The sequence below is a fragment of the Orcinus orca genome, chromosome 9 (genome assembly GCF_937001465.1).
Source record: "Orcinus orca chromosome 9, mOrcOrc1.1, whole genome shotgun sequence".
In the NCBI taxonomy this organism is placed as follows: domain Eukaryota; kingdom Metazoa; phylum Chordata; class Mammalia; order Artiodactyla; family Delphinidae; genus Orcinus; species Orcinus orca.
In genome coordinates, this window is record NC_064567.1 from 13,568,688 (window position 1) to 13,691,694 (window position 123,007).

General features: G+C 41.1%; 1 protein-coding gene across 5 annotated transcripts; it reads left to right on the plus strand.

The window, feature by feature from the left end:
• The first annotated feature begins 35,077 nt into the window (after positions 1–35,077).
• On the plus strand, positions 35,078–118,239 carry KDM7A (lysine demethylase 7A). Of its 5 annotated transcripts, none has more exons than XR_007479355.1 (21): positions 35,079–35,414; positions 70,110–70,195; positions 75,590–75,707; positions 79,059–79,219; positions 81,274–81,415; positions 81,700–81,886; positions 83,098–83,260; positions 86,714–86,801; positions 88,083–88,189; positions 91,553–91,644; positions 93,926–94,015; positions 100,431–100,640; positions 102,189–102,313; positions 102,523–102,677; positions 103,945–104,042; positions 104,527–104,675; positions 104,833–105,041; positions 106,364–106,449; positions 108,417–108,690; positions 109,351–109,540; positions 117,754–118,239. XR_007479355.1 is itself a non-coding variant. In XM_049715073.1 (21 exons), coding segments are annotated over exons 3-21 (2,550 nt in total). In that variant the 5' UTR covers positions 57,707–60,002; positions 60,166–61,606; positions 70,110–70,194; the 3' UTR covers positions 109,446–116,160. The 5 variants fall into 5 exon arrangements, 4 of the variants coding, with proteins under 4 accessions (XP_049571033.1, XP_049571029.1, XP_049571030.1 ...); XM_049715073.1 differs by lacking the exons at positions 35,079–35,414; positions 117,754–118,239 and adding exons at positions 57,707–60,002; positions 60,166–61,606 and having other exon boundaries at positions 109,351–116,160; XM_049715072.1 differs by lacking the exon at positions 117,754–118,239 and having other exon boundaries at positions 109,351–116,160.
• Positions 118,240–123,007: the final 4,768 nt, after the last annotated feature.

Consider the following 123,007-nt stretch of genomic DNA (forward strand, 5'->3'; position numbering starts at 1 on the left):
GACCAGTAGCTGTGGTTGTTAAACTGTTCCATGAAGTCCTGGGGTTTCTTGGAGGTGCCTCAGAGGTGAACGGGAGCAACCAGAGCTGAGGCAGGAGAGGAGCCCAAGCCAGATGAACTCCTCTCTTATCTGCTTTGTTATGTTTCTGTGGATCTCAGCAGCTCTAATGCTCCATGGCCCGGGGAGAAACTTAGGAGCCATGGTGCAAAGTTTCTGGGTTTCAAGAGGGGCGAACTGGACAGATAATGTATGCTCAGATCTCTGTAGTTTGGGAGATGGATGCATTTCCATAATTCTGAAAATTCAGGGAGGCCTCAGGAAAAAAGCTTGCTCATGCTTTTATGATTCTGTAGGTAATCAGACATAATTTTCTTGACTCAGGGGCCTAGAGTATATTTCCTAAGGGCTAGAGTGAAGAGAAAATGGACTTCAGAATAAGATCCAGGCTTGTTTCCCTCCTCTGCCATTTGCTGCTGGTTCTCAATCTCTCTGAGCCTCAATCTGCTCATCTGTGAAATGGCGATAATCACGCCTCTTCTTAGGGCTGCTGGGAGAATTAAATGTATTCAAGTATGTAACGCTTAGTAGGCTGTGAGGAAATGTTAGTCTACTTCAGTGTCACCCATTCATCACAGGGTCCCCACCACTTAGGGGGTTATGGTAGAGTAGAAAGGCCTGGTCTTAATGATTCTGCCAATCAGTTCCCAAGGCTCAAAGTAAAAATGATGACATTGGGACTTTGGAACATCACTCTGACCAGTGTCTGGGCCAAGCGCCTATCTCATAGGGTTTGGGGTTCTTTCCAACATGCAGCGCCCTAGAACCAACCAAATCTCACTGCTCTTGTTTGCTTTCTCCCCTAAATCTTCCATCTCTTTCTCTTTACTGGTTTTTCCCCCTCACCATCAATTAAATATTCTGAAGTCGTTCCCATCTTAAAACAAACCAGAAGCCTTTCCACCTCTGGGCAGACGACTCCCGCTACCCATGTCTTTCCTCCTTTCATAGCCAAGAACCTTGAACAAGCTGTCTACACCAGCGGCCTCTCCTTTCTCCCCACCTATGCTCTCCTGGTTCCCTGTGAGCGGGTTTGTGCCACATCTCTCCACGGAATCTGTTCCTGCCAAGGTCATGGACAGCCCCAATAACAAGTTTCAATTCTTCTGTGGCCTGAGTATCGCTAATTCTTTTGGCTCCCTGAGGTCACCCTTTACTTTTTTTTTTTTTTTTTTTTTTTTGCCGCATCACGCAGCTTGTGGGATCTTAGTCCCCTAACCAGGGACTGAACCCGGGGCCACAGCAGTGAGAGCACAGAGTCCTAACCACTGGACCGCCAGGGAAGTCCCGGTCACTCTTTACTTTAACAAAGAAAGTTCAGCATGTAGGTATAAGTAACACATATAAGTGTGACCCCTAGTGTTTCTGAGGATTGCCCCACCTCAGGGGCCATATGGTACCTGTATGTTTTTAAACTCTTGAAACTTTCTCTCTAACTCTTCCCACTCCCCTTCCTGTGGCTATCTCAGCCCTGCTTCTGCTCCTACGGGCTGTCCAAGCTCTCTCTGACTTGCATTATCCCTAGATAGGAACACGCCCATTGCCTTCACATCCAAGGACATCACTCACTCGGTTCCACTGGTTGAAAGAGACATTAATTCAAGTCTATAGATGCTTCCGGGGAATTACAGCATAGAAGAGAAAGCAGAGAACACAGAGCATCCGCCCCACGTACCTGGGACCCACCGGCCACTGGCACTGTGGAATCTCTTCCCAGCACCCTCTCTTCCTGGCCGCTGTCTCCTGCTGGAGCCTCCTTGCTCCCTACCCGGAATCTCCTCCTGTACGTGAGCTTCTTTTAGTCACAAGGCCCATCCCAAAGTTCTGTCTCTGAGGTCACCAAAGGCCCATGAAAGTAACTCTACGCTGGGCAATTTCAGTTCCCTTTTGACTCAGTGTTCCCTTTCCGGCGAGAGTGAGGGTGGATGCCTGGGGGGTGAGCCCCCCTATACTTACCCTCAAGACACCCTTGTACCCCGGGATCTCCACCTTCAGCCACATGAAACACTGGCAGACATTCTGAAGCCAACTTTTCTTTCATGGGGTCAGTGGTTTCAAAGAATATTCTAGGCTTCCCTCCCCACCGTTAGCGCCTGTGGAAGGAGAGTGGAGCTCTTTTCCAGAGCAAACTCACGGGGTTGTGGTTTGTTTGTCTTGTTCGTCTCCCCACAGACTCCTGCTCAGCAACCTGACACTCTCCTCCCTGGCTGTCATCACATCACTGTCTCCTGTTTTCTTCCTTCCTCTGTGCCTATTCTTTCTGTCTCCTCCCAGGGCTCCTCTTCTTATGCCTTTTTCTTTTCTTTTTTTTTTTGTTTTTAACTTTTATTTAAAAATACTTTCAGACTTACAGAAAGCTGTTGCGTAACAATGTAAAAATACTTAGCACTGCTGAACTGTGCACTTTAAAAATGGTTAAGATGGTAAGTTTAATGTTATACATTTTTTTTACCACAATTTAAAAAAATGCTATTTGAAGGCTTAGTTACATTGCAAAGGAAGGGAAGGGGTAGAGATAGGAGTTGAAAGTTTTGGAGGAACAACTCACAAGTCAGTTTCAACTCTACTTAATAAATGTCCAGCGTTTAATACACACCTCAAAATAATTTCAGACTTACAGAAAAGTTGAAAACAATGCCACAAAGAATTCCAGTGCACCTGTACCCAGATTCCCCCAATGTTAACAGTTAACATTTTATCACATTTGCTTTATCATTATCTATCTGCGTACCATCTATTATCTTTCTTTCTCTATCTATCTATTATCTATCTGTCTATCTATATTTTTTTCCTGAACCATAGAGAGTAAGCTGTAGACATAATTCTCCTTTAGCTCTAAATACATCTATTGATATTTCCTTAAAAGGGCTTTCTCTTACACAGTACAGTGATACGAGTCAGATCAAAGTTACAAAAACACTGATATAGTACTAATGTCTAGATTGACTATAAACTTTATTTTAAATTTTGCTAATTATCACAAAGCAAGTGTAGGAAAAGAAAAAAAAAAACCTTTATGTTTCCTGCTACAGGACCTAATCTAGGATCGTACACTGAATTCTTTAGTTGTTGTGTTTGTTACTTACTCTCCTTTAATCCAGAACAGTTCCTTAGCCTCTCTTTGTCTTTCAGAACCTTGACATTTTTGAAGAGCACAGGCCAGTTATTTTGTAGAATGTCCTGCGATAAGGATTTGTCTGTTGATCCCTCATTATGCATATTGGGCTGGAATGTGACAGAAATGATGTTGTTTCCTTCTCAGTGCATCATGTTGGGAGGCCCATGTTGTCTATTTGCCACGTTAGTGGCGATGTTCGTTTTGATCATTGGGTGAAGGTGGTGGCTGGCAGGTTTCTCCATTGTAAAGTTACTTTTTTGTCATAGTTAATAGAAGTGTCATGTATGGAAGACACTTTGAGACTATGCAAATTTCTTTTTTAAATAATATTTTTTCTTTCTTCATCATTTTATTTATTTTTAAAATTTATTTTTGGCTAGGCAGCATGTGAGATCTTAGTTCCCCGACCAGGGATTGAACCCACACCTCCTGCAGTGGAAGTGCGGAGTCTTAACCACTGGACCGCCAGGGAAGTTCCAAGACTACGTAAATTCCCCCGTCAGCCTTCGGCTCTTCTCACTCAGCAGTGCGCGTGGCTTCAGTTACTCAGCACGCCGCCTCTCAGACCTCTGTCTTTGGCCAAGATGGCTCCTGGAGACACAGCTCCCTCACTCGAGGTCCCGTGGCCACCTTAAGTCAGCACTGCTTTTCCTATTCAGGACCTCGTTTCTCATTCCTCCTCTATCCCTTGATGAGCGGTTCTGGCACGCTCCCATCGTCCATCATCCTGACCTCCTGGGCATCATTCCAGACCCCTCCCTTCCCCTCACACTTCATGTCCAGTCAAAACCACTAAGTCCCATTGCTCTTACATCCCCAGTACTTTTTACTGCTCCCTTGGTGCAGGCTGTTATCATCACATGCTTGGAATCCTTCCAGTCACCTCTTCCTGCCCACAACCTTGCCTTCGCTCTCATTCATTCTCCATCAGATGGCAGAGCGAGCTTCCCAGAGTGTAACTGTTGGTCCTTAAGGGTAGAGCAGGTGGGGTGGGTACCACTTAAACTCCCTCAGCGGCTCCCCATCACCTTCACAGTACCAACCAGTTCCTTTAGGGGCAGGTCCTGCCTCCCTCTCCAGCTGCCCCAGTCATGTTGATGTTCTCAATTTCCCATTTTGAGTTGCTCTCCCTGTGGGTTTTCACACGTGAGATCTGCCATCCCCACTTGAACCTGTTCACCAGCTCTTGCCGCCATTCAGGCTTCAGCTTAGACCCTGTGCCACTTGCTGAGGAAGACAGTCCCTGACCCCCTGGGCATGAGTTAGATGCCCTTCCCAGGTGCTCCCCTGGTATCTGGAACTTGCTCCATCCCACGGTGACACCAGTCACATCGTTGAAATGGATTAGATCTACTTTGACACCTTCCACTGGGCTGTGAGCTCCTCTAGTCCAGGAAGCATGTCTTGCCATTCCTTGTTGGGCAACTAGCACATTATGTGGCTCCAAAGCACATGCTCTGTAAACGTTTGTTGCCTGGATAAGTGGATGAGTGAGTGGAGGGGCGAGTGAAGGCAGGACTCAGCTGCGGGGTTTTGCTGATCTAGGAGAGTAACCAAGACTCTGCCGACCTAGAGACCTGGTTTCTAGGGACAGGGTGGCCGGTTCTTGGAGTCCAGCTCTCACAGGCCTAGGACATCCAGGAGGAACACCAGGAACAAGACAAAATATTTCAGAGGCCCAAAGATTTAATGAAGGCAGGGCACTCATCACATATCCAAGGTGCCTGTGATCCAGCAGGACTGGGTTTCCAAGTTGTAGATGACTCCAAAGGAACAGGTTTCCAAGGCCCAGGTGACTCAGATAGGGCTGGGCTCCAGAGTTCAGGAAGGGCAAGTGCCAGGTAAGCAAGCAACCAGCAAGGCTTCTGCCCAGGTGGCCAACCACACGGTCAAAACCCTCCGTTGACTTAGCAGCCAGTTCAGCCTGTGGTTTCCTAGGGAACCAAGGGCCGGTCTGTAGTGCAGCTTGGCGTGGAGCCGGGGACAGTTTCTGAGGGCCAGATGGCCAGATTCCGGTGCTGTCAGTGTTGCAGGGTGGGCGGCTGAGGGTCTTCAGGGTAGGAGTCAGCACTAGGGCTGGGAGGGTCTGAGAAAAGCTAGAGACTTACAAGGGCCACATGGGTGAGGGGCACGGGAACAGGCGAGATCTGGAGATGCCCGTCACAGTTGGCAGATAGGCGCGTGCAGAACCAGAGCCTGGTGGGCAGTCTGGAGACAGGGGCCACTGGTCCAGAAGGTCAAGACAAGAAAGTGAGTTAGAGACTGGGTGTGACCACATGGTTGGAATCTGGGTCCAAAATATTATTTGCCCCATGAAGGAAGGAATCTTTTCTCTCGTTTTCTCTGCTGTAATCCACACTGCTTAAAACACAACTTGGAACAAAAGAGTCCCACAGATCAGAATGAGAGCCAGTCAGGGCTATAGAAGGGCAGGGCTGATGGTGGCTCTTTTAGTCCTGGGAAGCAGAGTGTTCCAATGACAGAACTGCCATTTTTAAAGTTTATTTACTAGGATTGATAGCTACATGAAGCACTGATGGTAAAAAAAAAAAAAAAATCATGAGGCATAAACATGTAAACAGTCACAGTCCTAGCAGAAGGCACTCTTTGTTGAGGGCTGGGTCCCCGGCACCTCAGACGCCCAGCCCAGGTGTGAGAATGTGAGGTTGGTCGGTCAGGGATGCCCCGTTGCTAAGGAGACCTGGAGGAGGGGGGGCTGCTTCAGTGGGAAGCTGAGGGGCCCAGAGCGAAACTTGAGACCTGACTTGTCCTGAGAAGGCAGGAAATGATTAAAACTGAACCCAATCACCAGATATTTTCTCTCTGGATCTTACTCAGAAGATATGTAGATTAAAGGAGTTCAGAGCATGCGCACTGGCAGTCTGAATTAGGCTGAGTTCCATAACAGAGAGGGGAAACCGTTTGTCATATGTGGTTGGTGATGGGCGCAAAATGCTCCATCTGTTGGATTTTTTCCCCTGATGGCAGCAAGAACTGGGATGTAGGAACATCTGGACAGAGAACTGAGGGACTGACAGATAAGGGGAAAAAGCCTGCACTGCTTCCAGTCAGGAACGTGAGCTAGAAGTGCAGGCAGCGAAGCCCTGCCACCAGCAACGAGGGACTCTGGGCTCCGAGGCTCCTGGGAGCTCCGGACAGGAAGCTTCTGACACACGAGGGATGGGGCAGCTCAGTGCCTATAGGTTGGGACAGGGAGACAAGTTAGGGAACTGAGCAGACCAGGTATTAGGGAAGAGGCGGCGTGAGATGGCCGAAGAAATGGCAGGTTCTGCTACCACCCCAGAGCCTGCCCGTGGTTCCTCATCTTCTGTAGCATCATAAGTGACTCCCCTTTCTGGGTTTCAAGGCTCAGCATCACCGCCATCCTCCTCTTCCTCTTCCTCCTCATTAAAATACCATTTATTGAGCACTTCCCTTTTGTTCAATTACCTCACTTAATTCGCACAAAATCCTGTGAGGCAGCAACTATCTGAGGAAACTGAGGCTCAGCAAGGTTCAGTGACTTGCCAGAGGTCACTGTTACTAGGTCATCACCTAGTAGGTGGCAGAGCCAGACTTTGAATCAAGGTCAGAGGGACTCCAAACTCTGCAAGGTAGCCTAGAAGTTAAGAGCACAGACTGTGGAAACAGACTCGCTAGTTGTGTGGCGGAGGGCAACTCCGTGACTCAGTTTTCTCGTCTGTAAAATGGGAATGATGGTGATGCTAGAACTGCCTCATAAGATACTACTGAGGAGCAAATGAGGAATTATAAAATATATAAACGACAGATAATATTTTAGAACAAAAATGTCTTGCAATATTTGGGACATACTTATACTAAAAATTATTCTTTGTTTATCTGAAATTCTAATGGAACCGAACATCCTGTATTTTATCTGGCAACCCTATGGAGGGGGCTCCCAGGCTGGCTTGACCCCTTGCCCAGCTCGTCTTGCAGGATTCTCTGCTCTAGCAGGGCTTGTTTCCTCCCTGGCCTCCCAGGCTCCCGGCTTCTGGTCCTGCACTTTCATGCCCCCAACTCTCTCCTCTCCTTTCCTCCCCTCCTGGCCTCAGGGCCTTTCCTTCCTTCCAGCCTGGCTCCTCAGTCTTCCTGTGTCTTCCTCCCCCTGATACAGGCCGGTCCATCTGCTGCTTGTTCAGGTGAGTGAGTCCGCTCTCTCTTAACTGGGCTCCATGAACCTATCAGACAGAGCTCTGTCTTCCGAGTCCGGAACACGTACAGGTTTCAGGAAATTCTTGCTTCGTGAGCAGTTACAGAAATGGAACTAGCTTCCTGAGGGAGCCACTTCTGTTTTCCTAGGATGGTGGGGGTTACGCTATCAAAGTAAACCAGAAAGTCTTGGTGTCTCCAGAGGACCCCAGTCAGCCCCCTTCCTCCGGTCTATGGCTCTGTGTCACTTCTGCTTCCCACAGAGGGGAGTGGCTTGGGCAGAAGTTTGTTTTTTCTCAGCCAAGGAAGTAGCACCCAGGGCACCTCCCTTCAACTGCAATAAGGAAACGACAGCCCAGCCTGGAGACCTTTAGAACACAGCAGGAGGCGGGTCACCCACAGAGATGCTCATCCCCCTTTGTCACACCTCATCTCAGGTGGCATCAGGGCTGCCTGGCTCCTTCCCCTGTTTCCTGGGCCAGGGTGAGTCCTTGGATGGACACCCTGCCCTTGATACTCTGTCCTTCCTGTGCTTGTCCTTGTCTTCCCCAGCCAGGTGTGGGCCCTTGTAGGCTACATAACTATAGCCATGTTCCCGAAGAGTGGACCTGAGTCACAATAGGGCTTGTTAGGACCCTCGTCACCAGCCCCACCCCTGGAGCTTCGGATGCATAAGTCTGGGCTGTGCTGAGAATTTGCTTTTCTATCGAGTTCCCAGGTGATGCTGAGGCTGGAGCCCAGTGTCGCACTCTGAGTCAACAGGAGGTTGAGTTTCTGAGAGGCACTCTTGACCCGCAGCTTCCTGATCGGAAGACAAGGAATCCCAAATCAGGATGCAGTCCTCTGCATGCCCGTTTATTGTGGCTGGCATCCCTGTAGCATGAAGGATTGAGTACGGTCATTTCAGGCCCATGTGGTAATCCTGTCTGGGGAGGCCTTCAAGAGGCATGGCGTGGTGATTAAGGGACACTTAAAGTTGGAAGGGCAAGTCTTTCCTACAACATGTTTATCATCCAGTGTAGACACAAAGTGAGAAGTAGGGGGTAACGATTAGTCACTTATTATGTAACCACACCCCTCAGTAGTGGGTTCTGCGGGTGCTGCTGGGAGCAGGTGGCTGCTCGCTCTCGAGTTGAGTCCCTTTCCAGGAATTGCCCTCCTTGTTCAAGGTCGCCTACATCTATTTGTCCCTAAATCTGGGGAAGGTAGTCCAGAGGATAAATTCTTCTAGAAGTTAGAGGAGGGCTCTATCTTTAGGACCTGGTGTTCACACAGAGGGGGAAGCAGGTGGGGCAGTGACAGGGTCTGGCAGCCCTTCCCCACCCTCTCTGCGCTGGCCCCTTGCTCCTGAGACCCTGGGAGCCCAAGGTTTGTGGCTTGCTCCCCCCTAAGACTTTGCCACAGTCCATCTGCTCACCCCGCTTCCACCCAGACTCCTGTTCCTTTCACACCCTTCCTTATACTAAGACTTAAGATATTACTGCTGAGAGGATACTCATCTCTCAGCCGTGACCTTTTGTTATCCCCATAAAAGCAGCTCCGGTAGATACCATCTCCAGGAAAAGATAAAAAGAAAAGAATGTCTGGAAGAAAAACAACACTGACACTCTGCAGGGAATCTTGGAAGGGGTCCCCTGATAAGATGCTATGAGCATTTATAAAAAGCAAAGAAGCTCTTTAAAGTTAAATGTGAGGTGCCCAAAGGACCTCTAGATATAAGGATCATTGTCCTTGATAAGAATGACTTCTGGGTTGAACTGGGGGAGCTCCGTGAAGGCCATCAGGAAAACTAACCTCCGGGCACACAGTAGGCATTGAACAGAAACTGACTGAGTGAGGAAACATAGGCTAGGCTGAGCTCTCTGTCAGTCATCTCTTCACGAGTAACACTGATGATGTCAGCTAATTTTGAGACTAAAAATATTCCCACCGTGCTTCCATGAGGCCTTTGCAAGTAGTGGCCCCCGATGACTCCAGAGACCCCCCGAGTACTGCAGAATATGAAGGAGGAAGTCCATTTGGAAAGTGTACCTGAAAAGGAGTCTTCAAATGCATCCCCCCCAAAGCTTTCCTAACCCTCCCACCCATGGGCAGACTTAGCCTCCTCTCCCTTTGGACGGGCACTGTCCCCCAGGGCCCCCTCCGAGCACCTGACACTGCTCCTGTAACCCTGCACTGCACTTACTTCTGGACAAGTCTCTCTCCTCCCCAGCCTGTGAGCTCCTCAGGGGCAGGGGCCATGTCTGTATTTACACCCATGACCACAGTACCTGGCACACTGTGGGGGGGCCTTAATATTTATTGAGTGAACAAACAAATTACATGTATTTGTTCCAGAAATAATCTAGCATGGAAAAGATAAGTCAATTCATTTTAGTTTGGATGAAACGACATTCTTCCAAAATCCTTGACGGTGATAAAAAGGAAACAAAGAAAAAGCAGAAATTGACGTTAGTGGCAGCACACAAAACAAGACTGATTAGAGCACTGGGGAGGATAAAAAGATGTTCTCTGTGAATCTGGGTTCGTTTTATTCTCAGCTCCTTTTCTGGAAACCAGAGCTTTCCGTATCTTTTTTGACACAGTGGAGGACACGGTGTGCAGAGAACATAATGACTTGCTTTGTTTTACTGTGAGGATGACCCCTATCCCAACCCCTAGTTCCTAGATTTTGTCTGATTCTCATAAATAGTCAAAAACTGACAAGTCAGTTTCCTTTGACATTTTGGAGTTTCATTCACAAAAAGAATTCAAAACATATAACAATAAAGTCAACTGATAAGTTTACAGTTCATGCTTAGGTAAGCCATGCTCTTATAGTTATTATATAAAGCATTCTGTGAACAAGTTGTACATTTTAATGTTCCCAAATATCAATGTTTTTTCAGTCTTTAAGAGGGCATTTGTGTGTCTTTCCCATTAAATATATTTCTCTTTCCCCAAGTGTCCCTGTTCCCTTTTTTTTCTTTTTTACCAGAAACGTTTGTTTCATCATGTCTTCAACTTTTTGTAACAATCTACACCTTTACCCTCATAATTTCTTTAAATAAAACCAAATAATTAAAGGAGCATGCAAAGAGAAATTCTGGAAAATAAAAGAATAACAGTTCAGATTTACTGGGATTTGCTGTGTCCCAGGGACATTCTAAACAATTTATACTCCTACCTCATTGACTCTTCACAACAGCCTCGTGAGGCAGGTGCTCTTAAACTCAGCCCCACCATGTACGTGGGAGTCTCCCCCAAGGTCTCACTGGTGTTGGTTGGGGGCTGGAGGTGCAGACTCTGGTGTGTAACGCTCTGAGCCTGTGCTCTCATCTCCCATAACGTCCTGCCTGCCTTCCGGGACCGAGATGAGAAAGAGGGGAAATGGGGGCTCTTGCTTAAGCCCTGTCAATGAGAACTGAAACATGGTTACCATGGAAGATGGCTTTCTGGGTGCGATGAGCTTATCTGAGCTGAGGCTGCTTGGCTGTCTCCAGCCTCAGGGTCACTGGTGTTTAATGCACAGAAAAGGATCTGGTTTTCTGACGCTCTCCCTGTACTCTGTTGCTATCTATTTCAGTGCTTTCTGTTGGATTCTCATCCAGAGTTTCTTCTACTTACGCTTGGTAGACACTTGAACTTCCCTCTCCCCTCCCCAGCCTCCCCCATTGCTCCCAGACAGAGAGCCACCTAAAGCAATTGAGAGGTCAGAGGTCAATGGCAGGAGTCAAAGGTCGCCGGCCTGGTCCCCTAAACAATGGTTGAGGGTCAGACAATTGAAAAGCGAAGGGTGATAAAAACTTCAGCGTCTGTGAACCAATTAATTAGACCCCCTGTCCCTGTGGAGTGAGTGCAGGACACCTCAGATCCAGTGTGGGCAGTACTAACGAGACGCTAAGGTGAAGCCATCTCGGAGAGACAGAGCTTTCCAGAAAAAGGCTTGGCTTCTCAGAGACCTTCTTAATCATATATTTCTTTCACGATTCCAACCAATATTCATGGTCCACCTGGTGTGAGCAGGGCAGGAGGAGGAGGGGATGAGGGCATTTTATCTGTGAAGTCAGGAAACTCGGGGTGACCCTTTCTCCAGCAGGGTGCAGAGGGCGTCGCCTCAGCAGGGCTGAGCACCTGTGCCCTTTCAGATCTATTCTGCCCTCCTTTTATCCGGCATCCAACGTTTCAGACTAGACTCCCTGGCATGCCACAAGACACCCTCTCTACTTTCCTCTCCTGGAGGGAAAGTATCTTTGTTCTGGAAAGAGGGGCTTTGGGGCCTGCCAACTTAGGCAACTCACACCTCAAAAGCTGATCAGGTTTGGCCTCTATATTCAAATTCCTTTTGTCCAAACTCTTCAATCTCCTCAAGAAGGGACCTCCTCGTTCAGCAGCTCTATCTACCTGCGTGCAGCGATTTGCTTCCCCTGCAAGGAGTAAAGGGGATTCTCTGAGAATTTGTGCATGGTCCCTGGCCCTTTCACTGGTTTCATTCAAAAGTGTTTACCGAGGGACTTCCTGGTGGCACAGTGATTAAGAATCCGCCTGCCAATGCAGGGCACATGGGTTCGATCCCTGGTCCAGGCAGATCCCACGTGCCTCGGAGCAACTAAGCCTGTGCACCACAACTCCTGAGCCTGCTCTCTAGAGTCTGTGCGCCACAACTACTGAGCCCTCATGCCACAACTACTGAAGCCTGTGCACCTAGAGCCCGTGTTCTACAACAAGAGAAGCCACCGCAACGAGAAGCCCGAACACCGCAAGGAAGAGTAGCCCCCACTCGCCACAACTAGAGAAAGCCAGTGTGCACAAGACCCAACGCAGCCAAAAATAAATAAATACATTTAATTTTTTAAAAAAGTGTTTACCGAGCTAATGATAATAATAATAGTCATAAACGTATTCATAAAGAGAGGAGGATTATACAGCAAAATGTAAGAGATTATGTGTGAACTGTTTTTTTTCTTTGTATTTTTCTGTAGTGACAAAGTTTTCTGTGATAAACAGACTCATTTTAAAATCAGAAAACAAAAATGCTATTTTACACTATTATTGATCATGTAGATGAACAAAGCCCTCTTCGTAGCATGATGCAGAGATAGACTTCTGCTTCTAGCCATAATGGAGCAACATAGATCAGATTTACCTTCTCATCTAAAACAATTTAAAAACCAGGCAAAATATATGAAGCAATATTTTTCAGCCATGGTACAACAGGCAGTGCAAGACAATAATACCTGAAAGAATAGAAACAAATGAGGAGCATCATGAATTTCCCCCAGATCACTACCTGGAGAGTTTCCATTTGCAGTAAAGGGAGGAAGACCCAAGTGGAGCTCAGTGGTGTCTTGAGTTGAGGAAGCCAACCTCAGAGTTTGGAGATGGTTAATGGTGGTTAATTTCATGTGTCAATGTGGCTAGGCCACAACACCCAGATATTTCTAGATGTTTCTGTGAAGGCATTTGCAATGGGCTGAATGTTTGTGTCCCTCCAAATTCATGTGTTGAAGCCCTAATCCCCAATGTGATGGTATATGGAGGTGGGGCCTTTGGGAAGTGATTACATCATGAAGGTGGAGCCCTCCTGATGGGATTAGTGCCCTTATCGGAAGAGATGTGAGAGAGGTGATTTCTCTCTCTCTGCCATGTGAGACTACAGCAATAAGGCATCCATCTGCAAACCAGAAAGTAGGCTTTCACCAGAAACTGAATTGGCAAGAACCTTGATCTTGGGCTTCCCAGCCTCCAGAACTGTGAGATGTAAACGTCTGTTGTTTAAGCTACCCAGTCTATGATTTTTTATTTATTTATTTTTTGTGGTATACGGGCCTCTCACTGTTGTGGCCTCTCCTGTTGCAGAGCACAGGCTCCGGACGCGCAGGCTCAGCGGCCATGGCGCACGGGCCCAGCCACTCCACAGCATGTGGGATCTTCCCGGACTGGGGCACGAACCCGTGTCCCCTTCATCGGCAGGCGGACTGTCAACCACTGCGCCACCAGGGAAGCCCCAGTCTATGATATTTGAAATAGCAGCACAAGCTGACAGTATTAAGGCAGTATTTTCTGGATGGGATTAATGTTTAAATGGGTAGACGTTGAGAAAGCAGATTGCTCTCCATAATGCGGGTGGTGGGCCTGACATAATCAGTTGACGACCTTAAGAAAAAGACCAGTCTCTCCCAAGGAAGAGGGAATTCTGCCAGCAGACTGCCTTCAGGCTTGAGCTGCAACATCAACTCTTTCCTGGGTCTCCAGCCTGCCGGCCTACCTTACAGATTTTTGGCTTTGTCAAGATGTATATATATCGACATATATATATATATATCGACATATATATATATTCATATATTTATACATATATGAATATATATGACATATATATATTCATTCATTCATTCATTTAGGGGATGATGGGGACCCACTGAAGTTTCATGAGCAGGCCAGTGTGGATCAGTGAGGTACTTTAGGAAGATGCCTCAAGCTGAACTGGAGGAGTGAGAAGCTAAAGCTTTGGAGAAATTCTGGGGCTGGGGACTGCCAGAATCCAGGTGTGTGGTAGGAAGGAAGGAGGGGATGGGAGAGAGAGAGGGTCAGTGAGAGAAACATTTTTAAAGAATTCATAGGGCCTGGTAAAGACGCTTTTTTATTCATTTGACTGGGGGTGAGGGAGGCATTTCAGTGAAGTCCTTATGATGCAAACAGAATACCAGGGACTGGATAATGATGGATAATGAGGAAAGAGAGGCACCCAAGTTCTCATGGAAGAAGGAGATGGCTAGATCAGTTCCTAGAGGAGTGACAGCTTGTTTAGAATTCCTCTGGCTTTGTTGTCATTTTCTCCAGGTCAGACACTTCTTGGACAGTTACTGCCATCAGACCCTCTGCTAGGCAGTGCTCAAGGAAACCTGGGCTTGCAGGAAGGGAGAGAAAAGGGTTAATGGGGAACAGGAGAGCAAGGATGTACAAGCAAGGAAGGGGGATAAGGCACCGAACAGGCTTGGCAAGAGGGAGGGCAGGGGTTATACAGACATGGGTGGAGGGCTAGGCTGCGGCTTCTGAGTCCAGAAAAAGACAGAGGAAGTCTGGGAGAGGAAGGGAGTTCAGAGGGTGGATGAGGTGTGGCCTCCAGCTGCCCTGTGGGTCGTGAGGGTCTCTAGCAAGACTTTTGTACCCTTCATCCAGGATGTTTAACCTTCTCCCTGGGGACCGTTGATCGAGTCTTAGTCACTGCTCACTGGACTCCTGGCCGTACTCTGCCTGTTCAACAAGTGCTCTGTGTTGTTCTCGTGGCAGAGGGCTATTTCTGGCCCTCGGGTATCCCAGGGTACGAGGAAAAGGCATGTTTGAAGCTGGAAAGAATTCCTCACTCCAAAATTTTCCTTGGGACATGGAATTTAAACTTTTGTCACTGACAGTACTTTGCTTCTCATTTTCCTGAATGACTCAAATGTTTCCTTCAGACAATGGCAGAGTGTATCTTGCTTGAATCATTGGACTTCTGTTATTTTTGTAAGATGTGGGTGGACAATATGACTCAGTATTTTTCCAAGAGATGTGAAAATTATATTGCCTATTTTGGATCATTTCATGCTGAGATCTGGAATCTTTTTCTTGAATTTCAAATCTTGGAGCTTGGGAAATTTTGTTTCTGTTTTGCTTTTCAATCATTTCAGATCTTTCCCAGATAAAATGTTAAAGGAAAATGACTTAAAATTACTTAGCCATAATTTTAAGTTATGAAGTATGTTTTGAATTATAACCTATTCTACATTTTTTAAATAAGAGATTTGCTAAATCTAGTGCTGTGTTTGCCATCTTGGTTGTGAAAAAAATTGGGGAATATGGGGTTAGTAGGGTTTTGAAGGTCATCTAATTCAAAACCTTATCTGGTGTGTGAATACCCTCTGACTAGTTTTCCAGCTTCTGCTCGGGCACCTCTCTCTGACAACTGAGTTCTATTTGAGTGCATCAGGTGATGGAGAGCTCTTTGGGTACCAGGCAGAACCACTTCTGCACAGCACTTTCACACAAAACTAAAACCTGCTTCCCTGTAGCTTCCAGACACTGGCCCTAGTTCTGACCCTATTCTCTATGGATCTCTATTGAATAATTCTGTAACAGTGTGATAGATTTTGAAATGCTTACTGCTGTATTTTCCTTCTTGATAAGTCAGGTCCTTTAGCAGTCTTTTTATTATTAATGCTAGGATAAGACTCTGAGGCTTAGTGTCTCCAGGGAGGATAGTATTATGGGATGAATTGTGTTCCCCTCCAATTCAGCTGTTGAAGTCCTAACCCCCAGTACCTCGGAATGTCACTGTATTTAAAGATAAAATCTTTAAGGAGACGATTAAGTTCAAATGAGGTCTTTGGAGTCTGTCCTAATCCAGTCTTACTGGTGTCCTTATAAGAAGAGGAAATTTTGGACACAGAGAGAGGCACCAGGAGCATGAGAGCACAGAGGGACAGCCATGTGAAGAGTCAAGAGGATGTTTGTCTTCAAGCCAAGGAAAGAGGCCTCAGAAGAAAATAGGCCTGCCAACACCTTGATCTTGGACTTCTAGCCTCCAGAACCATGAGAAAATGATTTCCACTGTTTACAGTTCCCAGTCTATGGCATTTTGTTGCAGCAGTCATAGCAAATTAATACAGATGTGGCAACTAAGCATAAGAAATACATGCCACAAGGGCAGTTTCTTTCAGATAGCAAGAGTGCAGGGGAAATGCAAAGTACTTCCAGAGTATGTGCACGAGAGCCACTGGGCAGTCCTAGAAAAGAGCATGGAGAAAGTGTCTGGTGCCAGGGCTCTCGATGTCCCCACACCCCACTTGCCTCCAGCCCTAAATTTGGCCCTGGGCAGGAGCCATTGTTGACAGTAGAAACATCTAGAAAGTTCTGGAGCAGAGGCAGATTTACCATGAAGCTAATGGAGTTTACATTTCAGGGCCCTTAACTTTTTGGAGCTTCCTCCAATGCCTGAGGAGGTGCCCTAGCAAAGTGTTCACATAATCTTGTTTTTTAAAAATTTGCAAAAGATATTTTAACTGCAGTTGGTTGAAACCACTGCCTCTTTCCACTCCGACTTCTTCTCCATCACACTTCTCCTCCTGTTGAGTGATGGGAGAGTGGCCACAGCTAAGGGAAATTTGAGTTGCGGTTTCATTTTTTGTTTTTGTGGAACATAGGCACATAGGTTGTAGTCAGATCTGGCTAGCTGTCCTGGGGTAGGAATGGCTACCAGGTGGTGGTGTACTAGTAAATGTTTAGCAACTGGATTTGTAAAGTTTGCCAATTTCTATGGTGTAAATACTCCCACCGTGGCCCATTTCAAGCTGTCAATTGACATCACTGTAAGTGGAGTTGGGAAGAGTATACACCATTAGGTAGTATTTGCATCATACAGATTCAATAGATGTAAACAACCTTAAGAGCATAGTAATGGTAAAACGTAGTGAGATAATTGGAATATGATGAGTTTTGAGTATTTATTATCTTTGGTTTTATTATTTATTTAATTGGAAGTTTATATTATTTAATTTTTAATAATGTCTCTGTTTAACAACTGACTCACCAAATTCCTGAAACCCTACCAATGTACTCCTGTGAGCCACAATGAACCAGCTTCATCACACGACTGTGAACCAGGTACACTCCCACTGCCCACTGTGTTGATTCACCATGTTTCATGTCAGGAAGATGCAGGGTTAGAATTAGTAATTTGATATGAAACATGTGAATAAAGGAGGAGAAACTAGGTTTTTAAATGTATGGAGCCAGAAGCTAGTCTGGAAAATTCTTTCACTCATCAGGCATATAAATTTGTACACAGGTGATTTGGTTCTCATCAATGCCTAGTTGAAGTGATAGTTCTTGCCTGTCAAGAATATGCTTGATAATGCAGTTTATAGAATTATAAATGCACCATATAGTTAGAAGGAAATTTTGACTGTGTATTAGCTCCTATCCCATTTCCTCTCTCATATTCTTGCCCCCACAACACTCCCTTTTGCTTTCTCCACTCCAGCCACTCTGGTCTCCTTGCTGTTCCTGGAGCTTACAGGGTGTATTCCTGCCCCAGGACCTTTGTACTAGCTCTTCTGTCTGGAATGCTTTCCCCAGGTAGCCAGATGACCAGTCCCTCATCACTTTCACATCTTAGTCATTTAGTCACTTTCTCATGAGGCCTTCCCTCAATCTAAAACTACCACCCAGTTATCCCCTTGGCCTTTCCTTAATTGAAGTTTATTTAGACCTTATCACCTAGGATGTCAGCTTCCTACACTAGGATGCAAGTTCCATGAGGACAGTTACTTGTTTTAATTTTAAAGTTCACTGCTGCACCCCTGGCTCCTAGAAGAGGGAGTGGGACATGGTGTAGTGAGTTCCCGTGATCTACCAGCCTAGTAACCAGGAAAGAAAGATAAGTTCAAGTCGTAACGGCTGCTACTGATCCCTCTCTCTCTCGTTGCCTTCTTTTTTTGCTTAACTGACTTGTAATTATAGAAACAATGCATGCACATAGCAAAATTAGAACGATCCAGAAAAGTATAAAATAAAAGTATAAGATGGAAAATAAACATCACATTCCCTTCCCCAAATGGATCCCTCAGACTCACTCCTTAGAAGCCCCCATTGTAAAGATTTTCTGTTTTACGTTTTATGGTGGTTATTATAGAACCCCAGATAATTTGTTTATGACTTTCTTTCCTGATTTATCAGTGTAGAAAGTATCTACTAATTCCTTGCTGTGCAAATGAAGAATTTAACACATCTATAATGCTGCCTACTTTCTCTAACCAGTTTTTATTAGATATGTTGTTTCAGTTCTTTAGTTCTTCTGTGGGATATCTTACAACTTCACATAAAATACTAAAACCTTTATTTCTGGGTTTATCAAATTCAGGCAGATCCTATTGACTCTCTGCTGATAGATGAAGAAATTTGCACACTTTCCTTCCTTTTCTCATCTGCCTCTCATTTCTTTATTAGACTTTTTTTTTACATTATCAAGATTTAAAATATTTACATTCTGTGACCATAGGTAACGTTTTCTGTGTTTTGACTATAGATTGATTCTAAAAATAAAAATCATTTAAAAAGCCATTACAATATTATAATTATTTAAATATTATTCATCACTGAACCAACAATGATTGGCAGGGAAGGAATGTAATCCAATGTCATTAAATCTTTGAAGCTTAAAGAAAAATTATTTATGCATCAATGCCTAATGTATCCCCTATTTTTTAAACTTCCTTTACTTCTAGGTCATTCTCAGCTAACACTGTTTCTGGTATTTCAAGCCACTGTATTTCTTGGAGTCCTTGATTTGCTTTTCTGGAAGCTCTGGGGTTTTTGTTTTTGTTTTTTGTTTGTTTTTGAAAACTACTCAGATACTTTTTTCACATAGGGTAGGTGTCCAAGTTTCTAAATTCTTACAAGTCCAAAAACATCTGTTTGTACTTCTACTTAATTGACAGTTTGGCTGAGTATAGGATTTTAGGTTCAAAGTCTTTGCTTCTCAGAACCTGGAAGCAGGGCTGCCTTCACTGGCATGAGACCTGTCCACCCCAAGAAAGAGAGTGGCATGAAATACAACAAGCATTGGAAGCCGAGAATGGCCTGAAATAAAGGAAACACAGATTAATGAGGCTCTGTGCTTAAAAGGGCCCTTGTTTGGTTTAAGTCTCTGCTGACACCATCTTGAAATTCTTCATAATTTTTTATGGAATGTCACATTTTCATTTTCTCTGAGCCCTGCAAATTATGAAGCTGGACCCACTTAGAAGACATTCAGGCATCTAGCCATGTTGATAAGTCTGAAGTCAGACTGATTCTTATTCCTTGGCAGGTAACATGCTTTCTCTTTCTAGAAACTTTGAATATAAATACATACATACATAAATTTTAATCTGAATTTTATTCTGGATTTTCACCAAGGACACCTCCCTGTGGCTCTCATTATAACTGCTTTGCTTTGGCATTCAGTGGGCCCTTTTAATCTGAAATAATTCATTTCATTCCTAAGCTTAGGGGATTTTCTCCTCATTGTTTCTTTGATTTTTCCCCCCTCTTTGTTTTCTTTCCTTGCAGAACTTCCATTTGATAAATATTGGACTTTCTTCATCTTCTGTGTCTCAATTTTCCTCACATATCTCCTATTTGCTTGTCTTTTTTGCATTATGTTCTGGGAGATGTCCTTAGGTTTATCTTCCAGATCACTAATTTGGCCTTTAGCTTTGTTCATTCATTATTTCCCTCCTTCACTTTTTTTCTTTTACTCTAATAGTCATAATTTTTAGGTTCCTCCAACTCCGTGAGGAATTCTGAAGGGGCTGTGAAGGCTCCTGTTTCATAGCAGCTTACTCTTTTTTCTTGAAATTTGCTCTCAACTTTCTCTGAGGCTACTCATTAGAATTAAGAAAAAGGTGTATTTCTCTTGTGTTCCTGAATTATGCTTCCTCTAGGGTGAGTTGTTGTTTCTTTGTGTGTTTGTTTTCCACATTAGTCCTTCTCTTCTACGCCGTTGATTTTCTCACATGCCTTTTTGTCCCTTCACATTTATAATACACATTTCTCATTATTAGTATGAGCTGGTTTGGGCTTTTTCTGTAATTTATCCACATGGCTCTTCCTTGAACGGGAGCCCTTACTGTGTGAGTTTTAGGTAGGTGGGCCAGGGAGTGTTTACAGGCATTCAGATCAGGTCTGTGAGTATCAGGCCCGCAGGTTGGGGGACTTCTCAATTATCAAAGGAAGAAGGGCTTTATTCTGGGAAAATAGCAGCTCAGTGTATTTCTGTCCTTATCTTTTACTCCTTCTTCTCTTCCTTCTTTTTCCTGGTGTCTGTTGTGGAGGCCTGGAGTTACCTAAGCTCTGCTGCATTTCTCTCTCAGCTCTCAGTACCCTTATTAGGAGCCCTCCTTAGGCATGCTGCCCACTTTCTTTAGAGAGAAGTTCTAGCTTCTGCCTAGATCAGGGGTTCTCAGTGTGGTACCAGACCAGCAGCAGCCTAAACATCACCTGGGAACTTGTTAGAAATGCAAATTCTCTGCCCCACCCTAGACCTACTGAAACTCTGGGGGTGAGGCTCAGCAATCTGGGTTTTCACAAGCGTGAAAACAAGCCCAGCAGTCTGACAACTATTGGCCTAGGGCAAAGCTGCTGCCGCCAGCAACCCTGTTTCTGAGGAGGAAAGGGGAGGGTACACCTGTTCCAGGTGGTTCAAAAGTTCTTTAATGAGTTATCTGATGATTGTTCCATGGCTCACTCCTTGTCTTTAACTATATTGACTAGAGCTTGAAGCTTCTCTGAAGCTTTCTTGGGAAGATCCACAATTAGTTTGGGTGTGGTTCCCCTTTCCCTTTTTCAGTCAATCAAATCCCACCTGCTTTTAAAAAGTTAGCAATTTTTTCTTAATAATACAAGGATGTAAGTGATAAATCAAATAGTACGAAATGACTTACAGTGAAAAAAGCAGTCCTCTGCTGTCATTGCTCTACCTTTGCTCCCCACCTCCATGCCATCCAGGCCCATCCTCTACTGGCAACTCCTTGAACTCTTTTAACCACTTTTCTGTTATTTAACTCCATATTTCTAAATAAAATACTTATATGACTATTTATCAATTTTGGACATTACCTATTGACTTCCTGTTATTGTTATTGAGGATTTAACTCTTTCAATCCATCCTCCCCCTCTTCTGTTCTTTCCATCTTCTAAATACAGTTATATTACAATTTTAAAAAATCAATAATCAGGGGCTTCCCTGGTGGCACAGTGGTTGAGAGTCCGCCTGCCGATGCAGGGGACACGGGTTCGTGCCCTGGTCCGGGAAGATACTACATGCTGCGGAGCGGCTGGACCCATGAGCCATGGCCGCTGAGCCTGCACGTCTGGAGCCTGTTGCTTCGCAACGGGAGAGGCCACAACAGTGAGAGGCCCGCGTACTGCAAAAAAAAAAAAAATCAATAATCATAGTTTAAATAGGATTCACTATAGAACCCCATAGTGTACTCTGATTGTTTCCTTTCTCTTACAACTTTAGTTTGTCCTAAAGTTAAAATCAACTTGGTAATTCCCCTGCGGTCCAGTGGTTGGGATTCCGTGCTTTCACTGCTGAGGTCCCGGGTGCAGTTGCTGGTCGGGGAACTAGTATCCTACAAGCTGCGTAGAGCAGCCAAAAAAATAAATTAAAAGTAAATAAATAAATAAATAAATAAACTTCTATTTTAATTTGCTTATTTTCTAAGTGCTTACTCATTAATTTTAATTGGCCCCAATGAGCAACTATGTCTGTCATCAGTTTTTTGTTCTAATGTTAAAAAGATCATTTCAAGCAACCTGTCAGTTTCATTATTTTTTAGTCCCTGGAAACCTTCCTCTTGTCTTCCTGTCCTTCTGTCCTCCTTTCTCATCTGACAGATTGCTCTCCTGGCCTTCTGCTCAGTTACAATCCTGGGATTTCCCTTTACCATTCTACCAGTTGCATGTGCATCTTAGCAGGAAGTACTTAAGCAGCTCAGCAACAAGTCATCCTTCCTTGAATTGTATTTCTAATTCCTGGCCTCTGTCGTAGTCCCTGTGACAGGTCATTCTTTTGATATATCCAAGATCACATAGGCCTAGTACCTAACTTTCTTCCTGCCAGTCTCTTTGCCCAGAGAAGGTCACCCAACTCCTAAACTCCAGTCCCAAGACAGGAGCCCTCATAGCTGTTCACAGACTTCCTTGATGCCAATGGGTGCCTTTGATTTTTAAGTTTATTATCCTTCGGATTCCATGTTATTGGGCTATCTTCAGCATACAGAGGAAAGAGACTGTGAAGTCATATGGACCTGGGGTCAAATCTCACCTGTTCCTCTTGCTAGCAGCATAGCCTTAGCAATTGTCCTATTTTCCACATTAGAAAAGTCCAAGGATCAAAATACTACTCTCATTAAGGTTGTTTTATATGTATATAAATACTAGCTCTAGATTCCATTCTCTGCTACCTTGTCTTTCTGGTCCTACCACCAACAGCTTTCTTGGCATTGTCATCTGGTTTTCCCATTTCCGGTGGATAAACTGATCCATCGTGCATCTGCACCTGGATCTGTGTCTCTAGAACCACCTGCCTCCGCCTCTCCTGTACTTTGATACTTCCCTCTGGCCCACTCAATAAGCTAAATCTAGTTTCAAATAGAGAACCTTTCTAATCTTCCCATGCTGCTACAAACAAGTGGGTCAAATCCATACATAGTTTCACATACCATTTTTTTTTTTTTTGGCAGAGACTATTTTCTAGCTCCAAAGACATCTTCTGATAAGAGATGAAAATTAAATAGATGTTGAGAATTTTGCTTTATCATCTGTCAATATTACGCCATCCGCCCCTACCATCATGCCTACACCTTCCTTGTTCTTTTTCTCACTCTAAATATAGATTAAAGAGTCCTTTTAGTTGTCCTGAATTTCTTTTGGCAAGGCCCAGCTCATCCTAAGCTTTGGTCTTCCTCACAGCTTTTATACAAATCTGTGCTGAAATTCTGTGTTTGTTCTTGACTGAATGTTCTTTTCACCACATCCTTTGAAAATCTTGGATTTTCAGGGCTGCCTGTGTACCACATGATTAACTCTTTGCTCACTATTTTTTTACTCTTGTAAATTATAAGTTTCTTAAAACAGGAACCATTTATACATTTCTTTCATTTTCTTCATGGCATCCAGTATACTGCCTTATATGAAACAGACCTCAGTAAAATCTTATTAACCAAACTTACTTTTATTTCTGCAGGTAATTCTTTTCTAAGGTAATTCTTTTTAGTATTTTTGTTAAAAATCATCTTTAAAGCTATTTTTTTCCTCAAACATAAGAGAATATAAGCTTCTTTCCCATGACTGGCCCTGAATATTCAGGCTGACTGTACATTAATTCCTATTTTTAAGTACTTAAGGAAAAGACAGCTGGGAATTCTAAACTCTATCTCTAATACTATGAAGAAAGTTATTTAGTAGTATTTTGTAGCTTTTGTGCAATTAGAAAACAAAACTTAAACTTAAAGCCCATTTTGGTTTTAATGTTAATTTCTTAATTACAACCTATAAAAGAATAAATATGTGAGGCAATAAAATTAAGAGGCAGGACTCACAATTTAATTAAATCTACAGACTTAATAGATTGTAAATTAGTTATCCATAGGCAAAAGATTTATAAGTCATATATGAAGAATTCAAAGACAATGAACAATATCCAAACTTATTACATATATATTCATGCTGCAATTTTCAGGTCACAAAAGAATTACTTGTCGGGCTTCCCTGGTGGCACAGTGGTTGAGAGTCCACCTGCCAATGCAGGGGACACGGGTTCGTGCCCTGGTCTGGGAGGATCCCACATGCCGCGGAGCGGCTAGGCCCGTGACCCATTGCCTCTGAGCCTGTGCTCCGCTACGGGAGAGGCCACAACAGCGAGAGGCCCGCGTACCGCAAAAAAAAAAAAAAAAAAAAAAAAGAATTACTTGTCATTTGGATTCAATTTGAAAGAGATTCTTTGCATTTTAAAAATATTTGTTTATTGATCATTAGGAGTGACTGCTAACTGCATCAATCAGAAACAAGGAGGAATCACCCCTGAAATAAGGATGCAAACAAAATTTATTAAGAAGTTGTCCACTGGGGAATTCCCTGGTGGTCCAGTGGTTAGGATTTGGTGCTTTCACTGCGGAGGGTGCGGGTTCAATCCCTGGTTGGGGAACTAAGATCCTGCAAGCCGTGTGGCATGGCCAAAAAAGAAAAGAAGAACGTGTCCATAATTCTCTATTTATCAAATTTTTCTATTTATTAAATTTTTCTTTATACTTATAGTATTGCTAAACACACCGCCTTGAATGCTTAATAAGTGTTTGGTGTTGTTGTTATACAAGAAATTTTTGCCACTGCCTCTCATTCAGTCCCCTTTAAAGATACACACCCCAGCCTCATTACTAGTAAGTACTACCTTGATTATTTGGTTTGCTTCTTATAACCTGAAAAACCAAAAACGTGTATATATATATATATATATATATATATACACCCACACCCACACACACACACACACACACACCCCTACCACTTCTATTTGAGGTGGGAGTGAAACTTCTTTATACTGCTTGGAAAGTAAAATTTTTACTATTTCATAAATAAGGATGGTGAAGGACATAGAATTTATTTCAATATTTGTCTGTCCTTTTGGACTAAACATTCCCTGATCAACCCCGGTCCAGGTTAGATGTCCTTCCTATGTGCTGCCACAGCTCTTTGTGTTTTTCTCCATCAAAACTCTTAGCATATTATGTTAGAATTTTATATTTACTTGTTTATCTCTTTTATGGTAAGAGCCCACTGAGGACAGGGGATGTGTCTTTTATTCTTGTGTTCTTAGCAACTACCAGATGTATGGAGTAGACACTCAATAATAAATGAATGGATGAATACATACTTAAAAATTTTGCCAACCTCTCGGGCTAATAACAAGTACACAATACACACAGACCCAGACATGCATAAATTTCCAGACTGAATCATTGTTAATAACATGTTGCTCACCCCACCAGGTGCATCATCTCCAACTGCATCGAAGTACCAAAGAACTCAGAATGGGAAACCATGATCTAGTGTCCTCTGTAACTATTTTTTAGTAAATGTGTTGGTAATTGAAACATGGAGATTTTGTAGGTAATGTACACAAGAGCTTTTTTTTTTTTTTTTTACGGTACGCGGGCTTCTCACTGTTGTGGCCTCTCCCGTTGTGGAGCACAGGCTCCGGACGTGCAGGCTCAGTGGCCATGGCTCACGCCCAGCCGCTCTGCAGCATGTAGGATCTTCCCGGACCGGGGCACGAACCCGTGTCCCCTGCATCGGCAGGCGGACTCTCAACCACTGCGCCACTAGGGAAGCCCCACAAGAACTTTTTGATAGACCAAAATAATAACAAATCCAAAGCATTTGTGATTATGGGATAGCTCTAAGCTCTAGGCCCCTGAAAGAACAGTTTTAAATTTACAGAAAAATTGAGAAGATAATATAGAATTCCCATACGCAGGTACCAAGTTTCCCCTATTATTAACATCCTCCACTTGTCCAATACATTTGCTACAATTAACAAACTGATATTGATGCATCATAATTAACTAAAGCTCATGGTTTATTCATATTTTTTTAGTTTTAACCTAATGTCCTTTTTCTTTTCCAGGATCCCATCTAGCACACTACATTACATTTAATTGTCATGTTTCCTTAGGCTCCTCTTGGCTGAGACAGTTTCTCAGGCTTTTCTTGTTTTTCATGACCTTGACAGTTTTGGGGAGTACTTCTCAGGTATTTTGTAAAATGCTTCTTTATTGGAATTTGCCTGATGTTTTTCCTCATGGTTAGAGTGGGGCACAGGTGGAGCTTTTCTTTTTTAAAAAAAATATTTATTTATTTATTTGGTTGTACCGGGTCTTAGTTGCAGAAGGCGGGCTCTTTATTTGTGGCTCACGGGCTCCTTAGTTGTGGCATGTGGGCTCCTTAGTTGCAGCATGCAAACTCGGTTGTGGCATGCATGTGGGATCTAGTTCTCCAATCAGGGATCGAACCCGGGCCCCCTGCATTGGGAGCGCAGAGTCTTATCCACTGCACCACCGGGGGAGTCCCACGGGTGGAGGTTTTTGTATGGAGACTAGTCTAACAGAGTGGTTATCAACACGTGGGGCACACGCCCGTGAGTAACATCATCTCAATAGACAAGGGGTGGAGTGGTGGGGACACAGCATTAGGAGCATTTAGGAAACTTTCTCTGTAAAAAGTGCCCCTCCCTATTCCTCTTCAGAAGGGTCAAACTCTACCTCTTATTTCATAACCCTTTGGGTTGTGAAGCTTAAACAAAATAATAATCGCATAGCACTTTGATTTATGAAAGACAGGTGTAACTCTAGAAGGTATTATCCACTACAAAAATATCATTTATTTAACTTCAGAACAGACTCAGGAAAGGTTAGACTTTTAAACTTATGGAAAATTACAAAAATACAGAAAAGCTGAAAGGCTAGTACCATGAACACTCATATACACGTCATTACCTAGATTCAGCAACTGTTAATATTATTGTATTTGCTTCATTCATCTCCATCTTTCTTTTCCTCTTTTTTTTTTCTTTTTGCTGAGCCTTTCGAAGCAAATGCTGACATCATAATGCTTCACCTTTCAAGCCTTAGCATGTGTCTCCTAAAAATAAGGACATTCTTTTACAAAACCACAATACTGTAACACAGCAAAGAAAATTAATGTATACTTAATGTCATCTAATACCCACGTTATATTAAGATGTCCCCAATTATCCCCCAAACTGTATTTTCTAGATTTTTTTGAATCAGGATCAAAGTTCATAAATTATATTTAGTTATTTTCTTTTCTTTTTATTGAAGTATAGTTGGTTTACAATGTTGTGAACAGCAGGTGTACAGCAAAGTGATTCAGATATATGTATATATATATTTTTTCTCAGATTCTTTTCCCTTATAGGTTATTACAAAATACTGAGGATAGTTCCCTGATCTATACAGTAAGTCCTTTTATATACAGTAGTGTGTATCTATTAATCCCAACCTCCTAATTTATCCCTTCTCCTTTGATAACCATAAGTTTGTTTTCTATGCCTGTTGTCTATTTCTGTTTTGTAAGTAAGTTCATCTGTATCTTTTTTTTTTTAGATTCCACATATAAAGCGATATCATATGATATTTGTCTTTCTCTGTCTGGCTTACTTCACTTAGTATAATAATCTCTAGGTCCATCCATGTTGCTGCAATGGCATTATTTCATTCTTTCTTATGGCTGAGTAATATGTCTTTTATCTATCTATCATCCGTCATCTATCTACCTATCTATTTATATTTGGTTATTTTCTTAAGACTTTTTCTAAAACAGTGTTCCTCCTCTCTCCTGTTCCCCATCCCTTTTTCCTTTTTTTTTTTTTAATACGGGTTCTAGGCGCGCGGGCTTCAGTAGTTGTGGAGCGCAGGCTCAGTAGTTGTGGTACGTGGGTTCTAGAGCGCAGGCTCAGTAGCTGTGCAGCACGGGCTTAGTTGCTCCGCGGCATGTGGGATCTTCCCAGACCAGGGCTCGAACCCATGTCCCCTGCATTGGCAGGCGGATTCTTAACCACTGAGGCACCAGGGAAGCCCTTCCCTTCCCATTTTCTTAATTACACCTTATTAAAGAGACTAAGCCAGTTGTCTTGTGGAGGGTTTCACATATTGGATGGGTCTTAATTCCCTGTGGTATCTTGCAACTTGCTGCGCTATCTCCTGAATTTCCCGTAAACCGGAAGTTAAGTCTAATGGCTTAATTACATTCAGGTTAAACATTTTTAGCAAGAATACTTCATAGGGCTTCCCTGGTGGCGCAGTGGTTAGGAGTCCGCCTGCCAATGCAGGGGACACGGGTTCGTGCCCCAGTCCGGGAGGATCCCACATGCCGCGGAGTGGCTGGGCCCGTGAGCCATGGCCGCTGAGCCTGTGCGTCCGGAGCCTGTGCTCCGCAACGGGAGAGGCCACAACAGTGAGAGGCCCGCGTACCGCAAAAAAAAAAAAAAAAAAGAATACTTCATACGTGAAGCTGTGTACTTTATACTGTATCCCTTCAGAAGGTATGTAATGTCAGGCTACATTTTTGATTCGTTTTCCTTACTAATGTCACATCTGCTTTGCCTTCATTTATACCACTTTCTCATCACTGTTTTATTCTTAAATTTGCATGTTGATTGAATACGTTCAACATGTTGACAGTTTCCTTTAATAACTTCTTAAACTGGGCCATCAGTTTAGAATTTTCCCCAGCTCCTGGGGCAGAAGCAAAGAAAATCAGGCTGTCAACACAGCTACCGAGCTTTGTGTGCTGGGGTCCTGCCTTCTCTCCTGGGACCCTGCGGTCCTTCCTCCCAGCACCAACCATGCACTTCCTCTTCAAGATCTAGTCTCCTTGGGTGATGTTTTCTTTTTCTTCTTTTTAAATTTATTTATTTTATTTATTTATTTTTGGCTGTGTTGGGTCTTCGTTACTGCGCACGGGTTTTTTCTCTACTTGCGGAGAGCAGGGGCTACTCTTCGTTGTGGTGCGCGGGCTTCTCATTGCGGTGGCTTCTCTTGTTGCGGAGCACGGGCTCTAGGTGCGCGGGCTTCAGTAGTTGCGGTAGGAGGGCTCACTAGTTGTGCCTCTTGGGCTCTAGGGCGCAGGCTCAGTAGCTGTGGCGCACGGGCTTGGTTGCTCCGCGGCATGTGGGATCTTCCCGGACCAGGGCTCGAACCCACATCCCCTGCATTGGCAGGCGGATTCTTAACCACTGCGCCACGAGAGAAGTCCAGGTGATGTTTTCTAACCAGACATTTCCTCTTCCCTTCAGCTCTGTAAAATCAAATTTTCTATCTTCTCCTACAACTTGAAGCAGGCTGTTCCCTGCTTACTCTAGTTAATCTGATGAACAGGCTATTGTGAGGACCAAGTAGCATAAAGTGCTACACAAGAGCAAACCACTATCATTTAGGACATGTCAGTGGTTCAAGGTAGCGTTCCCAGAATACGTTCATCCTGTGGGACATTAATAGTTATTATGAGAAAAGAAAACTTCAACACATTAAGAGGTCAAATGATTTTGGGAGATGCAGAGTCAAAATTACCCAGGCTCCAGATTTTCTTTTCTTTTTTTTTTCTTTTAACTGCAGAAGTCACAGTATGTAGCCTTGTCCAAACTTACTTGACTATGGAAACCTTCAGTCCCCAGAATATTTCTTTTTTTTTTAATTTTAAAATTTTATTTATTTGTTTATATAGCAGGTTCTTATTAGTCACCCATTTTATACACATCAGTGTATACATGTCAATCCCAATCTCCCAATTCATCACACCCCCAGAATATTTCTTAGTGTGGGTGTTAGTGTTCCACAGAAATCACCATCAGTGGGATACCTCTCACACTTGGTATATCTGTATTTGCTCAGGACCCTCTACCCAACCTTGAAGGGATGACTGTAAAAGTGGGAATTTTACGCACCCTGGCAGACCGATAAAGAAAACCACTTGGGGTGGGTAATTTCTTTCAGGATCCTCAAATTGCATTGCATAGGCCAAAAGTCTATAACTTTCTTCACCAAAGAAATGAGCAGATCTACAGCTAAATACTCTACCATTTCCTTTCTTTTGTTAACATTTTTTTCTAATGATTCTGTTTTTTCTTCAAGTATGGATAGCGTTTCAGAAACAAGCACCTTCTGTTTCTGAATCTGTAAGAAGAAAAGTAAATATCCTCTAGGAAAAGAAAAGTATAGGCACTGACTGAAGACCTGAGGAGCACACAAGTAATAGCAAATTAAATTTTACTTATAGAAAGGAACATGTTATGGGCTTCCCTGGTGGCACAGTGGTTAAGAATCTGCCTGCCAGGACAGGAATAAAGATGCAGACATAGAGAATGGACTTGAGGACATGGGGAAGGGGAAGGGGAAGCTGGGACGAAGTGAGAGAGTGGCATGGACTTATATATACTACCAAATGTAAAATAAATAGCTAGTGGGAAGCAGCCGCATAGCACAGAGACATAGCTTGGTGCTTTGTGACAACCTAGAGGGGTGGGAAAGGGAGCGTGGGAGGGAGGGAGACACAAGAGGGAGGAGATATGGGGATATATGTATATGTATAGCTGATTCACTGTTATAAAGCAGAAACTAACACACCACTGTAAAGCAATTATACTCCAGTAAAGATGTTAAAAAAAGAAGAAGAAAAAAAGAATCCGCCTGCCAGTGCAGGGGGCACTGGTTCAAGCCCTAGTCCGGGAAGATCCCACTTGCTGCGGAGCAACTAAACCCATGCACCACAACTACTGAGCCTGCTCTCTAGAGCCCCGTGAGCCACAACTACTGAGACCGTGTGCCACAGCTACTGAAGCCCACGCATCTACAGCCCGTGCTCTGCAACAAGAAGCCACGGCAATGAGAAGCCTGCGCACTGCAATGAGGAGTAGCCCCCGCTCACCACAACTAGAGAAAGCCCACGTGCAGCCACGAAGACCCAACGCAGCCAAAAATTAAAATTAATTAATTAAAAAAACAAACAAAAAAGAAAACACTGTTCAAAACCCACCTTCCCAGTGCTCTGATTCTACCATGTTCCTTTCTTTATTTTTTTAAATTTTTATTTATTTATTTTTGGCTGCGTTGGGTCTTCGTTGCTGTGCGCGGGCTTTCTCTAGTTGCGGCAAGGGGGGCTGCTCTTCATTGAGGTGCGCGGGCTTCTCATTGCGGTGGCTTCTCTTGTTGCAGAGCACAGGCTCTAGGCACGCAGGCTTCAGTAGTTGTGGAGCATGGGCTCAGTAGTTGTGGCTCGCAGGCTCTAGTGCCCCGGCTCAGTAGTTGTGGCACACGGGCTTAGTTGCTCCGCGGCATGTGGGATCTTCCCGGACCAGGGCTCGAACCCGTGTTCCCTGCATTGGGGAAGTCATGAACAGTGTTTTGAAGAAAAAGGAAGGAGAGGGAATACTGAGGAAGGGAATAGCAGACATGGTCATGGAGATAGACCAGTATTGGTAGTAGTGGGAAGCAGAGTTGTTAGGCTGGAGCAAACATTTCTTTTTAAAGAAATGAGGGTTTATGGACAAGTGGAGTGTTAAAAACAATCCACAGAGTGACTTCAATTTGATATGAAAATTAAGGAAGATGTATGGTAGGTACCTGCAAAGGAGAAAGGCAGAGAGGTATCTCCACAGTTGTTGCCAACCAATGCTGACATGGAGCTGGGTGTCTCTCCTCAAGATTTTCTTTTTTTAATTTTTTATTGGAGTATAGTTGATTTACATTGTTGTGTTAGTTTCAGGTGTACAGCAAAGTGAATCAGTTATACAAATACATATACCCACTATCTTTTTATTTTATTATTTATTTATTTATTTTGTGGTACGCGGGCCTCTCACTGTTGTGGCCTCTCCTGTTGCGGGACGTGCAGGCTCAGCGGCCATGGCTCACGGGCCCAGCCGCTCCGCGGCATGTGGGATCTTCCCGGTCTGGGGCATGAACCCGTGTCCCCTGCATCGGCAGGCGGACTCTCAACCACTGCGCTGCCAGGGAAGCCCCCCCACTCTCTTTTTAGATTCTTTTCCCATATAGGCCATAACAGAGTATTGAGTAGAGTTCCCTGTGCTATACAGTAGGTTCTTATTAGTTATCTATTTTATATATAGTAGTGTGTATATGTCAGTCCCAATCTCCTAATGTATCCCTCCCTCAGGATATTTTCTTTCTGAAATTCTCTTCCCCCTTTTTTGTAATAATACTCTCCTAGCCTTCCCTCGTAACTTTCTGGGTGCTCTTCGGTCTTATTATTATTAATAAACAAGTAAAATAATTACTCATAATTATAGCTAGTAGCTATATGGGTTACTATGTACTAAGAATTGTGACCTGCATTTTGTTATCTCATTTAATGCACCTAACTGTGTGAGGTAGATATTCTTATCACCCCTTAAAATGAGAAAACTAAAACCCAACAGTTAGTAAGTTGTCACAGAGATAGTAGATTGTGGAATTCAAAAACATGCTCTTAATTACTAGGCATGGAGATTGTCACTAAAATTTTGGCATTATTCAGAGTTCTAGCCTTCATTCTTTTCTTCTCCAGGTCAAATCTTTGTGTTTACAATTTTCTAACCTTTCCTTACAGATTTGTATGCCTTATAGTGTTCTTATTCTTGCTGATTTTTTGATGTGCCTTTGAAACTAGCTGTGTTTCCAAACTGGAGACTCAACTAGGTGGACCAGGCAAAAATACACAGAAGTGATGCTAGTATGCTCACTGGATCCTATTAGGTGGTGCATGATTCTGATTTGTCCCATTACTGATGGCCCTTGATCGCTTGATTAAGATGGTGCTTGCCAGACTTCTCCACTGTAAAGTTACTTTAATTGTCTTTGTAATTAGTAAGAATTTGATGGGGAGATACTTTGCAAATATTCCAATCCTTTTCAAACTTTCAGTTTGTGTTATTTACATCTGTATGGTTTCCTATGTTATTCAATGTGTTTAAATACATTACTATTTTTTATTTTGTCCCAGATTTGGGACACAAGTTGGCCTGTGTCCTTTTGACATGCCCCATTATTCTTTGCACATGCCCTTTTTTTCTGGCACAACTAGGGGCTCTAGTCTCATCCTGTACTTCTCTTCTCCAGTCCTGGAATCAGCCGTTTTCCCAAGAAGAAAAATGAAGAGAATGGTGTTTAGAAGGCAAGATCTGGGCTAGATATACTCATCATTTTGTTGTGCCCCAGACCCTCTCAGTGGACAGAGTGTGCATGTACTTATACACCTATATTTATTTCTATAAATAGAAATAGATTGATACCTCCATTACCAGTTCACTACCAAAAGATTCATTCTAGTTTTCTTTCTATGTTTGTAATCTCTTCCTCAACAGTGAGAAATTGGCTCCCATTTTCCTTAATATATTTACTTACTGGATCAATCCTCTTGTTCATAGCCAATCTCCCTTCACCACTGCTGCCTCCTCCTCTGCTTGACCACCTTCCTCACTCCACCCATGGTGATATCCCAGGGTCAGGCGGCCCTTCCAGCATTGAGAACACCCCCTACCAGGGCATGTCCCTGTGTGGATACCCTTCTCACCCCAACTCCAACATGATAGCTTTCACTGCCTGCACTTCCATGACAACACACATCCTTTACAGTGTACTTTTAAAAATACATGATCTCTTCTGCTTATGATAAAGCCTCTGTGAGGTAGTTAAGGAATATATTATTATCTATAATTTTTCTTTGAGGAGATCTTCAAGGATCTAATTCAAGAGAAATGGAGTGACTTGCCCAAGGTCACACAGCTTCTACAAAGCAGGGTCTGAATGTAAGGCTCTTTTCACTACCTGAATCCAGGATGCCTCTAAACATATGCCAGAGTTACAGTAACTTTTCTTTTTTCACCAGTAGAAATATGTTTCGAACTCATTCCCTCTGTGGTCAACTCTGACTTCTAGGTGTTTCTTTTCCTGCAAAATATGTGACAAGCAATGGTGTGGTAGAAAAAGGACTGGTTGTAGAACCAAGACACTTAAAAACTTTAGCTCAAGCCCAGATCTGAGCTTTTAGGCAAGTTAATTACTTTCCTCAATTATAAAAAGGCTAGACTAGGGGCTTCCCTGGTGGCGCAGTGGTTAAGAATCCGCCTGCCAATGCAGGAGACACGGGTTCGAGCCCTGGTCCGGGAAGATCCCACATGCCGCGGAACAACTAAGCCTGTGCGCCACAACTACTGAGCCCATGTGCCACAACTACCGAAGCTTGCACGCCTAGAGCCCATGCTCCGCAACAAAGAAAAGCCACAGCAGTGAGAAGCCCGCGCACCGCAACGAAAGAGTAGCCCCTGCTCGCCGCAACTAGAGAAAGCCCTCGCACAGCAACGAAGACCCAACGCGGCCAAAAATAAATAAGTAAATTAAAAAAAAGAAAAAAAAAGGCTAGACTAGATCAGTGGTTCTCTGCCTGGGGCTGAATGAGACGAGAGCTATAGGGATTTTACCAACGACAGAAATGCTTGCGAAATTTAGCTACAAATATCTGATTCCATAATTCCTATATATATGCATGTATATATATATAATTTTATTGAAGTATAGTTGATTTACAATGTTCTGTGATTCCATAATTCTTAACATCCCTTCCAATTCGCGTAGTTATAACAAGGCAATCTATTTTTATTCGATATGTGTTAGCTCTTTTTATTCTTATCAATCTCATCTTTCATTCAAATGTATTTTATTAGTGGCCTAATTATGTGCCAAGTACCGTATTATCTGGTTTTTGTAGTAGTCCTTTTCCGAGGTGTCACTGTCATTTAGAATTTTATCCTTATCTTCCAAACTGGGAACTTGAAAATATTCGCATCTAAGTCGCGTGGTTTATAAACATGCCGGGTTCCTCTCCGGTCCTTCCTCCACCCACATTTCAAGGCTGGTCCCTCTCGGCTCACAGCCATTAAATGAATTCCTCTTGGGAACAACCTCCTTCACCCACCAGTGGTTCCATCAACACTAATTTCCTGGCCGGTCGGTGGGAATTCGGGTGGGACGTTTAGGAAGTTTGAATGACTCCCCAGCACACTCCTGCCCCACAGCAGGGCATAACCTGCTCGCTGTGCTGTTAATCCTAGGCTCGGACCCACGGAGGTCGCGGGGCGGCTGCTAATTGATTTAAGATTCTCCCCCGGTCGGGAGGTGGCCCTGGCGGGGCTCTAATTTCCTCGGTTCGGAGAGCCAAAGCACAGACGCAGCGTGCGCCGCTTTTCACTGCGCAGGAACTTCCCCGGCCTCTGCGTTCACTCAGAAACGCCGGAGCCGTCTGTTCGCACGCGCCCGCTGTCCTCCTCCCGGGGCCGCGCTCGCCGCGCCACCGCGCGTGTCCTCAGGGAGCCTCTGCCTCCCCCCGCCTCCCCCGCCCCGCGTGCCCTTCAGCCTGTCCCTCCGCCGGGCTGACGCGAGAGCAACGCGGCGCGCGCGCCGGCGGCAGGACGACGTGCGCGAGACGCACGGCCCCGCGCGGAGCGCCGGAAGGAGCCGGGCCGGGACCTCGCGCGTCGTGCGCGCGTCGTGCGCGCGCCGCCGCCCGCCGTCCGCGGCCCACTCCCCGCCACCCAGCGCCCGGCTGTGGCCTCGCGCGCGCGCACTGAGGCACTGAGGCACCGCCGCCGCCGCAGCCGCCGCCGCCGCCGCCGCCGCCGCCGCCGCCGCCGCGGCTGCTGCTCCGGCTGCTGCAGGAGGCGGCGCTGGCTGGCGGCTGCGCTCGCTCCAGTCGGCGAGCGGAGCAGCGAGCGAGCGTGTGTGTGTTTTTTAAAGATGGCCGGAGCGGCGGCGGCGGTGGCCGCGGGAGCAGCAGCTGGAGCCGCCGCGGCAGCCGTGTCGGTAGCGGCTCCGGGCCGGGCCTCGGCGCCCCCACCGCCCCCGCCGGTGTACTGTGTGTGCCGGCAGCCGTACGACGTGAACCGCTTCATGATCGAGTGCGATATCTGCAAGGACTGGTTCCACGGCAGGTAAATAAGCCCCTTCTAGCCCCGCCGCCGCCGCCGGCCACCGGCCAACCGCCGCCTTCGCCGCTCCGGCCGCCCGCGCCGCCCTCCGCCCGGCCGCCGCGCCGAGCGCCGAGGGGCCCCGGCGCCGATCCCCCGGCCCGGGCAGCGGGGCGCGCGGGGCCCCGGGCTCGCCGGGCGCCGGGCGGGCTACGGGGGCTGGTGGGATCGCCCGGCCGGGCGAAGAGTCGCCACAACAAACGGGAACAAAGAGGACCAGCCGAGAAGTTGGCAGGAGGAGACCGGGGCGAGGGGACGCGGCCGGGGTAGGCGCCGGCGGAGGCGGCGGGCGGAGCGCCGGCCCGGCCCGCCGCCCCTCGCCGCACCCGCAGCCCGCCGCCGCCCCGCCCGCCCGGGGCTCCCGGCCCGGAGTCGCCGCCCGGCCGGCCGCCGTGCCCGGCCGGCCGCCGCGCCTTCCTTCCGGGCGGCGACCGGCTGGCCACGGCCAGGGGTCTCCAGAAATTGCCCTCCTTCCCCTCGCCTCCGCCAGCGGGTCGCGGTCGCGCCCCCTTCCCCGGTCTTTATCAAACTTCCTCGGCTGCGGGGCGCTGAGACGGGGGCGTCGGTAGCGCCAGCCCGGCGGGGCTCCGCGGAGTAAACAGAGCAACAGATGAGGCACTCTCGGGGACTTGAAAGATGCCAGTCGGAAGTTCGGGCCGGGGGTCCCGGGCGGGGCGGCGGGGCGGCTCGGGTCGTGGCCTCCACCCGCCACCCCGGCGCAACCCGTCCCGGCGGGGGTGGAGCGGATGGAGTGGGCAGCGGGGCCCGAAGGGACAGCCTCTCGTCCCCAACCCCCCGCGTCGCCCCCACGCCGCAGCCCAAACTTTACAAAGAGTGAAATTTCCCGTCGCCCGAGGGGCCGGCGACACCCGGGCGGCCCGGGGCCAGTGCCCGGGGGCCTGGTGCGGGCCAACTTTCGCCGGACGGTGGGGATTTCGGGTCGGGTGGCGGGGGCGGCGAGTGTCGCCCTCTGCCTCGGCCGCCGCCTGTGTTTCGGGTTTGACGTTTGTGAGAGCTTGGGCCGCCTCCGCCGCCGAGCCGCCGACTCGTGTGTTTTGTAATCAAAGTGTGAGGCTAATAAAGGGCGGCGCCACAGCCTCTTGACTCCGGCGTGGGAGGGATTCGCAGGCATTTAAACAAAGAAACTAGTTGAGGTTGGGCTCCCAAAGTCCTTATTTGGGTCTTGTGGCAAAGCCTGCGGTCACTTTTAGGTGATGCAGGTTTCCCGAGCACCGTTTCGTGTCGTATCTGGGTGAGAGTACGCTCGCGGGTAAGAGCAGATATGGTGACTGTGATTGTAGGAAGTGTCCTTTGATTGACAGCAGGACATTTAAATACAGCCTCCGCTCCCCCCCTCCCCAATTTTGCAGAAACGCTACACGACCAGGCCAGATGTCTTAGTCTCCCTCTACTGGACCTGAGAGAGAAAACCAGTTAAATTACAGCGTTCTTGTCAGTGTTTAGTGCTAGGTACAGTTGGTTTTATTTAATTTTCAACTACAGCTAGTTTTAATCAGTTTTCAGGTTGCACAGTTCTGACAGCACAACAACAGAGGGGGAAAAAAAACACAACAAATTGTCACTGTAAAAGAAGGACAGCATCCTTATTTTGTATATCAGATAATCTTTCAATAGTCTGGTATATGCTGGGAATGTTATTGCAAATGTGCCGCTTTGTAATTAAGAATAAATTATCTAAAGTTCTTTTTTTATTACTTGAAACCGATGTTTCGCCTATATTTTGATTGTATGTAAAACTGAAATATGAAGATACCAAGTCTTGCCAATTCTATTTCTACATCCTTTTTTCCCATCATAGGAACCAGAATAGAGATTATCCAAAAATCTAGGTTACATATAGAATAAAACCCAAATCCCTGGTGATTATGTAAATTCTTATTTTTTTCAAAGAACTATTTTAGCTGCATAAGAAATTTGTCCCATGGTACAATGTAGAGATTTGATAGGTTAATATATTTTTGACTACAATTTTATTTATCTTAATTTAATTAACACTATAACCATGAAAAGCTGCAGGTAGTTTATGGAGAATTTTGTTAATACATTTAAATACAAATTCGTAAATAGGAGAAGTTGAAGGGAGAATAAAGAGGGTGTGTGTGAAGGAGGGAGAGCAGGGCCAAAACAAGTATGGTCTCCTTTGTCACATAGATTTGTGTGACTTTGTATCTGTGGAAGTGACTTTGAAAAGTGCTTTTTGAACCCAGGGCTTTTTTGACCAGCAATCCTTGATAAGTTAATGTGATTCAGATGTCAAAAGTTAGAAAATTTCGTGATAATGCCCTGCCATGTTTATTAGCAAGTTTAATTCTTAATGAAACATTGGTAATTTGGGGTCCATATGTTTTTCCTGTAATCAATATTTACTTTGTTTATTGTACCACAAAATGAATGCTTTGTTGAACACAGCAAAATGTTCCTTAGGTATTAATTATTAAACAACTGTCATTTGTTTATGTGAGAATTGGCCCTAAAGTACCAAAGTACAACTTTAACCCCCATGATCAGCTTTCCTTTGGTTTCCAGGGATGGTCCATCTGCAGAAGAGAAAGAGAGGGTAGGAGGGTGGATACAGAGAATTGTCTTTCCTGTATAACTTCTTGGTGCTTTTATTTTTTTCGAGTAGAAGAATTTTTTAAACTCAAGGAGTCAGTAGATTTTGGTATAAATTTGGGTTAACTCTGCCTGGAGTTTCTGACATCTGGAAATCCGAAAAGTTTTTGCCCTAATTTATCCTTAGTGGGAAGGAAGATCCTCCCTTGATGCTTATTAGCCAGGCATGAGGGCAGATGGAACCAGCTTCCTCCAGGTTTGAGGCTTTTGAACTTTGACTGCATCCTTGGTGTTCAGGAATTCCAGTCCCTCAGTCTGCCTAAGCCTTTTCGGTAAGTGAGAGGGGAGAAGAACATGTGCCCAGGGTACAACATATAATTGATACCCTAGGGGCAGCAAGCTGAGGAATTAACAGGATTTTCCTGGGCAGGTTCCTTCCAACCTAGAGACGGAGTTTTTCCTCTCTGAGTCCTTGGTGGAAGTAAGACAATGGAGGTCTTTCTTGACAATGCCCTACCCCCTACTAATCTCTAGGATAGATGTCTTTCCGTAGAGCTTTTATATCATCCTATGCAAGACGGCATCATTGCCCTAATTCAGTTGTATTATAATGTCTTTTGTCTCCCCATTATAATGTAAACACCTTTATTTATTAGTCTTGTTAGTCATATATTCATTTTGATTGGCAAAAGTAACATATTGTAGAAAAATTGGGAGGTACAGAAGAGAATCAAGACTATGAAATTACCCATGTCTTCCAATGATTACCAGTATTTTAACATTTAAGGTATACGTATGTCTTTTTAAAAATAAAACAAGGAATTTATTTTATGTATTCTACTGTTACCTAACGTTCATTAATGTATACTTTTTCCTATATCTTTTGTTTTGTTTTGTTTTTTGTGGTACGCGGGCATCTTACTGTTGTGGCCTCTCCCGTTGCGGAGCACAGGCTGGCTCAGCGGCCATGGCTCACAGACTCAGCCGCTCCGCGGCATGTGGGATCTTCCCGGACCGGGGCACGAACCCGTGTCCCCTGCATCGGCAGGTGGACTCTCAACCACTGCGCCACCAGGGAAGCCCTTTCCTATATCTTTAATGATCTTTGAGAAACATTTTCGGTGGCTGCATAGAGTTTCATTTCATGGAAGTACAATACATTTCAAAATCATTCTCCTCTTGTTAGTTTTTTACTTTGTTTACTAGTTTTTCTTCTATTTCCTAATGATGGATGGTTGATTGACATCCTTCTGAATAAACCATTGTTGAGCATCTCTAATCGTTTCCTTAGAATAAATCAAATGAGTTAACACATGTAAAACACTTAGAAGAAGATCTGGCCCATGTAAATACTCAATAAGAAATTTCCTTGAAGTAGAATTATTAGTCACAGGGCATAGATATTTTTAGGCTTCTTGTGCCTATTGCCAGAATGTCTTTCAGAAAGGTTATTTCAGTTTATACTCTCACCTACTGCCTACTTGCGTTTCCCTGGGTTCTCACTAAGGTATTATTAACCATTATCTCCCTCCCCCCAGCCCTCCCCCAAAAAACCCAAACAAACAAAAATGTTGCCATTCTGCAGATACCAAAAGACAGACCCATGAACCCAGAAGCCCATTCATGGCAGCACTATTGCTATTATCCCCAAACTGGAGCAGCTTAACTGTCATCAGTAGTCGATTATATAAATTGTGGTATAATCATAAAATGGAATGCTACTTAGCCATAAAGAAGGAATGCACTACTGATGTATGCAACAACGTGGGTAAATCCCATGGATATAAGGTTGAACAAAAGAAGACCGACATGAAAGCATATACTGTTTGATTCTACTTATATGAAGTTCAAGTACAGGCATAATTGGGTAGAAGTCAGACTAGTATTGATACTCACCTCTCTGGGGGTATTTACTGAGAGGAGGCTCAAGGGAGCTTCTGAGGTGCAGGAAATATTCTATATCTTGGTCATGGGTTGTTGTTACATGAGTGTATACAGATGGAAAAGTTCACTGAGCTGTATGGGCACTGAAGATTTTTTTAAAGCTTTATAACACTTCAAACATTAAAATAAAAAGTTTAAAAAATTAAAAATTTGCCACTTTAGTAGCTGACACATAGTATTTTGTAATTTTATTTCATTTCTTTTTCTGGACACAAGGGACTGCCTCTTGTGTTTTATCGAGTATGATGTTGGCTTTGGCCCAGTTTGCAGTATGCCTGGCGCTGTTCTTGGTGCTAGGAATATAGCAATGAACAAAGCAAAGTCCTTGCTATGCTGTAACTTACATTCTGTGGAGGTGGGGATGGTGGGGAGGCGGGACAGATGAGTAAATATACATGACAAAAGAATGCTAAGCGCCGTGAAGAAAAATTGAGTTAGGAGAAGAGAGAGGACTGGGGGTGGTAGAAGACTATCATACGGTGTGATTATGGAAGGCTTTGCGAAGGAGCCATTTGAACACTAGAAAATTTCGGATTTCACTCAGAGCAAATAGGCAAATATTTTGAGTGGAGGAATAAACGATCTGACTTAACCTTTAAAAGGTTCACTCTGGCTGCTACATGGAGAAAATACTGGAGGGGGAGGCAAAGGTGACAGGCAGGTGAGTAAGAAAGCTATTGTGATAACCCAGGTGAGGGATGATTTTAAATGTTTGAGTGGTTTTGGTAATTTACAAATGTCCTATATTAATTTTCATTCCTGAAGTTTGAATGAACGAAGAGCCTGGTTTACGGGGATGGAAGCATTTTACCTAGAATAATGCTATTGGATAGGAGTTTCTCAGCTACTCACTCTTAGAGTCCCAGGAACTCAGCCGAACACTTATTGAATGCTTTACCAAGTCCTAGGCACTGTTCTAACTGCGTTAGCTGTATTAATTCACTCACCTAACTCTCACTGTAACCTTGCTGGGTAAGTGTTGTTATCATCTCCATTTTACAGATGAGGAATCTGAGGGTTGAGAGGTCGGTAACTTTCCCAGGGCTCAGAGCTAGAAGGTCATAGAGCCAGACCTGATCTCTGTCTCTATCGTGGGGTGGGGGTGGGGGAGGGGTGTGATGCAGGTAAAACAGGTGTGCCAGAGCTCCAGAGAGATGCATCTGTAAACATCTTCCTTTTTTTCCTTTATTAAAATTATTTTCTTTGGCGTAAATATGTTTAAAATGATCATAACTGCCTTGGGAACAGAGTATGAAATCAGTATTTGAAAAGTTTTATAATTAACTGTTTCATCCTTATTATAATGGATTTCTTATTGGAGCGTATTTTGATTTTTTTTAATGTTAAGGATGGGAATTATTTTTAAAATTTGTTTTATCTACGTTTCCGCTTAATGATCAAGTCTTTTAGTATTATAAACTTAATAGGTGAATATGTATCTCCCTGTAAGAGACAAAAAGTCCATTTATGGGCTTCCCTGGTGGCGCAGTGGTTGAGAGTCCGCCTGCCGATGCAAGGGGACACGGGTTTGTGCCCCGGTCCGGGAAGATCCCACATGCCGTGGAGCGGCTGGGCCCATGAGCCATGGCCGCTGAGCCTGCGCGTCCAGAGCCTGTGCTCCGCAACGGGAGAGGCCAAAACAGTGAGAGGCCCGCGAACCACAAAAAAAAAAAAAAAAAAAAAAGTCCATTTATTGAGTTTCTCAACATCTTGTTTTGATGTGACAGTTTATCATAGGAGAATATATGAGTATTTTCTTCATATGTTTCACTTCTAATAGTATTCTACATATATACTCAATTTTGCTATTTGAACTAAAATATGTTGTGAAATGGAGTCTTATCTCAGAATGCTTAGTGGCACTAACATACAGTTCTCTCATCAAGCTTTAAAAATTTTTAAACCATCAGTTTGGGGCAGATTTCTGCTTGGTATGCTGTCATAGCCTGCGTTCTTAGGTATGAAATTGAGTTTACTGATCACCTAAAGGGGATGAATGCCTTTATATTTGATGATCTGACATCGTGGGGCTCAAGAATAAGAACAGAACAGGAGTAAGTAAAGGAATTTGATTATAAAGCAAGCTTTGGTTGGTTTGAGCAGTTGAAACCCCACAATAATTTGCACAGTTTTTGAACAGTTGGTCAGTGCTGATGTTGAAGCTGCTGCGAAGCATCTAGTTCTTTTTGGAAGTTACATTTTATTAATGTAGTGATTGCCTTCTTACTTTTCCATTAATATTAATATTATACTTTTTCCATTAATTATGGTGTGAATAAATGGTAACATGATTTTTAAAAAAATAATTTATTTATTTTTGGCTGTGTTGGATCTTTGTTGCTGTGCGTGGGCTTTCTCCAGTTGCGGCGAGCCGGGCTACTCTTCGTTGCAGTGGCAGGCTTCTCTTTGTGGTGGCTTCTCTTGTTGCGGAGCACGGGCTCTAGGCAGGTGGGCTTCAGTAGTTGTGGCTCGTGGGCTCTAGAGCGCAGGCTCAGTAGTTGTGGCGCACGGGCTTAGTTGCTCCATGGCATGTGGGATCTTCCCAGACCAGGGCTTGGACCCGTGTCTCCTGCATTGGCAGGCAGATTCTTAACCACTACACCACCAGGGAAGTCTGACATATGATTTTTTTTTTTTTTTTTTGACATATGATTTTTGTATGTATTTGTGTGAGCCCTGGTTCCTTTTATTGGAGAATCGTTGTTAGAAACCAAGGTCTGGCACTCAGTAGGCTCATTGCTTCTAGACGTTCTCAGTGGACAGAGCTAGGAAATACTCTAATCACGCACATGTACACACACCTGTATTTGTGTTTATGTCTATTTGTATTAAAACCATAAAACTTTATAGTGATACCTTTGATTCTAATCTAACACCACAGGGTTCATTTTAAACTTCCCCCTTTCCTTACTTATGACTTTGTTGACTAACAGAAATGCAGCTCTCATTATCTACAATATATTTATTTGTTCAATCCTAGTGTATACATAAAGTAGTTCTCAAATTGCTAACCCATACCCTTCTGAGAAGCTCAGCTTGCTAGGTAGATTACAGTGTTTGTGTGTAGGGGTTTTTTTGTTTTGTTTTTAGCCTTATAGTATCTAGGCAGAAAACCGTTTTCTAAAGTTAACTTACTTCTTTTCTTCTACTTTAGTGTGTTATTTATTTGTAATATAGTTCAGGTTTATTTGTTACAGTTTACGTTGCATTTTGGATTCCTCCTCTGTCCTGGTTGGTTTTAATTGTTGGTTTATATTTTGGGTATGTGGAACATTACTGTGGTTCTGAGAAGCCAGAAGTTACATAAAAAGGAATACTCAGAAGTGTCTTGCCCTCTTCACTCCTCCTGCCCGTCCCGGTCCCCCATCTCCCCGATCCCCACGAGTAATCACTCTCTTTAGTTTCTGGTTTATCCTTTCCGTGTGGAGTTTTTTGTTCGTTTTCCCACAAATGTGAAGATCCTTGTGTATTTTCTTATATCTACTTTTTTTACACTGTGTAGCATACGATAAATACTCTTCACTTTGCTTTTTTTTACTTAACGGTGTACACTGGAAATCACTCCATGTCAGTTCCTAGAACTCTTCTTTATTCTTTTGAACAGCTGTATGGTACTCCTTTGTGTGCATGTACCCTGTTTTATTCATCCATTTTCTTGTGTATGGGCATTTAGGTTGTTTATCATATTTTATAGTTACAAACAATGCTGTAATGAATAACCTTGTGCATATATATTTTCATATTAATGGAGGTATATCTTCAGGTTAGATTGCTAGAAGTGGGATTTCTTGGTCAGAAGATTAAGTGCATTGTTTTGTCAGGATTACCAGATTTCCCTCCAGAATGGTTGGACTAGCTTTCATTCCCACCAGCAGTGTAGGAAAGTGCAGCTTTCTCCACATTTTTGTCATCAGGATGTGTTGTCATGTTTTTAACCTTTGCCAATCTGATAGGTGACAAATGGTATCCATGTTTTGATCTGCATATCTCTAATTACAAGTGAGTTTGAACAATTTTTCATGGGGCTGAGGGCCATTTTCCTTCCTTCTTTCTTTCTTTCTTTTCTTTTTTTTCTTTCTTTTTTTTTTAGAATCATCTGTTTATATATTCTGAGAGCCCCTGTATGTGTTTGAGCAAGCATACATGGGATGGTTAATGGAAACTAGTTGAACGTTAAGATTCACTTACTGGCATGGACATATATACACTACCAAATGTAAAATAGCTAGCTAGTGGGAAGAAGCCGCATAGCACAGGGAGAGCAGCTCGGTGCTTTGTGACCACCTAGAGGGGTGGGATAGGGAGGGTGGGAGGGAGATGCAAGAGGGAGGAGATATGGGAATATACGTATATGTATAGCTGATTCACTTTGCTATAAAGCAGAAACTAACACACTATTGTAAAGCAGTTATACTCCAATAAAGATGTTAAAAAAAAAGAAGATTCACTTACTGGGTTGGTTTGTCATTCATCTGAATGTTGCTAGCCACCATGATGGTTTTGACTTTAATTTCAATTTTTGTGGGTTTTTTGGAGAAACTTTCAAACGTAAACAGAAATAAATAGGGTAGTATAATAAGCTTCTAGATAACCATCACTCCACCTCAGTGATTATCAATTCATTCGCGACCAATCTTGTTTCATCTAACCCTGCCCCCATTTCCCTTGCACTTGGTGTTATTCTGAAGTGAACTGGTGACGTGTCTTTATATCTGTGACTATTTCAGCATGTATATCTATTAAGGCCTCTTTTAAGAAAAACTACAATACCTTTAAAAGAACTAAAAATAACTGAAAATTGTGTAATATCATCAGTATTCAAATTTTCAGTTGTATCATAAATGTCATAATATTTTTTACTGTTTTGGTATAGTAAATGGTAAATACAGTAAATTTTGGTATTGTAGTTTGAATCAAGGTCCAAATAAGGTCCACACATTATGATTAGTTGATGTGTCTCTTAATCTGTAGCAGTGGTTCCCAACTGGATGGGATTTCGCCTCCCAGGGTACACTTGGCAATGTCTAGAGACATTTTTTATTTTGGCAGGGGGATGGGGTGGGGTTGTTCCCCGCATGTCGTAGGTAGAGGGCAGGGATGCTGCTAAACATCCTGCACAGGGCAGCTCGTACAAGAGAGAATTATCTGATCCTAAATGTCAGTAGTGCTGCTGTTGGAAAACCCTGATCTGTAGATTTTCCTCGTTTCTCTTTTTTCCTTTGCAATTTATTTGTTGCAGAAAGTGGTTGTTTATCCTTTAAAGTTTTCCACTTTCTGGATTTTGCTTATTACATCCTTGCAGTATCTTTCAACATGTTCCTCTCTTTCCTGTAAATTGGTAGTTGGAGCTAGACAAGCTTGATCAGAGTCAGGTTTTTCCCGCCAAGAATATTTTGTGAGTGGGTGGTGTAGTCTTCTATCAGGAGGCATGAAATGTCTGGTTGTTTCTCTTTTTGTCATGTTTGCTGCCATTGATCAATGCCAGTATCCATTCATTCATTCATTAGCAGTTGCAAAATGCTATTTTAATTTTAAAATTTCTTCTTCATTTGTTAGCTGGAATACTTCTATAAAGAGAAAACTTTCCTTCATCTACTCCTTTGGTTACCATTTGTATAGGAGAGGTAGATTTAAACGCTTGATTTGGGCTTCCCTGGTGGCACAGTGATTAAGAATCTGCTTGCCAATGCAGGGGACATGGGTTTGAGCCCTGGTCCAGGAAGATCTCACATGCCACAGAGCAACTAAACCGGTGCGCCACAACTACTGAGCCTGTGCTCTAGAGCCTGCAAGCCACACTACTGAGCCTGCGTGCCACAACTGCTGAAGCCCGCGTGCCTGGAGCCCGTGCTCTGCAACAAGAGAAGCCACCGCAATGAGAAGCCCGTGCACCACGGCGAAGAGAAGGGTCGCCACAACTAGAGAAAGCCCGTGTGCAGCAACGAAGACCCAACGCAGCCAAAAATAAAATAAATAAATTTAAAAAATAATGATAATAAGATGGGGGAATTCCCTAAAAACAAACAAAAAAGCTTGATTATTTCCATTCATCACTAGTTTTGAAATTCATTGGCTCATTAGCATCCTCTATTGAATATTAAAGGAAAAATTCAGTGTATAATATTTATTAGCTTTAAGTAATATGAAGTAAAATGATGAATTTTAAAAAAGGTCCATGTCTCCTGTGACCACATAACTTGTAATTAAAAAACAAAAAGAAACCCCCCAAAATCTGGTGAGAAATTCAAACAATGTAGAAGGATAAAAAAGTGAAAAGTGAAAGTCTCTTGTCTCCTTCCTACAGTCCTCTTTCCCCAGTGGTAAACACCATTAACAATTTTGAATTTCCATCCGTATATGAAGGGTTCATATGGTTCATACGGTATACATGGTTTTGTACCTTGCTCTTTTTCATTTATTAAAATATTCTGGAGGTCTGGGAGAGCTTTTCACATCAGCATATACAGGTATCTCATTCTTTTTTAATGGCTGTGTAGAATTCCATTCTGTGGATTTACCATAATTTACCTGGTTCTCTGTTGAGGAATTCTTCATCTGGTTTCTCTTCTCTCTCTCTCTCTCTCTCTCTCTCCCTCTCTCTCTTTTTCTTGTATTTACTTAACAGTGCTGCAATGTGTATGTGTGTGTGTGTGTGTGTGTGTGTGTGTGTGTGTGTGTGTGTGTGTGTGTATCTTTATTCTTGATGAGCATTTACGTATTCTTAAGGTAAGTTCCCACATTATACATTTTGAAATTGTTTTTAGCTGTAGTCCTATTTACAGTTTATTTTCTAAAGGGACTGTTGATCAAAGACAGGAAGCATAAGGAACGCTGGTACTGAAATATAAGTTTGATGAACTTAAACGTGCCAACTGTGCAAACGTAAGATACTTCTTTACCAGTATGTAAGTTGCATTCATCTGGTGATTCTAATACATCAAAAAATCATTGTTAGAGGAAATACAATGACATATCCAATTTGTATTTTATTATGGGGAGGGGGAAATAAAACTCTTTCAGAATGCTTTGTGGAGAAGTGCTGAACTCTTCCTTTGTAAACTGGAAGTGTTTTACTTGAGCACAAAACACAGAAATTCAAGCATAATATTGACTTCTATTTATCAGTTAGTAATCATAACAGTCTGTTATCATGCAATAAATTATGAAACTGAAAAAGCTGGAGGAAGCTATACCATTGTAGGTAATTTGGTGGGTTTTTTTTTCTTTGTTTATTTGTTTGTTTTTCGGTACGCGGGCCTCTCACTGTTGTGGCCTCTCCCGTTGTGGAGCACAGGCTCCGGACGCGCAGGCCCAGCGGCCATGGCTCACGGGCCCAGTCGCTCCGCAGCATGTGGGATCTTCCCAGACCAGGGCACAAACCCGTGTCCCCTGCATTGGCAGGCGAACTCTCAATCACTGCGCCACCAGGGAAGCCCCAATTTGGTGTTTTTTAATGCACAAAAGCTGTTGTCAGATGAGTGGTCCTATTTGACAAAGAAATTGGAATGTAGTCCACTGTGGTCCTTTTGATTTATACAGTGTCCTATGGATACTTTAATATTAATAAATATAGAAAAGAAAAGAAAATGGTCCTGGAACCTGTCTGGAAGACCTGGAGATACTCACACTGCCCAGGAACCCCACAGATTATTAAAACAAAACAAAACACATGAACAAAAGTCAGAACAATGAAGCAGTTTGGAAAGCATCCTGACTGAGCCATTAAGTGACGAAGTATGGGGCAAAAGGTACCCTCGAGGCAGAGGCTTTCTGGCCGGTTCCCACCAATGACTTCGGAAGCTTTCTGTGGTGACCGACCACGGGGGAGCATTCTCTCCCAGAGCCTGGGTTTGTGGGTTCCTGGGGCTTTCTTCTTCTCTGTCACCTCCTCCTACAGTGCCTCACCTGTCACGCACGCCACACTGTCGACATGTGATCAGTCTTTTTTGACTTTACTACTTTATGAAGGAACCTTGGGATATAAGCTGTCTGCAGATTAGAGGAATTCTAGTCTTTTTACTTAATTTAACTTTTCACAGGTCTGACTCATATTCCTCTCTTACATTCTTCCTATTTTAAGGCTGGCTTTCTGTGTGTCTGGTTCTTGAAGTCACTTTCCTTTTTTTGCTGGCCTGTCCTTATTTTCTGCATATCAGAGGATCAACATTTCCTTAGATGCCATGGTTACTGGGAGAGCAGAGTCCCTTCTATTCGAGTCAGGGACTTCTTTCCTCACACCTGCTTTTCCAACCATCCAAATGCCAAGTAGTCAGCACTGGGCTCTGCTTGCCTTATTTTCCTATTCTTGCCTCTCCCTTTGTGGGAGGAGAGATCAGAATCCCTGATCTGAACTTGTTTTCTCATTTCTTGAACCCCTTGTTGGAAATGATTATCCTCTGAAAGCTCCAAAGATCTTTCACACACCTCTTTCCCTCAGAATCACCTCGTTGGGGCTGCCTGTCCCTTCAGGAGTGTTACCCAGGGAATCTACCCACTTACCTCCTGCCAGTTGCAGGATGGTTTGTTTTGAGTCTTATCCTGGCCCCAGGGCTGCTGCATGATTCATTCAACAGTTCCAGTGCTTTGAAAGGTTCTTTTGTTTCTTTGGCCAGGAGCGAGGAAGACTGTGGTACAGGCTTTCTTAGGACTTTAAGATCAAGTGATTTTAAGATATGCATGACTTTTCTTCTTTCTTCACCACATCAGTGATTTTTGGTTTCATTACCACTGTCACATTTCAAGCTTTTATTGACCACCGTCATGGTTTGTACCATATCTGTGTTGCACTTGTAATATTTATTTAATATTTTTCTTTAAAACAACTTTAAATGGATTTTGGTTTTTTAAATTTAATTTTGTCCTAAACAGTGGTCTCTGTTAAATCATATGTTTGCACTGCTCACTACATATTTTAATATTTGTGAGAAAAGATATTTATTGAGATAAAGAGTATTCATCATCTAAAATGTTTATGTGTAAGATTGTCAGGAGGGTGATGGTGATTGATAAAAGGGTAATACAGAGACGGGAAAGGATACAGGTTTCTTTAATGGAAGTAGAGAGTTGAAGATCTTAACCAAATGAGAATGGCTCTATAAAGCAGGAGGCCCAGCAGAATTTGTCCCATTGGCAGGACAAGCTTCCCCGGCCTCCAGTTCTCATAAAGGTGCCCTGTTGCCAATGATGATGCCATCTGGGAACTGGATCCCATCAGGTTCAACCATTCTCACGTTGTTGACGGTGCTGGGGTCCTCTGGGTTCCTCCCTATTTTAATGGTGACCTTGCCTGCCCAGCAGGTGTGAGTAACTGCTCACAACCTCAGCATATTCCTCAGTATTTATGGCAAGATTGGATGACTTGTGGATCAGCTTCTTCTCTTGTGTGCCATCTTTCTAACAGTGTTCAAGCCTGCTTGAAGTCTGCTCCTCCAGGTATGCATAGCTCTACACTCTGGTAGACCTTGAACTAGATCAATAAAAAGTAACTAGAAGGTTTGTACACACCCACAGAAAGAAGGGATCCTTAAATGATGAAAAGTAGCATATCTATTTTGTCAAAATAGCATATAGTCTTCAAATAAATGACATTTTTTCCCCTTTAGACATTTTTTATTCTAGTCATTGTTTTTGAAGTGTCAGTGCTACACATCTTGGATTCAGTCATTTATATGTGAGCCAAAGTTTGCTTTAGTATGGAGAGATCTCTTTTCAGAATTAGGAAATTTCTGGAAATGTAATTTCAGGAAGAAAAGGAAACTGCTAAGTCATTGGAAATTATCCTTAGGTGTATTAGATCCCATCTCCTTTCCCCTATTCAAGGACATGACTTCGGCATTACCCCCTCTCTCACAGTATCATTGTTTTTCTCGTTAGTGTGCAAATAATATATAACTTCATGTAAAAAAAAAGTCCTTGACCTTATATTCCTCCTTCAGCTGCAACCTCATTTCTTTTCTCCCCTTATAGCAAAATTCATCAGAAGAATTGTCCATATTTAATGCCTCCAGCCGTTTTTCTTCCCTCCTCTCTTTATCTAATTGAGGTCCCATTCTCTCTGAACCCAGTCCAATGGGGCTTTCATCTTTACTACTCCATTGGAAGAGTTCTTATCAAAGTTACCAATGAGTTTCACCTTAGTTGGCTTCTAGGAAATCCCTCTACTGATTTTCCTGCTGCTTCACTCTTCCCTCCTCCCCCTCACTGCTCACTGCAGTTCCTTCTTATCTCCCTGATCTTTTGTCACTGGAGTACCACAGGGTAGCGTTTATCTGGTCCCACCACTTGAGCTTTCGTCTGTATGTGGATGATCCCTCAATTTTTATCTCCTTTGTAGACCTCTTCCCTCAGCTCTAGTCTTAAATATGTAGTTGCCAACTTAATATCTCTACTTGGATGAATAGTAGGCATCCTATCCTCTAGTGTATCTAAAGTCGGACTCCAGAGCTCCCTTCCTAATCAGCTCTACTCACCCCATCTCTCCATCTCAGTCAATGGCAACTCCTTCGGGCCAGAATCTTTGGAGTCACCCTTGCTTCTTCTCTCATAATCTGCATTACATTTTCAGCAAAATCCTTTATTAATAAGGGATTAATTAAAATCCTTTATTGGCTTACCTTCAGAATCTCATCGCTTCTCATCACTTTCACATCCCTTCCCTATAGAAACTGAGATTATTGCAGTAGCCCCCTAACTAATGCCCCTCCTTCTGCCGGCACAGAAAACAGTAGTGCTTTTAAAATGTCAGACCCTGTGACTCTTCTGCTTGAAACCCTCTAAAGAATCCCACTCAGAGCAGAAGCCTTCCTGTGGCCTGAAAGACCCTGCAGATGGTCCCCACACTCTCTATCCGGCATCATCTCCTGCCACTGCTCGCTTGGGCTATACTAGCCTCCTACGTGTCTGTATCCCTCCAATAAAATGTAAGCTTCAAGAGTACAGACACTTGATTTATTGATTTTATCATTGCTGTATTTCCAGTGTCCGGATAGTGCTTTGAATGAGTGAATGGTTGAGCCATAGAAGGCATTTGGGTTCATTTTACAGCATAAAGTTCATCTCTTGAGGAAGGAAAGCAGGTAGTGTCAAGTGCGTATTTTGCCCATGTACAATATTGTGGCATACTAAACGGAGAAGAAACTAATATTACGGCCTGCACCTCCACCTGCTAATATGCCTTTTCCCTGCTTTCACCGCCCATGCTTTACATTGCCTTCTAGCTGTCTCTTCATGACCTAATCTCTTCTACCTATCCTAGCTTCATTTGTTTTCTTTCCTCATTCTAAGACCCACCCCATTTCTCAGAGTTTACCCTCCCTCTAACCCTCCCCCCACCCCTCACCACAGGTACATAAGTGTAATTTAGCGTAACACTCTCCTCTTCAGCAAAAATAATTTCTCTGGAAATTCCCTGGTCATCACCATGATTTCCTTCTTCATTTAAAAATAGTTCCTGAAGTGCTGCTTTCTCTGTGGAACTTAGAATAGCTAAAATATTTTAATCTCTTTTGTCTAAAAGACAATTGCCCTCTTTCCATCTGCTCCCCTGGTCCAGTTTCTACACAGTGATCCAGTCTCACAAGGGATTCGTGGTAGGTGAACCCAGAGTTGAGGCTGCTCTCACAGGTGGGACAAAATTTGTCTTTAAAACCCATCACTTTTATGTCTGTCTCTGGAACTGATATATAGTAAGTTGGTAGGAATGATTATTTCTCCCTCTGGGGAATTGCTGAGTTCCAGTGATGGTTTCCCACCTATACAAATCAGTTGTGGATTTCCTCATCAAGCTGGACTATTTTGTCCTTAATCTTTGTTCAGGAATTAAGTATTAAATATTACTTATTAATTAGTAATTTTATTTACTTAGTCTATACCTATTTACCTCTAATAACTTTATTTATATGTATTTTATGTATATACTTGTTCATTATTCATCCCAGAGAGGATGGAGGAATAAGGGACAGAAGGGTGAAGAACACAGTGAGTGTTAAGATGAGCGTATGTGTACAAAGAGTGAACACATGTCAGTATGTCTGCATATTAGCTTGGGTAGACTAAAATGCTGCACAGGTAGCAGGCTCTGCAGAAGCCCCATCACTCTCCCCTGGGTTTCTATGTTTCCATCTCTATCTCTAGTTCTGTCTGTGTCTCCATCTCTGGAATACTTCTTGTTGAAACACTTGAGACTTGACCTGAGGGCTTTTTCTGACTACAGGTGCTCAGCAGCTTGTACTTGAAGCAGGCTGGAAATTCTGAGGAGTAAATGCCTCTGGATAGCCCTCAACCTTTGTCGATTAGGAGACAGTGGATAAATACCTAGCTTCCTCTTCCACTGCTGGGACCACCCTGAAGCCCCTTCTGCGTAGTCTTCCAGATGTCCCCAAAGGGGCAAATGCTCGTGAAGGTGCCCGCTATGGCTTCCTCTCCTTCCCTGTCCCCCTTTTCCGCTCCCCTACCAGTGCTTCCAGAGACCACCTCCCCATATGGACACCCCCTCAGATTCGTGTGTCAGGGTCTGCTTCTGGGTCACTCCAACCTAAATGGGTAGAAAATTGTTAATGTGAAGAGTGACCATAAGTGAGTGATCATAAGACAATTGGATTTGAAAGTAGAGTTTGGATTCCACTTATTAAATAGCAGATAGATTTTTTTACATGATGGTCATGTTCATGTATTAATGCCTATATAATAAGTGTGTTTTTATTTACTTATGTCTGTATGCAGATGCTTTGGGACCATGACTGTCAAAGTAGAATATGAAAGCTGCTTGCTTACTTCATTGAATAGTTTTCTGGTACAACCTTGAAAAGATGCCTTGACTTGGAGTTTATGTGTGATAGGGTTTTAATTTGAAGCTGTTTTAATTGATTTCTTCCTTCCTTTATTCCTTTTGAATCCCTACTTTTTAAAATGCTAGAAGCATTTCATAGTAGTAAGTAACCTTTTAGCCTGGGAACAACTGCAATGAAGTGTTAACATTTTACAGATTAATTAGCATATAAAAAACTAGCAACAGCATTGCCATCTTCGGGGAATGTTATGGTCTACTTAAGTAAGATTTTCCTGTAACTGAAAGATTCTACTTGTGAAATGTGGCTGAGTATCCCAGAAAAGTTACTCAGAAGATAAAATTCCTTTTTTTAAAAAAAAATTAATTAATTAATTTTATTTTTGGCTGTGTTGGGTCTTTGTTTCTGTGCGAGGGCTTTCTCTAGTTGCGGGGAGTGGGGGCCACTCTTCATCGCGGTGCGCGGGCCTCTCACTGTCGCGGCCTCTCTTGTTGCGGAGCACAGGCTCCAGACGCGCAGCTCAGTAGTTGTGGCTCACGGGCTCAGTTTCTCTGCGGCATGTGGGATCCTCCCAGACCAGGGCTCGAACCCGTGTCCTCTGCATTGGCAGGCAGATTCTCAACCACTGCGCCACCAGGGAAGCCCAGAAGATAAAATCCTTTATGTGTTAACTATTTTTGGAAGGATTTTAACAACAATATATTATGCTCTTCTTGATAGAATACTATATCATTTAATGTCTAAACATCGTGGACCTTAGTTATTCTCTATGCCCCGTGAGCTGTTGGCATGTGTTGGACCATCTCATCTGTGCACTAAATTGCTCCAGGCCAGTGGGAGCAATTCATTGATAGTGTTTCATCTCCTTCCTTGCTATATCTTTTTCCTGCTGTCTCTTATCTACTTTAACCAGTCCCCACTGCTGCTTCTAATTTTCTGTGTTTTCTTAACTAGAGAAAAACTTCAGAATTTTGATGGGGAATCTGATAAGAGGTCTTCTTAAATTGCCCATTCTGTCATTCTGATACATTGGTGACAGTAGGATGGGCCTAGCCAGGAAAGGAGTCAAGCTATGCAAAAGGGACTTGGCAAATATCCTTTAAATAGTTTTGACAGGCAAGGTTATAATTTTTGAAGTCAGAGAGCTCATGGTGCTAGATAGTAGCTTTGAATTCTTAGCTTAGGACAGAAGCTCTGTGGGGGAGGGTAGTCCTGGCTCACAGGTGATTTTGCCCAGAAGAAAATCAGATGCTGGCATAGAGATATGGTGTATCTTGCTTCTTATGGAGATTGTGTATTTTGACAAAATTGTCAGCTCTTTAAAATAAGGGTACACAGTCTTTAGGCTTGAGCCTAGAAGGTGCCCTATACATATTTGTTGATTATATTGTGATAAGGGAAATCTGGGACAAACATCTTGGTAAGTTTCTCTTCAGTTTGAAACGATAGTTTTAAAACGTTTTAGTGTGTTATCGATTATTGACTCTTTTTGCTCAGGTGCTTTCCGATAATGCGTGCTGTAAACGCTTGGTAATGCTGTCACTAATTGGGTATCCTTTGTTGTTAAGGGAGTGGTTGCACAAAACACTTAATGTGCTGGTACTTTGTACCAGTTGTAAAATTGTAAATTAAAAAAAAGTTTGTGAATTTAAATTGTAACAATTATAGTTATAAAACATTACATTTATAGTAAATTCTTCACAGCTGGTGAGTCTGAAAATTAACTTCTATAACACATTCCTAAGGTGGGAAGTAGTAGCCCCCATCTAGATCCCCATGTGGTAAGTGCAAAGTGCACATCAATTTGTTGAATTCTCCAAGAAGTCTTGCTGGTAAGTAAAGTGATTTGATCTTAGCCCAGCATCTCCCAGGCTTATTTGACTATGGAATCTTTGTGTGTGTACCCTTAACTCCTGTGGGATAGTTTAAGAAATGCTCTTTTAGAGAACGCTGTGTACACAGTCCGCACTTTGTCCTTTCTGATTCTCACAGATTTTGGTCACCCTACAAAGGAAAACTGTTTCTCTACTTATAACACTTCTGATACCAAATGTGTGGGTTTTCTACACCCAGCATTCTCCAGTTCTCTACAGACACCAACTGGGTATCCTACAGTTTAATTCAACTCTGACAGTAATAACCTGGAGTTAGTGTAGACCCCACAGGTTAAGGGCTCAGTCCAACAAATCTGCCCCCCTACTTCAGACACCAATTGCAAATGCTGGATTCCTGGGTTACATAAATTTCTGTCTGACTTGGCTACAAATTGGGGGTTTCCACGACCCCCTCTTTAGGTTTGATAGTTTGCTCTAGTGGCTCACAGAACCCAGGGAAGACTTTACTTGCTATTACCAGTTTATTAGGAAGGATATTATAAAGGTTATAAATGAAGAGCCAGATGAAGAGGTACATAGGGTGAGGTCCTGAAGGGTCCCACATGCGTCTGTCCCTTTGGAGTTTGGGATGCACCGCTCTTCTGGCACGTGAATGCACTCACCAACACCAAAGCACTCTGAACCCCTTTGGGTAGGGTTCTTATGGAGGCTCCACTGTGTAGGCACGATTGATTAAAGCATTGACCATTGGTGATTAACTTAATTCCCAGCTTCTCTCCCCTTCTTGGAGGTTGGGGGGTGGGGCTGAAAGTTCTCACTCTCTAATCCTGGTTGGCTCCTCTGGTAAACTCAGCCATACTGAAGCTATCCAGGGACCCACCCAGAGCCACCGTATTAGCATAAACTCAGGTGTGGTTGAAAGGGGCTTGTTATGAATAACAAAAGACACTCCTCCGTCACTCGGGAACTTACCAGGGTTTTAGGTGCTCTTGCGCCAGGAGCCAGGGATGAAGACCAAATATATATTTCTCATTATATCGCTCTATCGCCATGGTTTAGTTAAATACTAGTCCCCCATGACACGATTCAAATTTTGGTCATCATGATATAATAACTGTGCAAATAAAGTATAGATTTTGCTGCTAGCTCTTCAGTATGCAGGTCAGCAAGTCAGTGTGTCCACAACAGCTGGGCATCTGTTCTTCAGCTCACACACAGACAGGAAAGGGTGTTGTTGTACTGCTTCCTTGTTTCCCATTGATAAGCGTGATGTACTACAGAGCTGGGTAATCACAAGAGGGAAGTGGTCAATAAAGATGAAAGTCCAGCAAAGAACAAACAGTGATGTTTCTGGAAGTGAAATTTAAATTGAGCATAAATGAAATAATAAAATGAGTAACTGATGGTAGGAATGTTGACACTGCCACCATTTGAGAGATTCTTGATATGCAGCCAGGAGCACTTAGTGAAGGCAACCTTAAGAGCATAATGGTTTAAATTACAGTGTACTAAGTAAATGTTTTAGGAATTTTTCATTTCTCCATACATTATAACCAACAGTAAGAGAGTTTTAAATGTTTTAACAAACATTTTTGAAGCTCAGGGGACAACTGTAATTTTCCCATTGATTAAGAAGATAGCTTTGTGTAGTTTCAATTGCATAATTATTTTTATGCTCCCACACTACCATGCAAAGCAAGGACTACCTGTATTTTTCTTGTATTTGCCAATCATTTGTCATCTGACCTCTAGTGGAAATAAAGAAGAATTACAAAGTGAACCTTGAGGAACCTATAATGATGTTATCTTCTGAATGGATCTAATAGGTAAAAACCCCTACGTATTACACACTTAACACTTTGCCCTTACTGTATGTTTTGCAATAGGATGGTCCAGTGTTTGCTGTTGACCTTTTCTGGACAGCTCAGCATTACCCGTTTTGCTTTTTTTTGCGGTAAGCGGGCCTCTTCTGTTGCGGAGCACAGGCTCCGGACGCGCAGGCTCAGCGGCCATGGCTCACGGGCCCAGCCGCTCCGCGGCATATGGGATCTTCCCGGACCGGGGCACGAACCCGTGTCCGCTGCATCAGCAGGCGGACTCTCAACCACTATGCCACCAGGGAAGCCCCTGCTTTTGATGGGTACTTCTGATTTGTAATTTTGTTGAAGTTCTTTGAAATCTTCATGTAGGGATGTTTGTTAAGGATTATGTCAGGCTTTCCATGATCCAAACCTCTACTCTTAACTCATCCTTCATTGAGAATGAAGGAGCCTGCTAATGGTGTTAAGTAGTCCCCCTTAGAAACCTTAGTTTTTGCCCCAACAGAAAGTTCTCTAAGATGAATCCTTTATTTTGGCTTCACTCAGAATGTAGTCTCTCCCCTTAGGTTTGGGCACTGAAGACTGTTTACAAGAGGAGAAAGGTTATTAGGGAACTAGATCGGCTTGAATTGACTCCTGTCCTTTGTAGTTGACTCATCACTAAGTGTCCTCAATATAGAAGTTTATGACTTCCTGTTGTCTTTTATCCCAGGGTGTGATCTCTTAGCCATGCATATATTAAATCTTCTGTAGGTGTCATTAGACCCTGGAAAATATAGCTTTCCTTGCCATGCTCACAATGGGAATTAAAACGGTCAGCTGGGTTGAAATGAAAATACATGATGGCTATTGGTTTATGTTTTAAAAAATCTATTTCTACTTATCTATTTAATCTATGTATTCTTTTAGTAGATACCCTACTTGGAAAATCAAGCTAACATAAGGACACTTAGAAGCTACAAGAAAGGAGAACAGAATAAATGGGCATAATACATAAATCTGTAATGAACAGAGATCTTTTTTGCACAATGGGTTTATATACCTGCGACTAAACTTGAACATTCAGGAATAATGCATCCTTTTACATTGACAAAAAGTATGGATATTTTAGGGGCTTCCCTGGTGGCACAGTAGTTGAGAGTCCGCCTGCCGATGCAGGGGACACGGGTTCGTGCCCTGGTCCGGGAAGATCCCACATGCCGCAGAGCGGCTGGGCCGCTGAGCCTGCGCGTCCGGAGCCTGTGCCCTGCAACGGGAGAGGCCATAACAGTAAGAGGTCCGCGTACCGCAAAAAAAAAAAAAAAAATGGATATTTCAAACTGAGATCTCGAAAGAAAAATTCACCCATTATTTATTTTTTCCTCCTCACGTCCATTTTCTACCCCTTTATATTTGCAAAATTCATATTTAATTTTGAGTATAATAGGGTATTTACAGCCAGGATAGTAGCCCAAACTAATGCCTCCCTAATGTGCTTGGAATTTCTGCTTTTTGTCAGTAAATATTCTGTGAGCGGGGACTTCCCTGGTGGTGCAGTGGTTAAGAATCTGCCTGCCAATACAGGGGACACGGGTTCAAGCCCTTGTCCAGGAAGATCCCACATGCCGCAGAGCAACTAAGCCTGTGTGCCACAACTACTGAGCCCGCGCTCTAGAGCCCACGAGCCACAACTACTGAGCCCACGCGCCTACAGCCCGTGCTCCACAGGAGAAGCCACAACAATGAAAAGGACATGCACCACAATGAAGAGTAGCCCCCGCTCACCGCAACTAGAGAAAGCTCGCGCGCAGCAACGAAGACCCAACATAGCCAAAAAAAAGAAAAAAAAAAAAGAAGGCAGTAATGTACATAATGATGGCACAGTTTTTAATTCCTTCCTTTATTAACTTAACATTTCCAAGCAAACGTCTATGTGATTGCTACTGTTTATCCTTTATCATCATGGCAAGATTTTTCTCCCCTAAGATGATTTACAAAGTTCTTGTTAAATTCTCACATAATACTCATTTTGGGTTGGCATTTATTTGCTGTTTCACTGCTTATAAGTAGAAGTGTAGTCCGTCTTCATGAAACAGCAGATGTGCTGGGCACTACTTGCACTATAGCGTTCCTTAGTCACTGTTGGCATACCTCAGGCATAGCCGCACTGGCAGAAAGTAGATTCCTAAAGAGGAGTAAGAGAGTATTAGTTTGAGAGATTGAAGAGCTAGTGGAACGACCATAAGGTGGTGAAAAGCAAATCTACTTAGCTTTTTGGATATTTCAGAAATTTAAAGCAGCTTTTCTTTCTTTAGAGCATCCTAGTAGAAATTATTACCTTCCTGAGATAATAGTTTGTTTATGCTTATTTGTAAAGATACTTTAATCCATTTACCATTTATGTTGCCTACCCTGTGTACTCCGGTGTCAGATAGACAGTGACAAGAACAAGCATGTTTTCTGTGCTCTAGAGGCAAGTAGTATAATGTTCAGCATGTAAATTATATTTGATGTATATGTTTCACACATTCATCTTGGGACAAATTTTATTAGAAGCATGTCAACAGGATTTTCAGCTTTTTAAGGGGTACATTTTGTATCAGTGAGCTTACCTCTTGGTTCTTCAGTCCCTCTTATTTTCCTTTCATGTTCTTTGTTCATTTCCTTTTTATATTGTCGTCCTCCCTCACCCTTATTAACATAGATGTTCTGAGTCAGCTGGTTGGAAATAATTCAGGAAGCCCTAGGACAGTTGGAAGCATGAGCTGGCTATTAGAGGTAGAAAAACTATCTAATTTTCTGAGATTATTATGAACCAAAGGAATTTGGTTCAGAGTGTGCACTTCATTCAAAATCCTTATTAAATATTGTTAAGCATATTATATGCCAGTAAATAGCTTTAATGTGTCAAAAAATAAAATCTTCAATGCCATACTCAACTTGTAAAGAAAAGCACTTAATTTTTTGAAAAGAGTTTTACATGTCAGCAAGAGAATAACAGAAGTTGGGTTTTTTTTTATTAAACCACAGGTTTAATAAAAAACTACCAGGTTGATTTTCAGTGAAAATATTTCATATGTGCAAATTATAAATTTTTGCTTTAGCTGATAATTGATAATAGAGTATCTTAGGGTTAAAACACTGCATAAAATACAATTTAAAAGTGGAAATGCCTGTTGGCATCCTAGTACTTTTAGCAGGAATATCAACCTATTGAGCTAATACCGGTTAGCAAAGTAAGATTTTTGGACCACCAAAACAATTGTTCTGCAGTTTCAATTCTGAACGTTTTATGTTTGCTAACTTAATTAATTTTCTTAACTTTGAGGGAGATACTGTCATTATCTCCATCCTTTCAGATGAGACCAAAAACAGACAGAGAAAGTTACCCAAAGGCACATATAGGTAGTAGCCCAGCATTTTAACATAGGTAGACTGACTCCAGAGAACTCAACCATCAAAAAGGAATTAAAAATTGAAAAGGAATTCTCTTCTTTTTCCCTTAAAGAATGGCCATTTGAGTGTCTAATTGAGTTCTGAAGAGGCATCACTGAAGAAAAAAATATTAAGCCTAGTCATAAAGCCAAATTTCCTGCGTGGGCTCCAACCTCATAGGTAATAAGCCCAGATCTGTATAAGCTATGCTTGGTACCTAATAGAAGCATAATAATATTAATGGTTACTATTCATTACTTAATAATATTTACTGTACTATTTCTTATTATATGCTAAGCCATATGCTTTACAAATTTACATACATTGTCCTATTTAATCCTAGGAGAACTCTTGCTCAGAGGAATTAAGGAAGTTGCTCAAAGTCAAAACTACTGGAGCTAGAAATCAAACCAAGTCTTTCTTTTTTTTTTTTTAATTTATTTATTTTACTTACCTATTTTTGGCTGCATTGGGTCTTTGTTGCTGCACGCGGGCTTTCTGTAGTTGCAGCGAGCGGGGGCTACTCTTCATTGCGGTGCATGGACTTCTCATTGTGGTGGCTTCTCTTGTTGCGGAGCACAGGCTCCAGGCACGTGGGCTTCAGTAGTTGTGGCACGCGGGCTCAGTAGTTGTAGTTTGCGGGCTCTAGAGCACAGGCTCAATAGTTGTGGCACACGGGCTTAGTTGCTCCGTGGCATGTGGGATCTTCCTGGACCAGGGCTCGAACCTGTGTCCCCTGCATTGGCAGGCGGATTCCTAACCACTGACCGCACCACCAGGGAAGTCCCCAAACCAAGTCCAAAATCTATGCATCCCACTGGAGCCAGTTGACACTTGTTTTTCTGGTGGCGTGAAACTAGACTGGGCAATCCTTGCCTGACTTATAGTTGTCCCAAGGCCTCAGCTGACCCCAGAGTTATGATATGAAAGGAAATATGAAGAGCAGGTTATAAACCACCCTCTATATTCCTGGTGTTAATTCATCTCAAAGGCCACTCTGCATCCTCTTTGATGGTATTAGTGTGAGGCTTTGAGGGTTGCACAGTGGATGACTCAGTCCTCTATGAAGAAGTCATAAAAATCGCCTTTGGGTAGAAAGATGAACTTTTGAAACACAGGCGAACACTTGCACTGAAGCACAATTTTAAATGAATGAATTTCATTGCTACATCCTACTACCATCTAAGGAAAGATGAGAAATCTACTAATTCATACACTGAAAGATCTTACCCTTTTTTGCCAACTGTGTTGCCTTTAGTTCCCATACCAAATTCTTAAAAAATTCAAGCAGAACACCTTTTTTTTTTTTAAGCCTGCTTATAACTTTACCACAACGGATCAATTTTAAAATAAGTTTTCAGCACAGTTAATAATCAACAGAAATTTACTGGGATCATCATGTTGAGAGGGCACTATAAGTGGTCCTGAGAGAAGTCTTGAGCTCAACTCAGGGAATACGGTGTGTAAAATAGCTCAATATTAGACATCAGTGAGTGGAACTGTGTGTGAATAAAATGTTGCAGGACTTTATATGGGGTGATCCAGAGATGTTTCACCAAGGAGGAGGAATTTGTGTTGAGCTTTGAAGCCTAGGTAGTGTAAGGTTCCTTGGTGTGGAATGGGGAGAACATTTGAAGCAAGAGGAATATCTAATGAAGTCCACTGGCAGGAAGATCTTAAAGAATTTGGCCACCTACTCTTCTAACACCAAGAGGAGGGAATATAAATGGGAGCATTATCCAAGCGGAAAAAAGAGAATGTTTGGCAGATCCCAGGGAATTCTGGTTAGTCATTAATTCAATTCTGTTCTCATTAAGTGTCAAAAAAAAAAAAAAGAAGCAGCCAGCTAAGCAACAATTTCAGAAGATTAAGACAATAGAAAGTGCTAAAGTTGTCACTGTCACACTCACCAAATGGCAAGGAGGCTGTTCTTCTATAGATGGAAGCTATTCAGAAAAGGTCAGATTGTCACCCCTATAGGAAACGCCCCCCCCCGACATATACACACACACAGTCCCAATGGTCTAATAAACATTGAACATTTTGCCATTAGGAAAAAATGGAGCGATTTGTATATGAAGGAAAGTTTTATAAGAGAACTAAATGGAGTGAGAGACTAAAGGGGATTTGAAAGTTAGAAAGTTTGCTTTCAGAGTTCTGCATTTTATGTGTCCTACTGCATTTGCTCTTAACATATCTGTTAAAGCTACAGTGACTCTAGAATTCTTTCAACGGGGGCTGAGGGATGGGAGAAGTTATCCCTCCCTTTGAGAGAGAAACTGAAATGTATGTAGTAGTTCCTTTTAGTGCCGTCCAAAGATCTGAAATAACCTTCTTGGTCTAGGGGCATTTAATTTTTATGTTTAATTTGATTTTTAAAATTATATTTTAATATAAAGGATTAATGATTAATATAAAGGATTGTTTTTAAGATTTACTCATTTATCAGATGTACTGTTTTTTATTAATTTACCAAATTTACCATTAAGTTCTGAAAAATTTTGATAAATGTAAGCTATAAATGTTTTGCCAGTTGATTAGAAATGGTCAAAACCTGAAGATATCACGGACATTTTAGTAAAAGAGAGTATAGAGGGTGAGTGTGGAAGTGAAGAGCAGAAGCTGGAGAGAGGAACCGTGGGTCTTTGAGGATCATTAGCCAAGTTTTGCTGAAGTGTCCTTAATTAATTGGAATGTCCCTGTCTTCTCTTTCTTCCCTAAGCTTTATGGGAATCACCCTTATATATGTATCTTAGATATTCATACGTTAGTTCATGATGTATGCTGGTTTAGGTTTTCCAGGACATATCCAACAATTTTTTCTCAATAATTCTTTTGGCGTAACCATCACTTTTTAAGCATAAGGAATGTGGCCATAGTTAAGGTATGACGAGACAAACCACGAGTTTCTAGAAGTGTCAAGTTGGCTTCTGTGGTCTTGAGTTTCTGTTCTGGTCAGAGTAGCACCAAAATCAGGGGAGTGTGGTTTGGAATTGTTTCACTGAATGTAGAGATACCTTCTCACTTACCTCCAGTGACCCTTTTCTTTGCTCCATTTTAGCAACCTGCTGTTATTACACTTGTACCTTATCACTGTCATAGACTACACTACTTCAGAAACTTTAAATTCTGAACATCCCACTCTTTGAGCATCATCTCTGCCTCTTACAGATCGGTTGTTCAAGGCCTTCCACTGAGTCAGTGCTGAGAACATATTGAGACCCCCTAAGACCATCTCACCATCTTTCACTACCTTTTTCTGTATTCATGCCCCTTTTGTCCAGTTTCGCTTTCATGGTTCATCATTATATTATCTCCCTGGTAAATATCCTCAACTCCCTTTCTAGTCTTTGCCTGCAAAACCCCAACTCTCGATGGACCCAAGCTCCTCCTCTGGGCCTGCGCCACATGGTTGAACATTGCTAAGAAAACGAAAACAATCACACAGCTGTGCAGAGATGATTTCACTTGGAATTCATTATCAGAGAGCTCAGGTGGAGTCTCAGTGCTACCTAGCAGTGTTATTGTTTCTTGGTCTTCATTCCTCAGGTCAACTATTTTGTATGTCCTTTCCTCACACTGCTCTACCACTTTCCAGACTCGGCTGATTATCTCGCACTAAACTAAGCTGAGAAAACAGAAGCCTTCAGATTGTAGTGGTGACGTCCAATTCATCTATTTTTCTTTTGTCCCTCGTGCTTTTGGTGCTGGATCTAAGAAACCATTTTCTGATTCAAGGCCATGAAGATTTACTCCTATGCTTTATTTGAGGAGTTTTATAATTTTAGGTCTTACATTTACATATATGATCCATTTGAGTTAATTTTTATATATGGTGTGTGGTGGGGGTGCAACTGCATTCTTTTGCATGTATTTGTCTCAGTACCGTTTGTTGAAAAGACTATTCCCTATTGGATGATCTTGGCGCCCCTTGTTGAAAATCAGTTGATCGTAAATGGTAAGGGTTTATTTCTGGACTCTCAATTCTGTTCCATTGATGTGTATGTCAGTACCATACTGTCTTGATTACTGTAGCTTTGTAAGTAAGTTTTGAAATTGGGAAGTGTGAATACACTATCCAATGATTCTTAACCTTTTCTTTGGGTTACAGAAACCCTTTTGGATGTCTTATAAGAAACCGTGGACCCAGTAGGTTGTACATAAATAAGTAAAAAATTTTGCCTAAGGTTTATTTTATTGGATTGGAAATTGATAAGTTTTTCAGTTAAAAAACTTTCTAGACAGCATATTCACCTTTGCTTTCTGTGGAAATAAATGAAGTATATCTAAATTGGACAGATAAAACCAAAGAAATTTCCGTTCTATAGAAGTAAATTGCAAGTACTTGATTCAGTTACACGGATTGAATATTCAAATGGAAATATGTTACTTTTGACAACTGGTTTTGACTTTTTTTTTTTTTTTTTTTTTTTTGTCTTGATGGCATCAGACTCTACTCAGACTCCCAAAGACTTTATGGAAGCAATTGTACTGGAGTCCTCAAATGAGAACAGGTTTATTTTGGGGTATCCACAGATCTTTAAGATACATTGTTTTTGATATTTTGCTTCAGTTGTTAGATTAATTCAAGGTTTTTGTTTGCTTAATCTTTTTATATTATTGTAGATAGAATTTTATCCTTAAAAGTATTTTAATTGTGAAAGAACACAGAAAAGTGTCTAAAACATAAATATATAACTTAATGAATGATTATAAAACATATACCCTTGTAATAACAACCACCCAGGATCCAGACACCTCCCCGCAATCCTTTCCAGATCACAACTCCCTAGAGGAATCTGTGATCCTACTGTTATGATCTATCTCTGCTTTTCTTTATAGTTTAATCCCTAAACACTGTACTTCAGCTTTGCCTGGCTTTAAACTTTATGAATAAATAGAATACATTGTATATATTCTTGTCTTTTTTTTTAACATAATATTGACATTCATATAATTCATTCAGTTATTGCATGGGTCTATAGTTCTTTCATTTTTATTATGCAGAATTCCATTGTGAGAATATACTGTAGTTTATACATTTTACTGTTAATGGACTATTAGAAATAATGATTCTGTAACCTTTCCTGTATAGTGTCCTTGTGCACACATGCATGAGTTTCTCTAAGGTACATGTACCTAAAAGAGGAATCGCTTGGCCATAGAATATAGGATTCTTCAGTTCTTTTACAAAATTGTTTTCCATAATGGCTGTGCCAAATTTACTCCAGCCAGTGGTATATGAGTTTCCATTGCTCCACATCATCTTCAACATTTGGTATCAGTAGACTTTTTAGTTTTAGTCAATATGGTGAGCATATTGTGGTTTTAGTTTGCATTCCTCCAGTTATTTATGAGGTTACGTATATTTTCATGTGTGTATCAGTCACTTGTATTTCCTTTTATTGTGTGCCTAGTTACATCTTTTGTTCATTTTTTTTTTTACTGGGTTCTTTCTTTCCTTCTTTCTTTCCTCCTTTCCTTTCCCTCCCCTCCCCTCCTCTCCCCTCCCCTCCCCTCCCCTCCCCTCCCCTCCCCTCCCCTCCCCTCCCCTCTTCTCCCCTCCCCCTCTTCTCCCCTTCCCTCTTCTCCCCTCCCCTTCCCTCCCCTCCCCTCTTCTCCCCTCCCCTTTCCTATTGATTTGTAGGAGTTTATTATACTGTGGGTATAATTCCTTTGGTGGTTATCTCTATTGTAAAGTCTTCTCCCACTCTGGCTTATCCTTTCATTCTTTATAGTTTAATGAACTATATATTTTAGTATAATTAAAGTTACCAGTTTTTCCCCTTATGGATAGTACATTTTATGTTTTGACTAAGACAACACTTCCTACCACAAAGTCATAAAGATATTTTGATTTTATGTTATACAACCTTTGTAGTTTTCCTCTCACGTGTGTTTTCATGCGTGTTTCTAATCTATTTTGGAATAAATTTTTATGTTGTGAGATAGGTGTCTAATTTCATTTTTTCCCCATACAGATATATAAATGGTGTCTCAGGACCTCCTACAGAAAAGTCTGTCCTTGCTGCATAAGTGTCCACATATGCCTGGGTCTGTTTGGGGGCTCTTGCATCAGTTTTGTATTACCTTCATTCCTACAACTTTAAAATATGTCTTGATACCTGGTAGAGAGTTTGCTTTTTTCTTTCCCCCCGCCCCCCCCAAGAATGCCTTATGTATCCTTGGCTCTTTATGTTTCCATATCAGTTTTACAATCAGCCTGTCAAGTTCTACAGATTTTGACTGGGATTAGATTGAATCTATAAATCAATTTGAGGAGAATTAATATCTTTACATATTACACTTCAAATCCATGATCATGATGTATATCTCCATTTATTTAGGTCTTCTTTAAAGTCTCTTAATAATGTGTTATAATTCTTCTTAAAGGGGTCTTTGCATAGTTTTTGTTAAATTCCAGCATACTTGACATTTTTTCTGCAGTTGTGCATGGTGTTTTATTTCATTTTTTAGCTTTATAATGTTGGTATATGGATGTACAATTACTTTTTATGTGCTGGTATTGTATCTTGCCACCTTTCTTTTTATTGATTTTTGTAATTTATCCACAGATTCATTTTCTACATGTGTAACCACAGCATTTGCAGTAGCAGCTTTGCTTTTTCTTTTCCAATCTCTATACCTTTTAATTCTTTTTCTTATTTTACTACACCAGGCTAAGTTTCATTAGAAGTGGTAGCATCAGGCATTCTTGTCTTGCTCTTATCTCAAAGAGACTGCTCTCATGTTATTTGCATAGGAGTTTTATAAGTACCCTTTACCAGATTTTGGAAGTATCCTTGTAGTCTTAATTTTCTAAGGGGTTTTGTTTGCTTTTTAATCATAAATAAATGTTGAATTTTATCAAATACTTGTCCTGCTTCTTTTTAAATGGTCATATGGTTTTTTATTTTAATCTGTTAATGTAGCAAATTTCACAGATTAAATTTTTTAGTGTTAAAACCACCTTGCATTCCAGAGATAGACCAAACTTGCTATTTGCATCTTTGCTCATAAATGAGAGTGACTTATAATTTTCCTTTCTTGTATCATCCTTTCCAAGTTTTAGTATCAAGGTCATGCTATCATAAAATGAGTTAGAAAGTAAGTCTTTTTTTCCTACTTGCTGGTGCAAATTTTATATAATATTGGAATTATTTATTCCTTTAATATTTGCTAGAACTTGCTTGTGAGGCCATCTGGGCCTGGGATTTTTTTTTTTGGGGGGGAGGGGGATAATTTTTAATATAAGTAACAATTTTAGGACTATTCAAATATTTTTTTTCTTTGTGACCCAGGTTTGCCTGACTTATCTATATTTTTTAATCTTTTAGCATAAAATTGTTCATAATACCCTCTTTTGCATTTAGCATGTACAGAATCTATAGTTTTCTCTCTCTTTTCATTCCTACCATTGTTTACTTATGTTTTATCTCATTTTTCTTGAGCTTGCTAGAGGTTTACAAGTCATTTCAAGGAATCAATATTTGGCTTCAGTGCTCTATTGTATGTTTGTTTTCCGTGTCATCAGTTCTGTTCTTTTGGTTTTCCTTCTGTCTGTATTTTTAAGGTTTATTTTGCTATTCTTTCTGTAACTTTTTTGAGGTAGATGTTTATTAATTCATTAATTTTAGCCTTTATTATGATTTATCTTTTGACTCGGGTTATTTAGAATATTATTTCTTAATTTCTAAACACATGAAGATTTTCTAGTTAACTTTTTGTCATTGCTTTCTATCTTGAACTGTGGCCAGAGAATTTCTGATTTCAGACCTTCAAATTTGATTGTGGCCCAGTGTATGATCACTTGTTATGAATGGCCCATGTGTGCTTCAGAAGAAATGTGTGTTCTATGGATGTTGGGTGTAGGATTCTATAAATGTTCATTAGGCCATATTTTTTTAATCCTGCAGTTCAAATCTTGTATATTTCATAGATTTTTGTTTTGCCTGTTTATTCTATCAGATACTGAGAGAATTGTCAAAATCTCCACTACTGTTTTGTCCTCCTGGTGAATTGAAATTTTTGTCATTATGAAGTGAACATGTTTATCTCATATTTTTTGCTTTAGATTCTGTGTTGCTTAATATAGCTGTACTTTCTTTTGATCACTATTTTTGTGGTATTTATTTGCCCATCCTATTACTTTCAGCCTTAATGTATCCTTGTTTTATGTCTCTTATAACCAGCAAATTGTATTGTTTAAGTCCAGCCATATAATCTGTCTTTTAACTTAAGCATTTAGTCCATTTGCATACAATATAATTACTGATATATTTGAATTTATACCTTATTTTAGTCTTTTTGGTTTTTTTTCTCTTTTTCCTCCCCTCCTCTTTTTAATCACCCTCTGCCCCCAACTAGTTTGGGAGCTATGCTCTCTGTTTCTGTTCTTTTAGTTGTCTCCCAAGAAATTATAATAGGGGTCCTCAACTCATTATTATTGAAGTCTAACAGTAATCATTACCTTCTCTTTCCTTCTCGTATAAGTGCCTCGGGACCCTGTAACTCCATTTGTCCTCTCCTGACTCAAATGCTGCTATTGTCATGTGTTTTAGCTCTTTGTATATATATTTAAACCTCACATGACATTATTTGTTTTATGTAGTCAGTGTTTGTATAAGTTTACCCACATATTTATTACTCTACTTTTCTTAGCTTTTCCGTTTTTTCTTGCATCCCAGACCTCTCTGTGATCATCTTCCTTCTGCCAGAAGTACATCTGTTGGCATTTTCTTTACTGTTGATTGGCTGGAGGTGAACTCTCAGTTTTTGGTTGTACAATTACTTACCACCCCCTCCCCGAAACACATTTTAACTGAATGTTGAACGCTTGGTTAATATTTTAGGTTAGCAGATATTTTCTTTAAGCACATGTAAGATATTCTAATGTGTTCCAGTTTCCATTATTGCTTTGAGAAGTCTCTCATCCTTGCAAGTAATCTGTGCTTTTTTCTTCTTATGGCTTTGAAATTTTCTGCCTTTGTTTTTCTGCAGTTTTACTATGATGTGATTAGATGTAGACTTTTTATTCATCCTGCTTGGGATATGTTGGGTTTCTTAAATCTGGAGATCAGTGTCTTTCATTATTTCTGCAAATTTTTAACTGTTAGCTCATAATATTGCTTCTACCCCTATTCTCTCTTTACCTTCTGAGGCTGTGGTTAAATGTATGTTATACATTTTTTGATTTTATCCTTCATGGTTCTTACAGTCTTGTTTGTATTTCCCACCATCTTATTCTCTCTGCTACATTCTGAATGATAAGCCTGTCATCCATTTCACTAATTTTCTCTTCCACTGTTACACCTGTCAACTGATGCCCCAAAATTCTGTGTTAGGTCTGCTTTGGTTCTTTTTCAAGTCCTAGTTGTGGTTGTGTTTTTGTTCTGAAACTTTTTGGGAGTCCAAACATGTATAAATTTTTACCCTAATAAGTTATTTGGGAAGTGAGCAAAGCTGCTGTGGTCTTTCGTTGGTGAACTACTCCTGTTTTCAAGATGTCACTATGTAGTTTTATCAGTTCTTAGGTGGTCCCCTTAAACTTTATTTTTATTTAAGTGCTGCTGCTGTATACTCCATGATATGGAGTATTCCAGATACAGTGCCTCAAACTAATTTAACTGGTTAATTAGGGATATGAGACCTAAAGCAGAACTGTTAAGACTCAGTGCTCTCACCATGTCAGTGATGTTACCCAAATTTACTAATCACCTCTGCTGATGACAGTCATATTTTAAAGTTAAGTGGTGTTTTAGTCTGCTCAGGGAGGAGAAAAGGAGAGGAAGAGAGAAGAGAGGAGAGAGAGAGGGTATGTGAGCTCTGTGGTGTCTCTTCATATAGGGACACTAATCCTATTGGATTAAGGCTCCAATCCTTAGGACCTCATTTAACCTTAATTACTTCCTTCTTAGAGGCCCTATCTACAAATACAGTCACACAGGAGTGTACAGCTTCAGCATGTGAATTTTGGAGGGACACAAACATTTAGTCCATAACAGGTAGTATTTACATAATGGTTTGAGGGTTTTATGGTTTATAATTATGTTACTTCTGCTGTCTCTACTGCTGCTAGTAGTGAATCACTTCCCACATATTCAACCCCACAATTATTCAGCAAGTATGTAAGGAAGAGAATTAAATTTATTCTTGCATGTGTTTCTGTACTTTACAAAGTTTATTGGTGAGGTTGTACATTTCTCAGCTAAATTCTAACCAATCTGTTATAGTTAAGTGAAAATCTTCACCTTATTTACACATTGGCTTTATTTTTCTTTATCTTAGCTGTGTTGGAGTAGAAGAACATCATGCTGTTGACATTGACCTATATCACTGTCCCAACTGTGCAGTTCTACATGGTTCCTCCTTGAGTAAGTACTAGAAGCTTAAATAAAAATTGAACTTTAGAACTTAATATGTACATGACAATACTTTAATGATACTCTGACTAGTTATATTATACCCACCAAGAACTATAAGGAAGATTTTTCTGAAGATGTTGAGAATACAGTTTTTGTTTGAATTATTAAATAACTTATTTAACAAGTCAAAACATTAAGTGAAAAAAATACTATCCTTCTTAATTGCCAGTGCAAAGCCCCCAAACTCAAATACATATTTTCAAAGCTTTCAATTTGCGAAGTGCAATAAAGTAAAATTTTTCTGATTCTGGCTGTTTTTATCTCTATAAATTACAAAAAAAAAAAGAATGGTAACTAGACTTATCGTAGTGATCATTCTGAAGTGTATAGAAATATTGAATCAGTATGTTGTGTGCTAGGAACTAACACAGTGTTGTTGGTCATTTATGTTTCAAAGACAAATAAACAGACTCATAGAAAAAGAGGTCAGATTTATGGTTACCAGAAGCAGGGATGGGGGAGAGGATTTGATGAAGATGGTCAAAAGGTACAAACTTCCAGTTATAAGATAAATAAGTACTAGGGATGTACAACATGTTAAATATGATTAACACTGCTGTATGTTCTTTATGAAAGTTGTTAAGAAAGTGGCTCCTAAGAGTTCTCATCACAGGAAAAAATTTTTTTTTCCTATTTCACTTATTGTATCTACACGAGATGATGGATGTTCACTAAACTTACTGTGGTCATCATTTCATGATGTGTGTCAGTCAGATCATTATGCTGTATAACTTAAACTTATTCAGGGCTGTATGTCAATTATATCTCAATAAAACTGGAAGAAGAAGAAAAAATCTTCCAGTACTATTTGCGACAGTGAACAGTATAGGATAAGACTTTAATGCACACACGTGCATTATACTTTTAGGAGAAAATTAGGGCACCGATATGCTAAAGTACTACTCCTGTTGTCCGAATTAGGTCATGCTGTTGCGTATGGCCTAGAGTCCTGCCCAGCTATCCTCTGTGATGGAAGCAACTTCCCCACAGTCCCTGTCCCACGGAAGGCAGAGGCCAGACCAAGTCTTTGCCTGCACTCTTCTTGAGGCGTGAGGGCATGGGCAGGGAAGCTCACGTGTCCTCTGGAGTACACCAACAACACATACAAAACGATATTATTGTTAGCCTTTTACAGCCTTTAGAGGAATAGATGCGAATATTAATTGTTGTACAAATATGAGAGTAGAAAAGAGATTTTAAAGCCTTTGGATTGTAACTATTTCTTTTCTTAAAAATTTAGACTGCATGCTATCTTTTTTGTGTTCATAAAATTAAAGAGAAAAACTGTAGACTTAGTCATTTTAGAACTGAGCTTTTCCCGAACATACCTTGATACACGCTTGGGTCAGATGTAGGTAGCCTATACAACCTCTTTATTTTGAATGCAGCCTTTTTCCTAATACTTTTTTGAAATAGAGATTTTGTTCCGAGGTTATGGGCAAGTGATCTTTTCAAAAGAGACTTAGGACCAACTGATTGCTTATCTGTTTTGTTAGAAATAGTAATAATTTATCAGTTTCTTTCTAAGAGATCTAACAAATTAAGCTATATGAATGTATTAAAATATTTTTTTGTAAAATACAGATTATCCTTTTTGCTAGTTACGCAGTATAAAATTTGAGGTTAGCAAATTGGTAGAATTGTTACACGTGTAATTGACTAATTTGTTAATATAAATGTTTTTAAAGGTTCTTATTTTGTGTAGCACTGAAGTATGTAGTATATAACTTGAAGTAATTATTGACCAAGTGTAATTCTTTGAGGAAATAAATAATACTGGGTTGTTATGTCAAGAAGGGAAACAGAATTTAGAATTTAAGTAAATAACTCCAAAATGAAATAATTTGAATTTAATTTCCATGAAATGTTAAAGGGGTTACTATGAATCAGAATAATGTAGTGTTTAAAACACTGTTGCAGGGACTTCCCTGGCGGTCCAGTGGTTAAGACTTCACCTTCCAATGCAGGGGGTGTGGGTTCGATCCCTGGTCGGGGAGCTAAGATCCCACATGCCTCACAACCAAAAAACCAAAGCATAAAACAGAAGCAATATTGTAACAAATTCAATAAAAACTTTAAAAGTGGTCCACGTAAAAAAAAAAAAAAACTTAAAAAAAAGAAAACACTACTAAATGTAATGCACTCTATTTTCTTTTTTCCTATATGATTTAATTTTTTTAAAAGCTTGTCATGCTCACTAAATTGATTTCATAACCCATAATGGATCATGACCTGCACTTTGAATAACAACACTTCAGAGGGAAGCTTGACTGTTACTTGCCCCTACATATGCTTCTCTTCCTTGAATAACATAAGATCAGGCATTGGCTGTCTTCTGGGCAAAAGTCCAACTCTAAGTACCCTTTAGGAAAATGCCCAAGATCCAGGAATCTGTTTTATCTTGACTTAAGGCTCCACTGCTCCTCACCCCTCACCCTCGCCCCTAATTTGGGTCATACCTTTTGGTCTTAAGCCTCTTCTGCTTGCCACCAACGATTTCCTGTTTCTTTGAGAGCTCCCCAGGAATCCTTACTACAGATACCATTGAGACAGTCTAATATCCATAAATATGGTGAATTTAGACTTTACCTTCTTAATGGGAATTAAGAACTCTGTTCGAGGTCCAGTGTCAAAAAAACCAGCCTGATACTTAAACACATATTCTCAGTGCTCCTCAGGCACATGCACTCTAAACTCAAAATTCTCTCTCCATTCCCTATGACCACTATTAAAATGTTCTTTCACTGGCCTCCTTCCTTTAAGAAATTCAGTCAGCTCTTGCAGCGACTGCTTTTATGTGTTAAGGATGTTGGCCCAACAGGACAGTGTAGCCTTCTGTTAAAATCCTGCAAGTCAGCACATTTAAAAGAAAAGAGAAGTAATTGGCAGCATATTGGTTGCCCCAGGCACTATGCTAAGAAAAACTAGACCTATGTTACCTCCTTTGATATTTGTAACACCTTGATGTGAGAAAAATTATCTTACTAGGTCTTTCATGTAGCTATTTGGCAGAGCTGGAGTTTGAACCCATAGCTGTCCAATCCCAAATCTGTTTGAATTCTAATCTATTCCGCCAAAATGAAAATTAAAACAGTGTAACATCATTGTTTATTTTCAAGTAGGCAGTCTGTTCTTTCTCCCTCTTTTTCCCTCCCTCCCTCCCACTGTTGACCTGGGGCTTTTCAAATAGGCTGCTCATATATATTGGTAAGAATGTGAGTGAGTTACCACTTTTCTGGAGGCAGGTTTGCAATATATAGCAAGAAACAGATTTATGTATATAAATATTAATTTCATCTTTATTTAAAGATGTATCTATATTTACATCTTAAAATTCTAGGCTGCCTTTAAATTGTTTTTGAATATTTAATAAGGAGAAAATGCCCATGATAAGAAAGGTAAGCAGGATAAACATTATGATCCCAGTTGAAAATAAAATGGGGTTATGTATCTATATATTTGTAGGAAAAAAAAAGCCTGGAATGAAATACCCTTGAATTTTAGAATTGATTTTAAGTGAGAAAAAAAAAAATAGTAACACACAAAGGACACCTTAATGGTATTTTCTAGGAAGGTTGCTTAATGATTGTCAGTTTTTCCATGACATTTTTAAAAAACGGGATTTACTCTCTTCCATCTTGGGGGTCTGACTGCCATAAATTACTTGAGAATCTTGTTTTAGACTCTTAGATATGAATAAGCCTGATTTCCACCCCTATTGATTATTTAGTGTGACTTTTTATCCATATGAGGATCCAGCATTATTTTATTATTATGATCTTTGTAAGGTGAAGGATTTGAAATAACTTAGACTCATAGAGTTGTGTCCTTCCCCCAAGGTTTTATTATGAAAATCTTCAAACATACAGGAAAAGTTGAAAGAATTTTACAGCGAGTACCTCTAAACCCACCATCTAGATTCCACTATTAACATTTTACATTACTTGCTTTATCTCATATCTGTCTGTGTAACGATCCCACTGTCTATCCACCTTATTTTTTGATTCATTCTAAGTAAGTTATAGACATCAGTACATTTCCCAGAATCATGGAGGTTTTAGGCTTAAAAATGATTTTCAAACTTAAAAGAAAAAAAACAGTAAAACTGAAATCTTACATTGATACCACACAAAAGACATGTAGGTGGTGCCCCTCTGGGGGAAAGAGGAATGAGGTCCAGAGCTCCTACCTCAACCTCTTCTCCATCTTCCCTTTTATTAAGGGTTCCTCAACACAGTCTGAAAAACTGTACTCATTCCCTTCATTTCCACATTGAGGAAACTGGACCCAGACACGTTAAAGAGATTTGCCCGAGGTTGCAGAGCAAGTTATGACTAAACTAGGAGTCAAAGCCAAGTGTCCTGATTTTGGTTGCTGTGCTTATTCAAGATTGTAGCCTCCGGGGCTTCCCTGGTGGCGCAGTGGTTAAGAATCTGCCTGCCAGTGCGGGGGACACGGGTTTGAGCCCTGGTCCCGGAGGATCCCACATGCCGCGGAGCAACTAGGCCCATGCGCCACAACTACTGAGCCTGCGCTCTAGAGCCCTCAAGCCACAACTACTGAAGCCTGCGCGCCTAGAGCCCGTGCCCTGCAACAGGAGAAACCACCGCAATGAGAAGCCTGCACACCGCAACGAAGAGTGGCCCCCGCTCGCTGCAGCTAGAGAAAGCCCACACACAGCAACAAAGACCCAATGCAGCCAAAAATAAATAAATGAAAAATAAATTAAAAAAAAAAAAGGTTGTAGCCTCCCAGAGCTGTAGAATCACGGGACCTGTGTGTTAGATCTGACCAGAGGTTATTTATTCTGTCATCTTAATTGTCGTCCTTTCGCTATGACGCAGTCACCTGCTATTCTCTGTGTCAGTGTAACCATGCTTATTTTGGGAATAAATCCTGACATAACAGAGAAGGGAACTGTGCTGTTGAAATAGATTTCTGCTGTGGGATCAGAGGCCCTGTCCTGAGGGGATGATGTGGATGATCCATAAAAATCGTATCATGACCTAATGTTCTAGTGCAAATCATGATTTTAAATAATTGTGAGATTTCATATGTGTAAATGTGGATATTATAAAAGGCTCAATCTGCTAATTTGAATTTGTTGATTTAATTTTAAAATCATTTTTGAAATAAAAAGAATTTTTAAAACCCACAGTTAATTGCCTATAATTGCAGCATTAAATTTTACTTCTTCAACCTTAGAAATGTATTAAAAAATGTGAGTATTATTGTACTTGACCATTGTTGTTTCTGATTATATAGACTATAATTGATTATAGAAAGTACGTAGTACCACCAGTTACAAAAATGCTTTCTTTTTTTAATCTTCTAAAAATCCAGTGAAAAAGAGGAGGAACTGGCACAGGCACGACTACACAGAAATTGATGATGGTTCCAAACCAGTGCAGGCTGGAACTAGAACTTTTGTGAAGGAATTACGTTCTCGAGTCTTCCCAAGGTAGGAAACCTGTTATGACCAAAGAACATTTAAGAATGTTACCCAATAAGGTGACATTATCTAAAGTAGCGTGTTCATACTTCAGGTTGCAAGCCATTATTATTCTTAATCAGTTTTTTACTTTTTGAAAATAAAACAGAATAAAAATATTGGTACATTGCAAGTAATAGGAGTAAATAAGCATAGTTTCATGGAAACTTTGTTATGTGCATGTGTACTGGATTACTGGGTAAAAATGTATTTAACTGTAGGTCTCAGTCCAAAAAGTTTGAAAGACACTGATCTAAGGCACTTATTCCCGTGCTTCATTCCTTATGTTGTGCAGCTGCTGCTTCTCTTTCTCCTTCACCTCTCTTACACCTGTTTTCATACTCTGCTTTTTTCTTATGTTATTTTCCTATCTGCCTCCACCCTACGTCTGCCAGAAGTCCCCACAACCATTGCTTAGCCTCTGGTGGCAACAGGACTAGGCTTTTTTTTTTTTTTTAAGATAATGGAAAGTATTTGAGTTATCTGTGGCTCAAAGAACAAATGTCAAAAGCATTATACAGCATTTAACCATGCTAATTTAGATCATTTCCTACTCGCTGCCTGACATCTATTTAAAGTGATAATGCTTAATAGGCTTTTTACACGAGATCATATCCAGGCTTGTTAAAAAGGGGAAGCACAATTTAAATTTCAATCACAATATCACCTGCAGCCTATTATGGAATTATTTCAGATCATGTAACTATAAAACCCTTCCTATTTTGTCATAGTCTTTAGGATACCTGGCCGTTCCCCTCCCTTAAACAGAAACATAAATGATAAGCAGCTACTGTTGGCTCCCTCACGTACTGGGAGAAAAAAAAAAAATGAAACACAGTGATCGCCACGTGATTTTTGTGATATTAAAGGCCTTATTCTCAGATATTCTCCTTTATGAGTTTCAAAGTCATTGGAGAAATGTCTGTTTATTTTCATTGATTGATTTGGAGCCCAGGGCCAGAGTTTTCAGCCAGGCTCTATGGGCTGGCTTCAGAGAGGCTTGTGAGTTTCCTAAAATTGCGTAAACAGTTGACATGTTGACATGTGAATGTGAATTTTTCAGGGAGAGGAGCCTTAGCTTTCGTTTTTTAAAATAGGTTTGTAACCCAAAAGTGTAGTGTTAAAAGCCCTGGCCCAGTGATTCCCGTGGCTTCTCGGCCGAAGTATTAAACACAGATGTGAGCAGGTTCCAGAGGCGGTCACAAGTGTCCACACTGTACTCACCACTAGTTAAAGGTCTTTGGTTTTATTTAATGTAACTCCATAAACCTCCACATCATTTAAAACCATGGCAGGGTGACAATAATTAACTAAATTATACATACTTAATGTGATTAATATAGAAGTGTATAAAATAAAGTGAACTCCAACTATCTACCCCGACCCCCCCACTTTAAGACAAAGTCTTTTGAGACCCTTTTTTACATAAATGATAACTTTTAAAACATTTATGTGTATAGGTGTATGGATGTATATATACATCTAATTTTAAAAAATAAAATGGGGTTACATTATGCATATGTTGTGCAACTTGCTTTTTTTACTGTTATGTTTAATAGGTATCTTTCTGTATGTATACACAAATTTACCTCACTCCTTAACTGCTGTGTAGTACGCAATTGTGTGTGTTGTGTGTATGCATATGTATCCCGTAATTTACTTAACCGTCCCACTACGGTGTATGTTTAGTTTGTGTCCAGTTTTTTCCTCTTGTAAGTAATGATGTGCCTGTATTTTTAAGCACTTGTATCTACATATTTTTGATCAATGGGGGGAGGTAAAGCACCAGACATTTAAGATGGAGGAGTACAAGTGATTTAAGATTCTCCCTTAGGGGCTTCCCTGGTGGCGCAGTGGTTGAGAGTCCGCCTGCCGATGCAGGGGACACGGGTTCGTGCCCCGGTCTGGGAAGATCCCACATGCCGCGGAGCGGCTGGGCCCGTGAGCCATGGCCGCTGAGCCTGCGCACCCGGAGCCTGTACTCCGCAACGGGAGAGGCCACAGCAGTGAGAGGCCCGCATAATGGGAAAAAAAAAAAAAAAAAAAAAAGATTCTCCCTTAGGTTGGAGTTTAAGGAACTGTTAAATTCTCAGAGGTTGGGGAAGAAGGAACACTTGTGGATGCTTATGGGGAAAATAAAAGGCAGTACAGAACTCAGTGAGTCAGGTGAAGGAGCTCTGAGCCCTCCACTTACAAGACTATCCAAGAAAAGTCTGTCTTGATATTTTTAGGCCTTAAACTGACCTTCTGTTATTGAGAAGGTGGGAAGATCTGAGTTCAGTAATTCAGAGACCCAGTTTCTCCTGTCTTCTCCTTGACACCTAGGCTACAGATGACATCAAGACTGTTAAGATCTGACTGTATAAATGGAAACTTGTGTTTAACCTATGATGCAAGTGTTGCACTTAACTTTGAATGTATAGCAGCTGCATTCTGTGAGCAGTTGGAAGATAAAATCTAGAATATCCCCATTTAAAGAGATCTTTGATTTGTGGTTAGATAGGGGATAGTGAAAAGGGACAAACCACACTTAAGTGTAATGCCTAGAATGTGTTAATCATCAAAGAGGGCAGCTGGAGGTTCAGCAACCCTTTTTAGTGGCTTAAGGTGACTGCGTGTTAAAATTTATTAAATACTGGTGATAGCAGATCTTTGAAACCAGGAGTTCTCAGTTGGGGCATTTGGACATTGTCTCAAAGAGTAGGGACCACAGACGCTAGTCATCCCCCAGTGTGCAGGACAACATGAATTGTTCTGTGTCCGGTGAGACTTTGCAATGCCTAACAAATATTTGTGTAGACTTTTATAGCCAGATAAAATCTGGTCTGTTTTTACTTATCCTAACCAGCTTTTATTCTACTGTACCCCCTCCCTTTTGCTCTTCTGGTTTTCTATGCAGCTTGTGTTGAGTGGCTTCTGATCTTGTTACTTTTAAATCCAACCACTCGTTACAGTCGATTGTAAGCATCCTATTATTCTGTTATATTTTCTAGTGTTGTTTACCTGAACATTTACATATTGAAATACGTATTTTGCTGGAAACTAATTTGTTTTTTCTCTTGTTATAGTTAAGGCATTTTATATAATACATATATATTTTTCCAATTATATGTAGATTGAAGTAATTATCTATGACTTTTACTTTAGAATACTAAAAGGGGCTTTATAAAACATTTGTTATAAAAAGGAGAATTAGGTATGATAGGTTGAGAACCACTGATGTAGATAATAATATAGTATATGAATTAACCCATTACCAGATTATCTTTCTTAACTGAACTTATCAACAGAGATTACATGTTACTCTTATGCTTTCCTTAGTGCCGATGAAATCATTGTAAAGATGCATGGCAGCCAGCTGACACAAAGATACCTGGAGAAACATGGATTTGAAGTCCCTATTATGGTCCCCAAATTAGATGATCTAGGACTCAGGCTCCCTCCACCTACTTTTTCTGTTATGGACGTGGAACGTTATGTAGGTACGAACTTGATTCCTTTAATTACTTGGGAAAACATGGTAAAAGTGAAATTGGTATTATCCTAAAAATACTAAAAGTTGAATGAAGAGATGTTACTTTAGTTCCGTTTCTGGGTCAGGAAAAGTGAAATTCAGTATTACCTATGTTGAAAACTATTTTTTTCTCAGCAGACTTACATTCAGAAAGACAGAAAAAAACATTTTGCATATTTTTATTTACTCCGCCTCATCCTACTGCTTTTGTTGTTGTTGTTGTTGTCATCAAATTTACTGATACGGGCTTCCCTGGTGGCGCAGTGGTTGAGAGACTGCCTGCCGATGCAGGGGACATAGGTTCGCGCCCTGGTCCGGGAAGATCCCACATGCCGCAGAGCGGCTGGGCCCGTGAGCCATGGCTGCCGAGCCTGCGCGTCCGGAGCCTGTGCTCCGCAACGGGAGAGGCCACAACAGTGAGAGGCCCGTGTAACGCAAAAAAAAAAAAAATTTCCTGATACTTGCTTAGGAACAGTTATTATGGAGGGGTAGCTGCAGACTGAGGAAGAAGGCTTTGGGAAATCGGGGTGGTTCTAGGCCTCTGTAGCAGCATTCAGGTACAAGATCTCTGGATCCTGCTTTAGTGACCTCCTGCTGCCTAGAGAAAGGCTGTGAAAAAGAGGAGCTCACTTTCAAACCTGTTTTTATATTAATGACTTGGTGATACTGCCATTTAACGATGCCTGGACCTAATTTTTTATATTGAGGCCCGGAAAGGTATAAGAAACAAGGTGGAAGACCCTTCACCTGTTGCAATATTGTTGACATTTTCAGTCACTTTTTTCATTCGCATCAGGGTATTTAGAGATAAAGCTGACTCTATGTAGGTCTCATTCCTTGTCAACAAAACAGAGATTATTTGAGGATTAGATCTCAAATCTATCTTGACTCAAACTGTCTATTCTTTAGAGTATGTTATCTCCTGAGCATGAAGTATCTGAGAACTTGTCCCTTTATTGATCCATTGGTTGACATTGATAATTGTTTCACTGAGGAAGTCCAATTAAATTGTCTGACTTCACATTCAGCTAGTTTTGAATTATTTGATAAATTAGAGGATGAGGCTGAGGTTTCACCTAAACCTGTTTACATAGATAGCACCGTAAAGTAAATGGCTAGTGTAATATAAGTGTAGGAAAAACGTTCATAGTACTTGATAGCTAACTTTTTAGTACTGCAGAATGCTTCAGTTAACAGAATTGTTTTGCCTCGTAAGTATAAAATAGTCTATTTAGCAATATTTTCTTAACTTATATAAAGTTACATTAAAGTAAGAAAATGTCACTTGTTTCCTATTTCAGATTAAGTAGTGCCATATTTTGAATTTCACCTTATCCTACAGGACATTGTAAAACTAATTATGCTTTTTAGGGTGATGCAGTGTTGAGCAAGCAATACCTCATGATTTTATAGGAAAATTATAAATTAATCCCAATTCAGAACGCATTTCACAGGCCCTAATATGAACTGGTTTTTGCTTCCTAACCACTCATTTTTTTCTTGAAGCAGAATATTAGAAGAGAAGACACTACCAGGCAAGCAGAAATTGTTTGTCCTGGTTAATTTGTTCACTAATTCCCCAATGACCGATTGGTTTCCCAAAATGATGGACTCAGAATCTTAGATGTTAAAGAAGTGAAAGGGAAAAGTCAGTTCCCTTATTTTATGCATGAGGAATGTGGCACAGTTGTTACCTACCAATGTAATACACATTTTTGTCGTGAGCTGCACAAGAAATCATTGGTGTGTAGAAAGCTTTGTAAACATATAACTTTTTACACTCAGTGTTAATTATGCAGCTCTGTCTTAACTGCTTTATTCTTTCTTTCAAAAGTCATCCCTTTGTTCAAAAGTTCCAGTTGGACTTAAAAAGTATAGGAAGAATCTTTGTCTAGGCTATATAGTTTTTATAGATGGCTTAATTATCATACAAGTAAATATAGTCTTTAAAATATTTTTGTGTAGGGCGTCTATTGATGAAATTCTTAAGCGCAATAATGAGACTATAATTTTTCTCTGCAGGTGGTGACAAAGTGATAGATGTCATTGATGTGGCAAGGCAGGCAGACAGCAAAATGACACTTCACAATTATGTTAAATACTTCATGAATCCTAACAGACCAAAAGTGTTAAATGTGATCAGCCTTGAATTTTCAGATACAAAGTGAGTAGTTCTGGACGTTTTGGTTTAGTCTTCTGAGTGTTAGCTAAAATGTAGTTAAATGATGAATTTCTTTTAGTAAAAAACGTAACTGTGACTTCTAAAGTGGTCCAGTGATATAGCTGTGTTGTAAATTTTGCTTTGGTACCCTCAGACTTCAAGTATTGCTGTTAGCTGTGAGTTCCAGTTAATTTCTTGGTTTGGGTTGAAATGGGAGATGAAATTTTAAGAAGTTTTAATTTGCATGATGTGGGTGTGTGTGTATGTGTGTGTTTGTTTTTTTAAAGGATGTCTGAATTGGTGGAGGTTCCTGATATAGCCAGAAAACTTTCCTGGGTGGAAAATTATTGGCCTGATGATTCAGTCTTTCCCAAGCCATTTGTTCAGAAATACTGCTTAATGGGAGTTCAAGACAGCTACACAGATTTCCACATTGACTTTGGTGGGACTTCAGTTTGGTACCATGTCCTCTGGGTAAGCTTGGGGTATTTCTTTGTTCACTTAATCACAAAAACGTACAGTCTTATTTTTCCATGGGTATATTCATTTGCTATAAATGACGTTTGTAAAGAGGGAAGTGTTTTGCACTTTTTCAGTGGGAGCTATCATTTTAAATACTTAAAGAAGCATTATGATTTTCTTTTTTTAATCCCAAGTAATGGAGGAGCCATGAATTCTTAATTTATATAGATTCCCTTTTTTTGCCCCCATCTTATAAATTAATCTCTTTTAGCCTTTTGTCTCTTTTTGTTTCTTCTTCCCCCTAGTCAGTTACCAGTTAATCCCTGAATCTAATACCTGAGAAGGAGCAAAATTATAGTAATAATTGCTTCTGACCTTAAGGTGAGGCTAAAGCCAGCTAGTTGGATAAGTCAGGAATGCCCATAAAAATACGAATTCTCCTCAGGAGCTTATATTCACCTTGCTTTATCTAGAACTGTGCTATTCCGTACAGTAGCCACTCGGCACATGTGGCTACATTTAAATAATTAAATATAATTTAAAATTCAGTTCCGCATTTGCACTAACCCCATTTCAGGTGCTCAGTAGCCACATAGGGCTCATAACTGCTATATTGGGTAGCACAGATATAGAGCATTTCCATCGTCACAGAAGGTTCTTTCGGGCAGTGCTGATCTAGAGCCAAATCTTCGTCAGTATCACATGCCTGTGCATCAGCAATGCTCTGGACTATGTTTGATGCTGTGCCGTTGAGCTCCTCTTCCTTTCCTCCGTGAGAAAGCAAAGGGTTAGTTCATTAAAGAAAGTTTATTCACAGATCTTTAAAAATAATTGTATTATTGTATGTCTTAGGAGAAAGGGCAAAGTTTGCAGAGATGACTCTCTGTAACCTGGGGCCTATTAACATGTATTTACTTCTCTACCTTGAAAATGAGATCAGTAGGATGTTTGTGATGCTTTACCCTCCTCTCTCGTAACTATTTCTCCATCCCTGCTTTATTGACCCCTTGTCGTATTTGAGACGGGAGCCTTAGCTCCTTTGAAGATGCTTATTAAGGGCAATAGCTATTGATCAGGTATGTGAAATATGTCTTTTTGAGCCTTAAAAAAATCTGATAATTATCTAATTTAATTTAGAACATTGTATTGGGAAATTACATCAATATAGGCCATCCTAGAATGGCATTTCCTTTTTCAAAAATAGTGTGATTACTTCCTCCTAGGGCGAGAAGGTTTTTTATTTGATAAAGCCAACAGATGACAATTTGGCACTCTATGAATCTTGGAGTTCATCTGTGACCCAGAGTGAAGTGTTCTTTGGAGATAAGGTGGATAAATGCTACAAATGTGTGGTAAAGCAGGGACATACCTTATTTGTTCCTACAGGTAAGGTTTTAATCCCATCCCGCTCCCCATAGTGGATACTCATCACACGGAGTCAGCTTTTGATTGAAATCTCTGACCTTAATGTGTTTGGAAAGTAGTTTCGCATAGCCCGAGCGATGATTCTGATCTTGGACTTCTCACTTCTTTGTGCCTTAGAGGGCTTCTCTTGTAGTCAGGACTTGTTTTGGCATTGTGTTTTATGTCATTTGCCTTCACTTTTATTTTTATTTAGAAAAATTCATCTACCATAATTCTCACCCTTTTAAAGTGTACAATTCAATGGTTTTTAGTAGATTAACAGGGCTGTGCAACCCTACCCCTATCTAATTCCAGAACATTTCATCACTTCAAAAAGAAACCCCATGCCAATTAGCAGTCACTCCACATTTCCCCCCCTCTGAGCCCCTAGCAACCACTAGTGTGCTTTCAGTCTCTGCGGATCTGCCTATTTGGGGCATTTCATATATAATACGTGGCCTTTTGTATCTAGCTTCTTTTAGTTAGCATCATGTTTACTAGGCTCATCCATGTTGTAGCCCTTGTCAGTGTTTCATTGCCTTTTATGGCCAAATAATATTCCATTGCATGGATGTACCACAATGCATTTATCCCTTCATCAGTTGATGGACATTTGGGTTGTTTCCACTTTTTGGCTCTTACGAATAGTGCTGCTTTGAACATTTGTGTGAAAGTTTTTGTGTGCAGGTTTGTTTTCATTTCCCTTGGTTATATATACCTAGTAGTGGAATTGCTGGGTCATATGGTTTAATGATGTTTAACTTTTTGAGGAACTGCCAAACTGTTTTCCTAGTGGCTGCACCATTTTACATTCCCACCAGCAATGTACAGGTGTTCCAATTTCTCTACATCCTCACCAACACTGTAGTTATCTTTTTTTATTTTTGTCATTCTAGTGAGTGTGAAGTACTTGTATCTCATTGTGGTTTTAATTTGCATTTCCTTAATGAGTAATGATGCTGAGCATTTCTCTTATTGGCCATTTGTATATCTTCTTTGGAGAAATGTCTATTTAAATGCTTTGCCCATTTTTATGCTGGGTTGTCTTTTTATTGTTGAGCTGTAAGCATTCTTTATATATTCTGTACACTAGACCCTTATCAGATACATGATTTGCAATATTTTCTCCCATTCTGTGGGTTGTCTTTTCATTTTCTTGATAATGTCCTTTGCATAAAATTTTGATGAAATTCCCTTTAATTTTAACTGGTCAGCTCTACATTGATGTCAAAGGCCCAAGCCTGCTGTAAGAATCTGGGCAGCTGTCCTGGGGCAGTTAGGAGGCAATGAGTCTGTTTTGAGGGACCCTAGGAAGGGATTGAGTACCAGCCTTAGCTATAGCCTCAAGTATAGGTATCAGGTCTGTCATTTTGAGATGTGACTAAATGCAGGGTATGGACTCTCCAGGTCAGTGGTTTTGAGAATTGTGTTCTTCTGATTTGGGTGACCTTAATGGCTACACAGTTTGCAAGGATCTGTTACAGGCCCTGCTTTCTTACCTTGCCTCTGGAGTATATAATAAGAAGTATGTGTTGAGCAAATGAATGAATCAATGCCTAGAACTACCAGAATTTATAAATCTAGATACGTATCAATATTTTCACTGTGAATGGGCTAGGCTCCTCCCTTAAAGCCCCTCCCTTAAAGCCCCCCAAAGCTCCCTCTTATGACAGATATTTTGTTATGCCCACTTCAAAAATCTTGAATTCACATTTATCATTAACATAACTTCCTGCACCAGTAATTCCCCCCCATTGATGCAATGACCTAATTAGAATATGAAGAAGAAATTAAAAGTAATTTATAATAATACACCATTTTACAATGTCCCTGCTCAGGCACAGCAGCATTAGAAGTCAGGATGATGCACAGGCCAGCTAACCAGTACAGGTGTGTAATTGGTAGTTCAAAGTCTGTAGCTCTGGTGTGGATTAATGGTTCTCAAACTTCATTGACCATCAGAATCACCTGGAGGGCTTATTAAAACGCAGAGTGCTGGGCCTTAACCCCAGCGGTTCTGATTCAGTAGCTCTGGGGTGGGCCTGAGAATTTGCATTTCTAACAAGTTCCCGGCTAAGGCTGGTGCTGCTGGTCTGGGGACCACATTTGAAGAATTGCTGCCGTAGATAGTGTGATTTTTTTTCCCCCCCAAGGTAGTTGGCAACTGATACACTTCCTTCAGTTTACAGGCTACCTAGTTGTATTCCTGGAAAATTGTGCCAAAACCATGCAAAAGATCCTTGTTTCATATGAATGGAGTTATAGTTTCTGGGCTCAGACAGTTAATAACAGATTTTGCACCTATCTGAATGCCCAGCAGAAATTTGAAAGTCCTGACTAAAGGAGGACAATTTCTTACTGTGTGGAACTGTCCTGCATGTTGCATCCCTGGCTCTCACTCGCAAAATGACAGTAGTGCCTCCTGATCACTGTGACAAAAAAAAGCCCACCAAACTGTCTAGATCACACTCTACAGGTGGTACTGCCTCCATTGAGGACCACTGATCTACAGAATTTGAAGCCAGCAGAGACTTCAAATTTGTGATTTCAGGGTCAAGCTCAAGGCCTTTGAGCACACACATGGTCACCACTTGAAAGCCAGTCTTGGGCGGAGTTTTTTGATATTGTGTTACAGCACAATGAGGGATCAGAATATGAAAAGTGTAAGGAAAATGGGATCTGTCTATTTTAACAGTCAACTTTTACATGCAAACGTATGTGTGTATGTTGATTTATGTTTATATGAAGTCTTTATGTTCAGTCTACGGACCTTTCTTTCAAAAGTTTAGCATCATCTCAGAAATGAGCCTCACTTTGAAAACATTTTTATGGGAAAACATTTTGACTTTGTGGGAAAATATCATTTTGATTGCCAGCATTTATATTTATAGGACCATAACCCTGCCTAATGAAATGTGGGTGAGGTACTTTTTCTTTCTTAGAGGAAGGTCCCAGGTTGAGTTCCATTGATCCTCCTCTGCTTGGTCCCTAAGGACACTTGTTTCAGGATGACACTAAGGAGGCAAAGCGCCCAGCCAGTCCCGTTGTTCATTTAATGAAAATGCGCTTGCCTCACTCTAACCAGATTTGACTTGTCTCAGAGTAAAATCTTTAATATAAAGTAGATTGTGTTTTTAAGCTAAAAAACTGAAACAGCAACAACCACAAAAACCTTCACCTATCCTGCACCGTAATTTTCTCTAATTCGGTCAATCCATTTATCTTAAACACAGCACAGAGGCTGGCATATAATAGGCATTTAATACATATTTGAATCATTGAACCTCTAGATGGTAATAGACATTAGCTTCTCTAGCACTGAAGTATGAGGTAAACTGATTTTGATATTTTGTGTTTCTTAAAATAGGTATATATCACATTTGTGTGGTTTGAATATTGAAAAATCACTGATTTATATACTTTTAACCATTTCAGGGTGGATTCATGCTGTGCTCACTTCTCAGGACTGTATGGCTTTTGGGGGGAACTTTCTGCACAACCTTAACATTGGCATGCAGCTCAGGTTTGTGTCATCAGTATTTAAAGGATCTTTTGTCCTTTCTTAAATAGGACTTAGTTCTAAAAGTCAAAAAAAAAAAAATTCAGCAACATACTTAATTGAGATCTCATGGAGATAGGCCCTGAGAAATTATTAGGAACTTTTAACAAAAGTATTGTCTTAAGATTTTGACAGGAGAACACCTTGATGCTTTTCTAATCTAAAACAAAAAGAATAATTTATTCAATTTGAGATTAGATATCTCCCCAAATTTCAAAATTTTGTAGAAATGGATAGGCTCTCCTTTGGCTATTTTTACAGTGAGGGAATTGAACTAAAACCAGTCAGACTCAGGTGTGACATATGCTGCTGGGGCAGAGCAACCCTAAGTTAGGATCGTTGTCAAAACACCTGCTTTAATTTTGCTGTGGTAAAGGATTAACAGCTATTTCCCCTTCTGCATGAGAATTTGACCTTTGGGTAGTAACTTCCCCTGGTAGCCTAATGAGAGAAGAATGTTACAAGGCAACATTGCTTATGGTAAAATGATTCCTGATTGATAAACCGCATCAGTACTGGCAGAACTAGAAATACCTAGTAGGAAGCCATGTCTTTGGGCTTTCCTGAGTGTGACTGTTATAACTTGGCCTGCCCCTGGGGAGCCCCGGAAGCCATGCATCTGTGGAGTTATTACAAGAGATTCTGGCTCTTATGGGGGGCATGAAGCTTTAAGCTAGGGCAGCTCCCACACTTGCCAAGTACGAATCTTGTTTCTTTATACCTGAGCTGTCCCTGGGGAAAGACGGCTCCTGGCTGTGTGGACTGCTGCAAGGACTCCCACGGAAGACTCACCCTGTGGCGAGCTGTGGTTTCTCACAGGTCTTCTCACCTTGACCCTTGCCAAGTGTGGTCCTGAGCTTGAATGCTTAGTAGAGCCTAAAGAAAATGCCGTGAGAGGGTGTTGCAGTGCTGTCCAACACAGGCAGCCGGTTTCTAAACACATCGTTCTGTTTATTATAGTGGAACCCTTGTAAAATTCCTTCCGTTAAAACTAGGCTACAGATCCCAAGGGGTGATCTTTTTGAAGCCCACTGTAAATTCTTCAGTATCCTGTCAGATCTGTTAAGGGCGGACCCGAGTAAGATCACAGCTCAGTCTTACCCCCGTGTGGTGGTGTTGAGCGATGTGCACTACTCGATTGGTCTTATACGTCGTGGGCTGCTTATTTTAGTTAAGTCGATTGTCTCCATTTAACTTTGAAATGCTAATATTAATATTAAATTTCTTCAACTCTTATTTATTTAGGTGTTATGAGATGGAAAAAAGGCTAAAAACACCAGATCTTTTCAAATTCCCTTTCTTTGAAGCCATATGTTGGTTTGTAGCCAAAAACTTGCTGGAGACCCTAAAAGGTAATAAATAATCTGTACATTTTGTTGTTTCATATGATGCACGATACTTCTAAACTCACTAAAAGCCACTCATAGAAAGAGAGGTTCTTTTTAAAATGTGGTGTGGCTATTGTCCCTATTTTGTTTTTTGTTTTTGTTTTTTTTTTGGTGGTACGCGGGCCTCTCCCTGTTGTGGCCTCTCCTGTTGCGGAGCACAGGCTCCGGACGCGCAGGCTCAGCAGCCATGGCTCACGGGCCCAGCCGCTCCGCGGCATGTGGGATCTTCCCGGACCAGGGCACGAACCCGTGCCCCCCGCATCGGCAGGCGGACTCTCAACCACCGCACCACCAGGGAAGCCCCCTATTTTGTTTTTTAAATGCATGATTTTCCTCTGTTCAGAACCTTTTTAGCAAATTAGAAAATCTCTAGTCCATAGGCATAAAAATCAGATATATGAAGAACTGCATCAGAACCACATAGGTAATATTGAAAAATGTTCCTTTCACTGGGACTTTAGTCATCTGCACACAGTATCAGGCACGTAAAAGTGCCTCACTAACAAAAATGCAGTTGAAGCCAAGGGACTGTTACCTAGTATTTGTTCCCAAACATTTGCTTTTAAAAAATCGAGGGAATAATTTTCATGTCCTGAGTGAATCAGGTGGTGTCTGTGCCATTACCATTATGACCATTATGTGGCCAGTATAAGGCACCTGTTAGCACAAACCAGCTAGTGTCAGGCTATGCATCTATAGTTGAAGAAAAATGGTTCTTTTCAAGGGAGGTGGGAAATATATCCCTTTAAACTTGAAAGGTACCACCTCTTTTATGTGGAATTTCAGATTTTGATGTTTTATTACTGGTTTAATAATCTTTGAGCAGTCAAGTTGGAGACTCACTGTAACTTCCACTTTTATCTATTTTTTGCTTTTTGTGCACTTATGCCCATGAAAATACAGTCCATCTGGTTTTTGTGTTGTCTAACTTTCCTAGTCAGTTTGCCAGTAGTGCTACTATATTTTTTAAATTATTTAATTAATTTATTTATTGGCTGTGTTGGGTCTCGTTGCTGCACGCGGGCTTTCTCTAGTTGCAGCAAGTGAGGGCTACTCTTTGTTGCGGTGCACGGGCTCTCATTGCGGTGGCTTCTCTTGTTGTGGAGCATGGGCTCTAGGCGCGGGGGCTTCAGTAGTTGTGGCATGCGGGCTCAGTAGTTGTGGCTCGTGGGCTCTAGAGCACAGGCTCAGTAGTTGTGGCACACGGGCTTAGTTGTTCCGCGGCATGTGGGATCTTCCCGGACCAGGGCTCGAACCCGTGTCTCCTGCACTGGCAGGCGGATTCTTAACCACTGCACCACCAGGGAAGTCCCAGTGCTACTATTATAATTAACTCCCAGAAGAAGAGATATAAACAGATTAAACAATAAAGTCTAGTCTAAACATTTGGGGGTCTTCCCCATTTAAATGTTACACAAGAAGAAAAGGTAAAAGGAAACAAAACTACCAATAACTTATTTCCCAGGATGGCGTGCATGGAATTAAACGATAAAAATCTTTTATGGTTTCTTTCCTTAAAAGGGGGGCTGGGGAAAGCTCACTTTCTTTGGAAGGAAAGAGCAGTAGAACCCCGTCTCACACCTTGTAGCACTGTGTAGAGGTAGGTGTCTTGACAGTGGTGCAGCTGTACAGGATAGAGGTGGGATCCCGTGGATGGGGAGGAATAGTGCTCTCGGATATTTTTCTTGGCTGCAGGGATGTCACAGTAGATCCATAGAGTTCCAATATATGATTTTCAGTAAAATACTGGACAGTAAATTTCATAGTCCCCTATTCAAGTAGAAGCCTGGGAAAATAGGAACACTTATAAAAACACTTACAAATGTCCTTATTTTCTGGAAATAAAACCCAATTACTGAACTCTCCAGGTAAGAGATTGGCAATTCAATATTCAGAAAATGCAGAGCAGTTTTTCCATCTTTCTCTTCTCACTAACACATACACGTACACACACACACACACACACACACACACACACACACACACACACACACACACTGACATACATACACAACTGGGGTAATGCTTTTTCCTTAATGTCTAAGAGGGGCTCATCAGTCGACTTTTTAGAACAAATTAAAAATTTATCTAAAAGACAAACTCTTGCTGTTCCCCTTGCAGCCACAAGCAGCAAATTGTTCAGTCTTAAAATAACGATTTAACCTTTGTTTTAGACCATTGAGAGTTCAAAAATATTGAGGTCTCACTGAAAACATGAACCTATACATTAAAAACCTAAAAAAAACCCCGATTACTGTAAAAGGATATTTGTAGGTGAGGTTTTAAAATGTTTCCATTTTGTCATCTATATCAGTACAGCCTACCTGGCAATATTAGTGAGTCAGTCCAGTCCCACTAAGGCTAGAGCCAGATGACCACTATACCAATTGCCATTGTCTTAGGATTCATCCTGGAAGCAGGAATGGTGGTCTTGTTACCCCGCATTATGTTGTTTTTTTATTCCTGACCCTTTAACTTTCTACTATGGCCTGTTATCTTCCAGCTCAGGCTGTTAATAAGGTTTATATGATGGGTTAAATAAGTGTGGATTATATGAAACTCTTAACTGTGTTTAGTGTTAGTAATAATAAAACAGTGAACCAATTTTGGGTTCATGTAAGTAAATTAAACACTGAGCAGAAGTGAGATCTTTTGCTTTTGTTTCACCTTACCTGAATTTAAGACCACATCTAATATATTTTGCATGAGTTTTAGATAATCAATTTGGTTTTAAAGCCCAAAAGAGACATTTGTATGTGTGTATGTGTATTTGCCTTTACAATAACGTAGTATGTCATGCCCATAGTCAGTTGTGTAGGTCACACACTGCGTACACATACTCTCTCGTACAGTTGAAAGAATTGCACAGCTGTCACTCAGGTCAGCTCTACCCAAAGTAAGCAAAAACAGCCTTGCTGCTACCTTAGAGAGGCCCAGTTATTTTTCCCATTGCACCCTCCTCCTTCCCTTCTAGAGAGAACCACCGTCCTGACTTTTGTGAAATCCTTTTCTTCAGTTTTATCACCGTGTCGCTCACTAAACTAGTTTAATTGTGTCCATTCTTAGACTTGTTGTGAGTAGATTCCTGCTGATCCTCTTGTGGCCTGTCGTTCACTCAGCCTTACATGTGTGAGCTTTCTTTTAACTGGAGCATTTAGTACAACTACATTTAATGTAATACTGTTTCTTTTTCTTTCTCACCTTTTCAACTGATTGTTTATTATTTCTCCATTAACTTGTTTGCTCTTTGGTGGTTACTCAAAACCTAAAGTTAATCCCTTTGTCGCAGAGCACTAACTCCTTTCCCCCTCAACTTCATTGCCGCAGAACTGAGAGAAGATGGTTTCCAGCCTCAGACTTACCTAGTACAGGGAGTGAAAGCGCTGCATACTGCTTTAAAATTATGGATGAAAAAAGAAGTAAGTAGTTGTCTTTGGTGAATTAATTGTTAATTTTTACATGGCAAGGTCAGGAAAACAGAGTCCTTATGTTATTTTGGAGTAGTAGAAGGAATGGAAATCATGCTTTAAGTACAACCTGCATTTTATTGGACAGTGTATACAAATGTGCTGGTTTATGTTTATATTTATGAGAATGAAGTACCTTGGTATTTCTTTTAACCTCAAAAAGAAAGTAAATTTGAGTATATCTAGGATATTGACTAAGAAATGAACATGTAGCTATAGAATAATAATATATAACTTTGAGCTCACATAGTGTGCTAACCACTGTGCTTAGTTTTTACATCCATAAACTCATTTACTCTTCAAAACAACTATATGAGGTTGGGGTACTCTTGGTATCCCCATTTTACATATGGGGAAGCTGAGGTTCAGAGCTTAAGAACTTGCCCAAGACAACTGGTGGAGCTAGGATTAAAGCTCAGTCTCTGCGTTTGCAAAGCCTATGCTGTTATCCCTCTGCTAGTCTTATGTAAGAACGAAGGAAAAGAGAGGTCAGGGTTCAAGCAGGAGATTTCCATTTTTCCCTAAAATGTGGTCTAGTTTGCATTTGAATCCCACCACCTCTAAGAGGTCATCCCAGGTCTCCATTTGGAAGCAGTATGTCCTTTCCTTATGCGTCCGTAGCATATCTCTTGTGCCAGTGGGCTTAAAAGTAATGTCCATAAAGTAATGTGTCCATGTCCTCTTGTCTAAGTTTATAAGCTCTTGAAAAACAGGGACTTTCTAATCTTCATTTCCTTCCTGGAACTTTACACACAATGTTTTAATAAATGATAAATAGTTGAGCTGATGAAAATACATTCCCATGCTAATTTCTCAAATGTCCACCTGAAATAAAAATCCCTCTCTTAAAAGATATTGGGAGACAGTAATTAATAGGTTACCCTCCCAATAATTTTATGCTCCCTTTCACGTTATTATCATTGCTGCATATCCATTAAGAGTAAGGGCACTGTGGAAGCATTCAGGAAAATAAAAATCATGTCTTCCAATGTCAAAGATGTCATCATCTAAATGACAAGTAAAGGCATAAACAGATTACAAAAGTATATAGTATATAAAAAGATAAAAACAAAATAAAGGGTATGTTGCAAAAACCATGTCATTCTTTTCCTTCTGAAGGCTGTAGACAAGTTGTTCTCAAACTTGTCTGTTTGTCAAAATTGCCTTTAGAGTTTTTAAAAAATAAACTCCCTGCTTCTTTCCCGAGAGATTCTGATTTAATTGATCTGGGATAGGATCTGAACCTCTGTTTTTAACAGACTTTGTAGGTGATTTTGATGCACAGTAAAAAACTCATCAAATAATACATACTGTTAATTCATTGCATTTGAAGTGCACTTTTAAAAGCATGATGTTTGCAGTTAACTGTCCACCTTGCTCTAAGATGAGAGGTAGCTTAGCATAGTGGCTTAGAGCGTGAACTCTGGAGTCAGAGGCTTGGATTCAAGCCTTAGCAATGCGGCTAATAAACCGCTAACCTGTGCTTGAGGCCCTCAACTGTAAAGTGAGAGTCCTAATAGTATCTCTGTCAGAGTGTTGTTGAAAGGACTTATGAGTGAACACTCGTAAAGTACTCAACTGTATCTTGATGTCATTAGTTTGTTTTAACAAATTATGCTAAACCAAGGAGAGGATGTAAAGCAGAAGTAACAATTAGTACGTTAAGTGTGCCTAAAAGGTCGAAACTTTCTTAGATGTACAGATTAATATTTGGAAATAGACATAATAAATAATGACAGCAGTTTGCAGTTCAGTAGATATGGTAACTCACCAATTAATTCCTCTTTCCTGTGAATGGGATCTTTTCCCTATTTCGCTTTCAATGTGAAAAAAAAACTTGGCAAATTAGATTTCTCATGAGAAACTAGGACTATTTTAGTGCCTGTGTTCCCCCTTACAGATCCTTACGTATTATGAATTAAATTTAGTTAGTTTCTCTACTAATTATAGTAGTAGTTAGAATTACAGTAGGCTTTGAGGTGTAGAGTCCATATAGAACAAAATTTACAGTAAGGCAAGTCCATTTTTAACTCAAGGTAAGAGGATTTTATGAGTTAATGAGGATCTCCTTAGAAGATATGAAACCAACCACATGAGCTCTGAGACCTGACTTGTGGGTATTTGACCTTGTCTGTAAAATCTAGAGAACCTGAAAATTGATTTAGTAAATTAGTTTTTACATCTTAAAATGTAAGTAACTTTGGTTGTCTTATCTTTGTTAATCCAAATACAGCTTGTATCTGAACATGCCTTTGAAATTCCAGACAATGTTAGACCTGGACATCTTATTAAAGAACTTTCTAAAGTAATTCGAGCAATAGAGGTAAGAGTAGAAACTATCATCTAAATGCCTGGTTACTCTCTGCTTTGAGAAGCACTTGGATCTACCACCACACTACAAACATTGGAAAGCCCTGACACTCTTAGAAGAAATAGAATGCACTGTGTCTTGGAAGGAGTCTCAGGTTTTCAGGCTCCCAAAGTCCTACGGAGAAATCTGGAGTATTGTATCATAGTGAAGTAATAAGGAAGCAGTTACCGGGTTACTTCAGGTTCTTCATGTTACTCCAAAAATAAAAAAAAAATTCAGCATAAACAAAACTTTCAGATCTCCTTCATTTCTGCAATGCAGAGATGAATACATGTTAAGAAATGAAAGAAAGAGAAAAGGTAAGATGAGTAAGAGCTGGGTGAAACTGAATTGGAAAGAGGGATGACACAAGTAAGGTGGGGCAAGGAGATCCACTTGAGTGAAAATATTACAGCAACTCGTTTAGGTAAATGCCCTTTGATAAAAGCCCATGAAGTCTTAGATTAGGTGTTTTAATTTATTAATTAGAGCTATTCTAGGTATTAAAGAAAGGGGGTTTTAGTTAAAGGAATTCTTGAGGAGGGTGGTTCTGTTAGTATCCAGCTTGAACTGAAAGGAAATTAAGTGGAGGAATGGCGGCTAATTGACACAGCTCAGATTGGGGCTGTGTTTGGGGGAATGAAAAGAGGTGTACGTCTAAGAAATATTAAAATGTTGGGTTTAATATCCTTGGATAGAGTATTTCATGTAATTCTCAATATGTTCAGATATGGTAGGAAATTATTTTCTGTTTTTGAAGAGCTGCATATAAATGGATTTTTAAAATCAAAAGTCACATATTTAATCTTAAATATATATGTAAATGGATACATATATAAATATCATATATAATAACAACCAAAACTAAGAATAAACTCAATAAGAAAGGTGTAGGTCTGTATGAAAAAACTATAAATCTTTACTAAGAGAAATAAAACTATAGTTGAATAAGTGGGAGTGTCATTTCTGAAATATGTCAATTCCAAATTAGTATCACAAATTGAAAATGGTAAAATATACTTGGAAGAATAATTGGACAAAAATAGTCAACAAAGTGTTTTTTTGTTGTTTTGGGGTTTTTGTTTTTTTAATTGGAGAGTAGGGAGTACAGAAGGAAGCAAAATGGCAGTAGAAAAATGTACAAAGAAAATATAAACGGGTATTTCACCAAAGAAGACATAGAAATGGCCAATCCAATAAAAAGATGAAAAATATTCTCAGTATGCGAAAAAGTATTCAAGTACATTTTGCCACATAATTTATGATTTCAAATGATCATTTATCAGATTGGCAAAGATAAAATTCTTTATTTTTGTGCTGCTGGTTGGAAGTGTAAATAGTTCATGCTTTCTAACTGGCATATCTCTTGACTTAGCATTATTTTAATAAAGTAAATAAGAGGAATCCGATTAAACTTTGTACATGACCATACCTGTTTACCACTATCACCTCTTGGAACCAAAATGATAGTAAAAGAATAAAAAGCAATATCCCCTGAAGACAAAGAGAATAATAGAGATGAAGACTCCAACAAAATTTTGGAAGCTGGAAAGCAAATGTTCAAGCGGTAACTGACTTAGCAGACCAGAGAGAGCTGAAACCTGTGTGGGCAATGGGAGAAGACCAGAGCAGATCTTATTTGTACAGTAAAACCTTCAAAAAGTTCAGCAATCAGGGAAACTAGGACCCTCTGAATATGAGAGTGGAGGTGGGGTTGAAAGCAGGATTGATTAAAGGTCTATTTAAGAAATAAATTGACCTCCAGATCCCTGCCTTAACACATGCAAAAAACTAGAGATTTAATTTTTTAGAGGTTGAACTTGAGACTGGACTTTGGCCACTGAACCCAGCTGAGGGAGATGGGTACCGTACTGAAAACAAGAGGATTAAGTGACAATCTACATAGTGAATGATTCTTCTTCCACGTGGCTCCCCAAAACACTGGCAGTCTGGTCTGTACCTCCCAGGCCAAGAAGAAGATCCGCTGATGTTGACAATTTGAAACCTTCAGATGGAACAACCCAGATTCCTATAGTGAAACCCATCAGTTGATAAAGCCCCACTCACACAGAGCTTCCAATTAGCTTTTTCCTTTTTACATACAGTGAAACGCACAGGTCATGAAAGTACAATTCGAGTTTTGACAAAAGTATATACCTGTGTAACCCTTACCCCAGTTGAGCTAAAAATCATCTGCATCACCCCAGAAGGTCATTTCTTGCCCCCTTCTATTCAGTCTTGGACTGTCATAGCTACTACCACTGTTTGGACCTGTCCTGCTTTATCATAGATTAATTTTGCCTATTTTTGAATTTCAGATAAAGGCAGTCATACAGATGTAGTGTTTTTGTGTCTGGCTTCTTTAAACATAAGGCTTTTGAGATTCATTCACGTTGCACGTGTCAGTAGTTCTTTTTCATTGCTGAGTAGTATTCGGTTAAATGAATATACCACAGTTTGTTTTCCATTCTTCTGTTGATGAATATTTGGGTTATATGCAGATTTGGCCATTATGAATAAAACTGTTATAAGCAACCTGTGTGTCTTGTGGTAGATATATGTTTTCATTTTTCTTGGATAAATACCTGGGAGTAGAGTTGTTAAGTCATAGGGTAAATGAATTTTTAACTTTATGAGAATCTGCCAGACAGTTTTCCAAAGTGTTTGTACCATTTTACACTCTCACCAGTAATGCATAGGAGTTGTAGTTGTTCCATATCCTTGCCAGTAAGTATTTGGTGTTTTCAGTCTTTTTAATTTTTGCTATTGCAGAGAATATGAAAATTGTTTCATTGTGGTGTTAGTTTACATTTTCCTGATGACTGATGATGTTGAACACCTTTTTGTGTGCATGGCTGTCTGTATATCTTCCCTTATGAAGTATCTGTTTGAAGTTTTTGCCCATTTAAAAAATTATGTTGTTTTTATTATTGATTTTTAGGAGTTTATTATATATCCTGGACACAAGTTCTTTGTCCTTTGGCATGCATTCATTCATGTATGTACAGATGATATATATATTATATATGAGATATATACATATATATAATAGTAAATATTTACCCACAGCCTATGGCTTACCCTTTCATTGTCTTCATGGTGTCTTTTTTTTTTTTTTACTTTTTTTCCCTTGAGATATAGTCCGTATGAAAAATGGTGTCTTTTTATGAGCAGAAATTTTTAATTTTGAAGGAGTCCAATTTATAAAATCTTTTTCTTTTATAAATAGTTAGTACCTTTTTGTGTGTCCTCTCTAAGAAATCTTTGCCCACCCAAGGTCTTGAAGGTACTTTCTTTTTTTTCTAGAAGCTTTTACATTTAGGTAAATGGCCAATCTTGAAATTTTATACATAGCGTAAGGTAAATTAAGGCATTATTTTTCCCCATATTTTTATCTAGTTTTCTTAGCACCATTTCTTGAAACCATAGCTTTTTAATGCTTCCCTTTGAAAATGCATAGAAAGCCAAGAAAATTTTTTAAGACAAAGACCAAAAATAAAGGATAAAAAGGGGTAAAAAAAAGTATTCAGAGGAAACAATCAATAAGCAAATAAGTCTCTAGCCCAAAACCCAACCATAACTGATACCCTGAAGAGAGAAAAGAGTAAATAGTACCTCCATGAAAAAAGAACAGGAAGCTTTAACAAAGGAACATTCAAAGAAAAAAGAAAAGGAGCTCTTGGAAATTAGAAATAAAATAGAAAGAAAATTTAGTAGAATGGTTGGAAGATAAAGTTGGAAAAATCTCTCCCAAAGTTTAAAAAAAAAAAAAAAGACAGAAATAGGACAGAAAAATTAGGTTGTTTTACACAATCACTGTCAAAATAATGTGAGTTCCAGAGAGAGAGAACACAGAAAACAAGATTATCAGAAGAATAATCAAAGAAAATGTTTTAGAATTCAAGGACACACCTTCCCAAATTGAGAACTCTACAGAATGCCTGGTACAGTGAGTGAAAAAAGGCCTATTCAAAGGCACATTTGGTCACATTTTAGAATACATGTCATGAAGTATATCCTAAAAAGCATCAAAGAAGGAAGTATGGGTCATATACAAAGAAATGGGAATGAGAATAATATCAGATTTCTCAACAGTAACATTACAGACTAGAAGGCAATAAAGCAGACTCTTTAACATTCTGGGATAGGAGGGATGGCAACCTACAGGTCTGCGTTCAGCCACGCTATAAGTCAACTATGATGGTAAAGATGTCAGAGAGGCAAGGTCTCCAACAGTTTCCCTCCATGTTCCCTTTCTCAGGAGACTCTTAGAGGATGTTCTGGGAGAGAGTAAACCGAAAAAGGAGGAGCCCTGGAATTCATTCTTCCAACAAATACTGAGTACCTACTATGTGCTGTGTCCCATCAGGAATCAAAGGCCCTGCCTGCATGGAGCTTAGTAGGAAGAGGCTGGCCGTAAACATTTTAATGACTCAGGAGTAAAGGAGTGCTCTGAAGAAAATAGAGGAGGGGAAAAGGGTAGGGAGTGACAGCCAGAGATAGGGGGGTGGGGATGGCAGCTTTATGTGGTAGAATGGGAGCAGGTCGGGAATGGCCTTTGGTATCATGTGCAGGCCCAGAGTGCAGCTAGTCCAGGATGCAGCAGGAGAATGAAAGGCTCCATATCAGTTGTTGATCTGAAATCCACATTTAACTGGGCATCTTGTGCTTTATCAGGCCTGCCTGTCTAGGAGGTCTGTCTCCAAAGAAAAATATAAAGATTGATAAATCACTTAATGTGTTGGAATGTTTGCATTCTTCTAGTGGGAATTTGGGGATCAATTAGTGATAAATACATAGGAAGCAAAACAGATGGAGATGAGGCAGTTATAAACTCAAGGGAAAGTCAAAGGATGTAAAAGAAAGTAAAGGTAATAATAGTATGTTACATGGCACTGGGTTGTAAATAATTTTCATTGAGTCAATTTAAATACTGAATACTGAAGGAAGAGAAAGTGTGTGTGCCTTTAGGAGAGATGTGCAAAGATTAAGACTTTATCTTATATAGTAGGGATTCAATAATGTCTGAAGCTGAAAAAACAAGAAATAACAGTTTAAACATGCTCATTAGACATTTGGAGGCAAATAACTGAAACAACAACAACAAAAAAAACAGCTACAAGAGTTGGAAGTGCTGGGTATATACCCCAAAGAATTGAAAGCAGGGTGCACACACACGTTCATAGCAGCATTATTCACAGCATCGAAAACGTGGAAGCAACCCAGACGTCCATCACAGATGAATGGATGAACAAAATGTGTTATATACATACAGTGGAATATTATTCAGCATTACAAAAGAAGGAAATTCTGACACATGCTACAACATGGATGAACCTTGAAGTTACTGTGTTAAGTGAAATAAGCCAGTCACAAAGGGAGAAATATTGTGTGATCCCATTTACATGTAGTTCCTAGAGTAGTCAGATTCATAGAGAAAGTAGAATGGTAGTTGCCTGGGGCTGGGGCTAAGGAGGAGTGGAGTTATTATTATTATTTTTTTTTTTTTTCTTTTTTGCGGTACGCGGGCCTCTCACTGTTGTGGCCTCTCCCGCTGCGGAGCACAGGCTCAGCGGCCATGGCTCACGGGCCCAGCCGCTCCGCGGCATGTGGGATCTTCCCAGACCGGGGCACGAACCCGTGTCCCCTGCATCGGCAGGCGGACTCTCAACCACTGCGCCACCAGGGAAGCCCGGGAGCTATTATTTAAGAGTTTGAGAGGATTAAAAAGTTCTGGAGATGGATAGTGGTGATGGTTAGACAACAATGTGAAATGCACCTAACGCCACTGAACTGTGGCATTTTACACTTTAAAATGGTAAATTACGTATACGTTACATATAAATTACATATACATATATTATGTGGTACAAAATTCTGTGTATGTTACTACAATGCTTAAAAACTTGCAAGTTGTTACCTCTGGAGAAAGCGAATCAGATGGGGACGAGTAGACTGCGCTTTTCATGATATGCTTATAGAGTTTTAATTTTTAAAGCTACATAGAGATGTGTGACTTTGGTTTAAAAAGCATTTATTGATTTATGCAATTATGTGTGTGAAAGAATTTCATCCTAGGGAAGAACTGGAAGCAGCCTAAATAATTGCCATTACTATTAGGTCAATAGATGATGCCATATCTCTACAGTAGAATGCGGCACAGCCTCTAAAATGACATTGAAAAGCAAGGAAATATGTTCACAGTATATCACGTGGGGGAGAGAAGGGGAAAAGGTCTCAGCAAAGCCGTTCAAGCTTTATCATTTGGTGTTTTTTGTTTATATGATTAAACTGAATGTGTTTTGTTTTCTAGAATATGTTTATGGCTGATGAGTCAGGTTATGTTTGTGGCCTTGTCATAAAAATACCCTGAATTTCATTCTTAAAGGAGGAAAACGGCAAACCAGTTAAATCTCAGGGAATTCCTACTGTATGTCCAGTTTCACGATCCTCAAATGAAGCAGCTTCCCCATACCATTCCCGACGAAGGATGCGGAAACTTCGAGATCATAATGTCCGAACTCCTTCTAACCTAGACATCCTGGAGCTCCACACGAGGGAGGTGCTCAGAAGACTGGAGATGTGTCCCTGGGAAGAGGCAAGCTGCCGTTCCATGGTCACACGGGAGGCTTGGTCGTTTCTGAAAGGCCTTCAGAAGGACTATAGAAAGAGAACAGTCCGGCTGTTCTTGTTGTCTGATCTTTGCTTAGTGCTGTAGGGGTCAGCAGCGCTTCTGCTCGTGACAGGGACATGCTTCAGTGTAGAAGTAGGACGAACAGATCTCATCTGTTTGCCGACATGTTTACTGAGTGCTTACCAAGTGCCGCGTGCTTTTCTAGGCTCTGGAGAAGATACCAGAGTGAGCATAACCTAAGTCCCTGCCCTGGTGTAGCTTCCATCCTAGCTCAAGTTGGAAGGATTGAAGTCAGAGGCAGATATTAAAATAATGTAATTTCAGATAACAAATGTTATGAAGAAAGAGAGCAGTAGAGCCAGAGAATAAAAGGGCTCGGGTGGCTGGCTGCTTTAGCTAAGGTGGTCAGAGAGCCTCTCAGGTGGGTGCATTTGAATGCCACTTACATAGCAGAAGAAGTCAGATGGATACACAGACTGGAGGAAGAGTATTGCAGGCAGAGGGAAGAGCAAGTGCAGAGGGCCTTTTCCTGGCCCAGCAGCAGCAGCATGGATAACTGTTAGGCTGGGAGTCTGTGAAACCCATGACTGCAGTTTGAGAAGTGATGGCCTAATGGACAAAGGGGAGAAGCAGTGGGGCAGTCATGAGCTCAACGTAGGGCCTTTGTAAAACATGCTAATGACATGTGGTGAGGTCCATGTCATCCATGATTTTACATCTTAAGTAGAGGATAATTTAAAATGAATAAGATAGCAGTATCTCTTCATTAACATATTTAAAGAAGCTATATAGAAATGAAAACTTCCTTAAATATTTTAAATTTTGTATAATTATAGTTATACTGTTTTAAGCTTTTGTTGTTCTAAACCGCCTTAAACCCATAGCCCTCTAGGAGAAGATTTAGCTTATTATAAAAGGTTCTATTTATTATTAAAGAAAACTACTGCCACGAAAAGGAAATATTCTTTATGTATTGAAAACCAGCTACTGTTGTGCCTTTATGTCGCCCGGTGGCCTTTGTTCCCGGTGATAGCAGGGTGGTGACATGTAAATTGCTGGGAGTGCCTGGTGGGAAGACTAGAGATTAGGCCAAAGACAGGGTGACTGGAAAGGACCCAGCAGCTGGCACTTCTGCAGGGAGAAGCCAGGCAAAGAGAATTCAGACACGTGAAGGCAGGACTCCTCCAGCTCTTCAGGTTTTCAGCTCTCTGCAGAGTGAAATGTCCGAATTCACTTGATAGAGATTTCATATTCTGCGTTATAGAATGTGTTTTATAGTTAACTGGCCCTACAGAAGGGTGAACCGGGTTCATGCTTTGGTTTTAGGAACCATTTAGTTTTCGTGCCACACCACTGCAAACGCGCTAGCCTCGGAGGCTGCCCAGCGCTCTTCAGCGTGCAGGGCTTGGGGAGGGGGGGTGGGGGAGGGGGTGGGTGGTATACAGTTCTTTACTTGTCAAGCTGGTATATTTGAGGGCGGAGGTTAAGTAAGTTCTGTTTTTATACTTTAAGGACATTTTGAGCTCTAAACTGAATGGAAAATTCAACAAACATCTCCAGCCATCTTCCACCGTACCTGAATGGAGAGCGAAAGATAATGATCTCCGGTTACTGCTGACAAATGGAAGGATAATTAAGTATGTGAAGTAGATCAAAGTATCCAACAGATTAGTTTTCAGTGGATTCCCTCTGTTCATTTAATCCCTGGTCCAGACCGTTACACAGCTGCCTGAAATATGGGGAAAGTGTCTTAGTTCTCTATTTTCTCTGTAAATTAAGGAGGGGTACCGTTTGGCTACATGGTTGCACTGTTTTCTGACTCGATTGTTTTTCCCACTGTATACAGGGATGAGAGACAACCCTTTACAGATCAGAGTCTTTATACAGCAGACAGTGAAAATGAAGAGGATAAGAGAAGGACAAAAAAGGCAAAAGTGAAGATGGAAGAGAGCTCAGGAATAGAGGGGGTGGAGAATGAAGCATCTCAGAAACCACTTAACAGTATGTTTGTTTTAATGGTCATTTTAAAGGTCTGCTCGTTACCAATGTGCTAATAATATGTAAAGTAACTTGCTAATTTTAAAGTGCTTAAATCAGTAGTAGGATTACAATTTCTGTGTCCCTGATACTCTTTTGAGAAGTCTGGAGCATTTCTGAGTCGTCTCCCCATCAGAGAAATGCCAGATGTGACCACCAAGTGAGGGGTGGCGTCCAGGGACGGTGGTATTAGTGACGAGGATGTCGCCGTCCAGTGACACCCTCACCTAGTAACAGTTTTTACAAGAGTCACATGAAGCTCATGCATCTTACGGGCCTCTACTCCAAATAGTAAAATAATAAAGTTGCAAGTTTAATCCTATTTCTGAGATAATTTTAGCTAACATACATATGGTTTTCAGAATTAGGAGACATATATAACTGGCTGATCTGAAGCTATTAGCAGTCCGCGTATTGTTTTATTTGATTGCCTGTTGACAAGAAGGCCTCTACTTGGTTATTAATTGGTTATCATCAGTGTGATGAACAGTAACACCTCCTCCTCGAGATCTTTCTTCTTTGAATGAAGTCTTCATTTTCTCAACATTTTTCAGGGCCTCCATATACCCTTCTATCTTAAAAAGGAGTTAAATGTTTTAGTACTTGATAAGTAAATGTTCCAGGTGATTAACATTATTTAATCCATGTTGGATACCTCAGTCCTGCTAATTCTGGGTAAGTTTGGTATTGCTGTAGTTGCCGACTCTGCCTTTGTTCTCCTGCCGGCGGGGAGAGGCAGCTAATCAATGGAATTCATCCAACAGTTGTTGAGGAGTGTGACCGGCAAGAGAGAGGCAGGGCTGGAGCTTGCTTCTAGCTTGTTGGATTCACTGTCTACCTGAACGTGTCTTAGGCTTAGGAGAGTTTGTTTTGTTTTGTTTTCTGTTGAGAGAAATAATGCACAACGGAAAGTGAAAAGCATCTTGGAAGCTAATTTTAGTGTTAGAGGTTTTTTTCTGGAAAGAAATATAAAACAGTCAACCCACCCATATAAGGATTATATCACCATATTCAACAAATACCCCAGATGTTTTAAGAATACACGTTAATCTGTATCTTGGTCAGTTAGGGAGATAGTCCATGGGGGAGGAATGGAATGAAGACAATGAGAGCAGTGAGAAAAGGACAGAGCAGGAGCGGGTGAGGCATCTCACAGAGCTGGACGGGCTTTGGGTGGCACTTTATTCAAATTCTAATGACTCTGTTTTTCTCTCATCATTTTCCTTCTCAGGGTTTTTAACAAGTGTGAAATCAGAACTCAGGAATCGATCATCAGAATATTCTGATATTTCTGATTCAGAAGACTCTGGACCTGATTGCACCGCACTGGTACGCCTGGAACCCTTAACTTAAAGTTATGTGACAAAAAGATGAACACCCACTTTCCTTTACCTAGGAGGAAAGTGAATGACAGCTTTCCCAAAGCCTGTCTCTCTGACCTTTGTGGCACAGGGCCTTCTCTGCAGTGGTAATTATACACACACGTCCCATCATGTGACTATTTACATCTGATCGACATAGCTTTTGTCTGATTTTGGAAAGGGTGGAGGGAGATTCTCTTCTCAGGTTTCTCGTATTTCTCTCATAGGTTATATTTCATTTTGCCTTAAAACCTGTACTATGCGGTTTTTTTTAACTAAGGAATTATGTTACTGTAGTTATTAGACATTTTCACTTTTTCATATGAAATACAGAAATAATTCCATGATAATTAAGATTCTCACTTTCCCTAGACGGATAAAGTGTTTCTGGTTAGTTTGTACAGACCTGTTCAGATTTCTTATATAGATTTGCCTCCATTTAATTATCTCAGAAAAATAATTTTACCACTGAAGAGTCTGAAAGTTCAGGTGATGAAAAGAAACAAGAAATTACATCAAACTTTAAGGAAGAATCTAATTTGATGAGGAGCTTCCTTCAAAAGAGCCAGAAGCCATCTAGGAGCGAAATTCCAGTTAAAAGGTGGGCATGCTGATGATGGTAGTCTTATTATATTGTGATATAAATGATAGGAAAACGTTTGTTGCTTTGTTTTGTTTGGGGTTTTTGTTTTGTTTTAAATTTTACCAAAAATTTTATTAGAATTAAAAAGATTCTTTTTTGCTGATCCGCCCTTTAGGGAGTGTCCTACCTCGACGAGCACAGAGGAAGAAGCTATTCAGGGCATGCTGTCTATGGCAGGGTTGCACTATTCCACGTGTTTACAAAGGCAGATACAAAGCACAGACTGCGGTGGTGAAAGACACTCTCTCCAGGATCCCAGCAGCTGCCGCAGCAGTAACCATGAGGTTAGGCAGCTGTATCGCTGTGATAAGCCAGTGGAAAGTGGTAAGAAACATAAACTATAAGTCTCTGAAAAATAACATATAAGCCCCACCTTAATAGCCGTGTCATCCTAGTTGAGGTTAGAGATTATGAATAAGAACTGTTTATTGCACATCTTTAGTTGGAAATGGTGTTAAGCCTATTGGCAAAAGAATACATAATGTTGACAAATGTAAGATGCAAGTATAAGAACTCAAAATGTAAATTAATGGATTAAGAGTTGTGTTCACTGGCTGTCACAAGACAGTATTGTTTCCCTTTTATAAGTCGGGTCAGAGTGGAGGGAATGTTTTGGTGTCTTAATTGACGTGCTAAGTTTGAACAATCAACTCTTTTTCCTTTTGTGGAAGCAAGCTTTGAACTGTTACTGCTTGAGGATGTTCTCTCCTACTTGAAAAGGAAGCATTAGGAAAGAGACAAGACTCGGTGGCATCATCAGTGATGCCACACAGTGTTTTCTTCTGTCTGCCTTTGGTGAAAAATTTTATTTCCCTAAAAATCTGAGGAGGATTGGGGAGAAGATGGTACCACATTAAAACTGAAGTCTGTTGTAGACATTGTGTTCATTCCCACCTAACTGTGTTAACTAAGTACCAGGAGCTTGACATTGATTTCACTTAATTCTCGAAACAACATTTTGGGTGTATGTAATGTAGCTTTAACAGGTAAAGGAAAAAAGACTTAGTGGACTTCACTTGCCCATACTTACATAGCTGTTCAGAGGTTGGAATTTGAACCCAGGACTAGACGGTTTGATCTCAAAATCTTTGCTTATTGTATAAGAGGAAACTGAGGTTTAAAGAGGTTAAGTAACTTGCCTTAAGATGCATGGATAATGGAAGAACTTAAATTCAAATCTGGGTTTGTCTGTCTTTCCACTATACCATTCTGTCTCCCTGTAATCTCTTTGTCCCTTGAAAAGAAAGCTTCTACGGAAACCCTGCCAAATTCAGGCAAACATATGCCTTTATTCTATATGGGAAAATATATTACTTTTAGAGAAAGTATTATTGCACTTGGTTTTACATCTACAGCAGATGGCCATAGAATTTGACCTAGGTCCTCCACCATCTGGCACAAAATCCTGCCATAGAAAGACAGTCATTGGGAGAATTGAAAGAACTAACATGTTAGATTGAGAGCCGGTGACTGTTTTGTTTTTGAGAGGGAAAAGAGTGTGGTGAAAGTATAGGAATAAAGAGTTAGTATATTCATTTCAAAATAAAATGTCAATATAAATTTACTTTCAATTTTAAGTAGCAGGCTAACTTTGTTCTTTATGATCCAGTTTGTGCGAAGATCGTTTAATGAAAGCTTCTCTTTAGGGTATCACGTCAAGACTGAAGATCAAGACTTGAGGAGTTCTTCCTGGATTAAACAATTTGATACAACTTCCAGATTTAATCGTCAGGTATATTCAAGGTTTGAAGCGTTCAAATAGATTGTCATTGGCTCCGTTTTGGCTTTCTTTTTTTAAGCTGCAACCAGTAATCAACCACTAGACCTGGAGAGCTTAAAAATGACCATTAAACGCACATTTGAACAGCTCTCCATTTTTAGGGATTCTGATATAATGACTGATGAAAGGCTTATGGATAGAATGTGATCTGGAAAAGAACAGTTTATTTAAGAAAACAGTTAAAAACTCCTGGCTGCCAACACCTTTAGGTTATGTCTGGCTAGAATGAAACATGAAAGGAAAAAAAAAAGTACCACAAGGATCCTTTTAGTTTCTGACGTTGTTTGTCAGATTTTTTTTTTTTAATGTTATTTTATTTATTTTTGGCTGTGTCGGGTCTTAGTTGCGGCGCACGGGATCTTTGTTGAGGCGCGCAGCTTCTCTCTATTTGTGGCATGTGGGTTTTCTCTCTCTAGTTGTGGCGTGCAGACTCCAGGGCACGTGGGCGCTGTAGTTGTGGCACACAGGCTTAGTTACCCCGTGGCCTGTGGGATCTTAGTGCCCTGACCAGGAATCGAACCCACGTCCCCTGCATTGTAAGGCGGGACCACCAGGGAAGTCCCTGTCAGATATTTTTAGATACTAAATTTCTTTGAGAATTTGATGACAGTTACGGATTCTCTTTCCAGAAAAATGTCCATCATAAATATGACTTGTGCTTACATTTTCTCATGGTCTGTGCCCACCCTCACCCCAGACCATTCGTTGACTCCAGATTAAGAGTCCCTGCTCTAAGAGAAGGCACTTGATGTTTTAGGATCCTGGTGTATGAATGCTTATACCAAACAAAACGAACCCAAAATACCTTTTAAAAAAACCAAAACTTTACCAGTAGCACCATACAAGGAAAGCAGTATGACCTTTTGCTGCAGACCTTGGAAAATGACAGCCGAAGAAAGAATCAAAATTCTCATGTGGCAGAGCGGAGTCCTCAAGCCTCCCCAACCCCAGGCATTCTCTGAGTAGCAGAAATATGGGTAGTTTTTATGTTCTTCGTTTGGCTTATCTATATTTTCTAAATACTTATCAATTACAGTTATAGTAAGAAAAAGAACCGAGTTATTTTTTCAAGGCAAGTACAAGTTCTCTTCAGGGAAGGATATGCTCCAGGGTCAAAGGTCAGCTAAGAAATCCCTGAACTATTAAGAATTCACTTATTCAGTGTATGATTTTATAGTGCCTCACTGGTTATAAAATTTATAACTCATTAGCATTATAGGATTTAGTATTAAAAGTAAGCTATTATTTAAATCTAATGGTTGTTTTTATAATTGTCTGAAAATAAAGAAGTAGGGGCAGATGATTAGCAAGATCACCTTAGAGAAGATTGAATTTCTATTGACTGTAATCTAGCGAGGTATTAGAAAGGTATGTCAAATTGAACAGCTGTTTCTTCATGCTCAGCAGTATTTGTGAGACTATTTTAAAGCAAGTCTGTGTTGAATGCTGTTTTTAAAACTTACTTGACTGTTACAGAATCAGAAATTCATTTTAATACACACACACACACACTTAAAACTAGCTTCGTAAGACATCACATCTGCAGCATGCTCTTTTCGAGTTTATCTTTCCTTCTCTTTTTAATTCTGGTCAGGACCCTCTCTGTTTTGATTTCAAGACCCACCAGTCATCTGTCTATCTATCTATCTGTCTATCTGCCTGTCTATCTATCTATGTTTTCTTCTCGACTTAAATTATGAGGCATCTTCAAGACTTGAATCCTTCAGCAATTCTAGGTTTTGGAATGAGATGGCCCTCAGGAGGGGTGGTTTTCTGAGGCTACTACATGTTAAGAAAACCCAAGTTCAGTAATCTATTTCTTCTCTCCCTTGAATTGTTAGTGCATATAGAGGTTAAATACTGTACTTATCTTAAAGGAACCCTAAAAATTCGACCTTATTTCCTTCCTTCTTTTTTAGGATCTAAGTAGAGGCCAGAAATGCATCAGAAAGGAAGTTTCATCAGAAATCAGTCAGAAGGTACAAAGTAGGAATTCTGTGGACAGCAGTGGCTCAAGCCCTCAGAATGGAAAGTATATGCAGAGTTCAAGCTTGATGTCAGGGGCATGCCAGATAAGTAATGGCAGTGTAAGCCCAGAAAGGCCTGTTGGTGAAACTTCCTTTTCAGTGCCCCTTCACCCCACCAAGAGACCTGCATCAAATCCACCACCTATCAGCAACCAGGCAACAAAAGGTAACTGCTGCATGCGTGCGGGTTAAGTCCATTTCTGACTGTGTATGTTGGTGACAGTAGCAGTTTAGATAGACATCGTCTGTACCCTCACGTTGCTCACAGCCCGCTGCGTCACAGACAGCGCAGCGATAGCAGAGCGTGCACAGGTTCCTATGGGGACAGAGAAGCAGGACACCTCAGTCAACCCCGAGGAGCAGCAGGGGCTTCCTGGAGAGGGAGGTAGATCCTGGAGAGGCTGACAGTGGGTTAGCCATGCTGAGGTGGGGGAAGGAACAGCGTAGACAGCACCGAAGGCAGAGGAGACAGTGTGACCCACAGGACAACAGGGAGAAACAGCACGGGGTTATGTATGAAACTGCCCTCAGTTTCATTGCTGAAGCACAGTTTGAGGCAGGATCGGGTAAGAGCTCGTGCTGAAGAGATAGGCAGGGATCAGAGCGTGGGAGGTCTCCCAAGTCTTAGTGAAGGAGGTTGGCCCTTCCCTCTCACATGATGAGGTGGAAGAGTTTTAAGCAGTGGAATTCCAGAAGTGTGACCCTGCTCCTTCAAAACACCGAAAAGCCTTTGCCTACCATGTCGCCCTCGTTTAAATCTTCCCGGTGCTGTCACCTATAATTTTCATTGTTATTTATGCTGTTGTTGGTGTTCTGTATGTTATAGGTAAACGTCCAAAAAAAGGAATGGCAACAGCCAAACAACGTCTTGGGAAGATCCTTAAATTGAACAGAAATGGCCACGCACGTTTCTTTGTGTGACGGAGCTGCGGTTGTGGTCACTCTTCCTTTCGGAGACCGGTCTCGGGGTACGGGAGCCTGGAGCTTCCGCGCGCCCCCGCTGAAGCAGTTTGCATGTACCGTAGGGAACACTGCCTGAAGAACAAAATGAACCTGATGCTGCATTTTCACTGTGCCACACCCACTCAGCAATAACCATTTTGGACCTGGTGGGGAGAGGAAGAAGGAGGGTAGAACCTTAAAAAGAGACCTTGAACTGGAAAGGGTCTCTTGTCAGGGCTTGAATTTCATTTTGTTGTTGGTAGTGTTTTGATTTGTTTTCTGTGGTAGGGTAAAGAATTATCAATAATTTATTTAACAGATTTTTTTTTAAAGTTAACAGCTTTTAAATTCTTTCTTTTTTAAAGCTATTTATTTGGAAGATTTCTGGAGAAATATCTCACTAATTTAGATTTAAGAATGTGAAGGTTTTTAAATTATTTTTGATAGTGTGTGTGTTACATGTGGGGAAGAGCCACGGTAACAGTAACTAGTCTGGACTCTTAAATTTGCTATTCAGGTTAAAGTCTTAAACAGGGATTTGATGCATTAATTATTTTAAATTAAGATGTATATGAAAATCATTTTATTTTATATAATTCATGTGTTTTTTATAAGCTATTAGCTTCGCTTTTGCTAACATCCAAGGTGCATACTGTTATCCAGGTCGATTACCTATATCCCACCTTCCCTCTGCACTCCCCATCATTTCATAACGACACAAGACTCTTCTCTTTGCAGGGAAATACTTTCATAGCCAATGTGTAAGAACTACATAGAAGACCCCACATGTCTCATTTCATTTGACATTGCAGTTTTCTTCTAAATAGAAAAATAGGCTTCTTGCATTTTCATTTTTTGCTGATGATATCTGGGTCCCAAAGAGTACAGCTTTAATATCTTTTTCCTACTTGTGGGAAAAGTATTATAAGTTTGGTTAAATTGTCATGTTTGTAGTTTTTCAAATACATTTGTAACTACAGAGGGCCTTCTTCATACTACTGGTATTGGAGGGCAGGACCAACACCTGCCACAGAGGTTATATTTTATGACGCTTTTATTCTGTATACCTAATTTGTTGGAAAATATGAAATATGGTTTGACTTAGAATATTCAAATCTGCATAATAAGCCGTAATATAATAAGACTATACTATATTAAGTTGTATAGAAGCAAGCATGTTGGAGTAGATGATTTGGGTGTGTGTGTGTGTGTGTGTGTGTGTGTGTGTGTGTGTGTGTGTTTAGTTTTTTATTTCTTAACCTTCTAAAGAATTATTTAAGATACGGATTTGGAGTAAAATGGGTGCTTTTTGCAGTTTCTTCCATCTATCCTAACTTAACCAGTGCATAGTGAGGTTAAGTATCTGGTTGAGCTTTAAGGAATCATTTCTCTCCTTTGTGCACAACTTTTACTAAGTGCCAGTTTTCAGTTGCTTGCAATAGCTTATATTTTCCTTTTCCTCCCCCCATGACATAAAAACAAGTGATTTCTGCGGGGGTGGGGTGGGGTGGGGCGGTGGAGATATTCCCAGTTCTGACAATAGAGCATTTTACAAGTTCCTACAAAGAAAATATAGGCAAATTGGATAAAATTTATTTTTATGGAGAAGAAATACGGCCATATTATGGGTTTGTCTTTTTTTTTTTTTTACTCAGCAAGGTAGCAGGACTTTCCCTTCTGTATTAAGTATCACTTGAAGAGCTAAGAAAAAAAAAAGTCTATACCATTATCTTTCATGGTCACATTCAAATGTGTATTTTCAAAGAGAAATATTTCTTACTCTGCCTCCGTTCCAATATTTCATGGAATATATATGAAATATCTTACAAATGAGCCTTTTTGGTCCAAGTGACTGGACCACTGTCTGGGTCTTATCTGGGTGTCAGGGAGAAGAATTTTTATGGGAGTACTAAATGTCTATAATAGGCCTACTTAAACTCTGTACGCTATGCCAAAACTAGGCAGAGATAGGTACAGTCAGTCATTTGTTGGTCATCAGAGCTCAAGACGTCAAAAATGTGGGTCTGCCTGTTTCTCCCACCTTCCCCACACAATATATTACTGTGATGTTTTGGTTTTCTGTAGACACCATTTTAGGGTTAAAATACACATGTTTTGATGTTAGTTTAAGCATTGAGAATTATAATTTCTTTTTCCAGCTACATTATGATTTGGGTTCTTTTGTTGCCTTTACATTTTTCACAGCTCTAAGTATTTTTAATTACCTTTTTTTTCTTAGCTATAAAAATGAAAATAAATAATTTATTTTTATGAATTAAAATTGTAGCCAGTATCTGCCTTGTGTACTTAGGCTGGTAAATACTAATTTTAAGTAGCCAGTATGTTGAACTTTTAAGTGAAGGAACTGTGGATTCATTTTTGGCAGTGTTAGCCCATTAACTGGCTAAGTTCAAAAAACTTTCAGTAACATGAAATAACCACTAAAACAGAATACATGTAATCTTTTTGTGTATTGGTAAAAATCCAGCCACTGATCCAGTGACTTCCTTGTCAAACCTCTTGTAAAATCACTGGCTGTGATGCATCCCTTTATCTTGTAGAAATGACAGAACTTTGAAGTAACAGCTTCTGGACTCGACTGCAATAGACAGCCTTTCCCTCAGTCTCATTTATTATGTGTTGTATAGACCCTGCAACCTAGGAAGACACCAGTGGTGGCATTTAGCTAGTTATAAGCAAATACAAATTATGTCAAACACTTACGATTTAACATATGCAATTTTAAGTGTAGTAGTAGGTAATCATTTTCCTGTATTGATTCAAATAAGTGACTTCTGTTAACCTGGGATCCCCTGTACTGTAATTCATAACGTCACATAATATTATGCTCTCCAGTATTGATTAACGGTGTAAACTGTACAAAGCTGGCAGTTTATAATAGTTCAATACCTAGAAATACTTTGAACTTCATAAGTATCAGTTAATTTTTAAAGCATACAGAATTGAAAATTCTGACCGAAACCATCTTATAAACTCAGAAAAGAAGCCCATCTTTATCACTACTTAGCACTGAATACTGCTTTATTTTTTTTGCTCTATTTTTTAATAATCCTAGTTATTGCCTTTTTAATGAACTCTACTGTATTTATTCATATGAGATCAGCAGGTATTTATCAGACATCTACTATGTGCCCAGCACTACTTAGTACTGTGGGGGGCATATAAAGTTGAAGCTGTATTGTTTGCTCTTGAAGGTATCTTCTCCAGGAAATAAGCAGTATTATTTTCACTTCTAAGCAAACTTAAGCAAGAGGGCCCATTCATAAAACAAAACTTTATTAGTTTTAACAGAGATACACTATACAACTGTAGAGGTAGAAGTAAAAAAAAGTTTTTTTATATTTTCAAAATTTGAAAAACATTTCAAAAGTTAATAATTAAATGTTCATAATCATAGGGGCATGTTATAGCATGAAAGGGAGCAGAAGACCTCGGTGTTTGTCCAAGTTCTGCCCTTTATGTTTCAGCTGTGTGACCTTGAAGAAGTCATTTATTCTTTCTGAGTCTTAGTTTTTGCATTTGTAAATTTGGATCAAAATGCAGTTAAGAAAAACACAGAAAAGCATTCCTTAATCTATTAACACTTCATATTTGCAGAGGATTTATCATTATTTAAGTTACAGCTGACAACAAATGCACATTTATATGCTTTTTTTTTTTTTTTTTTTTTTTTTTTTTTTTTAGCGGTACGCGGGCCTCTAACTCTTGTGGCCTCTCCCGTTGCGGAGCACAGGCTCCGGACGCTCAGGCTCAGCAGCCATGGCTCACGGGCCCAGCCGCTCTGTGGCATGTGGGATCTTCCCGAACCGGGGCACGAACCCGTGTCCCCTGCATAAGCAGGCGGACTCTCAACCACTGTGCCACCAGGGAAGCCCTATATGCATTTTTAAATGAAAACTGCTGTTACTCATAAAATTTGCTTCATATCAAATATATGCCCAGAGCTTGCTACCTAAAAAATCTGAAGAATCTCTAACAAGATGCTGAATTAAAGTCAAAATCAGTGCATGAAGTGAAAGAAAAAGGAATGAGATACTTTATGGATAAGAGTGAGAATGTTTATCCTCAAGTAATCATTAAGATGATTTAAAGTAATTAAAAGATAATTTTAGGTTTTTCTCAAAGAGTACTGCTTCATAGATTGTGCATACTCTTCAGGGCACTAGCATAAGGTAAAATAAGTCATGGAATGAAAATGATTTAACATCCATCCATGGTACTAGAGCAGGAAAATAAGATGGTAGATAGATGGGGATCAGCAAAGACAGCTCTGAGTTGGCCAACCATGGCTCGTTGGGTAGAGAGAGAAACAAACCACTGTAGTGTAGGGAGACTCGGCCAGATTCTGCTTTTTTCAAGAAATGCTCTTTATAGTGATTAGTCAACTCCCCAAAGAGCTGATGAATAATTGTATGGCCCAGTATACTACTGCCAGAAGTAGCTATTGCAGTATGTGAGCATTTTATGATTTCATATTAAGAGATGAGGGTTTTATATAAATTTGAAATTTTTTCAAAAGTTCGTTTTTCACGTTAATTATTAAGCTAATTGCTTCCTCCAAAAAGAGAAGTTAAAGATCACCAGTCATTTTCAGATGCCGTAGACCTTCATCTAAAGCAGTTTTGAGAAGGTTGAACATCAGATCTTTAGCTTAAGAAGAGAGACAAATGAAACCCAGCGAGCGCAGTGACTCGCCTGGGGTCACAGTGGATCCCAAACCTCTGGTACTTTGCTTCCTACAGCAGCCCCTGTTCTGTGACACTGTGAGGCCTCTGCTCATCCTGTGGCGGGTGATGTTGATACACTTTCTAGAAGCCAGGTGGAAAGAAAGGGGAAGAAGTCACATACTACTCACTACATTGCTGTTGAACGTAATGTAATTTTAATAATGGAGCCTTACTAAAAGCCCTTCCGTTATTTTTGCTTTTTTTTTTCAGTGAACGTCATGCCGTAAGTCAAATATTTGCTATCCCTTCCATAAAAAATTTTTAAGTTAAGGACGTTAAGAAGCAAATGCCTGTTTTCAAAGCAATTAGCTTATTGTGACTGTGGTTTTATTCTGTTATGGTGGGGTTTTTTCCCCTTTAATGGGTATGGGAAAATAATACTCATTAAGCTGCATTCTACCCCTTAGAGTCTCCCTCTCACCCTTCCTGTCCTTCCTAGTGTCCTGAAGCTTTGTCTTAACAAGCGCAACATTACATTTCCTTTGTTAAAGCCTTTTTGAAACTCTATTCAGTGATTCTTCCAACAAGTGTATCTGCTCTGCACTATTTCACTAATAAACCCTGGCTACCACGTAGCCCCTGACCTCCAAGTAGCTTACCTATGCAAGACCTGTGACATCCTGAATTCACTTTTCTTTATTTCAGAAAGCACCCCTAAATGGAACTTAATCAAAGATAAACCTTGTCTCCACCCAGTTTTATTTTGGCCATTTCCTATTCAAAATGTCAGCTATTTTCCCCCAAGATTTTTCACCAAAACAGTGATCATAAGTGCTGGAATATATACTATTTTGCAGGAATAAAATAACCCAGAAATACTCTTATATTTCTTTGGTGGATTTTGGTTGGTAACTGTTACCAGCAGGAGGTGTAATGTATAATGAGGAGTTGATTCCTTGCCTAGAATCATTTCTTCCCTCTAAGAGTCATAGGATTCACCTTTTATTTTTACAAAGCATACATGTAACTTCCACGTTATAGTCAGGGACCTGAGGTGTAACTTGCTAAGTGAACCCCAAGGTTATTTTATCTTGCAAAAGAAACCTAAACCAAACTAAGGGCCTTACATTTATGGTTTAGACTGAATCAAAAGCTGTAACCTCAGTTTTTCCGAAAACAGCTTCTGACTGCAAAGCAAGTCATGCAGTTGTTAGGTATGAAATAGCACTGATCAGGAAATGCACATGCGTCTGGGCAGACTGCATTTCCTTCCGAAAAGACTTTTCTACTTTTAATATAAATTAAGCCATAACAGTTTCATGCTGTGGAAAGAGGGTGAAAAGGTTCATTTTAATGAGATTATATGATATGAACTTTCACATTTACTGTGAAATGTCGAACTTTGCCAGTGCTTCAGCAGGTTTGTTTGATTTGGGGGTGGGGTGGGGGGAGGGTAAAGGGTGGTGACAGGGAGGGGTAGTATTGGTTTTAGGGGGTTTAAATCTGTGAGATTTGAAAAGGGACAGTTGTTGGCTATGGTATTTACTAGTTTTGTAGTAATGTTTTGCTAGCCTGACTGACTTTCCTGAGCTGATTTTCATGCCCATGGTCCCAGGTGACTGTTAGCCTTTCTCGTTCGGGGTGTCTGCAGAGTAGTGTCTTGTTGTGTGGATAGGCGGTCAGTGTGTGTGCACATGTGTGTCCTTTGAATAGAGAAGCACACTGTGTGACGACAGAGTGAAGTGTGGCTGGGAAGTGGGATGCTGAAGCTTTAAGAGCATTTTTTTTTCGATTCATAACAGTATTTCCCATCTTTTGCCTGCAGGCAGGGAAAGTGTACAGTATTTATTTTGTTTCTGTTTTAAATTTGTAAGTTTTTAAGTAGCTTACATTGGTTATTATAGGGGAGGACAAGTGGCTTGTTTAAAGTTGTATTTGGTATTCCTACTTTCCAATTTCTGTACTTTAAAATATTGAAATTAAAATTGGTATTAATTCTGTTCTGATTTTTTTTTAGCACTCGGTGTATTTTTTGCTTATTTTGTTTGAAAGCATAAATGTTGAAAGTTATATAAAATGTGTCTTTGAAAGAAAAAAATCTGAATTCTATATCCAGCTCTGACTTTCTGTTCCCTTTTTCTGCTTATTGAGTCTTGGGAGAATTATTTAAGAATGTGAAAAACTGTCAAACTTATGCTCCTTACGAGTTCTGAAGGTTTCAACGTAAAAAGTAATGCGTCTTATTGCTTTATGGGATGCGCTGCTGGGGAAGCAGTTGCTGAAACAGAGGAACACAGAGGGGTGACTGGGGAGAAAAGGCTGCTCGGTGGCCACGGGTGCGGGTGCTTCCCGACGGTCACTTAAGAGCCCTCGTTGTCCCCAGCCTGGGCCCCCCCGCAGACGTTTCCTGAGCACCTGCAGAGTCCCGGGCCCAGCTCTAGTGCCAGAGCTACAGGGTGAACAAACAGCCCCAGTTCTCAGGGAGCTTCTGTGGCTGTGAAAGGCGAGGGAGAGCGAGGCGCCCTGGGCCTGGCTGCCTCGTGCAGGTGAGGGCGGAAGTGCAAGTTTAACGAGGAGGACCAGGGGCCTTCTGGACACGGTGCTCGAGGTCTCCCAGCTCCAGGCCTGGGGGGATCTGAGTGTGCCGGTACAGAAGACCCAGGAAGCAGGACCAGTGGGGGCGGCGCTTCAGGGCGGAAGAGGGGCCTGGGAAGGGAGCGGGGAGGAGCAGCCCGAGCGGCGCTGGTTTCTGGAAGGCAAGGCAACCGAAGGGCCTGAGGCCTCAGCTGTTTCACTGCCCAATACCTGCAAGAGCGTAGGGGGTGCGGAGGGCACACACCTCAACAGCCTCACAGGAGTGCTACCCAGGGCACGTTTACACCTCCCCTTTCTACTTCCTGGCCTGCTTTCGTCCAGCTGATGGAAACCCGGATCTGAACAAATCTGTTCTTTGGTAAAAATCCGCATACTGTCTGTAAGCCTTTGGGGGTGTTGACCCTTCATTAAGCTCGTCTGTTAGAATTGATGATCAGGACGTGCTGTCCTTAGACTTTAGCCGGATTTCCGTGTTTCTGCCAAGCAGTGAGACGGTGAGATACACCAGTAGGGATGCGGGGCGTCGGAGAGTGCGGGAGGGGTGGCGTCTTAAGTCCTATGCAGGCAGGCAGGGTTTGGAAGAGGAGCCCTCGGTATCTTTGCTTGAGTCCTCACTGTGGACCACGCATATTTTCCTTTCTTCCTCACAGCAGCCCAACGAGCCAGGTGCTGTCCTTCCCATCCTGCAGATGGAACCGAGGCCAGAGGGTAAATGACGTGTCCGGGTTCACACTGCTAATGAGTAGGACTGAGACTGTAATCAAAGCCCAACTCTAAAGGCCACGTTATTTCTCTGATTATTTTTAATGATTGTGTACTTTCAGTTATTGGAAAGGAATAGATGGTCTTTAGGAAAGGTTTTGTTCAAAAATTGTCTTTGTAGGCACCCATTCTGAATCAAAAATGTATTTTCCTACAGACGTTTCCTGTCACTCAACTAAAGTTTTGAGTCTGTACTTCCCCAGGAGCTGGGCACACATGAAAGAGTGCGGTTTCTCTTCTAGGACCTCACCTTCTAGTGAAGTTCGGGCTGTACACAAGGGACACGTGACACATGAACCGAGCATGAATTCCCACGGTTGCGGTCCCCAGGGTCTGCACAGAGGCCGTGCCTGTGCACCCTCCGCGGGCCTGCGCAGCCCCTGCGGGATGCGGGGATGTGGGGATGTGCTGATGCCTCCCGCGCTGCCCCTCGGCCCTGGTGAGTGGCTCGGCCCTGGTGAGGAAGGAGAAAGAGAAAAACGGTTCTGGGTTCTGCCGGCGCGAACGCCTTCCGGACCCTGGCTCCTCTCTCACCCCCACTCCCATCCACGTCTGTCTCCTCATCTTCATTCGCTTTCGGGCTCCCCCATCTCCCCTTCCTTGCCGGGCTCTTCCCACCCTCGGTCCCAGAAATACTCTTTAGGCTTTTTGAAGGGCTAATTCTGAAGTTTCGTAGATTCCCATTCCTTCCATGCCAGAGCTGGAGAACAATAAAGGGCCTAAAAATAGACAGTAATATGTGTAAATTTCCTAAGTTTTTCTAAGGCAAATATAACCTGGGACAAAAGATTCACAAGAATAGTAAGAAATAGTATTTGACCTTCCCCTACGCATTTATTCTAGAAGCTTCCATACCTAGGGAACTTGAGATACATTTCAGGTTCTGGAATAACGCACACCAAGTTAGTGGTGGCCGGTGACCTCTGGGGACTGGGAATAGGGATGGGGAGATCACTGAGGCTGGAAACTTGCACACACTTTGGTTTAATGATTTTTGTTTTCTAATTCAAATAAAGTATCAAATCTGTAATTAAAAAAGACAAATGTGTTCTACCACAGGGTATGGATTAGCTGCCCTAAGGCGGCTAATTGTACCATGGTACACATTCACACCCATCAGAAGTCAGGCCCTGCTGCTCCCTGGGGTTCTGCACTGGTGACCTAGCAGGGCTGGGCTGGGTCAGGATGCTGCACGGGACACAGCAGGTCACCAGGGGGGAAACCCTCCCTCCTCCCCAGCTCTCAGCCTTGTCCGTGCTCCCATCGCTGTGCTTCTCACTCAGCAGTGTCCCTTGTTTTGTCTGAAGAACCAGCCAGCGTTTAGGCCTAGGACTACATGTATTACTCTCCTGTCATCAGCACCTCCCCAGAGTTTGGTACAAATCTCACTAAAAATACATTGAATAAACACATGAACAAACACAGATAGTCCTCATTTTCATGATTCCCTCCCCCAATCCCTCCCTCCCTTAGAACCTGAAACAAAACTTTATGGTAATGCTTTGCAAACTTTACTGTATATAGGTGTGACTTGATTTGAAAATACAGATTATACTAATGGTTATTGTGTAAAACTACAAAACAGATTAATTAGGTTAAGAAAGGATTTTTTTTTTTTTTTTTTCCTACCAAAAGGAAAGGAAGACGTGCTTCCTGAAGGAGTTACTGAATTCCACGGAGCAGTATTTTCAGAGCTTTGAGGCAGGACCCTTCATGGGTGCTGCTTGCTGTGCTTTAACTCCTGGGCAGGGTGATGATCAGGGAAGGGATTGCTGTGTACTCCCCTCCTACCCAGAGACCAGCTCTGTGTAAGGCAAGGTATTGGGAGGGCAGTGTTGTCAAGCCACACAACAACAAAGTCCTGTTATACGGTTGCTCAGACAATGAGACTCCCACTTCCCCATGATACACACTAAAGAGGGGTCACGCAGTGACTGTTCCCAGAACAACTGAGGTTTGCCCACGGTGACTGCTACTTCCCACAAACAGTAGAAGGACCTTTCAAAACAGGCTCAGTCCCTATAAAAGGATTTAATTGCCTCATAAGCAAGTCTCTACTATGTTTCAAGTCACCACTCACCATCTTCTATCCTCCCAACTCTTTTACCTTCTGTGTCTTCACTGTCATTTGTATAATTTGTATTATTGTCTTTATTTATTTATTGTCTTTATCACGTGTCATGTATTCCCCCAGGTTTTCATTCCTGCAATGGTTTTTTTGGTCTAACTTGGATGTCCAACCCCTGATCTTTCCCACTATCTCTTACACTCCCTTCACCTTCGCTCTCCTTCCAACCCGGATTGGTTTCCATGATCTATTAAGACAATTTCCCCTTTGCAAAGGCCCTCTACAACTTGTCCTGATCTCCCTCCAAGTTGTTCTCAAAAGGTAAAAGCCCAATCCAAGTTGAACCCAACTTCCCTGCAACTCAGAAGCAACTAATCTCTGCTGGAAAAAAAACCAATCGCATAACCAGGTTGACTGGTTTAAGTTTAAATTTATGATCCTCAGACTTACGTGGGACTTAATATTGTCTAGCACGCCTGTGTTTTTGTGGGAAACTTGCTCTTCCATTCTCTGAAACAAGCTACGATCCCGGGCTTACATCTTCTCCCTCCCTGGTCTCCACTCTAGCCCCACTTGCAGCTGAGAATCCTTCTTCACATCTCACTTGGAAAATAGAAGCCTGAATTAGTTTCCCGGGCTGCAATAACGAATTACCACAAACTGGGCTTAACACAACAGAAATCTATTCTCTCACAGTTCTGGAGGCTAGAATCCGAAATCAAGATGTCGGCTGGGCTGTGCTTCCTCTGAAGGCTCCAAAGGATCCTTGCTTGCCTCTTCCTAGCTTCTAGTGACTGGTGGCAGTCCTTAGCCTTCCTGGATTTGTGGGCATCATTACAATCTATGCCTCCATTGCTATATTGTAAGCAGATAAGGTAGGGGATCCCTGGAGAAAGAAAACCAGGCATGGCTTTCTTTTTTTTTTTTGGCCACACCGTGTGGCATACGGGATCTCAGTTCCCCGAACAGGGATTGAACCCATGCCTGCTGCACTGGGAGTGTGGAGTCTTAACCACTGGACTGCAAGGGAAGTCCCATGGCATGGCTTTCTTGACACGAGAGAAACCATTTTAGGCCTAAGCCATTTTGAGATCTAGGCCTGGACACAATGCTTGCCCTTGAACAGGTCTCAGTAATTATGGTCTTAAGGGAACAAAAGAACAAACTGTCATTAGGCAAGAGAAGTAACAAGAGCAAAGATAACAAATCAGTTGTAAAGACTCCCAGTTCTGTTTCAATGGTAAAGACTAGTCTGAAGCACTTACTTGAGCTGTTTTGCAGAATTTAAACCCCCCTCAGGTGCTCAACCACCAGATAAACTGGAACCTAAGGGATGATACTGTTGACTTTTCTGAACCTCATGACTTCAATTAACTAAAGCTTGGGCTCTGTCAACTTGGCCCCAATTCTATGCTGACTTCTGCTCAAGCCCTTTCATGAACATGCACTTACCCTTAGCTTAAAACTTCCCCAATTTTGCTGTTTGGGGAGACAGTGCTTTGCGAAAGCTCTCCCGTGTTCTCCTTACTTGCTGCAGGTAATAAATCCTTCCTTCTCCCAGTCGATCTTTGGCTTGGTTGTATCTTTTGGCTCAACACCCAACCAAGAAACGAACCCAGTTTTCGGATAATAGCATCATCCTTCCTTTCTTTTTTAAAACATGTTATTTTTATTACAAAACAATACTAAAACCACAATTAAAATTTAAAAGTTAAGGGAATTCCCTGGCGGTCCAATGGTTAGGACTCAGTGCTTTCATGGAGGGTGGGGCCCAGGTTCAATCCCTGTTCCAGGAACTAAGATCCCACAAGCCTCATGGTGTGGCCAAAAATAAATAAATAAATAAAATTTAAAAGTTAAATTAAAAATAAAATTTTATTAATAATTTTTTACAGAATTAAAAAAATTTACCCAGCAATCCCACCACTGGGTATATACCCAGAGATAAACATAATTCAAAAAGACACATGCACCCCAGTGTTCATTGCAGCACTATTTACAATAGCCAGGACATGGAAGCAACCTAAGTGTCCATCCACAGATGAATGGATAAAGAAGATGTGGCACATATATACAGTGGAATATTACTCAGCCATAAAAAGGAACGAAATTGGGTCATTTGTAGAGACGTGGATGAACCTAGAGACTGTCATACAGAGTGAAGTAAGTCAGAAAGAGAAAAACAAATATTGTATGTTAACACATATATGTGGAATCTAGAAAAATGGTACAGGTGAACCGGTTTGCAGGGCAGAAACAGAGACAGAGATGGAGAGAACAAACGTACTGACACCAAGGCGGGGGGAGGGGGGGAATGAACTGAACTGGGAGATAGGGATTGACATGTACACACTAATACGTATAAAATAGATAACTAATAAGAACCTGCTGTATAAAAATAATTTTTTTAAAAGAATTAAAAGAACAATTAAACTCCGGGAGAAGACTTGTCCCTCATCCCATCCCCTAATTAATTCATTCTTACTTGTCTGTCTTACTATCTACGCTTGATCCATACACTTAATAGATTTTTGCACTTTCGTAGGAACACTATAAATAGAATTTTACGTTCATTTCAAGTTAATGTGATACTATATCTCCCCCCACAATTCTTCCGCCCCTCAACTTTCCTTTCCCACTTTCCCTGTACCTCCTACTGCGTACTCTCTACAACCAGTGTCAGTGCCAACAGCACTGGGTCCTTCCTCAGCTGTCTCGACGCCCATTCAAAAATATCCCGCCACATTCACACACAAATGGGATTCTCTTCTTGCTATCGATTTAAACTTTTTTTTTTTTTTTTGCGGTACGCGGGCCTCTCACTGTTGCGGCCTCTCCCCCGCCGCTGAGCACAGGCTCCGGACGCGCAGGCTCAGCGGCCATGGCTCACGGGCCCAGCCGCTCCGCGGCACGCGGGATCCTCCCAGACCGAGGTACGAACCCGCGTCCCCCGCATCAGCAGGCGGACCCCCAACTCATTGCGCCACCGGGAAAGCCCTAAACATTTTTATACAGCTTTCTTTTTTCACTTAACAACACATCGTGGATGTCTCTCTAGGTCAATAGGCAGAGATTCAATGCACGCTGGTTCGAGCTGTGTTAACAGTCTGGACAACGATCAACCGCGTTGCTCCCAGAACCCTTCCCCCTCCACACAAACGCTTTTATACATAACTTCTTTACCGTTCCTTTGACTTCTAGAAGATTCTCAGAAGAAAGATTTCTGGGTCAAAGGTGACGCACATTAAACATGTTAATTAATTAATTAATTTATATTTGCGGTACGCGGGCCTCTCACTGCTGTGGCCTCTCCCATTGCGGAGCACAGGCTCCGGACGCGCAGGCTCCGGACGCGCAGGCTCAGCGGCCATGGCTCACGGGCCCAGCCGCTCCGCGCGCGGCATGTGGGATTTTCCCGGGCCGGGGCA

What these genes read in the sequence shown, in the direction of transcription:
- KDM7A (XM_049715072.1), top strand. Translation starts at nt 35,221, where the DNA reads ATGGCCGGAGCGGCGGCGGCGGTGGCCGCGGGAGCAGCAGCTGGAGCC. An exon ending in TTTGGTACCATGTCCTCTGG is followed by an intron (nt 81,887 to 83,097) that starts GTAAGCTTGGGG and finishes ACTTCCTCCTAG; the next exon opens with GGCGAGAAGGTTTTTTATTT. An exon ending in CAGCAACCAGGCAACAAAAG is followed by an intron (nt 108,691 to 109,350) that starts GTAACTGCTGCA and finishes TGTATGTTATAG; the next exon opens with GTAAACGTCCAAAAAAAGGA.